This window comes from Natrix helvetica (genome assembly GCF_964273705.1).
Source record: "Natrix helvetica genome assembly, chromosome: 12".
NCBI lineage: Eukaryota > Metazoa > Chordata > Lepidosauria > Squamata > Natricidae > Natrix > Natrix helvetica.
In genome coordinates this window covers 9,064,948-9,199,656 of record NC_138556.1, presented here as the reverse complement: position 1 = coordinate 9,199,656, position 134,709 = coordinate 9,064,948, and the positions used below count along the sequence as shown (strand labels likewise).

The window sequence follows — 134,709 nt, the reverse complement described above, 5'->3', positions numbered from 1 at the left end:
TCTTCACTGTGAGTCGTATTGTGTTTGAGGGAGCTCAACCAGTCTCATTGTACACCCTCTTTGGCTCTTCTTTTGACCAAATCCCTTCTTCGGTCCGCCAGCTCCAGCAAACTGAAGATGGTCTGCTTTTAAGGCATGCACACCAAAAGAATAACTGAACAGTTTTATGTGGGAAGTGATGAAACTGGCTAGACCAGTGGTGGGCAACCTTTTTTTTCAACTGAGCCAAATCTCGCCAAAACCACGATTGAAATTTACTTTGAGAGCCACATTTTTAAAACCGAAAATACATAGGATGGTACACTGTTTTTAGTTTCAATAAGTTTTTATTGAGAATATTCTGCATGCAAGTATCCACATAGGTCGGGAGGATACAAATAACACAACTAATAAAACAAAAACTTTAGAACGATATTATTTATCGATAACGTTAAATTCCGTAAAATTTGCCTTACAATGTAGAGAAAATTACATCCTGACAATGACTGACAAAGTCACAACCACTAATGTGAACATTGGCCTTGCATTTCCTTGGATAGTTTGAGTAAGTCAGGTTTGTATGTTGTTGTTTTTAATTTCATCTCTCTCTCCCACTTTCTTTCTTTTTTTCTTTTTCTTTTTCTTTTTCTCTCTCTGGCTCTTTGTCTCTCTCTCTCCCTCCCTCCCTCTCTGTCTCCCTCTGTCATTTTCTCTGGGTGTCTATCTGTCTGTCTCTCTCTCTGTATCTCTGTATCTCTCTCCTCCTTCCCTCATCTCTGTCACTCTGTGTGTGTGTGTGTCTGTCTGTCTCTCACTCACTGTGTGTGTGTGTGTCTGTCTCTGTCTCTCCCTCTGTCTCTCTCCCCTCCCTTCCTCTCTCTCTGTCACTCTGTGTATGTGGGTGTGTCTGTCTCTCACTCATTCACTTACTCACTCACTCACTCTGTGTGTCTCTCTCTGTCTGTCTATCTTTCTCTCCCTCCCTCCCCCTCTCTGTCTCTCTCTGTCTGTGTCTGTGTGTGTGTCTGTCTGTCAGTCTCTCTCTGATTCCCTCCCTCACTCCCTCTCTCTGTTCCTCTCTCTGTCTGTCTTTCTCACTCACACACACACACACACTGTGGTCACCTTGTTGAGTGTTCCAATCACATTTGAAACACTCAACAACTGGCCTGCATTTATGGTATTTTGCAGCATTCTGCAGTCATAGGACCAAAATTGGTGGTCACTCGCCCGGGCTTTTGCAGAAGCTTCCTTCCGAAGCCCGAGAGGAGGGAGGGGAGTGGGCACCCGGCACACAGAAGAGCCGCATTAAAGGGTGTAAAGAGCCGCATGTGGCTCCCGAGCCGCGGGTTGCCCACCACTGGGCTAGACACATACAATATAACCTGGGAGGGAAAAAAGGGGGAGGGGGAGAGAAAAAAAATCATTCTGCTTTTAATGGTTCTTCTGGCCAAAACCGGTGTTAGTAATTAGTTCAGGGCCTTGCAATTCTTCTTTTAAGTTGCATTCTCTTTCTCTTGAGGGGGAAAAAGAAATAGTTCATTTTGTTTTGCAGGGAGAGGGGAAATCTATTTCCTGAGCATATTATATATCAGCCTTTGGCTGCGTGTTGCACTCTAGAGATCTACAGATGATTGGATTGGGGGAAGACGAAGAGTTCCAATCCATTTCCCAACCCCAAAGCTGCAGGAGACGGCAGTACCCTACCTACGACATCCCTCTCTCTCTCTCTCTCTCTCTCTCCTCTCCGTTTGGACGTTCTCCAAATGTGTAGCTTTCAGATCCCAGATTCTGCATCTGGAATGACTCTTGCTGGAGATTCTGGGAGGAGTCCTTCCCAGATCAAGATGGGGAAGACTGTCTTGCAGCGTTGTTCCATAAAATTGATTTTTTTTAAAAAAATAAAAAGTCATCTGCCCGTTTTAAAAGAGAAGACTTGGTGTTCCACCAGATCTATTCCACCTCCCTGAATTTCAAAGGTATTAGAATAGAACAGAGCTCGAAGGGACCTTCGAGGTCTTCTAGTCTAGCCTCCTATACCATTTCAGACAAGTGGCTGTCCAGTCTTTTCTTAAAAACCTCCAGTGATGAAGCACCTACAACTTCTGGAGTCCAGCTGTCCCACTGGTTAATTGTCCCCATTGTTAGGAAGTTTCTCCTTAATTCCAGGTTGCTTCTCCCTTTGATTGGTTTTCCTCCATTGTTTCTAGTCCTGCCTTCTGGTGCTTTGGAGAATAAATTGATCCCCTCTTCTTTGTGGCAGCTCCTCAAATATTGGAATACTGCTATCATGTCGCTCCTAATTCTTCTTTTCTCTAGACTAGCGAAACTTAAATCCTGCAACCGTTCTTCATCTGTTTTAGTCTCCAGGCCTTTGAAGGAGTATTTCAGGCTGGAGAAGACTACCAAAAAGAGGTCCTATAAATCATAGGTTGTCTCAATAGTGTCAGCAGTGATGGGCAGATATGTCCTTTGCACCAACCTATACTAGTTGGAGGAATGGTGATTTTTTTCCCCTGTGTGAAGACAAAGTAGAGGTCACACGGGAATTCTGTAAGTAGGAGACTTCTCTTGGTAACTCATCATTATTTCTACCCTGAAGGTTGTCTTAGATTTTCTAAGGTTGAGCCAAAGCTGGAGAATTAGCTGCTGCTTATGGTGCAAAAACAATGCTTTGGACTAGAACATGAGTTTTAGGAGCACGGAACCGATCTTCACTGCTCAATTAGCTCCAGAACAACCAAACAGTTATCTCTTTATTGTTCTTGTCCACTTATCAGCTAAATCAGGGGTGTCAAACTCGATTTCATTGAGAGCCGCATCAGGGTTGTGTTTCACCTGGGGGGGGGGACACCAGGGTGGGTGTGGCCAGCTGACCATCGCTCGTCTCGGGGGTGCCTATGGCGGCCCGAGCGTCTGCCAGTGACAACAGGCTCCTGAGCTCCGTTTTCAGCTGCAATGACCTCCTGCAACCCTCTGCCAGTGAAAATCAAGCTCGGGAGGACTGCACGCGCCCCGTGTGAGCTCCGTTTTCAGCTGCAATGGCCTCCTGCAACCCTTCCAGTGTAAACTGAGCTTGGGGGGGGGCTGCAAGCGGCCCGCGTGAGCTCTGTTTTCAGCTGTAACAGCCTTCTGAAACCCTCTGCCAGCAAAAACTGAGCTTGGGAGAGCTGCACCCGGCCCTTGCAAAAACTTCGTTTTCAGCCGCAACAGCCTTCTGCAATCCTCCGCCAGCAAAAATGGAGCTCGGGAGGGTCATGTGCAGCCCTCCCGAGCTTCATTTCTGCCGGCAGAGACACAGCAGGTCGCTCCTTCGCTGTTTCCAGTGCGGCCCCACGGGCCAGATAAACACCCCACAGGCCAGATCCGGCTCCCGGACCTTGGGTTTGATACCCCTGACCTAAATCATCCTTACGGAAAAGTGAACTTGAGATACTTGAGGACCACAGTTTAAGACAGCCTAGTTCCAACCTGGTGTTATTTCTCCCAAATCACTTTGGTGGCATCCCTGTTAGCGTCCTTGTTCCCCACCAAGTTCCGAGCAACTAATGTTCATGTACTGAATTGTAATTTATGGTGAGAACTCTGGCATGAGCAGAGTAATTGAAACCAGCCTATTTTCTTCCTCTCCCCCCCCCCACGCCCCCTTTTTAATGGAGTGGAAGCTTTTAACAGAAATTGGGAAATCACTGGTCTCTTTCTCTCCACCCTCACCCCCCCACCCACTCACCCACCCAGAAAAATAAAAGGGAGAGTTGATAGGGACCTCTGTTGCATTTTGATCAGGGACTTTTAAATGCTCCCTGAGCAAATGCATAAGCAGAGCATTGACGACGTATATGGCCTGGAAGACAAGGGAAACCTTGTTTCGTGTCAGCCTATCTATCGAGCGCTCCCTTGGGATGGTTGGAAATTGACGTTTGGCTGCAAACCAGGAGCCTACTCTCAGGTCCGCTCTAACAACAACCCCCCCAAAAAACCCCACCATCAGGAGGTTGTAGGGTCTCTTCATTTCTCTCATTTCAGCTGCTTAGGTTTCCCCTCCCCTGGCAAAGACAGCGGATTATTTGAATCGGAGGTGGTCTGCGTACAGAATAACTGTACCCCTAGGATGAAAACGTGGTTTGTTTAGTGGCTCAGCGGGTTGCATAAAAACCCACTGCTGTGGCTTGTAAAAAAAAAAAGCATGGTTGAGACTAGCGTGTTGGGTAAACTGGTTGTATTTTAGCTAGTAAACGATAGTGAGTCAGATCCTAGGGTAATGTGTAACTCATACCGCTAATTTGCTGCTCATCAGGAAGATTTTTGCCATCTGGCTGATAATCTGCCCTGCCCTGTCTGTCTGTCTGTCTATCATCTATCTATCTGTCTGTCTATCTATCTATCTATCTATCTATCTATCTATCTATCTATCTATCTATCCATCCATCTATCTATCATCTACCTACCTACCTACCTACCTACCTACCTACCTACATATCATCTATCTATCTATCTATCTATCTATCTATCTATCTATCTATCTATCTATCATCTATCTATCTATCTATCTATCTATCTATCTATCTATCATCTACCTACCTACCTACCTACCTACCTATCTACCTGTCATCTATATCCACCCATCCACCCACTCATCCATCCATCCATCATCTATCCTATCTATCTGTCTGTCTGTCTGTCTGTCTGTCTGTCTGTCCATGCATCCATCCATCCATCTATCATCTATCTTGTCTGTCTGTCCGTCCGTCCGTCCGTCCGTCCATCCATCCATCCATCCATCCATCTATCTACCTATCTATCTATCACCTATCATCTGTCTGTATCTATCGGTATATGTGTAGGCACACCCACAATCCCACACCCTCACATAAGCCATGTCCTCATTGGAAGATTTGCCTGCTCATTTCAGAGATCTCTAATTGGTGATTGAGTAGCACCATCGAGGTTATTTGAAGAAGGAGAGAGAGGGAGGGAGGGAGGGAGGAAGAGAGAGAGAGAAACAAACATCCAACAGCAAACATCCAACTGCTTCTACTCCCTTGTAACTTTCATAAAACAAAAAATTGTTTAAGGCAGAACATGGTGGCCATCCCTATGATGCTTAATCTGTATTGCAGTCCCTTTTGGGTGCTCCGCAATGTAAGAAGGATGCAACTTCCTGCAGGGAGTAAGCTGGAATTAAGAAATCCAGTGACAAATAACTCTAATTACTGGTATGCTTTTGGAAGGGTTATTATTACATGTGCCCCTTAACATGATACCTTCTGCAAGGGGTAAAAGACAAAGGTTCCCCTCGCATATATGTGGTGGTTGTTCCTGACTCTAGGGGGCGGTGCTCATCTCCGTTTCAAAGCCGAAGAGCCAGCGCTGTCTCCATGGTCATGTGGCCGGCATGACTCAACAGCGAAGGCGCACGGAGCACTGTTACCTTCCCACCAAAGGTGGTCTCTATTTTTCTACTTGCATTTTTACGTGCTTTCGAACTGCTCGGTTGGCAGAAGCTGGGACAAGTAACGGAGGTTCACTCCGTTACGCGGCGCTAGGGATTCGAACCGCCGACCTTTCTGATTGACAAACTCAGCATCTTAACCGCTGAGCTACCGCATCCCCATCTGCAACCTTTCACCAAATACTGCAGCATTTGTTGTTCAAGATAGATATCTCTTAATTTAAAGCCGTTTCGCCTCTCCTTGAGACTCTACGGGTAATAGAAATAGGCCTGCCCCCCCCCCCCCGCCCCACTCCAAGAGCTGGGCCACCCAAGACTTGGTGTCCTAGAGGCAATTTTGTATCACTTTAATACTTTCCTCTTAGCTTGTTTATATAATCAGAACTCTGTATCCTTTCTGAAACATATAGCATGATTCTCTTTTGGGTCACTAAAATACTAAGAAACCTGAGGGAGAGATAACACTGTTGATGAAGATTCAGTAAAGAGAAAGCAATGTTTTTAAAAATAAGAATTTCAGAATCCATGTAAACTGACGCCTACTGCTTCAGTGACTCCATCCAGCCACCTCATTTTATGTCGTCTCCTTCTTCTTTTGCCCTCAATCGTTCCCAGTATTCGGGTCTTCCCCAGTGAGTCCTTCCTTCTCGTTAGGTGGCCAAAGTATTTGAGTTTCCGCTTCAGGATCTGGCCTTCTAAAGAGCAGTCAGGGTTGATCTCCTCTAGGAGTGACCAGTCTAGTGTTTTTCTCCAGAGAGTAAGTCATCCGTGTACCAAGTTTGGTTGGAATTGCTCGAGGCATCCCAGAGTTATGCTGGAACATACACACACATTTATATATATATATATATATATATATATATATATATATATATATATATATATATATATGTGTGTGTGTGTGTGTGTGTGTGTGTGTGTGTGTGTGTGTGTGTGTGTGTGTGTGTGTGTGTGTGTGTGTGTGTGTGTATGTATATGTATATGTATATGTATATGTATATGTACATGCATATGTTTTTGTAGATTTTCACAGGTGTAGGTATGCTGGTCTTATTGTATTCGGGTCTTTTCCTGTGTAAGATTGAGATTGTCTTGGCAACGTTTCGGTGAGGTCTCACTCGTCATCCTCAGGCTGGAGTTTTTGGCTTAAAGTGTGGTCGGAGCTGCCGTCTTTCTATAAATCTTGGTGGGGATGTGTGGAGTGCTGGTGTTGTTTCAGTAAGTGGATTGATTGAAACAACACCAGCACTCCACCCACCCCAACCAAGATTTATAGAAAGATGGCAGCTCTGACCATGCTTTAAGCCAAAAACTCCAGCCTGAAGACGGCCAGTGAGACCTCGCCGAAATGTTCCCAAGACAATCTCAATCTTACACGGGAAAAGACCCGAATACAACAAGACCAGCATACCTACACCCGTGAAAATCTACGAATATGTGTGTGTGTGTGTGTGTGTGTGTGTGTGTGTGTATCTGCATCTGCAAATATCCCATTGGGGACAATAGGTTTGCTTGACAACCTTCACAAAAAGTTCACAAAACCAAGTCTTGCGATGACTGGCATAATTTACAACTGTAATTCTGAGTGTAATTATGGCTGAAATTTGAGGACTACCTGTATTGGGGGTTCTTTTGTTTTTGTTCCTCCTTACCTGGGGTCAGGCGCAAAGAATGAGTACCATTCATTAAGTTACGGTTAAAATTTATTGCTCCAGCAAGAATCTGGTCATCTGATATTTGACATTAAATTGGCAACAATGAATGGATGCTAGGTAAGAGTCAACAATTCAAGAGGACTTAGACCAATTTTGGGAACGTAACGTAAAGACGTGGTGGCTCAGTGGCTAAGATGCTGAGCTTGTCGGTCAAAAAGGTCAGCAGTTCGGCAGTTCGAATCCCTAGGGCCATGTAATGGAATGAGCTCCTGTTACTTGTCCCAGCTTCTGCCAACTTAGCAGTTCAAAAGCATTTAAAAATGCTAGTAGAAAAATAGGGACCACCTTTGATGGGAAGGAAACAGCGTTCCATGCGCCTTTGGCATTGAGTCATGCCAGCCACATGACCACGGAGACGTCTTCAGACAGCACTGGCTTTTCGGCTTTGAAGCGAAAATGAGCACCGCCCTCTAGAGCCGGGAACAACTAGCACATATATGCAAGGGGAACCTTTACCTTTAACGTAAAAACTCTAGGCTGATGACTCACTTAATTCCACCCTCCAGCTCTGCCTGCGCTTCTCCTAAACCTGGTGCTTGTAACTGAGGTCTCAGGACTGCTGGGTTCCTTGGTTCCCAAAACATACACATCACAATGTTATGGCATAGGTATGACTTCCAGTAAGAATGAGGAACTTGTGGTTTTCCAGGAGTTGCTACAGTTATTCCACCTCCTTGCAACTCCAGCGATTGTGGTGGGAGGTGATTCTTCTTTAACGGGCTCAAATTCTTTAAAGGCAGAAACTTTGACACTCAAAACGGCTGCCTTTGTTGAAGCAGATTTCTCACCGTTTTGTCAGTTGCAGTTAATCATTCATGGTGCGAAGAAGAGCAATTAACTTGTTCTCATGAAGGGAAGTCATTAAAGAGGAGTAGCCGGGGAGAACCTAATCTCACCACTTGGTCAGATGGATCCCTCAGTGGAGGGGAAAGTGGCAGATCTCTCTTGTAAAGTAGTTGCATTATTTACAGAGAAGCCAGCTTTAAAGAGCAGCTGATTAAAAAGAAGAGAGAGAGACACACAGAGAGAGAGAGAGACAGAGAGAGAGTGTGACAGAGACAAACTTAACACCGGATGTTGACTGTAATTCTTATACCCAGGAGTTGAAGTTTTGTTCAGCTTCTGGCAAGTTTCGTTTTGTGTTCGAAAGCTTATTATGATACCCTTGGAGGAATTTTCATCTGGTTAATGTCTCTAATAGGAAGTTTCTCTTTAATTAGGAGAGAGGGGAAGTTCATTTCCTAAATGGGAGTTTCAGCAAGAGAAGAAGCAATCTTGTTTTGTCCCGTCCCACCCCCCCCTCCTACTATTTACCAGTTTCTTGCCCAGAGTAGAAAAAGCAACAGAAGATCAATCGAAAAAGATCCTTTTTTCTTCTTCCCCGATGTGGATTTTTAGCAAGAGTTGCTTGCTTCAGCTTTTAAGAGAATTGTTCGCTTGGGTGTCGTTAAAAGAAGAAGAAAAATCAGGAGCGGAAGGATTAGACAATAAATGTTATGGTTTTACGGGGCAGATGCTTCAAGCCACTGAAGTAGTTTCTTAGCTTGCCCTTTGATTTCCAACCTAACTTTGTACTTTGGATGAAGTGCCCGAGAAAATTTCCCCATCTTCTGTAGGCAGTTGATACACATTTTCAGAGGAATTATTGAGTCTGTTGTTTGTACTTTTGTAACTGTATATGGCAACCAAACAGGGCAGCTACAGGCTCCCGACTGATAGTCAAGGCTGCAGAAAGAACAATTGCAACCAGCTTGCCTTCCATGGAAGGTCTGTATAATGTACGAGTCAGAAAGACTGAGAAATGTCGATGGAGGTTCTAAATCTTTCATGGTTTTCCCAAAGGTGTTTTTTTCAAGAGGCAATTGGACTTTTTGGTTTTTCTTTGAAGACATTTTGCTTCTCACCCAAGAAGCGTCTTCAGCTCTGACTGGATGGTGGGGAAAGTCAGAGTTGAAGATGCTTCTTGGATGAGAAGCAAAACGTGTTCAAAGAAAAAAAACAGAAAGTCCAATTGTCTCTTGAAATAAACACCCTTGGGAGGACTGAGAAAATACCTTCACATCCCTCACATCCTGGACATAAATTGTTTCCTCCCCTCTCTTGTGCCATCACTCTGCGGAATACCTAATTCTCACGGTGCTGTCTAATATCTATGTGTATTTACCCATCTAGTGCAGCTGTAGTATTATTGTTTATCCTTATTCATTCAGATTAACAGAGTTGGAAGGGACCCTGTAGGTCATCTAGTCCAACCCCCACACCCAAGCAGGAGACCCTGCCTACACCGTTTCTGACAGATGGCAGCCCAGTCTCTTCTTGAAAGCTTCCAGGGATGAAGCTCCCACAGCTTCTGAAGGCAATTTTTGTTCCATTGGGTGATTTTCCTTACTTATTCTCAGTGGAAGGATTTAAAGCAGGAGAGAGTTACCAAGACATCATGTCTAGGGCTGGCAATGTTTTCCCCACCCCCGCAACTGGGGCAGGGGGACCGGCAGAGTTGTGGGAGAGGAATGCCTGTGTGAGTCAAATAAATAACATACAATTTTCTCATCTCCTTAAAAGCGAGGTTAATGCAAAGGCACCCAGGTAGGTTAAATTAGTTCCTTTCCCAATAGGCCAGTTATCATTAAAACATACATGGAGTCCTTGCCTTACAGAGTTTGTTCAGTAACTGTCCAACTCCCTCCTTTTATTGGTATTATTTTACTGGTATTATTACTGTTATTCTGTTGCTTTTCTTTCTACACTAAGTGCTTCTGTACCGGAGGCAAATTCTTTGTGTGTTTAATCACGCTTGGCCGAATAAAGTATTTAATTCCGTTCAGTGTTGTCATCTTTTTTTCAGAATGCTTGGAATTTTCGCTTGTTCTTCCCTTTGCTCTTTCTCTTTGAGTTCTTTTCTGTCCCCAACTTGTAGCTGTTGCCACTTCTCATTATTGGCAGGTGTTTGGTGCTGTTAAGTTCCAGGCTCTAGACTGCTAACTAACTAACCTTCCTTCTAAAGTTCTAAAATGACTACAACCTAATTCAGGAAACTGAAATTGCTAATTGATCTGAAATAAAATTGCTGGGTGAGCTCTTTTAGCTTCAAATAAAAGAAAAGCTAAGGATAAAGAGCTCGCTAAAATGCCATTCCTCAGGAACCATGTTGCTCCCATGTTGTCATCTTGTTTATCGACTTAAACAAAATGTTTGGGGCCTGTCCTGTGAACTTGGCCTAGGGCAGGGGGTCAGCAAACTGCGGCTCTGGAGCCACATGTGGCTCTTTCCTCCCTCTGCTGCGGCTCCGTCGGCGCCACAATTTTGAGAGGAGCTTCCGGGGGTGGGGTGGGGTGGGAGAGAAGCACAGTGCACCAGGAAAAGACTCTATGGCAAGGGGAGGATTTTCCAGTTGTTTCCACAATTGATAGGGCTTTCGGTTATGACAGGTAGGAAGAGACTCTATGGTGGGAGAACTGAACTTCCGGTCAGCTCCAGAATTGAACAGGGGGCTTCCGGTTAGAACTTTTGTGGCTCCCGGTGTCTTCTTTTCTGTGGGAAACGGGTCCAAATGGCTCTTTGAGTGTTTACGTTTGCTGACTCAGCCTAGGACAGTGATGGCTAACTTTTTTGTCGTCGCGTGTCGAAAGCATGTGCGATTGCCCACACCCATAATGCAATGCATGTGCGACAGCCCCCATGTGCTCCACCCCCCTGTGCAGGCACACATAACCCCCCGCATTCTTCCTACCCCCTGCACTCCCCCCGCTCCCCCATGCATGTGCGCATGACCCCCCCCCCGCGCGTTTTGGGCCTAGTAGGCCTCCCTGCAGGCTCCTGGGAGCAAAAACGGGCCACAGGAGGGGCGATGCATCCCCCTTCCCACGCGTGTCTCCCGCATGTGCCCCACCTCCCGTGCATGCGCGGCAGAGACCCAGAAATCAACTGGCCATTGGGAGGTGCGCACCCATGTGTGGTAAAGCTGAACTGGGGCGGCGCGCATGCCCGCAGAGAGGATTCTACATGCCACCTGTGGCATGCTTGCCATAGGTCTGCCATCATGGGCCTAGGATTACAAATGATCCTATCCAAAACAGAAACTTAGAAAGTAGTAGGAAACCCCTGGATTTTTCATGCCTTTTTTTTTTCACTTGGCACTATATATGTATATATTTGCATGTTGATGTTGTGAGTCTCTTTGATTGTTTTTGGGACAGGATAACTAATACATATTTAATAAAGAATCAACTGTAGGGTAGGATCATCTCAGCCTGGATTGTTGGTATGTGTTGGGGCAGAAAGCGTGTCTCAAATTGAAATGACGAATCATCATATTAGTCTTGGTTTCTCTAAATATTTGGTATTGAATATTAATCAGCTTAATATCCCCAGCAATTTGAATGAAAGAAATCTAACAGATTGTTTTCTTGAATTAAGCTCATGAGATAATTTCCTTACTTTACAATGTAACACCTTCCCATTTAAATATATTATTTTATAATGTGTACATTGTTTACACATCTGTCAATGTTGCAAGCTGGAGCTTCACTTAATTTAACCAGTCTTTTTTCCTCTCCTGTTAACTTTTAATGCATGAACAGAGCCATTATTTTTCATCTAAAATACCTGTGAATTGCTGATATAAAATAGCAGTTAACATTTTTAAAGGAGCATTTTGTTTTCACACTTTGAGAACATTTCCCTGCCCAGAATTAAAGCACAGACTATGCTTGGAACAAGACTATTTAATATGAGCAGGAAGTTGATAAGTGTATTGTTACTGAGCTGAGTAGCACTTTTTCACACACCTTTTCCTGCAGAAAAATGCACATTTTATACATGGAAACTTATGCAGAGAAGATGGATGGGGGATGGAAACTCCTTTGAAATGAGCTTGACTTTGTGATAGTCACATTCAGATAGCTTTCTCGGCACAAATGAACAAATGGTTTGCTATATGAGACCCTAGTCCGCTACTAACATGGACCCATGATAAAAAACAAACAAACAAACAAAAAACAAATAAATAAATAGTTTGTTGTTTATATACATGAAGTATATGTTTTAAATGCAGCCCAAGACAATTCCTCTTCACGCATTGTGGGCAGGCAAGACAATGTGCACAAAGGTTGTTATTTCTCTCCCTCTCTCATCCTCCTCTCTCCTTCCTTCCTTCCTTCCTTCTTTCTTTTCTTCCTTCCTTCCTTCCTCTCTCTTTCTCATTACCTATCCATCCATTATCTATCTATCTATCTATCTATCTATCTATCTATCTATCTATCTATCTATCCATCCATCCATCCATCCATCCATCCATCCATCCATCCATCATCTATCTATATCATCTCTCTCTCTCTCTCTCTCTCTCTCTATCCATCCATCATCTATTTGTCTTATCCATCTATCCATCCATCCATCCATCCATCCATCCATCCATCCATCCATCCATCCATCTATCTACACTATATTGCCAAAAGTATTCGCTCACAACTGCTTCTGATTATGTGGATGGGTGAGCGAATACTTTTGGCAATATAGTGTATGTATGTATGTATGTATGTATCTATCTATCTATCTATCTATCTATCTATCTATCTATCTATCTTCTACCTATCCATCCATTATCTATCTATCTATCTATCTATCTATCTATCTATCTATCTATCTATCAATCTATCATCTATCTATCTACAGTATCTATCTATCTATCTATCTATCTATCTATCATCTATCTATCTATCTATCTATCTATCTATCTATCTATCTATCTTCTACTTATCCATCCATCCATCCATCCATCCATCATTTATCTTAAGCATTTGTAGCCTGAACGGTGAGCTAAAAATATACAGCATTAACTTAGTTTTGGTTTCTTCCTCTGTAGAACCTGGTCCAGCACAATCCCTGGGAAGGTGGAGTTTTTTTCCAGCGAGGGCTCTGATATGTCTCTTCCGATCCCCATCGTGTCGCTGCCTGGCGTAGACGACTCTTACCCACCGCAAAAGAAATCGTTCATGATGCTCAAGTACATGCATGACCACTACCTGGACAGATACGAATGGTTCATGCGAGCGGATGATGACGTCTACGTGAAAGGAGACAAGCTGGAGAACTTCCTGCGGAGTTTGAACAGCAGCGAGCCCCTCTTCCTAGGGCAGACCGGACTAGGCACAACTGAAGAAATGGGGAAGCTGGCCCTGGAGCCCGGAGAGAACTTCTGCATGGGGGGCCCGGGAGTCATCATGAGCCGAGAAGTGCTTCGGAGAACGGTCCCTCACATTGGGAAATGCCTTCGAGAGATGTACACCACCCATGAGGACGTGGAGATCGGCAGATGCGTACGGAGATTTGCAGGAGTGCAGTGTGTCTGGTCTTACGAGGTAGGCCTGGGGCCGGGGCAGAGAAGAACTTAAGTATTCAAGATGTTCTCCAGAGCTGTCATTCTAAGCATTTTCTCTCTCCTCCTCCTCCTCCTCTTCTCTCCTTCCAATCTCTCTTTCTCTTTTCCTTCCTTCCTTTTTTCTCTCTCTTCCCCTCTCTTCTCTCTCTTCCTTTCTCTCTCTCCCCCTCTCTTCCTCTCCCTCCCTCCTCTTCTTCTCTCCTTCCCCTCTCTCTTCCTTTTCCTCTTCCTCTTTCTGTTTCTCTCTTCCCCTCTCTATTTCACTCTCCGCCCCTCTTCTTCTCTCTTCCTCTCATTCTTTCTGTCTCTCTCTCTCTCGCACACTCACACACACACAATATTTTTATGAACAAGCAAAGGAAATTTTTCAAATTGGATGCTGGATCATTTCAAGGGTTCAATAACTTATGAATGGAAATCTTGGATTATTCACTTTATGCAGTCATGTATAAAGCACGGAGGGAGATCTGTAAGGGAAAAACTATTTTCCAGTTATGCCTCTCAATCTGTTTATTGAGCACTAAGAACATCAGCTCAGAAATGGGGGGTGCATAAAAAACTAAAGTTACCTAAGTTGCAATGTGCGTTTTCATACCTGATTTTTTTCCCATACGTTGCATTAAAACATGGTTTTTTAAACCCTGATTTACAGATTAATCCCATCAAGCTAAGCCACACAAATTCTGGTCAAAATGCCAGAGTAAATGGTTGACGCAGTACATGGAGCCAAGAAACGTAGTTGCCAAACTGAAGTGGCTGGTCCCAAGGACGGTGCTATCTGAACCATGCATTTGGCCCAGTCCTTTGGGTGACCCTAACTTCTATGTATAATAGAAATCTGAATTTCTCAGAAGTACAAGTTCTGTTCTCGTCAACCAACTTCTCCTTGATAAATGAGTTGTTGTTTTTTTTCCCTTTGGGCAGTTAACGATAGAAACACTATGATTTTCAGACAGTGTGTTCTGTATTAGTCAGCACTTTTAATTCCTGGTATCTTATGAATGACCTTCTTATGGGATCAACGCAGAGAGAAGAGGGTAAACGCTACATTTAGTACATCTGTGGGGCAGATGCCTGGAGAAACAAGACGTTGACTTCAGTTGGGATATTCAGCGTTGATCTGCTTCCAGGTCACCCGTTTTCTAGGGATCAGGATCTCTCCTGGTTGGATCCATGGATATCATGATTGGGAATTACAAACCAAGATGGGTTTTGATGAGTATAATGCACATCACATCATTGAATGAAAGGTTGATTGCAGCTGGGTGGTTGACTTTATTGTCCGTACCGACGATCGTCCTAATCCCAATCCAAAACACATGTCCCAAATCAACCCCAAATAAATTGCCAGGGGTGTTATGGTCCCAGCTGGGATTCATTGGGTGTGGATGACCTTCCCAGGGGGTTGCAGAACCTGATTGAGAGGCCATTTCCTCTGGCATTCAAAAGCCCAATTGGGCTAATTATCTGGGGAGGTCTTATTTTCAGGGAAACGGGGGGGGGGTGTGCACTGGTACTGATGAGCTGGCTTGGAATCATTTTCAGTTGACACTCTTGAGCAGGGATGTCAAAATGGGAGGCCATGGGCCGGCTGCGTCCCGCGCAGGCCACACCCACCCCAGTTCCTGCGAAGGGAAAATATGTCACCTGATGGCAACATGACGACGCAAATTTGACCCCCCCACACACACAGCCTCTTTGAGTTGATTCTTATTAACAACAACTCCCTTTATGAGAAATTATGAGTCATTTCTTTTTCTTCGCACTCTTCGGTTGTTTTTTTTAAAAAAATCAGCCAAACAGTGCTTGGTTTCTTCCTCTTTTTCCTACTCTGTATCTCGGCGGCGTATGCTTTGACAAGAATAGATTTTTTTTTTAAAAAAAATAAAGGTTCAGTAGGTATTTTTGGAACTGGAAACAATGGGCTGTTGCGCGACAGCCTCTTAAAATAAATCATGCGGTTGACGAAGGTTTTCTGCAGCGAAGGTTTTCATTTTTGTGCACACTTTAAAAAAAAAACACACACACACTATCCTCCTAGCTTTTCTCCCCCCCCCCCCCTGCACGAAAGTGGAACCTCATGGCTGAGTTGGAAACTCTCGCACATACTGTCTCCTGGCAGATGGTACAAGGACTGCCTGACACAGCTCCTCCGCCATCCATCAAATGATGTCCTTCAAACAAGCTTTCCCACCCAGGCTCTGGGAAGAGAGCAGTTTACATTGTCTTGCCATGGGTAGAGATAGTTCAGAAATGAAGTCTGGGAGCCTTTGATCTTTTGGACTGCTGGCCCTCGTACAGATAGATGGGCCTCTCGACTTACAACCATTTGTGGGTTGTTGGGTTTTTCTTTGGCCATTTTCTTTTTTAATTTTTTTAATTGGACATTTTCCAAACATTAAAATCACAATTTTACAGCTTCCCGTTATCCGTATTTCTTTTTTTCTGATTTCGGGTTTTCCATTTTCCATTCTATTATACATATTCCTCTTTGTTTCATACTTTCTCATTTTTACAGTATATACATTTTACAGTATATACATCTATATACAATATTTCCATCTCTATGTCTTTCTAAGTCTATGCCATCTCTTTTCATTACTACCTTTTTCTCTCAAAAAGAGGCTGAAAATCTGGATGCGTCTTATACACAGAATAGATTTTTGCTCAATCCCCCCCGCCCCCAGGAGCGCTCTATAAGCTTCCTAAAGGCTATCCACACCCTTTTTTTAAAAGAAAAAACGGGCCTGCTTTCACAAGAAACGGGCCGTTTTTTGCTCCCCCCCCCCAGAGCACTCTTAAAGCCTCCTAAAGGTTATTCATGCCCTTTTTTTGAAAGAAAAAAAAAGCAGGCCCATTTTTGGTGAAAAATAGGCCATTTTTGGGAGGTTTGCAGAGTGCAAAACCTTTTTTTTTTTAAATTTGCCTCTTCAAAACCTTGGTGCATCTTATACTCCGGTGCGTCTTATACTCCAAAAAATACGGTATGTGTTCCTTATGCATTGCTTTTACATCGCTTTTCATGCCAGTTGTACCCCCTGTTCCATATCTTGTAGCACTCTGTTTCCTCTCTATCTCTTAGTTCCATCGTTAGTTTGTCCATTTCTGAGCATTCTAGCACTTTTTTAAAAAATGATTTCTGCAGTTGAGGGAGGGAATGGTTTTTCGTTTCCAACTTTGACCAAACGAGATTAAACAATTTGTTTAGGGCAAGGGTGTCCAAACTTGGGAACTTTAAGACTTGTGGACTTCAACTCCCAGAATTCCCCAGCCGGCTGGCTGGGGAATTCTGGGAGTTGAAGTCCACAAGTCTTAAAGTTCCCAAGTTTGGACACCCCTGGTTTAGGGACTGTCGGGAAGTGGCAGTGGCACTGAAGAAAGTTACTTGGGACCGTTTTTTCACACTTACGACCGCTGCAGCCTCCCCACGGTCATCTGATCCAAATTCAGACATTCAGGAACTGGCTAATATTTATGACGGTTACAATGTCTTGGGATCCTGGGATAGCAATAGCACTTAGACTTATATACCGCTTCACAGTGCTTTTACAGCCCTCTCTAAGCGGTTTACAGAGTCAGCCTCTTGCCCCCAACAATCTGGGTCCTCATTTTACCCACCTCGGAAGGAGGGAAGGCTGAGTCAACCTTGAGCCTGGTGAGATTTGAATTGCCAAATTGCAGTCAGCCGGCAGTCAGCAGAAGTAGCCTGCAGTACTGCACTCTAACCACTGCGCCAACGAGGTAACAGGGATTCCCTGTTACGACCTTCTGACAAGCAAAGTCAATGAGGAAGCCAGATTTACTTAGCAACTGTATTACTAATTTAACAGCTGCAGGGATTCACCGAACAACCATGGCAAGAAAAGTTGCAAAATGGGGACAAACTCACTGAACAAATGTTTCACTTTGCAACATAAATTTTGGACACAATTATGGTCATAAGTCAACACCTCTCCTGCGCGGGCTGCACTGGCTACCTGTGGCTTTTCGGGTGCGTTTCAAGGTGTTGACTATCATCTTTAAAGCGCTCCATGGCACAGGACCTAGGTATTTGCGGGATCGCATCCTGCCCCATACATCCCTGCGGCCGATTCGCTCTCACAGGGAGGGACTCCTCCGGGTGCCGTCCACTAGGCAGTGCCAGCGGGCGACGCCCAGGAGTAGGGCCTTCTCTGTGATGGGCCCGACCCTCTGGAATGACCTCCCCACCGATATTAGAATAACCACTGATCTCTGCTCCTTCCGCAAGAAGCTTAAGACCCACCTGTTCAACTTAGCTGGCCTAACCGTAGTTTTAATCCCTCTAGCCTGTATTTTTAATTTTTAGGGGTAGGTTTTTAGGTTGTTTTTAAATTTTATCATACTGTACAGCCTAGTATTTAATTTGATTTTATGGGTATCTAAGAGTATTTAATTTTGTATACTGTTTTTTATTGTGTTGTCTGTACACCGCCCCGAGTCCCTTTGGGGAGAGGGGGCGGTCTATAAATTTAATAAATAATAAATAAATAAATAAATAAAATAAATAAAGGATGATGTAATAAGCTGCCCAAAGAACAAGGTAGGTCATCACATAGATGGGGGGCAAAATGTCCCTAAAACCCATCGTCCTTTGCTTCCTGCCCCGCCGTGGTTTGATGTATCTTGAAGTTGATGGAATTGACCCAAGGGTGCTTTTTTCAAGAGGCAACTGGACTTTCTTGTTTTTTCCTTGAAGACGTTTCGCTTCTCATCCAATAAGCTTCTTCAGCTCTGACTGGATAGTGGGGAAAGTCAGAGCTGAAGCATCTGTCATTGTCCAGCCTTGCTATCGTCCGAAACAAACTGCAAGCGACCCGCTTAGCAACTGTGGATGGTTAAAAAGGATTGCAAAATTGGATGTGGCTCATCTAACAACTGCCTTGCTTAACAACCAAGATTCTGGTCGCAACTGTGGTCTGTAAGCCGAGGGCTATCTCTAGCAGTTCCTGGTTATCACTAGGCTGTTGCCTACATTCTAGCAAGTGTGTGTTCTTCAGGTGACGTGCACCAACTTCTGCCCCTGAATTTTGAACAGACTGAGAGTTCGCTTGCCGTCCGGCCAGTAACACAATCTCTCTTTTTTCCCCCTTACATCCTGGATTTGTGTGAGCTCATTTCCTGCTGTGGTTTTGCAGATGGGGTTCTTGACAATTGCCATGCCATGCAACTTGGTGGCTGCCAGCCCCGCTTGAAGCGTCAGCTCGATGGCTTGCTTATTGAGTCCGGAGAGAGTCCTGCCAACGTTACTCGCTGTTTTGTGTGTGCTGCTCTTGTTTGAATGAGTTCAATTAATTGATTGATTAATTAATTGCATTGTTCCCGAGATGCTTATTATAGGCAGCCTGGGCTTGATAGTCTTTGCATGAATAAAATGAATCTGTAACAATCATCCTTAAAAGAATCTATTTTTAATGCTGGGGCAGCTTTCCAGTTTGGGGCTGACAGATCTAGGGCAGTGTTTCTCAACAGCTGAAGATATATGACTTTAACTTTCAGAATTTCCCAGCCTGCAGGATCTAGATCAAGAATTCACTGCTACTCAAAACCCAATGTGATTGGCTGAGCTGGCATGAAATGAGGAAATCAAACACATTTGCAATTTGTTGGATGAGAACAGGCTGTCTTAAGTTATATCTATGGAGATTCTCAGTCTGATCCAAGTCATGGTTGTCCCAAAGTTGCTTTTTCAAAAGCCAACTGGACTTTCTGGTTTTTCTTTGAAGGCGTTTTGCTTCTCATCAAAGCAGCTTCTTCAGCTCTGGAAGGAAGAGGATGGAAGGATTTATATTCCATGCAGTTGTCTCGTCGTTAACATTCTTCCTGTCTTAGCTTAGTTATTCCACCCACTGATTAATCATCAATATTTTTCTTCTTCTATGAGTTTGCCTTGTGCAACATAGGTTTCAGGTAGCAGCATACAAGATTTATTTATCTGTAGCGTTTATACGGCTGCCCATCTCACATAACTGACTCTTGGCTTACAAAATTAAAAACAGACCAAAGATAACCCTACCGTTGGCCAAGGATAAACGATTAACCATGAACCACCTGTTCTGACCTACGCTTTCCCCCAAAAGCACAAAGCAGATTCCTGGTCCCTGCAAAACCCCTTTTATTAAACGAATGTGAATTCTCCTCATTCACATTCAGCAAAGGCCTGGCAAACAGTCTTTCAAAGGAATATTTAGGAGCGCAGACCTTATCTAGCTTGGAAAGCTGCCATGTAAATATTTTCCAAACACGGTGCTGTGCAAGGAAAGTCTTGGCACAGATTCACGGACACTCCTGATACGAACGAATGAATGGTTTCCTGCAAAAGCCCACTCCCCTTTCACTCTTCTTTCCTATGGGAGGGGCTCTTCACCATCCACCTGTGCCTTTACTCCCAAGTCAACCCTGATTTCTTAGTTCTTTTTTTCTGGCAGCTTTGCACATGTGCACACTGGGAACAGGCTCCAGGCTGTTCCTCTGCCTTACTGCTGTCTAGCTCTGTAGGCACCTGATCACTGCCAGACGGCTCTGGCCCCCTCTCTGCCTCCAACACAGAGCCCTCATCAGAGCCTTCCTCAGACTCCAGGACTGGCCCATGTTCCTCCCCAAACTCCTCACTGTCCGAATCTGCTGTCAGCTCTGCTGGCCGCTGGTGGGCCGCAATACTACCTATAATAGCAGAGCTCATCTCTACCCTGACCCAGAAACAACCTGATTATTTATATTTATGCCTGTGGCTTAGTGGCTAAGACTCCTGCCTAATATGTAATACAGCCCAGGTTCAAATCCCAGAAGGGTATAGCTAGCTGATGAGAGCTAAATAGCTTGAAATAGATCTATACTAGTCTCCCTTTATTTATTTATCAGTGGCATCTGGGTATCATTCATTTCGATACAAATAATAATAATATTAATAATATTTGTTACATTAGTCAAACCTTTGTAATCTTAGTGTTAATACCCATATTTATATTAAAATATAATCCTTCATTATTTGGTTGTTCAGAATTTCAATGTGCCATTCTAACGCCAATCACAATATTATTTGAGCATACATAGTAGTAACATCTTTCAACCTCTAATCTTTCCAGCTGAATATTGCTTTTATTCTATTGTATAAAAACGGGTGTGCTAATATTCCCCCTATTTCTTACTTCTACCTCTATTCAAGCCTCTAGTAAGGCCACCATTACTAGACCTGGTGTTGATACACATGTTTGTATTGAAATATATTCTTTCATCGTTTAGTTGTTCAATGGGAAACAACCTGGTTTTCAATACCTTACAAAAGGCCAACAAGAGTGTGGCCATCTGAATCTCCATGTTTTGTGCATGAAACATTTTGTTTGTGACATATCTGGTTTTGGAGGGTACTGTTGTGGCCCGCCAGCAGCCAGTGGAGCTGGTAGTAGATTCGGACCATGAGGAGGTTGGGAAGGAACATGGGCCAGTCCTGGCTCTGAAGAGGGCTCTGTGTCGGAGGCAGAGAGGGGGCCAGAGCCATATGCCAGTTTATCAGCTGCCTGCAGAGTCAGACATCAGTGAGGCAGAAGAACAGTTGGAGCCTGTTCCCAGTGTGTGCATGCGCAGAGTTGCCAGATGACGGGAACAGCTAAGGGACAAGGGTCGACTTAGGAGTAAGGCCACAGGTGGATGATGAATGGCCCCTCCCAGAGGGAACAAATGAGGAGTGAGAGGGGAATGGAGTTTGCAGGAGACAATTAGTTCGCTTAATTGGTTCGTGACTCTCTGAGACTCCTTGCCAAGTTTTGCAGATATTGACTCTCCAAGCCAGATAAGGTCTGTGGCTGTAAATCCTTCCCCAAAAGACTTTGCTGGATGTGAATGAGCAGAATTCACAGTAAATTAATAAAAGGGTTTTTTTTGTCAGGACAAGGAGTTTGCTTCAGGCTCTTGGGAAGCCTCGGTCAGAACAGGTACCTGCGTGAATCAAAGAATGAGGTTTGCAGGGGGCGGGAGGAGTCCAGAATATCCATGGTTGGAGATACAGGGAAGGAAAAGAAGGGACTTGAGTTGGAAAATGGGAGTTAAGTGGACCAGGTAGATGGTTACATAGGAAGCTGCCGAAGAAAAGAGGAGAAGGAGGGGGAGATATCCCCCAACTTTGCCTTCCTCTCCCCATCCAGATTTTGTTATGTCCGAAACCTAGAAGCGTTCCAGATTTTAAGTTCTGCGGAACTCTGGCTGAGTCGAAATAATTTGGCAGAGCTTCTGCAATGCAGTGATTTGTTCCAACTATGAAACAAAACATTTTTTTTTTGCATTTCAAATCCTGGAGGACAAGAAGGGACCCCAGAGATGTTGCAAATGTGAGCAGGGTTACAGAAATTTGAATACTCAGGAATTTCTGCTGGCCGAAAATTAGCAAGGGACAAGGGAGCTCCAAGCTATCCCAGATTATTGACATTTGAGAAACATTTCTGAAAGTTTTCTATCCCCTGTGGGATTTTGTCCCGTTGTTTGGGATGGCCGCTCAGCAGCTTCCCTGTGGGGCAAGGAAGACATGTACCAGTGAAAACAGGATCTCCTCCTTCACTGATTTCTGATTTCCCTTCCTTGTCTTTCCCTCTCATTTCCCTTGACCCTTCTCATTTAATCATCTTGCTGTAGCATCTCTTGGAAGTTCAAAATCACAGCAAGGTTTTCCGCTTAGCCACTTCCTTGCTTTGACCGTGACCTCAATTCTGGATGCTTTTGTTGATCTATCATCTTTAGACAAGTTCCTGAGCTGAACTGGGCTGACCCTCCTGTCTCTAGGAGTTTGTGGAATTCTCGGACGTTCCCATTGGCAAAATAGGGTTATTGCATGTACTAAAAATCAAAAGCTAATGCAAGAGGAGAGCCTGTGCAGAGATTAGGGTGCTGGGTTAGGAGCAAGGAGGCTGAGATTCTGGTCTTGCTTATGGCACAGGAGCCAGCTGGGGGATTTGGGGCCAGTCACTGTCTCAGCCTTAGCATGGGTTGTTAAAAAAGCTCTGAGGATGTTATCTAGTTGGGCCATGAAACATTTGCTAGACAACAGCCAAGCTCAGAATGCCCTAAGGATTCCACAATAGTCCTCCTCTTTTTCCTCCTCCTCCTCCCCGCTCCCTTCTAGTGCTCATGGTGTTACTTGGGTCATGAAATGACTGCAACAAAACAACCAAAATCAGAGAGCCCCAAAGGACCCCATAGTAGTCCTCCTCTTCCTCCTCTTCCCCCTCACTCTCATCTAATGCTGATGATGTTACCTAGTTCGGTCATGAAATGTCTGCAAGAAAATTCTCTCTGTCTCTGTCTCTGTCTCTCTCTGTGTGTGTGTGTGTGTGTGTGTGTGTGTGTGTGTGTTGTATTTGTGCTGATAAATAAAGGGAGACTATCAGGACAAATACAACACAACTAGAACAAAGGCAACATTAAAAATATGGTTTTCTGCCTGGATGGTCTCCTGGAGTGAGCCGAAAGACAGACAAAGGGAAACAGTGGTTCCCTCCCATATTTGGGCATACCAGGGGTTGTGACACAACACACACACACACACACACACACAGATTCATCCATACAGAACCAGGAGTCCATAACTTTCAATGCTTTCATTCTGTTCTAAATGAGTTCAGGTAGATGCTGCTCCTAACAGTAAAGATAAAGGTCTCCCTCGCATCTATGTGCTAATCATTCCCAACTCTAGGGGGCAGTGCTCATCTCCATTTCAAAGCCAAAAGGCCAGCACTGTCCGAAGATGTCTCTGTGGTCACATGGCCGGCATGACTAAAAGCCAAAGGCGCACGGAATGCTGTGACCTTCCCACCAAAGTTGATTCTACTTGCATTTTTTACGTGCTTTCGAACTGCTAGGTTGGCAGAAGCTGGGACAAGTAATGGGAGCTCACTCCGTTACGTGGCGCTAGGGATTCGAACTGCCGACCTTTCTGATCGACAAGCTCAGCGTCTTAGCTCCTGAGCCACCGGCATCCCTCATAATAATAATAATAGCTAACAGTAACAAGAGCAATTAATGGTGGTAGATTCATTCTGTAGTCATTGTTGCGTCACAAATTGCAACAGCCCTTTCTCCCTTCAGCCTTGTTTCCAAAGAGCTTTTCTGGGTTCAGATTTATTCCTTCTCCTCCAAATGATTCTCTGAATAATAACTGCCAACAGTAAAAAAAAAACCAGCTTGGATTGACTTCTCCACTGAGTAGACCTTTGTTCTTCAGTTTGCTTTGAGGCTTCTGATTACGACGATGGGGCCAGAAAATCGAGTCCTGTCTCCAAAGTGGCTGGAAAAAAATCTGTTTTCGTTTCCTTTGAGGCTTTGTTCAGAATGGCTATAATTTTTGCGCTTCTGGCTTCTGCTGTTCCAAAATTGCACGTGGGGTTGTCTGAAAGAAGAATTAAGAAAAAAAAGAAGCTTGAAGGGCTCCCTGCTTTAAGAAGCACTTCGTCTCCTGTCCTCTTTGTCCTTTTCTAGAACCAAGGACGTCCCACCAACTTTAGGTTGTCAGGCATTTTTAGAATGGTGAGAATATACTGTGAGTTATTTCATGAAATAGCTGGTGGTGGGCCTTCCCCCCCCACCCCCATTCAGAAAATAATTGCAGTAGAGGAGAGGAAGCGAGAATGTGACTGTTTACAAAGCACTAATTTATTAGAATGTTACTTGCCCTTTACGGGATCCTCAGCATCTCTTCTGCTTATTCTTGATCTTTTTATGGACAGGTTGGGCACAATCCCAAATAAAGCTCTGGGCTGCAGCCATTCGTCACTTTTACAATTTATGTGAGCTTGTGGCACCCCTATGGGCTCCATCGGCGTTCTTGACAATCGAGAAGAGGCTTTTGGCATGCTTTTCAGCAAGCCAGCTCCCTATCTTCCTTTTAATTAAAAGAATGTGTTCGATTTATATTTGCCAACAAAGAAATAAAGGCAGGCTTAGTATAAATCTATTTCAAGCTCTCGTCAGCCAGCCATACCCTTCTGGGATTCAAACCCAGGCTACTTACATATTAGGTAGATGTATTAACCTCTAAGCCACAGGCTCTCCTCATTTTGTCAGCTGTACCAGGGGAAACATTTAAGTCTTTTTTTTTTAATCAGGACTACTTGGTCTACCCAAATATGGGAAGGCTCCTGGATTGGGGCTGAAAGGTGAAAGCGGAAGCAGTATGCTCCGTCCCATATTTGGGTAGTCCAGGTTGCCCTGATTTAAAAAAAAATATTTAATTAAAAGAATGTTTTATTAAAAAGTTAGGGAAGGAAGCCTGTTTACATCCAGAATAGAGGCCTCAAGAAACACTAGTGCCTCTGTTTATAGAAGTTGGTGATGTTTAAGACCAAAAGCCATCCGTGTTTGGGACTCTGGTCTGTAACTTTACCTAGTTGGCAATTCTGACATTGCAGAGGTTGGAATTGCCCTCCACTAGTTTTAGATGTTTTCTTGAGAGTGGGTGAATTTTGTCCACAGTGTTTATGCTTGTGAGATGCTGCTGCTGTTCCCCATTGTTCGTTCTTTTCCCTTTCAGAAAATCCCCTCGCTGCATAAGTACGGTTCTAAAATCTGGGATATTATGAAAGGGTATCTTGGCTTTCTTCCAGATATTGTGGACTACAACTCCCACAATCCTTTGTTCTCGACTCTGCTTATGGGACAGATGGGATTTCAAGCTGAAATGTGAACAAGGTTGCTGATAGCTATCTCCACCCTGTTGCAAATCTTGGTCAGATATGCTTATAAACCAGAAATGATCAGGAAGACAGTAGCAGTTTTGCACATGAAGCGGCGCAAAGCTGAATTTTCTGGCCACCTATTCCGGTAGAGAAGACCACACAAACTAGATGTGCTTTAAGAGACAGTTGAGCATGAAAAAAACTTGCTTCCTATGCCAACATCTAGCAAGCTTAGCCCATTAAAGCATGTTCTGAAGTATATACTTTGATCTCCTCCCATAAAAGCGAATGCAAATTCCCCTTTTGCATGGCAAAGAACCAAATTTTGAGACAAGCATGAGAAAGAAGAAAGAATATCTGGCTGCTACTTCCTCCAAAACATCTGTTTCTTTTTGATTAGTATATATTGTTGTTTGTTTGTTGGAGCTTCTCTGATCTCAGAGATGTAAAAAAAAAAAAAACCAATCCCGAATCCTGTTGCTTATAAGCTGCCGTGTTTATTAATTAAGCATTAAGGTGTCTCTTGTGTACCTGTAATTATTTCCTATGGGTAAAAACTTAGTTTGTCTCCTACTTTCCTTGCAACTGAGGAGTTCTTTGTAAATGGCTGCTGGCCTGATAAAACCATTGCTTCAAATTCCAGCTGGCTAAAAGAAGAAATTATCTTAATGTTCTGTCTGGGATAAAAGTGATTTTTCATTCCTACTTCAAAAGCCAGCATACTGCTAATGATCTATGAGCAGCTCATTCATATATTTTTTTTCTTTTAAAAATCATGAATTACTCCTTCAGTTTTAAATTCTTATTCTGGTATCTGGTGTCTCCTGGAATTGTATTCAGTATCAGAGACGCGGTGTGTGGCTCTCTAGCCGTGTATGAAAAGTTTATCCTTCATACTGTGGAACCTGTTGTGGGCCACCAGTGGCCAGCAAAGCTGGCGGCAGAGTCAGACAGTGAGGAGAAGGTTGAGGAGGAACATGGGCCAGTGGATGGGGAAGGTTTGGATGAGGGCTCTGTGTCGGAGGCAGAGACGGGGGCCAAGACCATCTGGCAGTTCCCAGCTGCCTTCGGAACTAGACAGCAGTGAGTCAGAGGAACAGCTGGAGCCTGTTCCCAGTGTGCACATGCGCAGAGCTGCCAGAAGAACAGCTGAGAAATCAAGGTTGACTTGGGAGTAAAACCACAGGTGGACGATGAATGGCCCCTCCCACAGGAAATAAAACAGGAGTGAAAGGGGAGTGGGCTTTTGCAGGAAACAATTCGTTCATTTATTCATTTGTTTCAGGAGCGTGAAGATCTGCAAATAGCTTTTCTAATAGATCAGGAGACTTTGCTACATTCGTAATGGACAGAGGATTCTTATGTCCAGCCATAGGGAGGGAAGTGATCAAAGAACCATTTTTTGTGCGTCTTTTCAGACGGCAGACAAAGGAGGGAAATCTCCAAATACCTCCCTGCCTAGACATATATCTTGCAGGTATAAACTGGAATGACAGGTGATACAATCGAGTTGTCTTTGTGATGCTCCGGTATTTCTCCAGGCAAGAGATGTTTTTGTGGAGGAGAAACGTGCAGGGATTTTCTCGTCTTCCAGCATCAAATAGACAGTGAGTTCAAGTCCCGCCTTAGCAAATGAAAGCCAGCTGGGTCTCTCTCTCTCTCTCTCTCTCTCTCTCTCTCTCTCTCTCTCTCTCTCCCTCCCTCCCTCCCTCCCTCCCTCCCTCTCTCTCTCTCTCTCTCTCTCCCTCTCTCTCTCCAACCCACCTCACAGGGTTGTTGTTGTGGGGAAGGTAGGAAGAGGAAAAAATATTAGGGATGTTCATTGCCTTGAGTTATTTGTAAAAAATAGAAATTGCAGCTCAAATACAGAGTGATGTTTAAATGGCTTATCCCTGAGGGGATGATAATAACCTGGCAGGAAAAAAAATTCCGTATTGACTTGCTGGAAAAGGCACAGGAATTTTATAATCATAGGAGAAGACGAACAGGATAGTAGAGAGGAAGCAGAAAATAAGAGTCAGGAAGAACAGACATCAGAGGAAAAACTTACGGAGCAGGATATAAGGGACCGAAGGGAAAGAGAACGACCGGAGAGAGAGAAGGAGCCAGGACAAAAACAGAAACCGAGGCAAGAAGAAGGAAAGGACCAAAACCAACATACAAATAAGATGGAAGACGAAATAAAGATGATATCCTTGAACATCAGTGGTATGATAATAATTATGTTACATACAGTAGAACAATTATATAGGTAAATAATAATGACACCCAGTGATACCCATTGTCATTGGGGCACTTGGTATCAGGTCCAAGAATTTTATAAAACATATCAAGAAATTGCAGCTTCCTGCAATAAACACCTGCGGAACTGCAAAAAACTGTGCTACTCGGGACATCATACATCTTAAGAAGGTACTTGGTTGATACCTAGGATGTTGGCAGCAAACTGTATCAACCATTAGCACCAGTCAACTCATCTTTAAATGTTCAGTTGACTGAGTATCATCATCATCATCAGTAGAAGTAGTAGTGGTAGTGGTAGTAGTAGAAGAAGAAGTAGGAGGAGGAGGAGGAGGGAGGGAGGGAAGGAAGGAAGGAAGGAAGGAAGGAAGGAAGGAAGGAAGGAAGGAAGGAAGGAAGGAAGGAAGGAAGGAACTTGGTTGATACCTAGGACGCTGGCAGCAACCCGTATCAACCATTAGCACCAGTCACTGGTATTTGTAATGCATTTTTGAATGTTCAGTTGACTGAATTTCATGTTTAATGAATAAAAGAGATGATAATAATAATAATAGGACTATATGCTCCTGAAGGAGAATAAAAGGCATCAGGCTAGAAACCAGGAGACCGTGAATTCTAGTTCTGCCTTAGGCATCAAAGCCAGCATGGTGACATTCAAACTGGTCACTCGTTCTCAGCTCAACTCACCGCACGAGGTTGTAGGTACACATATGTAGGTTGTATGTATGCATGCATGTACGTATATGTATAGGTGCAGGTGTCTCTCTCTCTCTCTCTTTCTCCTTCCCTCCCTCCCTCCCTCTGTGTGTGTGTGTGTGTATGTATGTATGTCCATAGCTCCTTATTTTACATGAAAGGAAACATTTCTAAAAACGCATGTCTCTCTCATCACTCGCTCTTCTGCCTTATCTCTGCCTTGTCCTTCTTTCCACAGTTATTGAAGTACTTTCCACTTCCAGCGGAAGCTTCAACTTCCATTTCCTTCCTTCCACTTGGGTGAGGTTCAAACGGTTATGGAGTTAACCGTACTCTTTGCCATGCTTTGCAGTGCCTAATCCCATCAAGCGTACGTTGCGCTGAGCTGAAATGCAGTGTGCTTAATTGGGAGGGTTTTTGTTTTTTTTAGTGTGTTTGAACCCAGCTCTTGGGTTTATAAGGCTCATGGATTATGATTTAGTGCAGTGTGTGAACCTGGCTAAGTGGCTTACGTGCCAAGCCACTTTTATGCTAACTGCTGCTTAACGTGTGAACCCTGCCACTGACCAGCAAGGCTTGGAAGAAGAAAACGCAATAGCTTCCCCCCTCCCCCTTCCTATCCTTGGATATATAAATTATGAATGTTTCTGTTTATCCTGAATTTGTACTTCCTTAAAGTATCTTAAAGTGTAGTGGCTAAGATGCTGAGCTTGCCGATTGAAAAGTTGGCTGTTTGGTGGTTCGAATCCCTAGTGCCATGTAACGGAGTGAGCTCCCGTTACTTATCCTAGCTTCTGCCAACCTAGCAGTTCAAAAGCACCTAAAAAATGCAAGTAGAAAAAATAGGAACCACCTTTGGTGGGAAGGTAACAGCGTTCCGTGCGCCTTTAGTATTTAGTCATGCCGGCCACATGACCATGGAGACGTCTTGGGACAGCGCTGGCTCTTCGGCTTTGAAACGGAGATGAGCACCGCCCCCTAGAGTCGGGAACGACTAGCACATATGTGCCAGGGGAACCTTTACCTTAGCCATACCCAAATCCTGCAACCATTCTTCCTATGTTTTAGTCTCCAGGCCTTTTAACACTAAGCCTTGAATGCAGCTAGAATTAGGTCAACCTTGCAGAAGACCTGACTCTCTCCTAGAAATGTCAAAAGATGGGGTAAGAGACAAATTCCTTCTGTGTCTAATCGCACTTGGCCAATAAAGAATTCTAACTCTAACTCTTAAGAGCTCTGTAGAGTTATTGGAAGTGCAGTAAGTGCTTAACATCTAATTAACAGATCTTAAGAGAAGCAGCCTGGGGCGTATGTCCTAATAAGGTTGCAATACTTTTTGACCCTTAGATAAGAGTAGACCGACTGGCGTTGGGAGTTTTATTTTTATTTTTAAAACTGTTATCGTGCCTGTTTGGAGAATCTCAGGGCAGCTTCTATTATAAACCCGCTGGAAACAGTTGGCAAACAGATCTGCCTGTTTATCTCCCCCCCCCCCCCCGAAAACAATTTCTCACTGAAATCTTGAAGGCTGCAGGTACATGGAAACATATGGCTATATAAAAAGTCTCTCGCTAGCTCTTTCTCTTGGCTCTTGGTTAGCTGAGCAGATATTGCTTCCCCCCCCCCCCCTCTTCCTTTTGGCAAGCATTAAACTGTGAATATGAATGCAGGAAATGGTTGCTTAAAAGGATTCTGGTTTTTTGTTATGCTTTTGACCATCCGTATTCTTCCATTTAGCCCTTCCATTTAGGAGGATCCCGTAAGAGCTTTTCCTTCTAGCTATGATAACTTATTCAAAATGAGTATATTGAATGGCCTGAATGGATTCCCTTTCTTTCTTCCTGACAATGCATCACCGGAAGTGGGCAACAAGAAGTGAGAATCAGCAAAGGGGGTCCTCACCTTATGGCCACAATTGAGCCCAACATTTCCATTGCTAAGAGAGAGATTTAGTAAAAGGTGCTAAAGAGCAACTCACTCTATCTATCATCTATCTATCTATCTATCTATCTATCTATCTATCTATCTATCTATCTATCTATCTATCTATCTATCTATCTATCTATCTATCTCTACCTACCTACCTACCTACCTACCTACCATGTCTGTCTGTCTATATATCATCTATCTTTATCTATCTGTCTGCCTGCCTGTCTATGTATATCTCCAGTATATATCTATAGCTATATCATCTATCTTGACCGACCTACCTACCTACCTACCTACCTACCTACCTACCTACCTTACCTACCTACCTACCTACCTATCTTACCTACCTACCTACCTACCTACCTATCTATGTATCTATGTATCTATCTATCTATATCATGTCTGTCTGTCTCTGTTTGTCTATATCTATATATATATCCATATCTATATCATCTATCTTTATTTACCTACCTACCTACCTATCGTGTCTGTTTGTCTATATCTATATCTATATCATCTATCTCTACCTATTTACCTACCTACGTACCTACCTATCAATCAATCAATCAATCAATCATGTCTGTCTGTCTCTATATATTTATATAGAACCGGTAGGGAAAGTAAGTGAATGCCACCCCTGGTTTCTAATCTATGTTGCTTTGCCTATGGCGCATTGTGCTGGATTTTATCCCAAGCTGAAGCTGGTTCTTCACCCAGTCCTTAATGAAAGAACTTAGAGGTACCGTATTTTTCGGAGTATAAGATGCACCTTTTTCCCTCAAAAAAGAGGCTTAAAATCTGGGTGCGTCTTATACACTGAATACAGCATTTTCTGTCTCTGAAACCCTGACGCCTTCACCGAAATGGCCGTGCATAGCTAGTAGGAAGCTTTCAGAGAGTTCCTGGGGGCTGGGGAGGGCCGAAATGAGCAAACAATGGGCCATTTTTTGCTCAATTCCCCCCCCCCCCCAGCTCCCAGGAGCACTCTATAAGCTTCTTAATGACCTTTTTTGACAAAAAATGGGCTCGTTTTTGTGAAAAGTGGGCTGTTTTTTGCCCCTCACCAAGGAACACTCCACAAGCCACACAGTTCAGCTCCATGGCGCATGTGCGCCTGCCTACCACCAGTCAGCTGGTCATCGGGTCTCTGCCATGCATACGCAGGGTGGGCACATGTGTGGGGGTGGGGCACACGCAGGGGGCCATTGCACACATGCACGGAGGTGGGACGCATGCACGGGGGGGGGGCCACACGCGCATTGCATTTTGGGGAGTTGGGCGAGTAGGTGCGCATTTGCACACCACACAAATGCTTTTGGCACCTGGTCCGGGAAAGGTTAGCCATCACTGGTGTTGGATATGTAGGAGAAAGAAGAATTTCAGAAGTTGCGTTAAAAATAAACCGAGGCTTCCCCAGGCAACTCCGTTTGGGCCTCCCTCCCTTGCAAAATTAGCCTTGTTCCTTTGGGGTCAACACAAAGGGGCTTCTGTGCCTCTCTCTGTATTGCACATCTGTTGTGCTACCACTGACTGATTGCTGGACACTCTGGTTTATGAAGGGAGGACTTTTATTTTTCCAAGGAAATGCACTTGAAAATGCTTTAGTTTTCCAGCTAACCTATGATCCAATCTTTCTTTCTTTCTTTTTTAAAGAAAGATAATATATCTCAGGATATATTCCAAAGGAAATATTCCCATTTCTCTCTAGGGAACTGATGTAACGAATGCAATTTACAGATCATTTCCCATTAAATTTATCTCACACGTAAAATTGCGGAGTGTAGATATTGTTTCACTGTAAGGTAAAGGTCAAGAAGGTTCCCCTCGCATATATGTGCTAGTAGTTCCCAACTCTAGGGGGCAGGGCTCATCTCCATTTCAAAGCCGAAGAGCCAGCACTGGCTGAAGACGTCTCCGTGGTCAGGTGGCCAGCATGACTAAACGTCGAAGGTGCATGGAACCATCCCACCAAAGGTGGTCCCTATGTTTCTACTTGCATTTATGGCGACAATAAACTATGCCTGGCCACAAGGGTTTATTATAGCCTATCAAATGCCATTAACAATGATCCAGCTACTTTAAAATGTAAAGGTTCCCCTTGCAAATATGTGCTAGTCACTCTAGCACATATCCAAAGAGCCAGCTCTGTCTCCATGGTCATGTGGCCAGCATGATTAAATGCCGAAGGCGCACAGAGCACTGTTCCCTTCCCACCAAAGGTGGTTCCTATTTTTCTACTTGCATTTTTACGTGCTTTCGAACTGCTAGGTTGGCAGAAGCTGGGACAAGTCACGGGAGCTCACTCCGTTACACAACACTAGGGATTCAAACCGCCAAACTGCCGACCTTTTTGATTGACAAGCTCAGCGTCTTAGCCACTAAGCCACCTCCTGTTTCACTGTATATGTCATCAATAATAATCTAAATTAGTGCTTGGTGCTCTCTGAGCTCAGGACCCCTTGTTTCAACACTAAGCTACAACTATTCTCCTTTATTAGTATTTAATTTGGTACAGGTAATCCTTGATTTACGACCACAGTTGAGCCAAAAAACTTCTGTTGTTAAGTGAATCCCTGCAGTTGTTAAATTAGTAACACAGTTATTCATTGCTTCCTCGTTGACGTAGCTTTGTTAGAATGTCACAAAAGATGATCGCATGATCCTGGGACATGGCAATGGTCATAAATGTAAGTCAATGGCCAAGCGTTGATCATGTGACCATGGGGATGCCCTTCCTGTTACCGGAGCGGAGTTTGTTCAGCAGATATATTCTCATTGTGCCCAGAGAGAGAAATATCTGCCTCTATCTAAGATTGAAGTCATAACCTCCTTATTGTGATGCGAGAGCTCTACGCACCACTCCTGTATCCCATTCTACAATCTTTTAAGAAAACCGATGCAGTTGTTAATTGAATCATGTGGCCATTAAGTGAATCTGGTTTCCCCCCTCCCCCATTGACTTTGCTTGTTGGAAGCCAGCTGGGAAGGCTTAATTCGGCGTGAGGTAGCTTTTCTCCCCTGATCCTGCCCAGCGATTTGGAGAAAGTAGGATTGCCAGGAGGAGATGAGCCTCCAATGGCAAAGTTGAACGAATGCGCGATGGACGGAGACTCGGGGAGGGGGTGGAGGTAACGTGCAGGGAGGCAGGGATGTCGCTGGTCCTTTGCCGAAAACCTGAGCCTGGAACTAAGAATGAATGAATGCAGCTCCCCATGGGATTTCGAATGAAACTGATTTCTAGGAAAGGGAATACAAGAGCATCTTTGTCTCCGGCGGCTGCAGAGTCATGCCAGACCGTTGCAACGGCGAAGGATGAATAAGAAGAACAGCTCTGTTACTATACAAATCCTTCTCCGGTGCTTTCTCAGAGCAAAAAGCACTGAATTCCAGCATCCATCAAGCCTTTCTTGATGAGCAAAGACTCAAGGCTTGGACGAACCTCTTTTGCATGCGACTGGAGTCCTTCCTTTGCTCATCTCTAACCGGTAAAATGAGTAAACGTTTGCAAAGATGCTCAAAGGTCCATTTTAAAATGAAAACATTCACAAACATTGCAGTTGAAGTGACTGACCCACGATAGCATTTATAAAAGTTGGGGTCAGCCAGTCGGGTGCTATCCAGAGGTGGATTCCTACCGGTTCGGCCGAGTCGTTAGTAACTCAGCCCGCCACGAACCTGTTCTATCGTCATCGACGCCATCTTGATTTTTGGTTATGCGCAGAGCAATCTTCATTGCAAAATTCCCCCCCTTTTTCTAACGTGCGCATGCACAAATCTTTTTATGTGCAAATGTGCACACGCACCGAACCAGCAGTAATGCCGGCAGGAACCCACCTCTGGTGCTATCCCAGGGATTTTAGTTTAATAATCCAAGTAGGAAAAAATAATAGTCAATTGTTCTGACCCCCCCCCCCCCTCTCCACGCCTGTGAATAAACCAGAACACAGGCTCGGCTGTTTGCCACTGTTTAATTGCTGAAATAACGAATCCTTTGGCTGAGGTCCCAGACAACTCACGTTCAATAGAGCAACCCAGATAATTCAAATGAAGCAACGCAGATAGTCCAAACGAGCAGACACGGCTAGAATACATAGATTTTCTTAACTACTAATTTGAATGGTTGTTTCCTGCAAATGTCCCCTCCCAATGCCTCACCTATAATCTCTCTTGGAAGGGGCCAATCCACAACCACCTGTGCTTAATCATCATCTGTGAGTCTTCCTATGGAGTTGCTGCTTCCATTTCTCAGCCCTTCTCAATCTAGCATCAGGGACAAACTGCCTTTGATCCTCCCCACTGCTCCATGCCTCAGGCGCCTCCTGGTGGCCAACCAGCCTCTCTGGTCCCTGCTCTGAGTCTTAACCCTGCACAGGGTCCTCCACATTGTCCAGGGCAGACTCATATGGTTCCTCGCTATCCGAGTCCATCAGCAGCTCAACCGGATCCTGCTGGGCCACAACAGTAAATACACATTGAACGCCTCCTTCCTTTTAAACCAATAGTCCTAAAGCACTTCCTTTAGACAAAGTACCACCGAATAGGTTGAAGTTCAACTCGGACAAAAATAGAATAGAATAACAGAGTTGGGAGGGACTTTGGAGGTCCCTTTGGAGCACCAAAAACCGGCAGAGCATGCACAGGAGTGCTGGAAACCACAAGAACAGTTTCCCGGCACGCACACATGCGTGCCAGGGAGCTGCTCTTCCAGTTTCCAGTGCTCCTGCATGCATGATGCACGCTGGGACCCGGAAGAGCAACGGGCAACAGCTGATGTGCCGGGAGAGATGGCTCTTCGTGCCACTTCTGGCACGCGTGCCATAGGTTCGCTATCACGGCCGTACACCATTTTAGACAAATGGTTGTTTAATCTCTTCTTAAAAACTTCCAGTATTGGAGCATTCACAACTTCTAGAGGCAAGTTGTTCCACTGATTAATTTGTTCTAACTATCAGGAAATTTATCCTTAGTTCTAAGTTGCTTCTCTCCTTGATTAGTTTCCACCCATTGCTTCTTCTCCTGCCCTCGGGTGCCTTGGAGAATAGTTTGACTCCCTCTTCTTTGTGGCAGCCCCTGAGATATTGGAAGACTGCTATCATGTCTCCCCTAGTCCTTCTTTTCATTAAATTCCTCTCATTCCCAGCCAGTATAATAGGAGTCTTACACATTTGTTCTATGGAATAGTTTTTTACGAAGAAAAGATTAGTAACATGAACTTAGGAGCCAGAATAAAATACTTTGTATTTTGGCCGTAGTTTGGTCTTTGAGGATTTGAATTTATTAAGTGATGTGACATTAGGAGAAAACATCACCCACGGGGGAAATTTTTCCAGCTACAACTTGTTTGTAGTGTTATTGCTGCATTGCAATATCTTTAGAAATTACTATGGCTATGGTTTTCCCAGTTGTAATGTATGGCTGTGAAAGTTGGACCATAAGGAAGGCTGAGTGCCAAAGAATGGAAGCCTTTGAACTCTGGTGCTGGAGAAGACTCCTGCGAGTCCCTTGGGCTGCAAGGCGATCCAACCGGTCAGTCCTAGAGGAGATCAACCCTGACTGCTCTTTAGAAGGCCAGATCCTGAAGAGGAAACTCAAAGACTTTGGCCACTTAAGGAGAAGGAAGGACTCACTGGAGAAGAGCCTCATGCTGAGAACGATGGAGGGCAGAAGAAGAAGGGGATGGCAGACAATGAGGTGGATGGATGGAGTCACCGAAGCAGCTGGTGTGAGCTTAAATGGAGTGGTAGAGGACAGGAAGGCCTGGAGGAATGCTGTCCATGGGGTCATGATGGGTCGGACACGACTTCGCAACTAACAACAATACCATAAATTTTATAACAGAAATACTATAATGGAATTCCTGCAAAGATTGTTCTCAGGAAATACAGCAATTTCCTCTGCTTCTATCTGGGAGAGATTCTGTTCTTTTGACAGTGATGTTAGTGAAACTTAAGACACAAAAATTTGAGAGCCACTGAATTAAGTTACATTCTCCCAGTCTTCTGAGTAATCTGAATTCCGCGGATCAAGGTATTTTACTTAATCATTAGATTTATATCTCAGCAGCATTCAATTTTTGATCGTTTGCAAAAAAAATATAATTGCTGCATTTTATCGGCTTATTCTAACGTCGTTGCCAGTCCTGAGCTATGATCCATGCGCCTGTATATTTAATTGAAACTTCCTTGAGGACAGCAAATAAAAATACCAACATTGTAGGATTACACGGAGCTTAATTAGGATAGTGCTTTTTTGTCTTATATTGAGCCCTATTGATTGATGGGCCTTGGATGTAATTAAATAAATAAACATGCTTTTGGGTCATTAAGTCATTAAAAAGTAGTCTGCCTTGTGGAATTGTAAGGGTCTGTGTCTCTTCATTTTGCATTTTGGTGAAGAGGTTAAATCATCGTTTTGCTAAATACCTTGTTTTGTGAAACGTTTGTCCACTGTTGAGTTTTGAATCACTTGGTCTCGGGAAAGAGGAAAATTCCCTTTTAAAAAGTTAAAAGGTAAAAGAAGCTAAGGGTTTCCCTTGCCAGTTGGAGTGCTCATCTCAGGTTTCCTAGCCACCATTGTCTGAAGATGCTTCTGTCATCATGTGGCCAGCATGACTATACACTGGGGTGCACGGAACACTGTTACCTTCCCACTGAAGTGGTACCTATTTATCTACTCGCGTTTGCATGCTTTCGAACTGCTAGATGGGCAGGAGCTGAGATGTGGACAGGAGCTCACCCCATCACCCGATAGCTGGGTCTCGAACTGCTGACCTGGTTTCTGATTGACTGGCCCAATGTCTCAACCAGTTGGCCACCATGCCCCTCTCACACTTTAAAAACTTCCCCCCATTTTAAAAAGCACACGGAAGTCATACAGCCCAGCTTTCTCAAGAGGGATTGAGTAAATCCCCCAAACTTGTGATTCCACATTGGACAGAACAATCTTCAAACAATTTCTAGAAGGAGGAGATGCATTTCGCCCCCTGCTTTATCTTCTGCTTCCTTCTTTTTGGGCTCATCCATAAATTGATTTCTTTTTTTCTTTTTCACACTCGGGAGTTTCCATCCCGCCAACAGTGAGCGTGGTTTAGCATTTAGACTTGTACGGCAGAGATCTGAAGACAGCCATGAGATTCCTTGCTGCCATGAGATCAGCCACCTGAGCTCATCATTTTGCACTGAACCTTGTTTGCATGTCTCGGGGTGAACTGAAGAAGTACTTTGATCTTCTTAATCTAATCTATGCTTATTGCTAAGCGACAGGATTCTAGACGGTAATGAGAGAATTAAACCGGGAGGGGGGAGTGGGAGGAAGCAGCCACCGGCATACAACTTCGGCAGTTTAATCAACAATTAGTAATTAACAATGGCAAGAGTTGAACTTTAATTGCCCAAGTGATCTGAACTGCAGGGATCAGGTTTGAAGCTACCAACCACCTTAGTTCTCATGGCAAACCTAAAGAGGAAGAACAGAGTATGGTCTGCCAGTTCAGACTAACTGGGAAGAATAGTTTTTGATGTTCTTTGTCCCACAATGCAAGGTAATGTGGGCTAATGCAATATATGCAGAGGTCAGCTCAACCTGCTGGATAGATGAGTTTAAAGAAAACAATTGGATGGTCTGATCAACTATCCATTCAAAACAAGCTGCATTTTATTCCCTCTCGTCTTTTTTGTTTTCTAGGAACTGGTGTCGTTTATTTTTTCTTCAGACCCCTTCCCAGCATTTTTCAGGAACCCATGATTATAGCTTTGGGGTGTTTAGAATTGTCTTCTTTTGCATCCGTTTTTAGCCATGTGGTGTTTTAACGCCTGGCCACAGAAGACAAGTTGTGAAAGGCTTCCTTTAAAAAAAAAAAAATCAAACCCACAAGAGCAAAAACAAAAAACGTTCTGTGGACATTCACACATCTCCACTTGCTGTCTCTCAAGCCGCTTAATTCTGTCTAGACTTCAGAACAAAAAACGTATGTTGGCACGTCAATGACAGATAACTCTTCTAAAATGTTGATTCTCCCTTGCGTTTCTTTAAAAAAAAATCTGTGAGAAATTCCAATGATACAATCAGTAAGCCATTCATGCCATCGGTAAAGGGGAATGATCTCTTAAGTCTTCTCCAGTCTGGTACCTTTTCTCCTTAGTTCTAGGTTGCTTCTCTCCTAGATTAGTCTCCATCCATTGTTTCTTATCTTGCCTTGGACTTTCCTTGTTCTTGTTTTTCCTTGAAGACATTTCGCTTCTCGTCCAGGAAGCTTCTTCAGTGCACAGGCACCTAGCAAAAAATGGCTTTAGGAGTTGTGTGAACCAATCCGTCATCTTAAGTCATAATGCATCTAATTTGTGCAGTATCAGATTTTGGATTTCTGTATTGTAGGAGCCCTGCCATTCACAGCTTACTGATTATTTAAAGCCCTATCACACTGTCTTTCTTCTCTTTCTGCTAATGCCTTCCAGAACTTATAAAGTCTTCGTTTATTTAAATGTTTTAAATTCGGGATCTGTTAAATGAAACTTTTATTTTTTACGGGCATCTGGAACGAGTTATTTGTCTACTGCTGTTTTTTCAGATATGTGTATCATCTCTTCTCTAAACAGTAAGCATTTTTTTTATAAACAGTAAGCATTGTTCAAGCTTTTCAGAAATATGGAAGAAAGTGATTTTGAGTCAATTGGAAAAAACGGGGCGGGGGAGAAGAGGCATTTACCGTATTTTTCAGAGTATAAGATGTTCCAAAGTATAAGATATACCTAGCTCTTGGGGAGGAAAACAAGGGGGATAAAATCTTCCTCTGCCTCCCAACAATTTGCCTCCTTACAGCAAACAGCAAACAGTACAGACGATATAGATTGTTTCTGGTGTTACATTTCAGACTAGACTTGTAGAGATGCTGTTAAAATTGATGTGGCTTTCTGGAAGTATAGTTATTCTCTGCTATTTAAAAGGAGATACAACAGCACTGGGCCTCTTCAGATCAAGCATTTATCTTAAAAAGCTTCTTCATTTTGTTAAGTTGTCTAGAATAATAATAAAGCAGTCTTTAAAAAGTAAGTCTAATAATTTGAACATTCTCAAGGCATTTATAGTTATTTACTTACCTCCTTGCAGCAAACAGCCTGTTTCAGTTTAGCCTGATTAGAAGAAGAAGAAAAAATCTGCCTCTGCCTCCCAGCAATTTGCCTTGTGGAACAAACAGCAAGTTTTTTCTTTCAATTTCAGCATGGGCCTCCCGATCATCAGCTGCTTCAGGCTGTGGGGATTGCCAAAGCCTATTGCCTCCTCCGCAAACCCCATTTCCCCCCGTTTGCTGCACGGAGGTAAATTGCTGGAAGGCAGAGGCCAAAGGGTGGGTGGGTCTACATTCAGTGTATAAGACACAACAAAAATTTCACCTTCTTTTAGGGGGGAAAAAGCTGTGTCTTATACTCGGAAAAATATGGTAGTTTTTACAGCGAAATGACGAAGGTTCTGAATTTTCCAGACTCTGGAACTTGATTGCCTTCCCGCTTGAAGGTTTGGCAGATGTCACAACCAGTAAGTAACTTAGGGAAGAAGCTGATACCCCTAACAAGCTTTACTGTACACCTGCTTGGCAGTCTTTCTCTAAATATTATGACTCATTTTCTGGCTCTCCCTTCACCCTTTCCCGAGGGTGACTTCTCTCTGCACTTACATTCGCAGTGGCGGTGCTCACACATCCCATATGTCTGTGAATTTCAAAGCTCGTGTAGTGTTACATTTCTGTTATTTTTAATTTTGGGTGCAAATCCGGTATGGAAAATGAGGATATGAATCTGCTTAGAGTGTGGAAGCATGGAAAATAGAAAACGTTTGCTGCAGAGCCCGAATCAAATGGTGAAAATCACAGATAAGCAGAAATAAACGCTCTTTTTTTTCATCTTGCCTGTGCAATATCTGCGCAGCATGGGTAATGTAGTCCTCTTTTATTGCCTCACAACAAGAGACAAAGCATCAGGTAGCTGGCTTCAAGTTCCAGTTGTTCTCTGCGGTTTAATATGGTTTTCATTCTGTCTAAACTGAGCAAATAAGATATTACAAACCAATTGTACTAGGCTACAAGCATTTGTTTTAAAATCTGTCTATCATCTATGTGTCTGTCTGTGTATTGTCTGTCTATCTATCTGCCTGCCTGCCTATCTATCTATCTATCTATCTATCTATCTATCTATCATCTATCTATCTATCTATCTATCTATCTATCTATCTATCATCTATCATCTATCATCTTCCATCTATCATCTATCCATCTTTGAAATATCATCTAATCGTTATCTATATTCATTCTCTCATCTACTTATCATTGTTTGTTTCTCTCCCTCCCTCCCTCCCTTCCTCCCTCTCTGTATCATCATAGTCTGTCTCGTCTATCTTCTATCTCCATCCCATGCATGCATCCATCGATCGATCCATCCATCGATCCATCCATCCATCCATCCATCCATCCATCCATCCATCCATCCATGCGTCCATCATATTTCTCTAGCCACCCATTTCACACCCTTGAATCAATGTACAAATCATGCTACTGTGGGTGTTTTCCATCTTGCTAGAAAAACATTTCAGGATTAGCTTCGTATTTGAGAGGGGTTGGAAAAATGGAATGATGGTATTCTAGCAACCGAATCTGAGCTTGCTAGTGTTGCCGGCTGATCAATTCATACTGCCTACACTTTAATTTCTCAACTTTCTTGTCTATAATGAATGCCTCTTGATATATATTTTGGTTTTTGTTCATAAAAAACGTTCACTGCTCTCTTTGTTTCTTTGTTACCCTGCCCTTTCACTTCTGTCTTGTTAGCTTCCTAAAGCTCAGAGACCTATTTCTGGAGTGTTTGGAAATATAGCTTGGCATTTATTATTTTAAGTACCCGGATCCTCCATTGCAAGGACAAATGCCATAAATAAATAGATATAAGTTTGAAGGGCAAAGTTTATTAGAAAGGGAGTCTTCTCCTCCCTTCCACCTCCAGTGCTGTCTGTCTGTCTCTCTCTCCTCCTGTTGTGGCCTGCCAGTGGCCAGTGGAGCTGGCAGCAGATTCGGATAGTGAGGAGGTCGGGGAGGAACATGGGCCAGTCCTGGAGTCTAGGGAAGGCTCTGATCAGGGCTCTGTGTCGGAGGCAGAGAGGGGCCCAGGGCTGTGTGCCAGTTATCAGCTGCCTTCAGAGTCAGACATCAGTGAGGCAGACGAACAGCTGGAGCCTGTTCCCAGTGTGCACATGCACAGAGTTGCCAGACGAAGGGAACAGCTAAAGAACAGGGGTTGACTTGGGAGTAAGGCCATAGGTGGACGATGAATGACCCCTCCCAGAGGACATAAAAGAGGAGCGAAAGGGGAGTGGAGTTTGCAGGAGACAATTAGTTCGCTTAATTGGTTCCTGACTCTCCGAGACTCCTTGCCAAGTTTTGCAGATATCAGCCTGGCAGCTTTCCAAGCCAGATAAGGTCTGTGACTGTAAATCCTCCCTTGAAAGACTTTGCTGGAGGTGAGTGAGCAGAATTCACAGTAAATTAATAAAAGGTTTTTTTTGTTGGGACAAGGAGTTTGCTTCATGCTCTTGGGAAACCTCGGTCAGAACACCTCCCCGCTTTCTTTATCTCTTGCCTTTTTACCTTCTGCCCTTCCCATTAATACTTTTGGAGTTCAGCACTGGACATGTTTTTGCTTGAATATGATTATACCATGGATGATTAATGATCTGAGCTGATTCAATCCACTGCGATGGAGGTTGACTTCCTGTGAGTTCTGGGCGTGCATCTACCCTACAGCTACTCAGATCTTTTGCAAGTCTTCTCTACAAGATCTATTCCAGTCCTTCAAATGAGGAATTGTTGGGGACAAGCCCTAACAGCTGATGGAAGACTGACTTGTCTGAGTTTGCAAAAGAGATAGCAATAGCCCCCCCACCTTTTAAAGGGAGACCTCATTGTCCAGCAAAGTGTGCTCAATTTACAAATCCAGAGACCTCAAGGTCTCTAAAAGGAGAGTCATTGTCGATCAGAAAGGTCGGCAGTTCGGCGGTTCGAATCCCTAGTGCCGCATAATGGAGTGAGCTCCTGCTATTTGTCCTGGCTTCTGCCAATCTAGCAGTTCGAAAGCATGTAAAAATGCAAGTAGAAAAATAGGAACCACCTTTGGTGGGAAGGTAACAGCGTTCCGTGCGCCTTCGGCTTTTAGTCATGCCGGCCACATGACCCTGGAGACATCTTCGGACAGCGCTGGCTCTTCGGCTTTGAAACGGAGATGAGCACTGCCTCCTAGAGCTGGGAACAACTAGCACATATGTGCAAGGGGAATCTTTACTTTAATAATCAATGGGAAGCATAAATTTTAATTTACATTCTTGTGAGAGTCAAATTGGACAGCATTTGCTTCTGTCCAGATCAGATCAAATTATTCTCTGAAAGGCCAGATCTATACCTGGAATATACTGTTGTGGCTGTTGTTTAATTCTAAACTAATGTTCATTTAGGAAACCTTTCTAGTTGCTTGACCCAGATTAAGGTCAAAGGAGGAGTACACCCTTTTTAAAAGAGTCTTAAACAACCAGCAGATGCTAACATAATTCTTCCCCATCCTAATGCCTTATGGAACTTTAATATCAGTAATATCAGCCAACATGAAATTTCCTGTCCAGACTGAGGGTTTTTTTTTTTTGCCAGCATAAACTTTCCTGTCCAGTCTGAGAGAGCTTTGTTTTTTGCATCAACTAATTTGCAAGCAGACTTTTGCACAGAGCATCCTAAGCCGTTCTGATCATGGGGACTGAGTGGCTCGTTCATTTCAGAGGCCATGCCAACTAAATTGCTTGGACCAGGGGTGGGATTCTACCAGTTCAGCCCAGTTTGGGTGAACCAGTAGCTCAGAAGATCAGCTGAGAGCAAACCGGTTCGCTCCAACCTTCAGGTGGGCCCAAATGCCCCCTGGGGTATACCTACATATATTTCCTTGATTTTTAGCCAGGGAGACCTTTACCTTTATCTATGCTTCATATATGAAGGTCCAGGTCTCCCTTAAGGTTGCTAGTAGTTTGTGCATGTGCCTTCCATCCATTTGTAACTTTTTAAGTGTTCTGTAGACCGTTTCCTCTGCAGAATGGGATTTTCTACCCTCATTTAATGTGCAATCTTTTTCACACCATTTCATTAAAATCCCAGGATTTTCTTTACAGCAGCTCAGAACACACCCTTTGGTCTCAGGCTACAGAAATGAGACTCTCATAAACTAGATTCGAATAGTGGTCCAGCGCATTTAACTATCCGTTTTTGGCACCCTATATGTGCTAAGACATGTTCCCTTCGTATCAGTTGCCCGCAGCAATGCTCACGCTAGGTTTTACAGGAGGCTTGGAAAAGATAATCTTTGTAGCTTCTCTCCTTGTTGCTGTGTCTTGCATGTCTTCTCCTATTAAGGTACCTTTTGAACATCTGAAGATTTCAAGGTGAACAGAAGAAGCTGCTGCTGCTTCTCCTGAAGGGAAAATCAGTTGTTGCAGTGACAAGGGCCAACTCATGCAGGCATCAGCCCTAACCTGGGTCTTCTCATGAAGCTCTCTGCTGAGGACCCAGAAGTGTTCCTGAAATATCTTCCCAAATTAGAAGCATATATGTCAAATCAATGCGTGAACAGTGTGGCACCTGGGTACCATACATTCCAATACAAGCAAAACTGGTCAGATTAAATATTATTATTATTACATTCAATCAACTTATAGGGTTCCCATAACGATATACATCTGTATTAGGCTACAATCTTTCATTATTCAGCTGTTCCACCTATTTCTGATTGTTAATTTCATTTTATCAAATAATAATATAGTACCGTGATGGCGAACCTATGGCACGCGTGCCACAGGTGGCACGCATAGCCATTTGTCAGGGCATGCGCGCGCTGGCCAGCTGAGCTCACCCTTTTTAAAAGCCATTTTCCCCCTCCCCAGGCTCCAGAGGCTTTATAGGAGCCTGGGGAGGGCGAAAAGAGCCTCCCCTGCTCCCCCCGAACGCCCTCCAGAGGCTTCATGAGCTTCCTGGAGCCTCCGGAGCGCAAAAAACTGACTCTATGGGCAAACCGGAAGTTCGGGAACAGACTTCCTGTTTGTGCGGAGGGTTGTTTTGACTGCCCTAGAGGCTTCGGGGAAACCTCTTGATGGTCCCTGAAGCCTCCGAAGCAGTCAAAAGGACCCTCCAAGCAAACTGGAAGTGACTTCCGGTTTGCTCAGAGGGTCATTTTGAGCGCTCTGAAGGCTTCAGGGAAACCTGAAGCCTTTGGAGCGCTTAAAACGACCCTCCGAGCAAACCGGAAGTCACTTCCGGTTTGCTAGGAGGGTCATTTTGACTGCTTCGGAGGCTTCAGGGAAGCCTCCTGAAGGTCCCTGAAGCTTCCAGAGGGCTTCCGGGGAGCGGGGGAGGTTGTTTTCGCCCTCCCCATGCTCCTATGAAGCCTCTGGAGCCTGGGGAGGGTGAAAAAAGCATGAAAAAATGGGGGGGGGTCACGCCTGTAGTGCGTGCATGCGCACGGGAGAGGTGTTGTGCATTGCATTATGGGTGCGGCACGCCCACACACGACCTCCCTTCACTCCCCCCACTTATGGCACGCGAGCCAAAAAAGGTTCACCGTCGCTAATATAGTACATTGATATTCTCTTTATTTCTATCACTTAGTCTAGCTTTTAATCATACCCTCCTATAAAAAGCTTTTCCCTTCTTACCTGACTAGCTTCTAATCTTGGCACCTGCCTACAAAAAAAAGAGAAAGGAAAAAAAGTATAGAGAGGGAGACAGAGGGAAAAGCAATTCAAAACAGCAACCGAGAAGAGGAATCCTCCTTCCATCATCACTTGCCTGCTTTATACTTTAATTGTTATGCTTTAAAAGAAAGAGGAAAAACAAGTCAAAACAACAATAAGGAAGGGGGAAAAAAGAGCTCAAGTACCCATCATCTCTTGGCAGCTTTGACACCTCCGTTGCTATGGTTTTTTTTTTTTGACTTAATCAAAATAGTAGCCCTTACTTTTGCTCACCTAAATGGAAAAAAGATTTTGCTCATTTCCTGAGATTATTTCAACCGGTCTTCCCTTTGCCACCAATTCTGCAAATAATTCTCTGACTGAGGAATCCCCTGGAGCAGGGCTGTCAAACTGGCGGGCCAGATGTATCACACGCTGGTTACGCTCACGCCTGGTTTAGCAAAGGGGGTGGAAAGTTGTGATACGTCACATGATGCCGCCGTGATGACACACGTTTGACAGCCCTTCCCTGGAGTATTGAGCGATTGTGTTACTTAACATGCATCTTCTTAAAGCCAACAAGTTAGTTGCAAAGTCATGTCCGACCCATCAGGGCAATGTTCCTCCATACCTTCCTGTCCTCTACTATCCTCTAGAGCAATGTTTCTCAAACTTGGCGACTTGAAGTCCTGTGGACTTCAAGTCGCCAAGTTTGAGAAACACTGCTCTAGAGTCTATTTAAGCTCACGCCTACCGCTTTGGGGACTCCATCCAGCCACCTCATTCTCTGCCGTCCCCTTCTTCTTTTGCCCTCCATCTTTCCCTGCATTAGGCTCTTCTACAGTGAGTCCTTCCTTCTCATCAGGTGGCCAAAGTATTTGAGTTTCCTCTTCAGGATCTGGGCTTCCAAAGAGCAGTCAAGGTTGATCTCCTCTAGGACTGACCGGTTGGATGGCCTTGCAGTCCAAGGGACTCGCAGGAGTCTTCTCCAGCACCAGAGTTCAAAGGCTTCCAATCTTTGGCGCTCAGCCTTCCTTATGGTCCAACTTTCACAGCCATCCATTGCAACTGGAAAAACCATAGCCTTGGCTATGCACACTTTTGTTGGCAGTGTGTAAGTCTTTACTGAGGTTATAAGACTGTGACAACTAGGATCAGATCCTTGCTTTCTCAGTAAGCACTTAAATTTTTTACCCCAAAATTTCTTCTGTCATAGTCAAGGTTGAATCAGGAGAACTCGTCCCAGTTACCACTGTTCTTGTGATCAAGGAATTGAAATGAGTAGGAAAACGGACTTCATGTCCTCCTTATTTTTCTCTAGATGCATAGGGTTGATTGCTGGTTGAAGTTGCGTGTTGATTAGTCTGAACTTTTAACTACCACAATCCATTCAACATTTCCAAACCAGAGCTACACATTTTGACTGGATTTCCTCATGCCCTCCCATTGAGGTGTGTGCGTGTGTGGCCTTTGTATCCCTGCCTGCAGCCCTTTTCTTATTTCACATTAAAAACATTTGCATAGATAGAGGATGTGGGAGTCCAGCCGTTAGCTATCTGGGACAAGTAAGCAACTTATTTACATGGATCTAAGATTTTTGTATATGCATGGATTTATCTCTAGTCTATTCTTGATGGATTGCTCGGGAAGTGATATATATCCATCTAATAAATCTGCCAGCAACTTTAATCCCCTTTCCAGAGAAGTAAGTGCAGGACATGGGCTATTTTGGGATGTCCTGCCAAACTTTAAAAACTGCTTTCAGCCAACAAGAAAATGTCATGTTTTTGTTAACTTTAAAGGCTGAGGAAACCATACATAACACTGCTGATTACTTGAACATAATTGAGCAAGCAGGAAAAGGCTTCAGAATGATGTATTCCTTCCCTAGACTCATGGTCCTTTTGGGACCCTCCCCCCAGGCTACAGAAGCACCAATGTCACAAGTTCAACAGCAATTTAGGGCTTAACCATAAACTTTTTTTTAATGCAGGACTAAATACCGCATTTTTCAGACTGTAAGACACACAGGCATTTAAGACACACCAAGATTTTGAAGAGGAAAACAAGAAAAAAATAGCTTTTGCCCTCTCCGGTCCCCCAGGAGCATTCTGCAGGCCTTCCAAGCCCTCTGCATGCCCCATTTTTTGCAAAAATGGGCCCGTTTTTTTTGAGAAAATGGGACGCGCGGGGTGGGGCTTCAGGAGGCCAAAAATGGCCATATTCGGTGTATCGGATGCACCAACATTTCCACCCTCTTTTAGGGGGCGAGGGAAGTGTGTCTTATACTCCAAAAAGTACGGTAAGTGTGGGCCATAGCTCAGTAGCAGAACTTCTGTTTTTGAGTTAAGGATGCCAGCTTCTATTTCTCTGATCTTCAGATAAAGTCGAGAGACACTCGTCTGAAAGTGATTATAAGCAACGCTCTGGAGAAGATAATCCTGGAAGAGTTCCAGGCCATACTGTGTTTTGTTCTGCTATGTCTGGAAATGGGAGACCAAGAGAAGGGACAATGATGCCCTGTAAGTGAGAGGACCTAAGTGGGGGGGTAAATGTCTGCATCTTTTGAATCTGTGGCTAATCAACTGAGGTGTTTGGCTTTGGGATTAAAGCACATGAATTAGGTTTTATACCCTTTGCTTCCATGCCCAAAGTTGGGAGGAAATGACGCTGCCAATATTCAAATCATCTTGGATATGATTTTATTGGCATCATCCAGGAGGCCGTAGATAGTCCAACATGAGGTCCGTCAGTTTCCCATCCTGAAGGAAGGCCAGAAATTCATGCCCAAGTTTAGAATCTATTGTATGCCATTTTGGAGATTCTGGCTTAAGGAGAAGAACAGAGTTGGAAGGAACCTTGGAGGTCTTCTAGTCCAGGGGTCTGCAACCCATGGTTCTGGAGCCACATGTGGCTCTTTCATCCCTCTGCTGCGGCTCCCTGTTGCCGGTTGGCACTACAATATCGAGAGGAGCTTCCGGTTGGGCAGAAGTAGGGCATGCCAGGAGGAGACTCTATGGCAAGGGGCGGGTTTTCCAGTCAGCCTCCACAATTCATAGGGCTTTCGGTTAGGATAGGTAGAGGAAAAAGGATGCCATACTAGGAGGAGACTCTATAGTGGGGAGACTTCCTATCAGCTCCAGAATTGAAGGGAGGCCTTCTGGTTAGGATCTTTGTAGCTCTTTGAGTGTTTAAGGTTGCTAACACCTGTTCTAATACGACCCCCTGTTCAAGCAGGAGACCCTCTACCATTTCAAACAAGTGGCCATCCAGTCTTTTCTTAAAAATCTCCAGTGCTGCAGCACCCATAACTTCTGAAGGCAAATCCATTCCATTGATTAATTGTTCTGTCAGGGTGGGAAAAAAGTGTGCTCAGCTCATATATGAAGGTGATTTTTATTTGGGAGGGAAATAGGAGAACAAAGGGCGAATTGTTCTCACATCTGCTTAACTTATCCAACTTGCAGAAGTTTTAAAGATCAGGTGGGACAGAAGAAGGAACCAAATGATTTTCTTTTTCTCTGCAGCCATTGGCCCTGTTTCCTTTCCTTTGAGGGGAATAAAGGAGAATATTTATAGCTTGTTTTCTTGCAGGTGTTTTATTTACCCAAACTAGGTAACACCAGGACTAGTCAGTAGCACGGTAGTCACAAATAGCAATAGCACTTAGACTTATAGACCGCTTTGCAGTGCTTTACAGCCCTCTCTAAGCAGTTTGCAGAGTCAGCCTCTTGCCCCCAACAATCTGGGTCCTCATTTTACCCACTTCGGAAGGACGGAAGGCTGAGTCAACCTTCAGCCTGATGAGATTCGATCTGCCAAATAAGCTGAAGTAGCCAGCAGTACTGCACTCTAACCACTGTGCCACTGCGGCTTTTGATAGCACTGATGATGTTACCTACCGTGTTTCCCCCAGGCAAACGGCTGTGTTGCACTGTCGCAGCAGTGCAACAAAGCCACCATGAGGTGACCACGCTCATGAGCAGCTGCCCGGCAACCCTCCTTTCTAGCTAGGCAGAGTGCCACTCACCGACCCAGTAATATCCCAAGCGCGCTAAGCCGCATGGCGCTCTGCCTGGCTGGAAAGAGAGGTTGCGTGAGCACTTGTTCCGCCTCTAGCTCGTGTGCCTCCCAGCCTCACCATGCCCAGCTCTCCCTGCCGCCGCCATGCTCTGAGCATAACCGGCTTCCAAACTCCGGAGATCCTCTGCCGAGTCTTCTAGCAGCCGGCAACCCCCCGCTCCAGCTGGGCACAGCGCCACCCACCAACCTAGCGGTATCCCAAAGGTGTCAATAAATGTGAGCTCCTTTGCCCCCCCTTCCCCTGGCTCCTGCGGCTTTGCGCCTTCGGGATATCGCTTTGTTGGTTAGTCGCGTTCTGCCTGGCTGGAGGTGGGGGTTGTCCAGGGGGCTTATTATTGGGGGCGGGCGTATATTTTTGCCCACAGGAAAAGTATGGCATGGCCTTATTATCAGGACATGTCATAATTTCGGGGAAATGCGGTATTTTGGGTCATGAAGCATCTGCAAGAAAACAAGCAAGCTCAGAGAGTACCAAGAGCCCCCTCGTGTCAACCCCCAGCTACAAATATTCTCCTTTATTAGTTCCTTTCCTTTCCACTACATTACGTCCCACTTACACAGCTGATTATATCCATCAATTGATATTGCTATACTGATTACGGTGGAATCATTAATTAATGGAGAAGGGCAAGTAAAAAGGCATCCCAGCGTGGAGTTGCCATGTGGGAGGAAAAAGCACACCGTTGAAGCCTTTCCCTGCTTGTTCCCAAGGGAGTGCAGTCAGTCTGGCAAAATTCTTGTAAAAGAGGTGATCGACAATAAAGAAATTGCTTTGGCCTATGATCAGAGTTGTTCGGGTTGCTTTGATACGGGGAAATGTCCTTTCAAAACTTGGAAATTGATTCAACTTTATTTTTTATTTGTTAAAAAGAATATTGCTGTAGTCTGGGAAACACTGAATCACCGTGTTACACTATTTTAACTTCTACAGAGATACGCATAGTGGGCTCTTAACACCTCTCATTAAACCATTTCCCAGATGACCAGATGGATTCTATATAAATCTTCTTCCAGATTAAAAACTCTAAAATAACCCAGGGCGTTTGCTAAGTTTGCATTTGCAGTCTGTAAAGCTCGGAGGTTTATTGAAGACAAATTCATTTTGGATTGATTTTGGTTGATTTTGTAAGTCCCTTGCATTGAATTCTGGCGCGTGATATTTTTCTCACCTTATTTTTCTCACCACAACTTAACTTTTGTCTTCCTGTTCACGTTCTTATCTTATTGTCTTTGTTTTTCTTTTTGTATGCCTGGTGCATCTGTGACCTGTAATAAAGTATTCTGATTCTGCCAGAAATAGAAAATCATGTTTCTGCTATAGTTTTTCACCAATGAGGTTAAAACCAATTTCGTTGTATTTAAGTACAATGACAATAAAGATTATACTTATGAAAGAGCAGTCAATGGAGATCCTCAATCATCCAGGTCATAGTTGTCCCAGAGGTGTTTTTTGAAAAGGCAACTGGATTTTATTTTTATTATTTTTTTTTTTGAGTTGTTCTTTTGAAAACGTTCTCATCAAAGAAGGTTCTTCAGAACTGGACAAGCTTCTGGGACAAGAAGTGAACTGTTTGTTTTTAAAAAACAACAACTAACAACCAAGAAAGTCCAGTTGCCTTTTGAAAAGCATCTTTGAGGAATCTCTTCACCAAAGATGCTTTTGCAGCTTCACCAATCAATAAAGAGATCCTCGCCAACCTTCAGGCGTGGACTGATTATGCCACCTACCACCTTCAGGAGAGCAATAGCCCAACGGATCTGCAGGTTGCAGCACAGCTGTATCCTTGAGGTTTAACAGACGTTTCCCGAAAGCCCCGTTTAGAAACACTGTGAAGCAATGAATGGTTTCATCAGGAGCTCCCTGGCAGTTGCTACATTTTGCAGCTTTGCTGGCTGGCTTTTCCTACAACGCCGTCCATTATTTAAGAATTGACATCAGCTAATTCAAATTACACCACAGCTTTAGAACCTTTTCTGGCAGGGTCCATTCGGTCCCCTTTTTCTCTTCTCTTTATTTGGGGATTGACCTGCCAGAGTGCTGTCAGGTCTGTGCCACTACATATTCATCCAGTCTGTCTCTGTGGGGAAAAAAATGGTAGCTCTCTGCATCCTGCCTTATTTTGCTATTGCTCTGAATGCTCTTGGGATGAGATGATGGGGATGCCTCAAAAGTGCTTTTCCAAAAGACAGCTGGCCTATTTTTCCTTTGAGGAGAAGGAGAAGAAATTTTGCTTCTCATCCAAGAAGCTTCCCCACTGATGTAGCTTCTTGGATAAGAAGCAAACATTCCCCCCATCCTCCTCCTCCTCCTCCTCCTCCTCCTCCTCCTCCTCCTCCTCCTCCTCCTCCTCCTCCTAACAGTCCAGTTGCCTTTTGAAAAAGCACCTTTGAGACAACGATGATCTGGATGACTGAGAATGTTCATAGACACGATGGGGATGAGTAACCAGACATGATATTTCACAGCTATTCAAATTCTGGATGAGCTTAGACTCCGAGAGATTAAAAGTGACTATTTCCCACCATGGTTTACACTGTAGTATAATTTACTGCAGCCATCCATTTTTGCTGACTAAGTCTTTTCTCTGATGTCAGCCTTAGAGATGGGGAAAGAGGAGAACTGAAGGGCTGCTACCGTTTGCAAGAAAACAGCCAAGGTCGGAGAGGACGAAGGACCCCACAGTTCAACCCTGAGCTACAAAGTATTCTCTTCTATTAGTATGGGTTTTTTTTTCTCCCGTGGAACCAGTCTATCAGGGCAACCTGGTCTACCCAATTATGGGACAGAGCATACTGCTTTAGCCCTTCAGCTCCAATCCAGGAGCCTTTGCAGGCAGTTGCTTTCACGACAAATTATTTTTGTGTTGAACTTATGTTTTACCGACAAAGAAATAAAAGGAGACTAGGGGTAAAGGTAAAGGTTCCCTTCGCACGTATGTGCTAGTCATTTCTGACTCTAGGGGGCGGTGCTCATCTCCGTTTCAAAGGCGAAGAGCCAGCATTGTCCGAAGACGTCTCCGTGATCATGTGGCTGACATGACTAAACGCCGAAGGCGCATGGAACGCTGTTCCCTTCCCACCAAAGGTGATTCCTATTTTTCTACTTGCATTTTTTTTTACATGCTTTCGAACTGCTAGGTTGGCAGAAGCTGGGACAAATAATGGGAGCTCACTCCAATACACGGCGCTAGGGATTCGAACTGCCAAATTGCTGACCTTTCTGATCGACAAGCTCACCGTCTTAGCCATTGCGCCATCACATCTCTAAAGGGAGACTAGTATAGATCTATTTCAAGCTATTTAGCTCACATCAGTTAGCCACATCCTTTCTGGGATTTGTTATTACTTCTATTAGTATCTTCACTATCACCTTGTGAAGTGATGACTGCTGTTGATCTAATCCAAGAGTCCCCAACCCCAAGGCCGTAGACCAATACTGGTCCATGGCCTTTTAAGAACCAGGCTGCACAACCTGAGCTGAGTGTCGGGCAACCTTACCCTGAAAGACTGCGGCAACTCGAGCAGACATCTGTCGGACTCTTTACAGACTGTGAATCATTATGGGCTGTGAGTGAGCATAATTCACAGTCGTTTAAATAAAAGAGGGTTTGGGGGACTAAGATTGTGATTTATGCTTTCTCAGGAAGCCTAGTTCGGAACACTCAGCTTAATAAACCAAGAATTATTTGGTTGAACATACTAACCATGCTGAGGCAAGTGGAGTACATGTAGTATGATGAGACATGGTGGCTTGTCATTAATTAGCTGACTTGACACAGTCCGCGGCATCGTTAATCTTTTAGAAAATGCATGAGGTCAAAGAGAAAGCAAACCTAAAACAGAGCCAACTTCTACAGCGGTATCTCTGATATATTCACTTTTATTTTTGCCCCGACAGGCACGCGAGGGATGAATCGGGGACACAAACCAGGGGAGACACAGCCACTGGTTGTGTTGTTGTTGTGTTTAAGAACAAAACAGGAAGGGATGGTCAGCAAGGCACTACAAAGGTTGATGGAATAAGATCTGGTAAGCATGGCTAATACTAAGTCATGCTTAGCAAGCTGTATAAACAAGATCAGTGCTTGGGTTTTGTTATTTTACTATTCGTGTAAACTGATGTTCCAGGGTTTTTTTTCTATTAGAGTAAAAAGTATACATCTTAGATACAACCACCGTAAAGGAAGCTAAGTCAGCCGTTGGGCGTTGTTAATCTCAGCTTTCACACACTTGGTATTTTCCAGATGTGGATGGAAGAAGCATCATCCTATAATTCTCAACCATTAGCTTTGTGTTGGTTCAGAATGCTGTCCCATGATTTGACGGGAGTCAGATGTGTGAAATCTGGTTTACTCAGTGTTGCAAATACATGTATGGAGATATGCTGGCATCACATAAGTTTACATAATGTGGAGTAAGGCACTCAGATGTGGCATCCGTCTTCCTTACATGAGCTTCTTCTTAATCTCTTTTCTCTTGTGTGTTGTGTTTTTATGCCACCGAGTTGCAGTCCTTCTCCCACATTTTAGCACGTGTCTGTTAAAGCATTTCCCAGTTTTTTGATTCTCAGCCTTCAAGCTTAAAACTCTGAATTTATTCCAACTACTGTTGAGCAAGTTTGTTCCAGCTTTGTGCGATGTGTTCTTTAGAGGTACAGACAGAATAGGAGCATCAGTGGAAACCTCCTATTAAAAACAGCACTGTTTCCATTCATCTTCACACAGTCATATATGTTTTCACACTGAAAAATTATGGGGGGAAATACAGTTCTGAGTCTAAGGGTGCTAAGGTTTCCCCACCCCCACCCGCTTTTGGGTCTGTAGGTTTGAAATTGGACAGAGATGTTTCCTCACTGGAATTGTCATCTGGACCACATCAAATGACAAGCAAAAACCACATCAAATGACAAGCAAAAACTTTTTTTTTGAAATGGCAGAAGAGTAGAAAATGGAAAACTCAAAAAGACTTTTTTTAATTTTATTTATCACATTTGATCTCATCTCCCCAAAGACTACAAGAATCGTAGGATGAGCCACATTTTTGCAAGGGGGTGAATCTTCTTTTTTAAATATATTTCTTTTGCAATGATTGAGGGCCAGACAGCTCGTGGTGGTGGTGCCATGGGAGGGGGGGGGGGAGAGAGAGTTAAAATTTATATTGAATATTGGGGAAACCATCTCTGTCATTTGGTGCAGAAATTCAGCGACACAGTCGTCTTCTTGTGCCATATCCATCATCGGATGTTGGCGACCATGTTGGCAATCCTATCAACTGGCCCCTGGAAGCTCACTGGGCTGAGATGGTCAGCCAGTTCCAGGCCATGATACAATCCCAGTGGAACAAGGCCCTCTGGCTCTTTGCCAACAGCGGTGCTTCCCTCCAGCCTTCGCCCAAAGGCCCAAACCAGGAGGCTGAAGCAGACCCCAAGTCGGAATTTCTGCCCCCCTCCAACCCGCACAAAAAGACCCCGAAGGGGAGACTCTCTGCAGCAACACAAATGTTCATTGCACGTATCCATCCCAGGCTCCCTAGTTTGAGGATCCCTGATTTAGTGCAATATAAAATTGCAAATAATTTTTCTGCGGACCACCAAAAGTTTTCTCACAGACCACCAGTTGGTGACCGCTGCTCTAGAGTTTACTTCAGGCTCAAAACTTAGTTGCATAATTATCTGTGGGGTTCTAAAGGTGCCTTTTGAAATTGATTGTCTTCTCTCTATTCCTCCTCCGCTAACGAAAACAGGTTTCGTCCCTTCCCCTCTTTCTCTTCTTTAGCTCTATCTTCAAATCTCTTCATGACGGCCTTTGACCAACCTTGCAATAAAAAAAAAAAAACGGACAGTAAAAAAAGAGGAAGCAGTTTTAACATCCATTTTACAATAGGTCGATAATGTAAAAGTTAACCAAGAGAGTTGTTGCATGATACGTGGCCAAACTGCTCTGCTTGATAGAGGAAAGCTTCTAAGCAATAAACAAACGGACTTTTGCAAAGTACAAGTTCTACATTTAAAGAAACTTTTTTTTTTATCATCCTCTATTTGGGGAGGAACCAAGACGTGTGCCAGTCCTTCAAAATTCCATCTGCAGTCATATCTTATTCTCCCGGTCCATCTGGCTTTTGAGATTTCAGCAGATGCTGCCCATCTGCGCTCCAACCTACCAAGACTGCAAAGAATCTTACTTTTATGATATGTTTTCGTAAGAAAAGGATGAAGCCACTGAATGCCACATCTTGTATTGCATTTGTGGTGGTGGGGATTGCTTTTTGCCCTATGTGAAATTGTCTCTGGAGACAGATTTGGAAAGATGGTAGAAGTCAAATAATGTTGAGGGCCGCCAGTGGAGCTGGTGGCAGTCTCAGACAGTGAGGAGGTTGGGGAGGAACATGGACCAGTCCTGGAGTCTGGGGAAGGCTCTGATGAGGGCTCGGTGTCGGAGCCAGAGAGGGGGCCAGGGCTGTCTGACAGTTATCAGCTGCCTTTGGAGTCGGAGATCAGTGGCTCAGAAGAACAGCTGGAGCCTGTTCCCAGTGTGCACATGCGCAGAGTTGCCAGGAGAAGGGAACAGCTAAGTAACAAGGGCCAACTCGGGAGTAAAGCCACAGGTAGATGGCAAATGGCCCCTCCCATAGGGAATAAAGAGGAGCGAAAGAGAAGTGGAGTTTGCAAGAGACAATTAGTTCAATTCATTAGGGTGAAGATCTCTTACTGACTTCTTGCCAAGTATTGTCTGCTACAGAGTGGCGTTTAGAAGATATCGGCCTGGCAGCTCTCCAAGCCTGATCAAGGTCTGTAGTTGTGAAATCTCTTGAAAGACTGTTGGGCAGGACTTTGCTGGAGAGGAATTCACTTTAAACTAAATAAAAGGGTTTTTATCGGGATGAAGAGTGGGCTTCATGATCTTGGGAAGCCTCGGGAACAAATAAGAAGTGTTTGGATCATTTGAAAACGTCAAGGTTGACCCACTGCTAAAATGCTTCAAAGTCAATGATTAAGACCACAGAAATGAGCCAAAATTTGGATCGTTAGTAAGTAACATCATCTCTCAAATCGTTCTAAGCCAGAAATTAATTTGTCTCATTTTTTTTCCTTTCTTTCGGTTTGTTATTTTTGGCTGTTTGAGCTTTGCTTCTCCTGGTTGCCTGGTCTAAAGTTGCAAACTTTGCCTCTTTCTTCAGTGATTATACCCTTCCAATGTACTCATCCTTGCTCCATAAACTAACTTAGAAGAACAGTGACCTTGCATCTTCTTATTTTTTTTAAAAAAATACTCTCAGGTCTCATAAAGGCATGCCGACAAGACTGTTAAGCCTTCAAAGAATTCCCATAAACCAATTTTTAACACTATTTAGCCTAAAGATGACCACTTATGAGCCATGGTGGCGCAGTGGTTAGAGTGCAGTACTGCAGGATACTTCTGCTGACTACCAGCTGCCTGCAATTTGGCAGTTCGAATTTCACCAGGCTCAAGGTTGACTCAGCCTTCCGTCCTTCCATGGTCTGTAAAATGAGGACCCAGATGAGGACTTGCCAAGTTTCATTGAGTGGCCGTTCAAAGTTACAACAGCACTGAAAAAAAGTTACTATGACCATTGTTCACAATTACAACCATTGCAACAGGTCACATGGTCAAAATCCCGAGGCTTGGCGATTGACTCATATTTATGACAGTTGCAGTGCTCTGGGGTCATGTGGTCCCCTTTTGCGACCTTCCAACAAACAAAGTCAATGGGGAAGTCAGATTGCTGAAAACAGCCCATGATCTGTGGCCCTTTCCCTGTTTATCCTTGGCGGGATAAAGATTTTAATCCCACTTTTATTATTTTTTAGAAATAATTCAAGGTAGTGAATATACTTTCTTTTCTATTTTCCCTACAATAATCCTTGGGGTGGGGTGGGCTGAGAGAGCGAAAGAGAGTGATTGGCCAGCTGGCTTTTATGCTTAAGGCGGGATTAGAACTCACAGTCTCCTAGTGATTGGCCTAAAAGTCACCCAGCTGGTTTTTATGCTTAAGGCGGGATTAGAACTCACAGTCTCCTAGTGATTGGCCCAAAAGTCACCCTGCTGGCTTTCATGCCTAAAAGCAGGACTAGAACTCGTGGTTTTCTGATGTCTACTCTGGCACTAGCCACTAGACCAGATTAACTCTCTTTTAATATTTATTTATTTTATTTTATTTTACTTTATTTGTCCATGGTCACTTTCTCAGGGTAATCTTCCTCCCTCCCTCCCCTCCTCCCTCCTTCCCTTCCCTTCCCTCCCTTCCCTCCCTTCCTTCCTCCCTCCTTCCGTCCTTTCTTCCTTCCTTCCTTCCTTCCTTCCATCCATCCATCCATCCTTCTTTCCCCACCCCAAGCTTTCCTGCACTCTGCTGTGAGAGATTATGAAGCCGTTTCTAATTTGGGATGGGCTTTGTAGTTCTTGACATTCTTTCTGAGATAGCTTTGCGCGGAGGATTCACCCGCCTCTCGCACACCACTGCATCCCTGCGTCCTTTCATTTTAAAGGAAGGCAGAGGAGCTTTTGGATTGCTTCATTCTGCTCCAATCCCAATCAAGAGCTGAAACCTGTGGCCCAGCGTTTTCCCCGTGGACTTGATGCCCACAAACAAATATGCCATGCATGCATCTTTTGTAAATAGAAAATGCCCAAAATGAACTCTGCATTTTAGTCCCGGAGAATTATAATAAGCAGCTTAAAGCAATCGCTCTGCCTCATTTCTCATTCATAATACTGGCCTTTTGTTAATTACATGGTTGACGTAGGTCTAAGGTAAGACTTATTGTAACTTCTCGCTCTGGCGTATCGCTGGTCTCCAATCTGGTTCCTCCAGATGTATTGCAATTTAATGGTCAATGTGGCTATGCTGGTTGGGAACTATGGGAATCGAAAGGGACACATCTGGAGGGCATCAGATGGAAGGAAGCTGAATTATCTATCTGGTAACTAGCCAGTCTTGTCATACCAGTAAGTACTGGTGCTGCTAATTTCTACTTGAATATGACTAGTTCTTTTAAAACATTCTATTGCTGTGTAACTATAATATAGGAGCTTGTTGTCAGACAAATAATAGCCTTGGGTGTGTTTTTCATTTGCTATTAAGTGATAACTCTGCTTGATTTAACATGCTACACTGGTTACTTAGAATAACAATGAGTGCATTGAATCGTTGAATGTGAGTATGGATTCCTATTGATGTTGTTAGTTACAAAGTCACGTCCGACCCATTGCGACTTCACGGACAATATTCCTCCAGGCCTTCCTGCCCTCTACCTTCCCCCGGAGTCCATTTAAGCTCCAACCGACTGCTTTGGTGACTCCATCCAGCCACCTCATTCTCTGCCATCCCCTTCTTCTTCTGCCCTCCATCGTTCCCAGCATGAAGCTCTCCTCCAGTGAGTCCTTCCTTCTCATTAGGTGTCCAAAGTATTTGAGTTTCCTCTTCAGGATCTGGCCTTCTAAAGAGCAATCAGGGATGATCTCCTCTAGGACTGACCGGTTGGATGGCCTTGCAGTCCAAGGGACTCGCAGGAGTCTTCTCCAGCACCAGAGTTCAAAGGCCTCCATTCTTTGGCGCTCAGCTTTTCTTATGGTCCAACTTTCAAAGCCATCCATTGCAACTGGGAAAACCATAGCCTTGACTATACGCCCTTTTGCTGGCAGGGTGATGTCTCTGCTTTTTAATATGCTGTCTAGATTTGCCATTGCTTTCCTCTCCAGCAGCAAGCGTCTTTTAATTTCTTGGCTGTTAGGGTATCTTAAATATGTGTTTGTGCTGTGGGATTGACGGGATCTAGGGATCGGGTGCAATACAGTTAACCCTTGACTTATGACCATAACTGAGCCCGAAATTTATGTTGCTCAGTGAAACCTTGGTTAAGTGAGTTTTGGCCCATTTTGCGACGTTCCTTGCCACAGTGGTTAAGTGAATCACTGCAGCGGGTTAAGTGAGTTATCCGGTTGTTAAGTAAATCTGGCTTCCCCATTGACTTTGCTTGAAAGAAGGTTGCAAAAGGGGGCCGCGTGATCTGGGGGCGCTGCAAACCGTCATTAATCTAAATGAGTTGCCAAGCATCCAAATCTTGGTCATGTGACTACGGGGATGCTGCAAGTGTCCCAAGTGTGGAAAAAGTGGTCACAAGTCACTTTTTTCCCCAACGACATAACTTCAAACAGTCACTAAATGAACTGTTATAAGTCGAGGACTACCTGTGGGGAACTGCAGCCAGTGCAATGTCCCATGACTTCAAAATGCAAGCGATGTGTAATTAAAGACATAACTGAACAATAGAGGCAGCCCACAACTTACAACTGTTCATTTCCTGACCTTTCCAAGTTACAACGGCACTCGAAAAAGTGACTTAACGACCGTTTTTCACACTTACGACCGTTGCAGCATCCCCCGTGATCAAAATATGAATGCTTGGCAACCGGTTCATATTTATGACGGTTTCGGGGTCACAGGATCCCCCTTGGTGACCTTCTGACAAGCAGAGTCAATGGGGAAGCGAGATTCACTTAGTAGCCGGGTTACTAACTTAGCAGCTGCAGGGATTCGCTGAACAACGCTGGCAAGAGAAGTCATAAAATGGAGCAAAACTCACTTAGCGAGGGTCTCATTGAGCAACATCGATTTTGGGCTCCATTGTGGTCGTAATTCGAGTACCTGTACCAGATAACATCATCAGAATTCAATTGCATTTTTTAAAATTCAAATGGCTTGTAGAATCGTATAAACGCATCCACTGTATGCATTATACTGATAGATTCTCTGCATGGAACTATTGCAAGAATTAGGTTTCATTCGTTTAAGCAAATTTAATCTGAGTTCTGTTGTGTCTAAAGCAGTAGCAGCATGCCCTGCCTTTTCAATAGCTTTTTATAAATTTTTTACTTTGCTCCATTTGTTTTGTCAAATGGGATGCCCTACAGGCAGAGAAAAGTTAGAATTATTTTAGATTTAGGTGTGGTTTGGCTTCCTGCTTAGAGAAAGTAATTCTTCACTTCTTTTAAGGCGCATAAATCAACCTGGGCAAAGCTGTTTTCCTGGCTTTAAGACCGCCAGCACCGTGTTGTGTCTAAATGTTGATATTAATTAAAGTGGTTTACCAAACGATCTCATTTTCTGTCAACCTGGTTTGCCTACAGAAACCGAATTGTATCCATTGGTTGAGCTATTTCAAAAAGGGGAAAAACTAAAGCGCTACTTTTCGGGTTCCCAACAGGAAATTTTGAAACATTGGACAACGCCTGTAATTAAAGGGAATAATTGCATTTGAGGTCTACTAATTAAAGCGTTATTAAATTGCCCTTAAGACAGACTTCTTCTTCTTCTTTTCTTTTTTTTTGTAATGTTGCTGTGAGCAGAAATCTGGAATCGAAAGCATGCTTCTGTTTAGGCTTACATAGGAAGAGAGCGGAGAGAAAGATTCATTTAAACATGGATGCAATGGGAAGTTGGAATGGTTAAACTGTTCTGGGTAACTTGACATGCCTCACACTAAACAAACCAGAATGTTATTTTATTTGAAGTGGGCTTGATGCTTTTAGGAGGCTCCCCATAGATAAACAAAGCATGGCTTAGCACAGCGGAGAAGTCCAAATTCTTGGGTATCCCTCGGTTTTTAAGTTACTTGCTCATTATGATCCATAATACTCCAAATTATTTGTTAGGGCTTGATGCTCATAAATTGGTGCATGGAAAATGTCTTAGATTTAAGAGTCAGCCCTTCTTCAAGGCAATAAGCAATAGAGGGAACCATGATCATGTAGTAGCTTATGCACTAGAGACAAATTCTGTGTGTGTACAATAAAGAATTACTGTTCTGTTTGTTCTGCTCTGCTCTGCTCTGCTCTATGTTCTGTTCTGTTCTGTTCTATTCTATTCTATCCCACTCCACACTCTACTCTACTCTACTCTACTCTACTCTACTCTACTCTACCCTACCCTACCCTACCCTACCCTACCCTACCCTAGATAAATGGCCAATTTCTGTTAGCTCAAGGGCTGCATCCAGCTTTGCATGGCATATCAAGGGTCTAATTATCCAAGGGATCAAAGCTAGGAGTAAATTTTCAAGGTTCTTAGGGGTGACACAGGGTTCCTTGGCAATGCTTAATGTATCCTTTCCCCCCAAGACAAATGTTTTGCTCCCATGCAGCCTGTGGGTGTCTTTTAAAAGCAGATATATGGAGGCTGGTTGGCCACATCACCCAAAGGGACATCCCAAACAGATTATACTGGGCTGGGTGCATTTGATGTTGATCCCCGTTTTGCTGTTCCCCAGCAGAGCTGGCTGGAGAATTCTGGGAGTTGAAGTCCACAAGTCTTAAAGTTGCCAAGTTTGGACACCCCTGATCTAGGGTGAAGTACAAAATGGGAACAGCCCAAAACAATTGTTTTCTTGTTTTCTTGATTACAGTTGTGGCTGAGGGCAATATGTGAACATGACACATGATTTGCTTATGACTTCCTGGCTGTTTGCATGTGTGTGCACGCGCGTGCGTGCGCTCCCAGTCCAAGGCATCAACCAATGCTGAGAGACCAATGCCCAGGGTGAGAATGTTGGAAGGAAACCAAACAAATTGGGATTTTGGCCTCCAGGGATGAAGCTCCCACAACTTCCGAAGGCAACTTCTGTTCCATGGGTCGATTGCTCTCACTGTCAGAAAGTTCCTCCTTGTTTCCAGGTTGAATCTCTCCTTGATCAGTTTCCATCCATTGTCCCTTGTCTGACCTTCGGGGCTTTGGAAGACAGGTTGACCCCCTTCCTCCTCTCTATGGCAGCCCCTCTATTAATATTAATATCATTAATATTGTAGAAAGTTGGCATCCCCCCCCCCCCCCGAGAAAAAGCTAAACGTAAGTCTCATGTTCACATGAGCGTAAGCTTAAAAAGAACCTTTCTAGAAATGAAATGTCTCACTTGCAGGTGATAAAAATATCCCAGTCTTGATGGGAATGGAGATGGCAGGATTAAAATAATCTGTGAGTTTCTTGGACTGGCCTGAAAGAGAGGCAACACCATTTAGCTTTAAAGTCGAGAAAGCATTAATTCACAAGATTTTAAGATAAAATCTTAATAGGAACAGAAGAAAGACTAATAAAGAAATCCTATAGTTACCTATCGGGTATAAAATTAGAAGAGGAAGAAGTAAAGGAGACAATGATAGCATCGGTAAAAAAATTTGGTTATACGATAGAATTAGATAAATGGCAGAAATTGTGGGACAGAAACTATAAATTAACGATGTCCACCGCATATAAAGAGAATAATAATCTGTAAATTTCTTGGTCTGGCCTGAAAGAGGCAAAGCTTTAAAGTTGAGAAATGGATAGAAATCCCTTCTGCATCAATTCGTCTTGTTCCACATTAAGAGCGAAATTTGCTATCCTCTTTGTTATCACATGCTCTCAGTCTAGTTGAAAGACAGTGAGGGTTTTCTTTTTCATCCCTTACATGGCTTTTTTTAATTTCCAGAATAACCCCAGGGCTTAGCTATGGAAACCAACTCTGCATGCATCTTTGCAGAAAGTAGTCTTATGAGTTACAAATGACTTACATAAGAATGGGTTATCTTTGGAAGTCTTTTACGTAGCAAAGGGGAGAATTGGAAAAGACCAGTTTTACATGGAGATCCTCCTTTCAAAGTCAAGTATCTTTATGTGAGGCTGGAAAACTTGCCAGGTACACTAGAGAACCATTGCTCACCATCACGGACAACAATTATAGGAGCCCTCGACTTAATGACCACAACTGAGCCCAAAACGTATGTTGCTAAGTGTGAAATTTGTAAAGTGATTTGTTTGCTTCGTTTCACGATTTTTCTTGCCACGTTGCTGATGTGAATCACTGCAGTTGTTAAATTAGGAACACGCTTGTTAAGTGAATCTGGCTTTCCCATTTTATGACTTGGAAGGTCACAAAAGAGGATCAGGTGACCCCTAGGACACTGCAATTGTCATAAATATGAACCAGCTGTCAAGCATCTAAATGTAAATCCCATGACCATGGGGCTGCTGCAGCGGTCATAAGTGTGAAAAAGGGTCATTAATCACTTCTTTCAGTGCCATTGTAACTTTGAACGGTCATTAAATGAGCTGTTGTAAGTCAAGGACTACCTGTGTTAGAATGTGTGCCACTTTTCAGTATCCTTCTGGTTATAGAAACTTGAATTTGATTTCAACACATCGTTCCTGATAGCTGCCATTGCTCTCCTGCCCATTTCTCATTTCATGTTGGTCTTTGGGGAGGTTTAAAATTAGCAAGACAGATTCTCAGTTTTTCTGAATGCCTTGAGGGACATCTATAAGGAGGGCTGTTTTTATCAATATTTCCATAATGTCAGAGACCTTGAGAACAGAATTAATTTTCCTTCCAGGTTCTTTGAAATTCAAAGTCGGCTTGGTGAAGGTTTTCAGTTTTATGCTTTCCATGGTAAAGACTAAGGAGCCTCAATTTAATAATGTGAATACACGATAGATAATGAATAATAGAGGCAGAATATAAATGAACACGTAAGTAAAACAAAACAATATTTGGGATTTAAGAATATGACAAGGGATCTCATTTGATCTCATCACTATGCAAATACTTCTTTTCTATAAAAGAAAAGGCATTTGACTGGCTAAAATGCTTTCGTATATACAGCCCACATATACCAATTCATTGTCTTACAGCGCGAGAAGTTCCAATTTGCTACTTCTGAATTTGAGAACATTTGGAATCTAATTTTTCTGAGAATTTCTATTGCCTTTGAAGGAAGGAAAAATTAATCTGCCAGCTGTTCCCTTCTGCAAGCTGATTATTCCTGGTCCTTGAGTTGTATGGTCTGTGAATCACCCACTAGGAAAGTGGTAATTTTGGAAAACCAACCAGACATAGCAAACTGCTAGTTTGAATTTTGGTGACTTGCCCGCCACCCTGCTGTAAGTGAAAAGAGCAAATTAAAGACAAAAATAGAAGTGAAGTGCTTCCCCCAAAATAGGAAAACCTATAATCTTCTCTAGTGCCAACTTTTGACTGCATTGGATAAATTGGAGGGAAAAAAGGGAGCATGAGGAGCCCTTGAATACATAATTTCTAATTTTTGAAAAAATACCTTCACGCTCTAATCATTTGTCCTGCAATGGAAAGATCTGATGAGCCTGAAAGCCACAAATTGCTTAGCACAGAAGGTATGCATAAATGTTTGACTGTGAGAGGAGACAGGAAAACCTTGCATCAAATTGTAAGTTCTTCTTCTGCATATATGGAGTTATGATGTCCATCCATTATTGTAGGCTGCAAGAGAGCCCATGGTCTCACAATGCATTCCAAGTTGGAAGAGGTTCTGCAAGGTTGTTGTTGTTAGTTGCGAAATCGTGTCCGACCCATCCCGACACTATGGACAACATTCCTCCAGGCCTTCCTGTCCTCTACCATCCTCTGGAGTCCATTTAAACTCATGCCGACTGCTTCAGTGACTCCACCAAGCCATCTCATTCTCTGTCGTCCCCTTCTTTTCTTGCCCTCAATCTTTCCCAGCATGAGGCTCTTCCCCAGTGAGTCCTTCTCATTAGGTAGCCAAAATATTTGAGTTTCATCTTCAGGATCTGGCCTTCTAAAGTGCAGTCAGGGTTGATCTCCTCTAGGACTGACCGGTTGGATCACCTTGCAGTCCAAGGGACTCGCAGGAGTCTTCTCCAGCACCAGAGTTCAAAGGCCTCCATTCTTTGGCGTTCAGCCTTCCTTATGGTCCAACTTTCACAGCCATCCATTGCAACTGGGAAAACCATAGCCTTGACTATACACCCTTTTGTTGGCAGGGCGCTGTCTCTGCTTTTTAGTATGCTGTCTAGATTTGCTATAGCTTTCCTCCCCAGGAGGAAGCGTCTTTTAATTTCTTGGCTGCAGTCCCCATCTGCAGTGATCTTGGAGCCCAGGAAAATAAAATCTGTCATTACCTCCATTTCTTCCCCATCTATCTGCCAGGAATTGAGAGGGCCGGATGCAGTGGTGGGATTCAATTTTTTTTAACTACCAGTTCTGTGGGCATGGCAGGGATACTGTAAAAAAACTCCATTCCCTCCCCCCTCCAGGTGAAGATTACTGCAAAATCCCCATTTCCTCTGATCAGCTGAGACTTGGGAGGCAAAGAATAGATAGGGCGGGCCCTCAAAATTTCCGCTACCGGTTCTCCAGAACTGGTCAGAACCTGCTGAATACCACCTCTGACCGGATGCCATGATGCCACTGTTCTGTACATATTATCAAATTATCCATTCACATTTAAAAAAAAAGTGAATTCAAGTCGAGCTCGATTCTTGTTGACCTTGTAGGCACACTGATGTAGTGTTTTTGGCAACGATACAGCCATGGTTTCTTGTTGTCCACATTGAGGGTGTTATTTTAACTTCTCCGTCTATCCCACATCCATAGAGTTTCCTGTAGATTTTTGATCTAAGGATTAACCCAGTCTGATTCGGCTTAGCTTTTTCAAGAACACCAAGGTCAGCTAGATGCTGCCATCTAGCTGGGCATCTGCTTTTATTCCCTCCTTCAAATAATTGCTTTAAACTTGGCTTCTTCTTTTCCTGGAGTGATTCTTCACTTAGCTTTTTTTTTTCCTGGAATGAATCATCCCGCCCTCCATCCCCTTCCCCCCCCCCCAAAACAATACCTACTGGAACCCAGGAAAGCAAATGAGTTGATGCTAAAATCACATGAGGTTATGGTAATCCTGCAGGAACATCCAAACATCCCAGGAACTGCTTGCCTCTTTTTTTTTTTGTCCAGGAGCTCATCCATTTAGGAAGGGGGCAAAGCAAAGCTGGCTCCCCTATTTTGAGGGAAGGGCTTTCTCTTGCTTGCCAGTCCAGAGAAAATATTCCTTTGGTTGAATTCAAGTATGCCCAAGGAAAAGTCATTTCTAAATATGGCACGCAACCTTCAAAAGGATTATTCTACTTCGGTATTCGCGAACCTTGAAATGGGAGCGGGTGCCCGGAAGGTGATCTTCCAGTTTATGGTATGAATATGTGCACTGGCCAGCTGGTGCATGCGTGCCAGAAACCGGAAGACCAGCTGGCCAGTGCACATGCATGTGCTGGAAACGGGAAGATCATCTTCCCGGTGTGCGCATGTGCACCGGGGGATGCTCTTCTGGTTTCTGGCACTCCTGCACATGCGAAGACAACCCGGACGTGGAAGAACAACGGGCAATGACTCATGTGCCCGGAGAGATAGCTCTGCATACCACTTCCTGCATGCGTGCCATAGGTTCGCCATCACGGCTCTAGTTGCTAATTTTGAGTGCCAGGTTGAAGATTAGTTCTTCACAGTCTTTCTCCTCTCCCCCCCGCCACTTTCATTTTTTTCCTTTCTGCATTTTTCCAGGCACATTGCCTCTTCTTTTCTTTTCCTTTTCCTTTCTTCTTTCTTTTTCCCTTTTCTTTTTCTTTCCCCTTTTTCTTCTTTCTTCTTGTCTCTTCTCTTCTTTCTTTTGCCCTTTTCGTTTCTTTTCTCTTCCCTCTCCAGCATCTTTCCTTCCTTTCCTCTCCTTGCTGAGTTGGAACCAGAAGACTTCCACTCAAGTATTTCATTTCCCCACAATGACCAATATATAAATCAGGTGGGATTGGGAGCCTGGTGAATATCACTGATACTACATGCTTTCCATTATGTATACGTGCAATCAAGATTGTTAAATGTTTAGATGCAAAATGCGTAGCTTTAGCCACCGGTCAAGACCTTTGCTGGTACTACAGGGCATAAATGCTCCTCCTTTGGGTGGGATTTAGGAGTGCTTTCTTTCAGCCCCTCTGTTCCAAATGAATCAACACCGTTTTTTAAAAATTTCGTTCAATAAAAAAAAACGGTCCATCTCTTTTGCATGTCTGAGAGCAAGCGGTGGGGGAGGAAGTTCTTAGATGATAAAAATAGTTTCCTAATCTTTCTACAGCTTTCTTTCCCGTGGTACATGCTGTCCTGTACGTTTTGCACCCTCCAGTAAGCCAATCCAAATGAGTTAAATACAAGCAGTCTTGCTGGTTGATTAATGGTAGCATTAGACCTGGCAAAGGTTCGTATCTAAACTTTTGTAGAACAATTGCTTGTCAGGGCTGATAATTCAGAGCCAACAAATAATGGGTAAAGCAGAAGCGTATATACATGCACAGTGTATATACTGTTTGTGTGTGTGTGTGTGTGTGTGTGTGTGTGTGTATGCACGTACATATGTATACACATTGTGTGTGTGTGTGTGTGTGTGTGTGTGTGTTACATTTTTTTGCTGATAAATAAATGAAGGGAGACTAACATAGATCTATTTCAAGCTATTTAGCTCTCATCAGCTAGCCATACCCTTCTGGGATTTGAACTTGGGCTATTTTACATGTTAGGCAGTTATAATAACCTCTAAGCCACAAGCTCTGCAGTGCCTTGACAATATATATTTATTTGCAGCCTGATCTTGGGAGCGCGATGGCTCAGCAGTTAAAAGATGCTGAGCTTGTCAGCTGGACAGCCCAGGTTTGAGATCCTGAGCGCTGCACAACGGGGCCAGCTCCCATTCCTGCCCACCTAGCAGTTCAAAAGCATGCAAATGCAAGTAGATAAATGGGTACCACTTCATTGGAAAAGTAACAATGTTCAACGCATCTTTGATGTATACCAAGCGGGTATGCTTGGTATGCAGCATTGTGCAGCATTGTGCAAAGTGGTCTGTACACAATGCTGCTTCCCTCAGCCAAGGCATGAGATAGCATACAGAATAATAAAGTTGGAAGGGACCTTCTAGGTCATCTAGTCCAACCCTTGCAGGAAACCTGGCCTATACCATTTGGAATGCAATGGAATGCAATGGAATAGTAGAGTGGAGTGGTAGAGTAGAGTAGAGTAGAGTAGAATAGAATAGAATAGAATAGAATACAGCTGGAAGGGACCTTGGAGGTCTTCTAGTCCAGCCCCCTGCTCAAGCTTGTTTTTGGGACTTGTGTAGCTGAAATCCAAACCATCCACTCTCTCTAGTAACAACAACAACAATAATAGTAACAAATAATAACTAAAACATGGCTAATATTAGGAAGCCTGTATTCTGACCTAGAGCATCAATTCTTATTCCAGGAAAAAAAGGAAAGTGAGTACAAGAATGGAGTGATGGCAAATGAGAGCAAACCCCACTCCTTTCTAGCACTGATGATTTTACCTAGCTTGGTAATGAAACGTCTGGAAAGAGAACAACCAAGCTCAGAGAGCCCCAAGGACCCTATGGTTAGTTCTCTTCGTGTATTCTTGCAACAATTACTTCCCAGTCCCTGATCATACTTATAGCTCTTGAATCTGCGCTGTTTTCTCTCTGTTACTTTTGAAGTATTCAGAACTGAACACAGTCATTGAGGTGAAATCTCTGTTGAGTAGAACTGTTGCTTTCCATAATATCTTATTGACTAGGAGGGCAGATTTCTGATAAAAGCTACTGCCAAGCTTAATGTTCAGCTTATTTTAAAACAACCTATCACTCCTACTAGAGTTGAAATCCCGTTCGTTCTTATTTGCCAATCAGCTCTAGTGAAGTCAGGCAGATTTAATTTTATGTAGCTGGCGTAGAACTGCGCGATGCAGGTCATTTATTGATTTTAATTTCCTTACAAAATATTTCCGTTTAGTTACGCTGCTGGAAACACTTTTGAGGAATTTATACAATCCCATAAAGTTAATACAGCATGCAGTGCGATTTTTTTTTTATTTAAAAAAAGTTTCACTTATAAACGAAACGACATTCTCTGTTGATGTAAGAATTGCATTTAAGTTCTGTGTCAGCCATCCATGGTAGACATTTTTGGAGGAACCTTTCTGAAGTCAATGGGACTTTGGTCACGAGCTTAAATCCCACCAATTTCAACAGGCAGAATTGCTTCTGAACGAGAAATCCACGATTAAAACAAGTTCAGTTCAGCTGAAATATCAGTTCAATGTGTTTGCTGACACTATTGTGCTTCAGATGGACTTTTGGATTCAGAAGGGATGATTTCAAATGGATTCTAAACAAGGAAGGGCCAATCCATATAAGTGCCATTGTTCTTCCTTTCCTCCCTGCTCCCCCCTCCCTTTCTTCCGTGGTGCACAGTGGTTAGAATGCGGTATTGCAGGCAAACTCTGCCACAGCCAGGAGTTCGATCCTTACCTGCTCAAGCTGGGCTCAGCCTTCCTTCCTTCTGAGGTGGGTAAAATGAGGACCCAGATTGTTTTGAGGGCAATATGCTGACTCTGTAAACTGCTTAGAGAGGGCTGTAAGAGCACCGTAAAGCCGTATATAAGTCTAAGCGCTATTGCTTGCTTTCATTGACATTTTCAGGTAGTCCTTGACTGATCACAATGGAGCCCAACATTTGTGTTTGCCTCGTGTTCTCTGGCCTTCTCTTTTTGTATAAGCTTTGTATGGTGTAGATGGATGGATAGAGAAAAGGAAGGAAAGAAGGAAAAAGAAAAGGAGGAACAAGGAAAGGAAGAGAAAAGCAAAGAAAAGGAAGGAAGAGAGAAGCAAGGAAAGGGAAAAGGAAAGGAAAGGAGGGGGAGAGACAGAGGTGGTATTTAGCTGGTTCTGACCAGTTCAACTGGTAGCAGAAATTTTGAGTAGTTCAGAGAACTGATAAATGCCACCTCTGACTGGCCCTGCCCCCATCTATTCTCTGCCTCCCGAGTCCAAGCTGATCCGGAGGAAATGGAGATTTTGCAGTATTCTTTCCCTGCCATGCCCACAGAGCCAGTAGTAAAAAAACCCACCACTGGGGGGAGGGAGGGAGGGAGGGAGAGAGAGAGACAGAGGAGAGAGAGAGAGAAAGAAAGCAAGACTGACTGACTTGCCTGAACTTTCTGTTTTGGGACCAGAAAATAATATCAATACAATACAATACAATACAATAGTAGAGTTGGAAGGGACCTTGGAGGTCTTCTAGTCCAACCCCCTGCCTAGGCAGGAAACCCTATACCGTTTCAGACAAATGGCTATCCAACATCTTCTTCAAGACTTCCAGTGTTGGAGAATTTACAACTTCTGGAGGCAAGCTGTTCCACTGAATTGTTCTCACTGTCAGGAAATTTCTCCTCAGTTCTAAGTTGCTTCTCTCCTTGATTAGTTTCCACCCATCAGAAAAAGTTCCCCTGGTAGATTCCTACGGGAGAAGTGACTGTGCAGTAGCTTGAAATGATACTGACAGCTCCATCTTTAAGTCCCCTTTCCTCTGGTCATGTGACCCAGAGGGGAGTGCATGCACCCACCCAGTGCTCACACCTAAACACAAACTTGCTCCATTGAGACACACAAGAAGAAACATCCACACATGGAGCCCATTACTCCATTACATAATGCATCTATAGATGCAGATAGGGTCATTTTTTTGGGAAGGGTCCTAGAAAGAATTCCTGAATCCAGCTCTGCATGCTTCCCCCTCCTCCCCACGGTCTTGCTTTAGATATAGATACCCCAAGCTTCATTTGAGTCATGCAAGGAGGAAGCTCAGGTTGTGGCCATCTGTGTTTGGTCTGGCTAGATTTCTTTCGTGTTGGCCTTCATCAGAGTTCCACTAGGAAGATTTATAGTGATTGCTGTAGCTTAAGTGTTCAACTATCGAATAGGGAGAAATTAGTACATGTTGCTTGACACAGAAGAGTTTTAGAATAGAATAGAATTCTTTATTGGCCGAGTGTGATTGGACACGCAAGGAATTTGTCTTTGGTGCAGTGTACATAAGGTAAAATAAAATAGAATGCATTCATCAAGAATCATAAGATACAATCCTTAGTGATAGTCATGGGTTACTAATAAGCAATCAAATTATATTAGGAAACAAATAAAACAACATACATTTTAGAGATGCAAGCAACATGGTACTCCTAAAGAGGAAACTAAAATCAAGAAGCTCTTTCCCAAGCAATCATAATTTTAAAAAATCACCATAGGATTAACACCAGAGGTACATTCAGCCAGTTCTGACCAGTTCTGGAGAATCGGTAGTGGAAAATTGGAGTAGTTCGGAGAACTGGTAAATACCACCTCTGATTGCCCCCTCCCCCATCTATTCTCTGACTCCCGAGTCTCAGCTGATTGGGAGGAAATGGGGATTTTGCAGTATCCTTCCCCTGCCCCGCCCATCAAGCCACGGCCACAGAACTGGTAGTAAAAAAAATTGAATCCCACCACTGATCAGCACTAATAAAGCCAAAGTTAAGGTAAAGGTAAAAGGTTTTCCCTGTCCAGTCGTGTCTCTCTGTTTCTTAGCCGAAGGAGCATTGTCCAAAGACATTTCCATGGACATGTGGCCAGCATGACTATATCCCAAGGCACAAGAAATGCTGTTACTTTCCCGCCAAAGTGGTACCTGTTTATCTACTCGCATTTGCATGCTTTCGAACTGCAGGAGCTGGAGCAAGTAGTGCTCGGATCTCAAAACTGCCAGCTTTCCAACTGAGAAGCTCAGCATCTTTAACAGCTGAGCCATCACAACCCTCAATAAAAATAATAAGTGCCCATCCAAAGCCAAAAAAGTGAGAAAGTAAAAGGGATTTATTAAAAAAAAAGGGGGGGGGATGATTGCATTCTCCAAGAGTGTTGCAATATAAAATAAGGATTCAACCTTAGATTTCCAAGTTGTCGATGTCCTTTTGGACTTAATTTAAAAAGAAGGAAAGCCGTTGTCAAGCATATTTTCTATTTTCCTTTTGTTTGGGATCCTCAATTCTAAGCAGAAAGTAAATATATACGTTATCGGGGAACAAATGTGTGGCTCCTACTTGAAGAAAGTGGAACTGGTGCTGTCTTCTCCTCTCAGGGGTGGTAGAGAGAGGCCAGCAGATAATTATACTGTATTTATACTGTGTTCAGCATTAAGAGATTAAGCAGTGTGGGTCTATCTGAATTCCCTTGGGAGAAGATTATTGTTACCTAGCAACCAAAAGCAGTTGCTATTAGAAGTAAGATATTTTGCTGGAGGGATCCTTTCTGTTTCTTTTTCTCCCTTCACTTCCTCCCTCAGTTAAAGCATTGTGGCGTGCTTGTCCTTATCTTAATTTCCCATTGCTAGCAAAAGTTAAATGAAAGTATTAATACACAAGGGCATACATATCCGACGCGGGTTTCCCAGCACCTTTTGCACTTTAAAAAATTGTTTTTTCAAGACGTCTGGAGGTTGAAGAATTTTCCAGCATCTTCCTAAAAAACTGTATCGGTCCGGGCTCTTTTTTTTTTTAAGTGCTAATTACGATTCTGCTTTTAACATCTGCTGTGATCTTGAAAGAACGATTGCACTATCGAGTGGATGGCAGTGTGTGTGTGGTTTGAGTGCAAGAGTCTTTCCCGACACAACGTTGGGAGATGGTGTGGGTTATTTTTTTCCTCTTTTCCTCTTCTTCTTCTTCTTCTTCTTCTTCTTCTTCTTCTTCTTCTTCTTCTTCTTCTTCTTCTTCTTCTTCTTCTTCTTCTTCTTCTTCTTCTTCTTCTTCTTCTTCTTCTTCTCCCTTGTAGCTTTCTCAGCAATAGTCAAGCAATCGTTTTGGCAAGGGTCCTTTTTAAAAGACACGCTCCAGTTGGTAGCCAAACTTCACAAATAGTTCATATGGTTTCTGTCTTGTGCGCTGCAGGGAGTCAGCTTTGGAGCATAGGACTAAATGTAGAAGAGCGTTTCTCTTTATCCAGTGGTGGGATTCAGCCAGTTCGCACCTATTTGGGAGAACCGTTTGTTAACTTTCTAAGCAGTTCAAAGAACCGGTTGTTGGAAGAAATCTCATTTTATCTTTTTTCCACTTTCAGGACTAATCCTGTAAGGAAGGCAGGAAGGAAACATTCTGGTGTTGTTTCTAGCCTAATCTTTATTGCTCTGCTTACAGAAACGGCCTCTCTAGTTAACCCTTATTGCATTGTAACAGCTAAGGCTAAGCACCATCGACCTGAGTGACATTGAGTTGGCCACGCCCACCCAATCACATGACCACTGAGCCCTGCAGAGAACTGGTTGTTAAATTATTTGAATCCCACCACTGTCCTGATCTCCCCACTCCCTTCCCATCTGCCCTCCCACCACTCTTGAGTTGCATTGTTATATCCGTTTGTAAATAATCCGGGTTTTTCAGATTGACACATTTTTGTAACTTTTTACAAAATGTCACAGATTTCTGCAGAACAGCTGAAAACAAAGGAAAAAAATCATGGAAGGTCTGATGAAGAATGTCTCTGGAGATTCTCCTTCATCCAGGCCATGGTTGTCCCAAAGGTGTTTTTTCAAGAGGCAACTGGACTTGCTTTATTTTTATTTGAAGATAGTTCACTTCTCATCAAAAAGCCTTTCCAGTTCTGGGAACTCCTTGGATGAGAAGCGAAATAAATATCTTTTAAGAAAAACAAAGAAAGTTCAGTTGTCTCTTGAAACAGCGCCTTTCGGTGAAGAAGCAATGCTCTGAGGATAGAAAAACAGATAGCACCTTAACAGGTTCTTGCAGCATTCTATGATTCTATGAAATTCACTTTAAAAACGCTGTTCTGATTGATTAGATATAGATATTCACCTTGGCGATTTAGAGGGTCCCCTGTTGTGTTGCTAGTGGTATGCCAGGGAGCCCCAAATAAGTGTAACAAAGGGAAAGAAAGAATAGAGGAATGTGGTGGCTCAGTGGCTAAGACGCTGAGCTTGTCGATCAGAAAGGTTGGCAGTTCGGCGGTTCGAATCCCTAGCGCCACGTAACAGAGTGAGCTCCCGTTACTTGTCCCAGCTTCTGCCAACCTAGCAGTTCGAAAGCCCGTAAAAATGCAAGTAGGAAAATAGGAGCCACCTTTGGTGGGAAGGTAACAGCGTTCCGTGCCCCTTTGGCATTTAGTCATGCTGACCTTTGCATGGCTCTTCGGCTTTGAAACGGAGATGAGCACCGCCCCCTAGAGTCGGGAACAACTAGCACGCATGTGCAGGGGTACCTTAACCTTTAGGGGAAAGAAATTAATAAGGCAAGAGTGAAAATTGAATTTGATTCAAATTAATTTGAAAATAAGTATGGCTAATAGAATTACTCCCCTGCATATTAATAATGTTCCTTTTAAGTCTTATTGAACATGGCAGCATGCTGGCAAATTCTTGGATACTCTCCATCCAGGATGCAAACTCGCATGTTAACAAAATCTCTTAAAGCTTAAATTAAAGCAACTTAAAAGTCAGACTTTGTTCAGGTCCTGTAATGAATTTCACTTGGTTATTGCTAAAATATAAGAATTGTAGATAAGGGCAGAATTATGTTGATGCATTTTTAATTGGCATAGATAACATGCTACCATTGCATTAATAGTTTCCAGTGAATTTCTCCTTTAAAAAAAAGGCTTTTATATATAAAGCTAATGAGATCTTTCTACTGCTTTTTAAATCTTCCTTTTTTTTTCAACCTCCTTAAGGATTAGTTCTTTCACATATGCTTCTCTCTACGAACCAGTCACATTCCCTGAAGCTGAGGACAAAGGCTTCCGAAATGGACACACAACTTGGTGTTGCTATTGTGGGTTCCCCTATTTTATTTTAAATCTGCAAGTATAGAAATGCAAATGCTGTTTTAGTTCAGCAGAGGCTAATTGGGTTTCAAATGAATGCAAATGCAGACACTCAGCTCCTTATTTATTGGAGGAGATGGATGCTTACTTAATGAGTTCATTGCATAATAATGTAAATGGAAGACTTAAAACTGCAGTCTTGTTCAGTTTCTCCATTTCACAGCTGGTTTGGAATTGCCTTGGGAATCAAAGTGACCTTCGGCTTGCCTCGCTGCAGAATCCGCCTCCAAAAGCTGGTTTTCTTCGCTGAGTTTTGAAACCCATATTTTCCAGCACAAGGCACTGTGTGGAAAATATTTGGGGACCTTTGCCCCTACCCCCAAAATCACTTGCTATATCCCTTACAGCATACCACTTAAAAGCAGCACATCTTGTAACTGTTTGCTTGTGAACAAGCTCATGGCCTACAACGCTTTTCTTACATCATGTACAATGATTTTTTTCCAAAACCTGCTAACAGCTGAAGCCTGAGATACTTTTAAAGCAGCATGTAAATGGTAGCTAGCATAGAATAGAATAGAAGAACAGAACAGAACAGAATATAACAATACAATAGAATACTTAATGGAATGGAATAGAATTCTTTATTGGCCCAGTGTGATTGGACACACAAGGAATTTGTCTTTGGTGCAGATGCTCTCAGTGTACATAAAAAGAAAAGATACATTCGTCAAGAATCATAAGGTACAACACTTAATGATAGTCATAGGGTACAAATAAGCAATCAGGAAACAATCAATACAATACAATAGCAGAGTTGGAAGGGACCTTGGAGGTCTTCTAGTCCAACCCCCTGCCTAGGCAGGAAACCCTATACCGTTTCAGACAAATGGCTATCCAACATCTTCTTAAAGACTTCCAGTGTTGGGGCATTCACAACTTCTGGAGGCAAGCTGTTCCACTGATTAATTGTTCTAACTGAGAGGAAATTTCCTCTCAGTTCTAAGTTGCTTCTCTCCTTGATTAGTTTCCACCCATTGCTTCTTGTTCTACCCTCAGGTGCCTTGGAGAATAGTTTGACTCCCTCTTCTTTGTGGCAACCCCTGAGATACTGGAACACTGCTATCATGTCTCCCCTAGTCCTTCTTTCTCTTAAGCTAAACATACCCAGTTCCTGCAACCGTTTTAGTCTCCAGTCCCCTAATCCTCTTTGTTGCTCTTCTCTGCACTCTTTCTAGAGTCTCCACATCTTTTTTACATCGTGGCGACCAGAACTGGATGCAGTATTCCAAGTGTGGCCTTACCAAGGCCTTATAAAGTGGTATTAACACTTCACATGATCTTGATTCTATCCCTCTGTTGATGCAGCCTAGGACTGTGTTGGCTTTTTTGGCAGCTGCTGCACACTGCTGGCTCATATTTAAATGGTTGTCCACTAGGACTCCAAGATCCCTTTCACAGTTACGACTACTGAGCAAGGTACCACCTATACTGTACCTGTGCATTCCATTTTTGTTGCCTAAATGTAGAACCTTACTCTTAGAGAAGTGCTTGGAGGCTGCTTAGAGAAACTTAGAAACTGCTTAGAGAAGGCTGTAAAACCACTATGAAGCGATATATAAGTCTAAGTGCTATTGCTATTGCTATTCTTCTCCTTGAAGCAGGAACCTCCATCATGGGTGGGAAGGATGGTAAACATATAAATGCAAAGAGAGTGTGATTCTAAATGTTGTAAGTTAAAACATCTGTGCTTATTGGAAGCCTTCTTGAATCTGGATCTAAATCTAACGCTATTGTTACTTCTTGTAAGACTGTGTAAGCAAAGTATCTTTTAAAAAACATAGCCCAGTAAAACTGAAAGTTTCTCTCTCCATGCTTTTTTATTTTCATCTCTCTCTGTGTAAAAAAGGAGGAGAGCCTTTAACTACTAACAAAAACCAGTTGTGTGATGGTGATTTAGATGCTCCTTTCAGCTTCAATTTGTTGCTCGCACAGTTTGGTCTTGGCAAAAGCCGGTTGCTTTGTCATGAGCGAAATCTGACAGGAATCTCTTTCAAATTCCCAAATATTAAATTAATCAAGCAGGCAAATAGAGCAAGGACATAAACTTGATATGCACTGTGTAATAATATCACTCATGATATTTGCTGTTACTTTCCCGCTGAAGTGGTACCTATTAATCTACTCGCATTTGCATTCTTTTGAACTTCTAGGTGGGCAGGAGCTGAGGCAAGTAATGGGAACTCTCCCATTGTGTAGTACTCGGGTGTCAAACTGTCAGCTTTCCAACTGAGAAGCTCAGCAACTTTAACAGCTGAGCCTGTTCCGACCTAAATTTCTGTCACAGAAATTTGTTCCCCAAAAAGCACGAAGCAGATTCCTGGTCCCGACAAAATTCCTTTTATTAAACAAATGTGAATTCCTCTCATTCACACTAAGCAAAAGCCTGGTAAACAGTTTTTCAAAGGTGAAGTTATGACCACAGACCTTATCTAGCTTGGAAAGCTGCCATGTAAATATTTTCCAAATGCAATGCTGTGCAAGGGAAGACTGGGCACAGAGTCTCCGAGATTCACGGACAGATCTTCACACTCCTGAAACGAACTAACAAATGAACGAACAAATTGTTTCCTGCAAAAGCCCACTCCCCTTTCATTCCTCTTTTATTTCCTATGGGAGGAGCCACTTGTGGCTTTATTCCCAAATCGACCCTGATTTCTTAGCTGTTCTTTTCTCCTGGCAGCTCTGCACATGCGCATATCGGGAACAGGCTCCAGCTGTTCCTCTGCCTCACTACTGTCTAGCTCCGAAGGCAGCTGAGAACTGCCAGATGGTCTTGGCTCCATCTCTGCCTCCGACGCAGAGCCCTCATCCGAGCTTTCCCAGCCTCCAGTACTGGCCCATGTTCCTCCCCAACCTCCTCACTGTCTGACTCTGCTGCCAGCTCCACTGCTCGCTGGCGGGCCACAACAGAGCCATCACACCCCCTTCCATCTTCTTAATTTGATAGTTTAACCTTTTCCACCATAGGAATGCACGAGCTAACATTCCTGGGCTTCTAAGGTAGAAAAAATAGTTAAGACAGGGTAAGGACATATCCCTTCCTTTATTTTCAGTCCCCCCGTCCCCCCAAGCCATGAATATATCAATGCAAACAAGGAAAGTCTACACTTGCAAATCTGGAGATGCAAATACAAAACTCTTATGACTGGTTTTGGATTGTGTCTTTTTTTTAAAAAAATTTCTGTTGCAGTAATATTGTTCTGGGTCATGAATTCAGATCAGGGGGGAACCGTGGAGCCTAACAAGGCTTCTCTCCAGTTCGTTGCAACCAATTGAGTCTGCACACCAGAAAGTTGCCAGCACTCTGTGCCTCATGCTGGGGTCTCTGGCAGATGAATCCATCTGGGAAAAGTTCCTAGAATGGAGCGTGTTTTTAAAACCATACCACTGGAGCACTGGAAATTAGTTATTCCTTCCCATTTTTCATGCTTCTTAAGGCCTCGGTGTTGAACAATCCGTTCAATTTCCTAATGATTGTGTAAGTTGTTAGAGGTACACTTTGGGGTGGGGTGGGGGGGGGAATTGTGATCTTGGATAGGTGGAAAACACATCAGGAGTGAAGGCATATAAATCAGATATGCGAAGCACCTAAGTGAAGAATGGTACATTCCATCTTGATTTTATTTCCTCACTCCAACCTCCCCCCCCTTTTTTTGGCTTGAATGAAGATGTCCAAAAAAGGTATGTGTGTATGTGAGAAAGAGAAGTTGGTACCTGAAACAAACAGCATCGTTTTTGTGTTGAGAAAAAAAAGGCTTACAGTATCATTTTATCAATATGCTGCTAAGACACTCCTGCTTGTCTCTTTGTAACCTTGGATTGAACAATGCAGTATGTCACAGGGCAACATTTTTTTACATCAAATGGGCTAACGTAAAAAGACTGTGTCCAAACTCCAGGACCCATTATTATTCCCATTGGATTGAAATTAGGCAATGTCGTGACCATTTCAGCACCACCATGCTGCTGCACTGCCATACTGCCACGTGGTCATGTGATTATCATTTACGGGACTGCCTGCCAGCTTTCCACAAGGAAAGTCAATGGGGAAGCCAGCAGGAAGTCGGAAGTTGCTCCTGTTCTCACTGCTTTTTTTTTTGTCCTGTTTTTCTATTTAAGTTCTAAGGAAATATCTCTGAATTGATGAGCCCAGAGGTCACAGATTGTCTCGTGAAGTTCTAAAGAGTCTGGCATGCTTGTTCTTTCAGGCTTTTTTAAAAAAAAGTTCCTTCGATTTCTCTTCAAATGTGTGTGTAATTCTCCTTGTGTAGTTTAGAGTTTCATTTGGACATTTACAAATCATGAGTCTCTAAGAGGAGCACACTGCTGCAATCACATCCTGCCTGTAGTTTTCAGTAGGCATCTGTTTGGCTAGAATGCAAACAGAATATTGACTAGAACAAAGATTAAAACAAGTTTTTCGACTTGGTGAGCACAGTTCTTCTGTTTTTAATCTCTGATTTATTTGAAAAAAATAAAATGAGTTCCTAATTCGTACAGTTTTAAATATACCAGATTACTATTTTAGAGTAATGGCTGAATAGGATATCTGTCTATATCTTCGTCTGTCCATCCATCGATTCATTAAATATAATTTATCATATATCATCTAATCATCTATTTATTATCTATCTCTATATCTAGGTATCATCTATCTAGCTATTCAGCTATCTATCATCCATCTATCATATATCCATCTATCAAATATAATCTATCATCTAAACATCTACTTATTATATCTATCTATCATCTATCTATCTATCTATCTATCAAATTTGTTTGTTATCCATCTCATAGTTCAAGGTGACTCTAGTGGCTGGGAAGTTGATTTCTACATATGCATAGTTCCCTTGCCCATCCCTTGAGTTATATTAATAACATGAACTCCTGTACACATTTATCTATCATATATCCATCTATCAAATATAATCTATCATCTAAACATCTACTTATTATATCTATCTGTCTGTCTGTCTGTCTGTCATCTATCTATCTATCTATCTATCTATCTATCTATCTATCTAATTTGTTTGTGATCCATCTCACAGTTCAAGGTAACTCTAGTGGCTGGGAAGTTGTTTTCTACATATGCATAGCTCCCTTGCCCATCCCTTGAGTTATATTAACAACATAAACTCCTGTACACATTTTAAAGTCAAAAGAAAAAAATAAATTTCACTCCATTTTAATCGTTTACCTTGTCTCAACATCCCAGCTGGTGTGCAGAATGTAACTCTAGAATCTTATTTCAAAGCACCCAAATGTTGTGAGATTTAAAGATTTGTAGCAGTGGGTTTCTATTTTTTTTTTTACACGCAGGAATACTTCCAGTATGTTAGTATTTCAAGAAGAGAGAACCATCTCACTGAATATAGCAAATGCAGCATTTATTACCCCCTTTTTTTTCTTAGTTTTCCTGGGTTGTGAAAATTGTTCTATGGATGGGTGGCATTCTTCAGTGTTAGCATACCAACACAATAGCAATAGCAGTTAGACATATATACCGCTTCATAGTGGTTTTACAGCCCTCCCTAAGCAGTTTACAGAATCAACTTCTTGCCCCCAACTATCTGGGTCCTCGTTTGACCCACCTTGGAAGGACAGACGGCTGAGTTAACCTTGAGCCTGTGAGAATTGAACTGCCGAAGTGCAGCTAGCAGCCAGCTGAAGTAGCCTGCAGTACTGCACTCTAACCACCGTGCCACCTTGGCTCTTACAAAGTAGCATGGAATTAGAACTTCAACTCCCATCAGCCTCAGCAAGAGTTAGAGCCCAAAACATCTGGATGGCACCTGTTTGTCTATTCGTCTTCTCAGACTTGACCTATCAAGCAACGAATGTCTTTGCCAGGATCTTTTCTTTTCTTTTTTTAACCCCCCCCCCCAAATCTTCCAAATTGCACATGTGCAAGGCCAGATGATAACCAGAAGGCAGCTTTTGAAAGGTCACCAGTGGACATCTCCCTGATGATCTCGTTCAGCAGTTGACAGCTGCCGTTCATTAAAAGAGAACTTCTTTCCAAGGGGACTGTAACCGTAATCCTGCATGTCTTAATATGGAGTCCTATCCATCAATGACTTCTTAGAATTCAGTTGTGTAATCAACAAGAGTGTCATCTTCTCTTCATTTCCTGATAGAATCTCTGGCCAATTCTGAAGTAGGCAACAACAACCAGGACTTCATTTTGGACTCGTGCTCTCATTCTCTCGGCTTTCTGAAGGATCATGCTTTCCATTTCAAAATCCAGCTTCTGCTGGGATAAAAAAACGATTCTAATTATGTCATTGCTCACCAATGAAAGCAATGGGAAACGTTAGCTAGCATATGCACCAGCACTGGAGGTCTTTAAGAAGAGATTGGACGGCCATTTGTCTGGGGTCTCTTGCTTGAGCAGAAGGTTGGATTAGAAGTCCCAAAGGTCTTTTTCAAGAGGCAAATGGACTTTCTTGTTTGTCTTTTAAGGGGTTTCGCTTCTCTTCCAAGAAGCTTCTTCAGTTCTGACTTGGTGGCCTGTACGACTCTAAAATAAAAGAATGCAAATGACCAGCTGTCTGCAAGGAATATAAATCCTTCCATTCCTCACTATCCATTCAGAGCTGAAGAAGCTTCTTGGATGAGAAGAAAAACCAGAAAGTCCAGTTGTTTCCTGAAAAAAAAGCACCATGACCTGAATGACTGAGAATCTTCATAAACTTTGGACTAGAAGACCTCCAAGGTCCTTTCTAACCCTGTTATTCTGTTATTCTTTATAACTAGCCTTATTTCTCAGCATATCAAGGTTTTCACCCTCTCCTCAACAGGTAGCTAGTTTTGTGGATTACACATTTGGTCACATTTCAATTTACTGTTTGTTGTTAGTTGCGAAGTAATGTCTGACCCATCGCAACCCCATAGACAATGTTCCTCCAGGTCTTCCTGTCCTCTACCATCCTCTGGAGTCCATTTAAGCTCATGCCTACTGCTTTGGTGACTCCATCCAGCTACCTCATTCTCTGTCATCCCCTTCTTCCTTTGCCCTCAATCTTTCCCAACATTATTAGGCTCTTCTCCAGGGAGTCCTTCCTTCTCATTAGGTGACCAAAGTATTTGAGTTTCATCTTCAGGATCTGGTCTTCTAAAGAGCAAGTCAGGGTTGATGTCCTCTAGGACTGGCCGGTTTGATCGCCTTGTACTCCAAGGGACTCTCAGGACTCAATTTACTGTAACCAAGTCTAAATAAATTGAGTGCAGAAGGTTTTATGGAATATATCAAAATACAATTGTTTCTTGCTTCGGGATATTCTGAATTCCAAAACCAAGACAAGGAAGGCAAGTAGAAGACATGAAGTTTTGCCCGAGCGTTTATAGGCGTAGATATTCTAAGCTTAATTATAGGTTGCATGACATTCAGAAACTGTTTTTATTCCTTCTCTCTCTCTCCCCATAAGATCTTCCAACCTTCCTGAAAAGTATAGGTTTATTTATTAAAGAAGGCAGGCATTGTACTGTTTTCCCTAACATAATTATAGCACTTGAGATTTCCAAGCAGACTGCATATATGTAGCAATTTCATTAGCATTTATACTTTGTGGTTAAATGTACATGTTGGAGAGTGACCAATGCCAACACTAAATCAGAGTTGGTATTCAGCAGGTTCTGATCGGTTCTGGAGAACCGGTAGCGGAAATGTTGAGTAGTTTGGACAACCGGTAAATACCACTTCTGGCTGGCCCCACCCCCAGCTATTCTTTGCCTCCCGAGTCCCAGCTGATTGGGAGGGAATGGGGATTTTGCAGTAACCTTCCCCTGCCATGCTCACCAAGCCACGCCCACAGAACTGGTAGTAAAAAATTTTGTGGCTATAGTTACCTCTTTATTTCCATTTAGCTATAAATCTTCTAAGTCAGTGGTTCTCAACTTGCGATCCCTGGGGGAAGGGGGTATGATGTCATCACAGGCGATCTGTGAAGGCTTGAAGAAATGTTATGATTTAAAACTTGAGATAAATCTTGGGGTTCCATAGCCACAATCTAAAGGGGACCGCGGCGAAGAAAATGTTGAGAACCATCGCTCTAAGACAGGGGTGTCAAACTCAATTTCATTGTGGGCTGCATGTTGTGTTTGACCTCGGGGGGGGGAGTGGGCATGGCCAGCTTGATGTCGCTCATGTCAGGGGTGCCTGTGGTGGCCCCAGCGCTCTAGCAGAGTAAGTGGGCCCCCGTGCTCCGTTTTTGGCTGCGACGGCCTCCTGCAACCCTCTGCCAGCAAAAATGAAGCTCCATTTTCATTGGCAGAGGCACTCCATTTTCATTGGCAGAGGCACCCGGGCCAGTCCTTCATTGTTTAGAGGGTGGCCCCGCAGGCCAGATCTAAGCACCCTGTGGGCCAGATCCCCCCCTCCAGGTCTTGAGTTTGACACCCCTGCTCTAAAATAATTCTTAATCCAAATACAGCAGCATAGGTAATCCTTGATTTACGACCACAATAGAGTACAAAAGCAAGACAGTTGTTAAGTGAGTTTTGCCCCCTTTTACGACCTTTCTTGCCACAGTTGTAAAATGAACCAGTGCAGTTATGAAGTTAGTAACCCGCTTGTGAAGTGAATCTGGGTTCCCTATTGGTTTTGCTTACCAGTGTTCTGAGCCAGGCTTCCCAAGAGCATGAAGCAAACTCCTTGCCCCGATTTAAAAAAAAAACACACTATTTTATTAATTGGCTGTGAATTCTGCTCATTCACACCCAGAAAGTCTTTTAAGGGTGTGATTTACAGTCACAGACCTCATCTGGCTTGGAGAGCTGCCAGGCCGATATCTGCAAAACTTGGCAAGGAGTCTCAGAGAGTCACAAACCAATTAAGCGAACTAATTATCTCCTGCAAACTCCACTCCCCTTTCGCTCCTCTTTTATTTCCTCTGGGAGGGGCCATTCATCATCCACCTGTGGCCTTACTCCCAAGTCGACCCTTGTTCTTTAGCTGCCTTCGTCTGGCAACTCTGTGCATGTGCACACTGGGAACAGGCTCCAGCTGTTCGTCTGCCTCACTAATGTCTGACTCTGAAGGCAGCTGATAACTGGCATACGGCTCTGGCCCCCTCTCTGTCTCCGACACAGAGCCCTCATCAGAGCCTTCTCCAGACTCCAGGACTGGCCCATGTTCCTCCCCAACCTCCTCACTGTCCGAATCTGCTGCGAGCTCCGCTGACCGCTGGTGGTCCACAACAGTCAGAAGGTTGCAAAAGGGGATCACGTGATCCTGGGATACTTCTTAAATACATGCCAGTTGCCAAACGTCTGAATTTTGGTCACGTGTCCAGGGGGAGGTTGTAAAAGTTGTATATGTTAAAAAGCAGTCTTAAGTCACTTTTTTCAGCTCTGTTGTAATGGTCACTAAATGAAGTCACAGGTTACTTGTAGTTAAAAATGAACGCAGAGTAAAACCAGCGAGCAGGTACAACAATTTAATTGAATTATTAAAATATACGGATTCCACTCAGACTCTCAGGGCAGTGTGGAATATAACGATCTTATACTCCGAAAAATATGGTATGTCATACAGAAATGAAAAGACACCGACACTGGATAACTGCCTGATAGTACAAAATACAATTCAAGATAAAACAGATTTGCAGCTTTAACGGTCTATCATCGAAATGATATAGGATTTGAGTGTCAGCCGGGTGGATTAAATCTAAAACATAATGAAACCAAGACTTAGTCCACTGGTTAAGAAAACTGCATACCGGTTCAATTTTGTTCTTTGATAACGGGATCGTATAATGTATTCTTCTCTCTTTTGCGAAAGATAAATATAATTTTTAGAAAGTACGCATCATAGAGAGCAGCAATTGGTCATTTTAAGAAAAAAATTAGCAAGCTTTTAAACAGGATTGATTAAACTTCTTCGGTTTATTTACTTATTATTTGGTGTTAAGGAAGAGGTCAATTCCTCTTCATGTCTCCCCTAGTCCTTCTTTCTCTTAAGCTAAACATACCCAGTTCCTGCAACCGTTCTTCATATGTTTTAGTCTCTAGGCTGGAGACTAAAACATATGAAGAACGGTTGCAGGAACTGGGTATGTTTAGCTTAAGAGAAAGAAGGACTAGGGGAGACATGATAGCATTGTTCCAATATCTCAGGGGTTGCCACAAAGAAGAGGGAGTCAAACTATTCTCCAAGGCACCTGAGGGTAGAACAAGAAGCAATGGGAGGAAACTAATCAAGGAGAGAAGCAACTTAGAACTGAGGATAAATTTCCTGACAGTTAGAACAATTAATCAGTGGAACAGAAGTTGCCTCCAGAAGTTGTGAATGCCCCAACACTGGAAGTCTTTAAGAAGATGTTGGATAGCTATTTGTCTGAAACGGTATAGGGTTTCCTGCCTAGGCAGGGGGTTGGACTAGAAGACCTCCAAGGTCCCTTCCAACTCTACTATTGTATTTTATTGTATTAATTACCAGATCCATTAACTTCTATTTCGTCTTCATATTAGCAAAGAAAATAAGTTCTAATTGCAAACCACATTTGTTTTTAATGAAACATTTTTAATCTTAACGTTTTCTTCCATTTCATGAAATTTTATCTCTGCTGGGTGATTGATCATGTAAAAGGTATTCAGGAAGTTTGGCTGAAATGTGCTTTTCCTTGCCAATCTTTTCTCTTTAAAAAATCTATGATCTTCCATTACTATTCTTCGATTCCATTTACCGAAGAGTGTCTATTCATGCAGGAGTCAGGCAGTCTAGAAGCCGAAGTCCATTCATAAGTTTGACGTTTACCAAGCTATTCCAAATCTAGTCTATTACTTTAACAGTCTAACCTGAATTAGAACAAAGCTTGTGACATCCATGGAATCGAGACAACTCAAAAAACACGCAAACTTTGGGCTTTTTTTGGGGAACAGATTACTAAATAGGAATACAGTGGTACCTCGGTACCAGATGTAGTATTCAGCTAGTTCTGACTGGTTCTGGCAAACCAGTAGCGGAAATTTTGAGTAGTGTGGAGAACCTGCAAATACCACCTCTGAATGTCTCTGCCCCCATCTATTTGCTTCTCCCAAGTCCCAGCTGATCAGAGTCCCAGCTATCCTTCCTCCAGGAGTGGGGTGGAAATGGAGATTTTACAGTATCCTTTCTCTGGAGTGTGGAGGGAATGGGGATTTTGCAGTATCCATGCCCTGGAATGGGGAGGGAATGGGGATTTTGCAGTATCCTTGCCCTGGAATGGGATGGAAATGGAGATTTTACTGTATCCTTTCTCTGGAGTGGGGAGGGAATGGGGATTTTGCAGTATCCATGCCCTGGAATGGGGAGGGAATGGGGATTTTGCAGTATCCTTGCCCTGGAATGGGATGGAAATGGAGATTTTACAGTATCCTTTCTCTGGAGTGAGGAGGGAATGGGGATTTTGCAGTATCCATGCCCTGGAATGGGGAGGGAATGGAGATTTTACAGTATCCTTGCCCTGGAATGGGATGGAAATGGAGATTTTACAGTATCCTTTCTCTGGAGTGAGGAGGGAATGGGGATTTTGCAGTATCCATGCCCTGGAATGGGGAGGGAATGGGGATTTTGCAGTATCCTTGCCCTGGAATGGGATGGAAATGGAGATTTTACAGTATCCTTTCTCTGGAGTGAGGAGGGAATGGGGATTTTGCAGTATCCATGCCCTGGAATGGGGAGGGAATGGAGATTTTACAGTATCCTTGCCCTGGAATGGGATGGAAATGGAGATTTTACAGTATCCTTTCTCTGGAGTGAGGAGGGAATGGAGATTTTACAGTATCCTTTCTCTGGAGTGAGGAGGGAATGGGGATTTTGCAGTATCCATACCCTGGAATGGGGAGGGAATGGGGATTTTGCAGTATCCTTGCCCTGGAATGGGGAGGGAATGGGGATTTTGCAGTATCCTTGCCCTGGAATGGGATGGAAATGGAGATTTTACAGTATCCTTTCTCTGGAGTGAGGAGGGAATGGGGATTTTGCCGTATCCTTATGCTGTCACGCCCACCAAGCCACTCCCACTGAGTAGTAAAAAGAGTAGTAAAAAAATTGAACCCCACTACTCAACGTTAATTGGTTCTGGGAGATGACAGGAATACCCAAAATACTGAGTACCAAACACATTTTTCCCATAAGGAATAATGTAACGATCCATAAGACAGCCGACACCGACAAGTTCTAGTTTGTAAGTCGAGTACCAAGCAAATGATGAGTACTGGAACAATTTTTTTTTAATGTAAGAATGCATTGAGTCCCAAATTACAGGTAGCCCTCGACTTACAACAGTTTGTTTAGTGACAGTTCAGAGTGACAACAGCACTGAAAAAAGTGTCTTATGACTTACAACCATTGCAGCATCCCAATGGTCGCGAGATCAAAATTCAGGCGCTCGGCAACTGACTCGTATTTATGACGGTTTCAGTGCCTTGAGGTCATGGGATCCCCTTTTGCGACCTTCTGACCAGCAGTCAGCGTGGGAAGCCAGAGTCATCACTTAACCACCGTGTTACGAATTTAACAACTGCAGTGATTCACTTAACAATGGTGACAAGGGAGGTTGTAAAGTGGGCCAAAATTCACCCAGCAACAAAAGAATTGGCCTCAGTTGTGGTTGTAAGTGCAGGATTACCTGTGGGTGAGTTTCGAAGCAGTTGACTACCAAGGCACCCTTGTTGCAAAGGAAAGAGGTAGATGATAAGGTATCTTGTTTTCAGCTATCCTCTTTCTTTTTTAACAAGTAAACCATGAGCTTCTTTTATCTGTCTGCCTCCTAGTTTGTCTCCCATCTCAGTTGACATCTCAGTTATTGGATTGATTCAATTAGTTGATAACTGATAGGCGTTTGGAGTCTTAGCAGCTTATTTAACTTAAAATCTGCCTCCGTGATGATTTTGCCAGAACAACAGATATTAAACCCTCCAGGAAAATGTTTTTAAATGGAGTTTTCTGGGAGAGAGAATTCTTCTACAGACCTTCTCTCACCTGCTGATAGAGACCAAAAGCTATTAATGTCAACTCTTTACATGCTGTGTCCCATTCAGGATGTGCCATGGATGTCACTTATTTCTGCAATCTCGGCTTTCGTCGCTTATTTCTGCAATCGTAGTCCAAATTCCTATTATATTTAGTGCATCAGCGTCCCCTGTTTGGTAGAATAGGCCTACTGAGGTTTAGCAGGGGGTTTGAATTTTTTAAACTTAAATATTGATGGCCGCTGTCTGAATTTGAGCCCCTTATTTTCTCTCCATCCATCAATCATTCATGGCTTTAAGATACCTGTGTTTCCCCTTGCTGTTTCCTGATACCAGCGGATACCTGAGATGTCATTCAATAGAACCCAAGAGTCCAGGAATTGAAGCTTGCTTTGGTATATATGAGACCTTCTCAAGCCCTTTCTCTTCCTCTCCACCCTGCTCAAATTCAAATCAGAACTACAGGATAACAGAGATGAAAGGGACCCTGGAGATCTTCTAGGCCCTCCTAGACCATTCCAGACAAATAGCTGTCCATCTATTCTTACAAACGTACAGCGATAGAGCACACACAATATCTGGAGGCAAGCTGTTCCATTGAAGAATTGTTCTCTCTGTCAGGAAATTTCAGAATAACAGAGTTGGGAAGGACTTTGTAGGTTTTCTAGTCTAACCCCTGCTCTGCATTGGCAAACAGGTTGACCACAATAGGTTGGAAGGGACCTTGGAGGTCTTGTGGTCCAACTCCACAAGAAGGAGACCCTATACCTTTCCAGACAAATGGCTGTCCAGTCTCTTCTTAAAAGCCTCCAGTGATGGAGCAACCACAACTTCTGGAGGCAACCACTGGTTAATTGTTCTCACTGTCAGGAAGTCTCTTCTTAGTTTTAGATTCCTTCTCTCCTTATTTCATTTCCATCCATTGTCCCTTGTCTTGCCCTCTAGTGCTTTGGAAAATAGGTTGACCACTTCTCCTTAGTTCTGGGATGGATTGGTCTTCGTTAAGCTTCCAACCGTTCCTTCTTGCCTTGCCTTCAGATACGCCCATCTTCCCTTGCAGAGAAGTTTTCTCCAACCTGCTCCCATCCATGTATTAAAAGTAAATGCATGCCAAGGTAGGCTTCACTTTCAGGTACTTTGTGATTTTTTCTTGCTGCTTATCTTCAATTCGTGCTTCACCAGGTATTGCAATGTCAATGAACCAAAATAATAATAATAATAATAATAATAATAATAATAATAATAATAATAATAATAATAATAATAATAATAATAATAATAATAATGTTATTATTGTTATTGTTATTATTTAATTAAACATAAAACTCATCCAACTGAACATTCAAAAATGCATTACAAATACCAGTGACTGGTGCTAATGGTTGATACGGGTTGCTGCCAGAGTCCTAGGTATCAACCAAGGACCTTCTTAAAATATACGATGTTCCAAGCAGCGTAGTTTTTTGCAGTTTTGCTGGTGTTATTGCAGGAAGATGCAATTTGTTGATATAAAATTCTTGGACATGGTACCAAGTGCCCCGATGACACTGTTACATGCTTCATCCATAGCCATGTAAGTTTCGATGGCCAGGTCGCGATATTTCATCCATCGAAACTACACGGCAATGGATGAAACATGTAAAGTGATACCAATGGACATCATCATTATTATTATGAGTATGCTCAAAATGCAAAGAACAGTGGTGCTTTCTTGTAAAGTAGAAAAATCTAAAATGAAAATTGAAAAAAGCAGGGCCAGGTTACATCATTGATTTCCACTTAGGGAATCATGACCATTATTATTCAATTTAGTTACTTCCTGCTTCCTTTTTTTTTGTCTGTATCTACAAGTTAGTATTGACTCCTGCTTGTATTCTGTTCTGTTTTCAGATAATTATCCTACTGATAAGTCATCTTATTTTGATAAAGAACTTTTGAGAGGCCTAATCGGTTCTATTAACATTACATGCCTAAAGCATTATCTTAATTTTTAGGACTACCTTTGAGTCAATGTTGACTCCTGGCAACTCCCTAGACAAGCTTATGTGATTGGCAAGATTTCAGAAATGGTTTGTCATTGCCTCCTTTCTAGGGTTGCAGAGATTGACTGGCCCAAGGTCATCCACCTGGCTTGGCACCTAAGCTTGGACTAGAACTCACGGTACCCAGGTTTTAGCCTGGTACCTTAACTACTACACCAGGCTGGCGCTCTTACTTTTTAACTCTTTTAATTTTATGTAATTTTAATGCTGTAGTGAAATAATTTATTATTCCTCAGTCTGCGGCTCACTCTTCTATTTCTCATTTGAATCAGTTCCATATTTTGATGTGTTGGCTTTGTTGGTATTTGAATTATTGTTCAGTTTTTATTGTGCAATTTTAATAGGCTGTAAGCCTCCTTGGGGAAATTTGGTTTCGAAGGGCAGCTTGTGCTGCCATTTTTTAAAAGAAAAAAATGAATAATTGGCCAAAAAAGGATCAATATTTTAGGAGGTTCCCTATATAGGGGCAGGAAATGGATCGCAGTGATGAGAAGGTGGCAGTGGGTAGGTAGGTGGGTGGGTGTTTGTGTTCAAGTTTTCTTGTCTCCATCTTCTTGAAATCTCTAAATGAGTAAAGATTTGCTTTGCTTGTTCTGCCCTTCCGTCCTTCCTCCCACCCTCCTTCCCTGTTATTACGCCTCTCTCTCTGTTCTTCCTCCCACCCTCTCCCTTCCTTCAAGGGATAAGGCAGGACTTCCCTCAGACCCTCCCTCAGTCTCCTTATAATCCCCTCTTTCCTTCCTTCCTTCCTTCCTTCCTTCCTCCCCCTCCCACCTCCCTCCCTCCCTTCAAGTGTTAAGGCAGGACTTCCCTCAGACCCTCCCTCACTCTCATTATAATCCCCTCCCTCCTTCCTTTCCTTCCTTCCTTCCTTCCTTCCTTCCTTCCTTCCTTCCTTCCTCCCCCTCCCACCTCCCTCCCTCCCTTCAAGTGTTAAGGCAGGACTTCCCTCAGACCCTCCCTCACTCTCATTATAATCCCCTCCCTCCTTCCATTCCTTCCTTCCTTCCTTCCTTCCTTCCTTCCTTCCTTCCTTCCTTCCTTCCTTCCTTTCATCAGAAATCATTTCACATCCCAATAAACCTTTTATGCCATTCAAGGGCAAATTGTTCGTATTGCTAGAACAGGCCAGCTTGATTTCTAGCCTTATGGTAGATTTTCGATTTTGTTTATTTTTCTTCTTCTCCTCCCAGTCTAAAACTTTTAACTCAGGGAAGCAGCTGGTTAAAATAACTTGGGTCTAAGAGAGCTGACAAGAAAGCCTTTCTGTTTGTCTAAGCCACATGCAAGGCAGATTGACCCTATAATGATACTCTCCCCCCCCCTTTCTCTTCTTCTCTAGATGCAGCAGCTCTTTTACGAAAACTACGAGCAGAACAAAAAAGGTTACATCAGAGACCTCCATAACAGCAAGATCCACCGGGCCATCACTTTGCATCCGAACAAAAGTCCACCTTACCAGTACCGGCTTCACAGCTACATGCTGAGTCGTAAAATAGCAGAGCTACGATACCGGACCATTCAACTGCACCGCGAGATTGTCCTCATGAGCAAATACAGCAATACCGAAGTACGTCGAGAGGACCTTCAGCTGGGAATCCCACCATCCTTCATGCGATTCCAACCGCAACAGCGCGAGGAGGTTTTGGAGTGGGAATTCCTGACGGGGAAGTACCTGTACTCCATGGTAGATGGGCAGCCGCCTCGCCGAGGCATGGACTCCTCCCAGCGTCAGGCCTTGGACGATGTCGTGATGCAAGTCATGGAGATGATCAACGCCAACGCCAAGACTAGGGGACGGATTATTGACTTTAAGGAGATACAGTACGGCTATCGAAGAGTGAGTCCCATGTACGGGGCCGAGTATGTCCTTGACTTGCTCCTTTTGTACAAAAAGCACAAGGGGAAGAAAATGACCGTCCCTGTCCGGCGACACGCCTACCTGCAGCAGACGTTCAGCAAAGTCCAGTTTATGGAGCATGATGAAATGGATGCCAAAGACCTGGCCAGCAAAATCAACCAGGATTCAGGATCCTTGTCTTTCCTCTCCAATTCTCTTAAGATGTTCGTCCCGTTCCAGCTGAGCAAGTCCAAATCCGAGAAGACGGAATCCAAAGACCAAAAGATCAACATCTTAATCCCTCTTTCGGGACGCTTCGATATGTTTGTGCACTTCATGGCCAACTTCGAAAAGACTTGCCTTATTCCTAATCAGAACGTCAAGTTGGTTGTCTTGCTATTCAACTCCAACTCCAACCCCGATAAGGCACGTCAGGTGGAACTGATGAGAGAGTATCGTATGAAGTACCCCAAGGCCGACATGCAGATTTTACCCATTTCTGGAGATTTTTCCCGCGCTCTGGCCCTTGAAGTCGGATCTTCTCAGTTTAACAATCGGTCCCTGCTCTTCTTTTGTGACGTTGACTTGGTTTTTACCACCGAGTTCCTGCAACGGTGTAGAGCCAACACGATGATAGGGCAACAGATTTATTTCCCGATCATCTTTAGCCAGTACGATCCAAAGATTGTCTATAGCGGAAAGGTTCCGAGCGAGAATCACTATGCTTACACGCAGAAAACTGGTTTCTGGAGGAACTACGGTTTCGGAATAGCTTGCATTTACAAGGAGGATTTAATTCGGGCAGGGGGGTTTGATGTTTCTATTCAGGGCTGGGGTCTTGAGGATGTGGATTTGTTCAACAAGGTGATTCTATCTGGGCTCAAGACGTTCAGGAGCCAAGAAGTTGGCGTAGTCCACGTACATCACCCGGTCTTTTGCGACCCAAACCTGGATCCAAAACAATATAAAATGTGTTTGGGCTCCAAAGCATCAACGTACGGTTCTACACAGCAACTCGCTGAGCTCTGGCTTCAGAAACACGAACCAAATTTGGGGAAGAACACAGTTGCTAATGGTTCCTTGAGGACAGCTTAATATCCCGGGAAAAGGGGAGATTTAGAAAAAAAAACAAAGACACTGTAATTGCATTTTTTTTAAAAAAAAAATTACCCTAATTTATTTTTTCCTTTGGGGAAAATGTTTTGATAGCTGATTTTTTTAAGATGACTACACAAGGGTATATTTTAGAAATCCATCGTTTTTCTTACGAGGACCTTTCCGGCTTTTTTTCTGAACAAAACTGTGATCAAACTTTTTGCCTTTCGGGGAAAATAAAATAATAATAATAATAATGACTGGGGCTAAATATGAGGACTTTGCCTGGTTCTGACAACTTGAAATAAGTATCTTTTTTTGTTGTTGTTGACTGAGAAACGGACCAAATACGTTAATAAAGGAGAAGGAAGCTCAGAATTTCTACGCACGGTACTTTTCACTGCTCAAACTTAGTAGCTTGGGCAGTCCCGGTGGCAATGAAATGCAAGTTGGTATAAATGGCTCACCTATTCCCCCCCCCCCCCCCCCATCTGCAGGAGTGTGTATGTGTATGTGTGAGTGTGCGCGCGCGAGAGAGAGAGTGTGTGTATCCCTAGTCCCCCTTGTTGATTAATTTGCCTTCCAGAATGCTTCATTTGGTTGCCTCTTTCAGCCTTAAAATGTCTTTTTGCTCAAAACGTTGTCAAGCAACCAAAACAGATGTGGAAAACGAGCACAATGTTGTTTATATACACTGTTGTCTAAAAAAGAAGGAGGAGGGAGAAATGTACTTTTTTTTTCTTGCCTGGGTCTAGACTTTTTCTTTATGAAAAAAAAAATCCATATCAGGTTCTCTGTTCTCTGATTTTTTTGTATAAAATCGTCTTGATGACAAAAGAACAAAGCTTTAGTTAATAGAGAAAAAGGGCAATTCTGTGCCAGAAGAATCAGCAGTTGTAAATCCAAAACACTCCGAATTAAATGTGTTGGGAAAACTATTTATTCCCCCTCCCCTCCCCATTGGTTAAACAGTATTTGGGTTGGGAACAATTTCCTACATTTCCTTTTGGACTTTTTTTTTTTTTTTGCTTTCTGTATTGTGTAGGGCTTTAATTTATTTAACATCCTTTGTTTTTAGGTCCCTGTCTTTTATTTTGAATAATAACTAGTCATTCATATTTATGTATCCTAGAAATGTATTGCCTCTTCTTAACTGTTTATGGTCGCTTACACCTCCTTGCTCTGGAGTAAATCCTTCCTCCAAAGATTCTTCTAACACTTCCTCTTTTATTGGCTAAATTGTCTGCCTGTCCTTTGAAATTGGGAAAAAAAAAACCTGGGTATGGTTTTTGATGCTCCAAAATCTATTCCATTTTTTTCAGGAGTGGGACCGAAACTGTGAGAGAAATACAAAAAAAGGAAAAAAAAAAAAACACCCTGTATCTAAGCACAGAGCAAAACATTTAAAACTTGGGCATGTTGTTGCAAAAAAATAAAATGCATTTGAATAAAATGAAGGCTACTTGCATTGTTGCAATTCCATTAAAACGTCTCTTTAAGTCAAATCGTTTGTAACACTTCGGTCTCATGATTCTGTATTTTTTTTTCAACAAGCTACGATTAAATGGTTTCCCCCAATACAGGTAGTCCTCGACTTAACAACAGTTCATTTAGGGACCGTTCAAAGTTAAAATAGCACTGAAAGAAAAGTGACTTATGACCATTTTTCACACTTATGGCCGTTGCACGTGATCAAAAGGCAGATGTTTGGCATTGACTCATATTTATGACAGTTGTAGTGTCCTGGGGTCATGTGATCCCCTGTTGTGACCTTCCAACGAGCAAAGTCAATGGGGAAGCCAGATTCACTGAACGACCGTGTTACTAACCCTGCCTTCCGAATTCACTTTAAAAGCATGGAATGCAAAGAGTGTTGAGTTTGGGCATTTAAAAGTCCTATAGTGATTTCTGGATGCATTCAATATATTAAATTAGGTGGACACATTAGGAATAGAATTAGAATAGAATAGAAATAGAGTAGAATAGAATAGAATTCAGAATAGAATAGAACAGAATTCAGAATAGAATAGAAGAATAAAACAAAACAGAATTCTGAACAGAATAAGAATGGAATGGAATAGAATTCTGAATAGAATAGAACAGAATTCAGAATAGAATAGAACAGAATTCTGAATAGAATAGAAGAATAGAATAGAACAGAATTCTGAATAGAATAAGAATGGAATGGAATAAAATAGAATAGAATTCTGAATAGAATAGAACAGAACAGAATTCTGAATAGAATAAGAATGGAATGGAATAGAATAGAATTCTGAATAGAATAGAAGAATAGAACAGAACAGAATTCTGAATAGAATAAGAATAGAATAGAATAGGTGGAGAATGGAGTAGAATAGAACAGAATTCTGAATAGAATAGAACAACAAAATAATAATTATAATATCAAAGTAGTCATAATCATAATGATACCAATAACAGAAGGTAGTGAAACAAATGGAAAGGATAAAAGTAATATAGCCATACTGCATGGATAAATATATTTAAGACATGAGACAGTACTGTGGGAATTAGATGTTGAGACCAATAGTTTCTGGTCATGTAAGAATCTTACTATTCAGCTCCAACATTCCAAGAGATCCAGTGATTTTCACGTCTTATTAAAATGAACTAAGATTGCAAAGATCTTGCAAGACCTACAATGACTTTAGCTACTAGAGAAAGTCTGCAGAAATCCCAATGATCGTAGATGGGAGCCAAGATTTTTTTTTTTACATCATTGTTGCTGTCTGTTGCTTGGATTTTTGCAGACCAAATCTGCTACCCCTAACCATGATACATGATTGGTGATTAAGGGCCATAGAAGACTTTCTGGAGCCATTCTTGGTTGGTATCAGTTTGCAGTAAATTAAAATTAAACCACCTTATTTCAAGCATAGCCACTTACCTCCCTCAAGTGCAACTCCTGATAGATTCCAAAGATGTAGATGCAACTTGCGGTCACAAAGGTTTGTGCAACCATGGACCTTGTGGTTTCAATCCTGTAAGTCATGCTCAACTGATGTTAGATGTTCCATCATAGCTCACAGTTCAACCTGGCATGCAGAAAACCAGCATACCAAATCAAAGATTTCGGCCACAACTTTGCTGCCACATTCAATCCCCCCCCCTTTTTTTTTTTAGAAAAGAAGCATTAAGACACGTTACCTGCATTTTATCCCAACTCAGGAAAACACGATTTACATGACGTGACATTATATTGCATTGTCACTAAATTTCCAATAACTTTAGGCAGCTTACAATTAAACCGCAACTTAATAAAATTAAAAATGTAACAAACCTGGAAATGCAAGTACAAAAGAACAAAGCAAAAAACAAAATGCAAGAAAGAAAAAGGAAGGAAGGGGAGAGAGAGAGGAAGAAGGAAGGAAGGAAAGGAAGGAGAAAAAGGAAGAAGGAATGAAGGAAAGAGAAAGAAAGATAGAAAAAAAGAGATTTCCACAATCAACCTATACTCCAAGCCCTAGTAAATAATTTTATTAGGTTGACTGATACTACAGGTAGTCTTGACTTACAACTACAATTGAGCCCAAAATTTCTCTGGTTAAGTAAGACCTTTGTTAAGTGAGTTTTGCCCCGTTTTGCAACCTTTCTTCCCACAGTCACTGCATTTGATAAATTAGTCACTCGGTTGCTAAGTGACTCTGGCTTCTCCAGAGCTTGTCACAAAAGGGGATCGCATGATCTTGGGACATAGCAACTGTCATCAATATGAACCAGTTGCCAAACATTTGAATGTTGACCATATGAGCATGGGGGATGCTACAAAAGTTGTAACTCTGAAAAAAATGGCCATAAGGCACTTTTTTCAGTGCCGTTGTAGCTTTGAAGGGTCAATAAATAAAATGTTGTATGTTGAGGACCAACTGTACACGATAGAAGCAAATGCTTCCGTCGCTGATCATGTTCTAAATGGAACATGATTGTGTCATGCAGTGTACATGAACATGGCAAGTAGATGTTTAGTGCTCGATGTGTTGTAAGAAAATTTTCTCAATGTTTCTTGGCTTTCTTTCAGCTGGCCATCTCTGGAAAGCTGGGACCTGACCTGTTGAGTCAGTGGAAAGCTATTGGGAAGGAGTTCCCTGAAGCCGATCTGGAGACTTTTGAAAGTGAAGAGTTTATTTTTGATGAAGAAGCATGTTTTGACTCAGGGAGAGGTGGAGAAACGGGGAATATGATCGTCTAAGCCAGTTGATAGCAATTTAGAATGGAGAACTGATGAGTCAGATCCCATGTAGAAGGAAGATCAAAGGCTTTGTTGTCAGCATTGATGGTAGAAGACAAGACAATAACAGAATAACAGAGTTGGAAGGATCTTCTATCTAGTACATCCCTATGCTCAAAACAGGAGAATCTATGTCATTTTTTAGATCAATCTCTTCTTAAAAGCCTCCAGTGATAGAGAGCTACAACTTCTGGAGGCAAACCGTTCCACTGATTAAATGTTTATCACTGTCGTGTGGTTTCTCCTTAGTTCGAAGTTGGATCTCTGTTTGATAGGTTTCCATCCATTACTTCTTGTTGTGTGCTCAAGTACTTTGGAGAAAAGGTTGACCACCACCCCCTCCTCTCTATGACAGCCCCTCAAATATTGGAAGACTATTATCATGTCAACCCCTAGTCCAGGGATCACCAACCTTTCGGACCTCAGGGACCACAAAATGCATAATTTTAAATCCCCTGGACCACTAATATGATCTGCCTAGTGACTGGGTGGGTGGGCGTGACTAGGTGATCATGTGACTGGGTGGGCATGCCAACTCGATGTCACATGGAGGGGCACCTTGCCAGCCTCTATCTGCCACTCCTCACCTGCCCACGCAGGCTCCTTAGGGCCCCAACAGGAAGCAATTGTTGGAGCTAAGCAGCCACCATTAGAAAGAGTTGGCAAAACAGCTCAGTTCAAATTGGATCTGACCGAGGAGGAGGCTCAGCAGAAGCAACTCATAGAGGACTACGAGCATAGGCTTTCCAAGCAGAGGGAAGACCCGTGGGAGTGCAAGGCCAGGTATCGGTGCCTAGAGGCTCAGTGGACTGAGACAGTCAGCCAGTTCCAGGCCATGATGCAGTCCCACTGGAACGAGGCCCTCCTGCTCTTCGCCACCAGCGGCGCTTCCCTCCAGCCTTTGCCCAAAACTCCCCACCAGGAGGCTGAAGCAGATCCCAAGTCGGAATTTCTGCCCCCCTCTGACCTGCACAAAAAGACCCAGAAGGGGGAGACACTCTGCAGCAACACAAGCGTTCATTGCACGTATCCATCCCAGGGGCTGTAGTTTGAGGACCCCTCATTTAGTGCAATATTAAAAATGCAAATAATTTTTCTACAGACCACCAATATTTTCTCTCACCGGTTGGTGACTGCTGCCCTAGTCCTTCTCTTCATTAAACCAGAGATACCTAGTTCCTGCAATCATTCATCAAATGTTTTAGTCTCCAGCTTCCTAATCATCGGCATTTTGCTCTTTTCTACCCTATTTCTAAAGTCTCAACATCTATTTTTGTAGCATGGCGACCAAAACCAAGTGGAGGGGAGGGTTAGGAAGGGAAGGGTTGAATTTAACACCTTACCTTTTCCCATTTTGCAGCCTTAAGAGGAAAAGGCTGAGCTTCACTTCCAGTTTGAGCGTCTTGACACAACCCCAAGACAAGCTCTCAACGATGCAAGAAATGTATATTTATTTAAACTGCCTGGACTTTTCAAGGAAGGGACTAAGTGAAGCCTTCTATAAGCAGCATCAGCAAGGATGAGATTGTTTGTTTTCTTGGGCTTAGTTTCTTTGAAAAGATTTGGAAGTGGGTGGAGGGGATTTTATTGATTTTCCATGGTCAAAAGAACCAAGTTAAAGTGCAGTGATAGGATTATCTCCCACCCCCTCCTCATTCTTATGATCCCGGATGATCAGACTCAAGAAATTAACCCCGTGGCGAAATTCATTTTTTTAAAACTACCAGTTCTGGGTGTGATTTGGTAGGCGTGGCAAGAGAATGGTACTGCAAAATCTCCATTCCCTCCCCACTCTGGGGCCAGCCTCAGGTGGTATTTGCCAGTTCTCCGAACTACTCAAAATTTCCGCTACTGGTTCTCCAGAACCTGCTGGATTTCTCCCCTGAATTAACTCCTTTTCATATGCCTCCATCTGTCCTATGATAGGAGACATTTGGTATGATATAGATGAGAAATGGAAGGATGCAAACAGAAGGCCCCAGCTAAGCCACGATTTAAACACTGCCAAAAGCCCAACTCCCTTCTGCTTCTGGAAACACGGAATACATTGTGTGCATGATCATTTCTGGCAGTGTGGGAAAGAAAGAGGGGTCTTAGGAAATGGGAGCGTATGGGACGATTTATCTCTATTGAAAAAAAGAGGACCATTGATTGGGATTGAATGCCTTGGGTAGCCCAATAAGCATTGATATGGATGCTTGAAACTCATTGAGACTAAAAATATGCGCAGGTAGTGCTAATAGTGGGTTACTCTTACCGTCGCTACCAGTACACTGATCGCAGTCTGTTCATGCACACACCTGATGTGCGCAGCGCACGCATGTGCAATCCCCCCATGACATCCAGCTGCTTGTTGGGGCTCACGCAGGCACCGCGCGCTGTGCGCGTGTCCGCAGTGTCCCTTTTGGCATAAATACAGCTATAGAGCATGGGCGGGAGAATGGACTAAACGAGCCACCATACCGGTACGCTCTCAGCTGCTCCGGGCCACTTCCTGTATGGCCGTACTGGTCCGACCCAGCACCAATCCACCACTAGTAGTGCTTGACTTACACCCAGTCCTTTTGTGAACATCAGAAGTTACAACAGCCGTGGAAAAAGTGACTTATGACACTTATGACTGTTGTAGCATCCCCATGGTCATTTGATCCAAATTCAGATTCTTGTCAATGGGTAAGTAATTATGATGGTTGCAATGTCCCAGGGTCATGTGATCGCCTTTTGCAGCTTTCTGACAAACAAAGTCAATGGGGAAGCCAGATTCACTTAACAACCGTCTTACTGACTTAACAACTTACAGCAAGAAAGGCCGTAAAATGGGGCAAAATTCACTCAACAGTTTCGCTTAGCAACAGAAAGTTTGGTGTCAATTGTGGTTATACGTTGAGGATTACTCGTATATAGTAATACTTTAAAATGTACTCTCTCACACACAAATCCTGTTGTTTGCACTGTATATTAAAAGGGGCGGGGCTTCAATCACACAACTCTCATCTTATTTTTTTTAATAAAACACTCCCCTTCACACAACACCCTGTTGGGGTTGAGACTGCCAGGAGCTCTGGTGTCCAGAATCTAGAAAAATCACAAACTCCAAGTGATAAGGTTGACATTTCTTCATGGTTACAACAGATGTCTTTGGTTGAACATTTTTTGAAAAAAAAAAACCCACCACCATTTATTTCTCACCTAGTGGAGTCAAAAGTGATCATATTATTAACGTTTGAGAAGTTATAATTAAGAGATGTTGGATCTGGTTGTTCATTCATCAGTAAAAATTCCAGTCTGACAGCTCTTGATTCGTTTTAAAGTGAGAACTCCACAACCAATGTGCTTTTCTTCCAAGTTCGCATTTATTTTTGAAGGTCAATTAAATTCCCATTGCACAAGAATAAAATAAAAATTACAAAAAATATCTCCTGAAGAACTAACCTCATGTGCGGCTGCAAAGAAACAGCTGGATTTTGTGTGTAACTTTCTTTTTATTCTTAAATGTTTTAGCAATTGCAAACTGCTTAGTCTCTGCAAGTCAGAGGGCATATAAACAATTATTATTATTATTATTATTATTATTATTATTATTATTATTATTATTATTATTATTATTATTATTATTCACTCTAATAGTCCCTATCCTTGCAAGAAGCAGGTGTATGAATGCTGTATGCTAGCAAGATATTGAAGATCTGCAGTTGATCAAGAACTCTGAAATGAAACTGAGCTTTCCCATATAATTCGGTCTTTGTCCAAAGGCAGAATTCCCTCTAGAGCAGAGGTGTCAAACTCAAGGCTTAGGGGCTGGATGTGGCCCACGGGGTGCTTAGATCTGGCCAATTTATGTTGAACTGCGCAAGTGCGCATGGGTTGCGTACGGGTTGCAAACTGGCAGTAACATCGGCAGCAACCCTCCCCTGTGGCAGTGGGTTGCAGGAGGCCATCACAGCTGGAAATAGATCTCACAAGGGCCACAAGTTGCCTCCCTGAGCTCTGTTTTCGCTGGCAGAGGGTTGCAGGAGGCCGATGCAGCAGAAAACGGAGCTCGGGAGCCCATTTTCGCATGCAGAGCTCTCAGGCCACCACAGGCGTCCCCTACATGAGTGATGTTGAACTGGCCACATCCACTCTAGCCATGCCCTACTCCCACCCTCCTGAGGTCAAACACAACCCTGATGCGTCCCTCAATCAAGTTTGACAACCCTGCTCATTTGGGCCTGTTGAGTGAGCTCATGTTTCCATAAAGCAGCATTTAAGCTGCTATAATGGAAGTTGCATCTTTCATGTTAAGCATTCGCGGGGTTTTTTTTTTGTTGTTTTTTTTTGGCTGCTCAGGGGAAGCAAATTAGGAATCCATTCAGTGCGAGGCAAGTAAAATTTGGTGCAGCTGATTGCTAGGTGAGGCTCTCTGGATGAGCCATGCCAGCGGGGCAGAAATTCCCCACAAGAATCAGATGAAAAATGACAGGGTCGTTGGCAGTAAATGGAAACTAATTGCTTTTATGTTGGAAGCCAAGGGGAGAATACATTTTTTTCCCTCGCCACAAAATGTAATTATACTTTGAAACATAGGATAGCTACAAATAATTATTGGAAAGGGAAAAAGTGCTGACAAATGAGGTACTCAAGTGAATCCTTGGCTGCTGAATTATTTGATCCAAACTACGTGCCAGGCTTTGCTTTGGTTGATGGCAGGATTTGTCTAATCGTAATCATCATTTTGCAAGCCTCGTTCCTGCCCATCTCTGTTTTAGTTTTAGTTTATTTATTTATTTAGTTTGTCAAACATGTATGAGATAACAGGTATAAGTATAAACATGGTCATAAACACAAGAAATGGGTACAAATAAATGGGGACAATAGGACAGGGACGGTAGGCACGCTGGTGCGCTTATGCACGCCCCCTTTACGGACCTCTTAAGAAATGTGTAAGGTCCATGGTAGACAGCTTAAGGTAAAAGGTACGAGGGTTAGAGGAACTAATAACAGGATCAGGTAGAGCATTCCAGGCATTGACCATTCTGTTGCTGAAGATGTTTTTTCTGCAGTTGAGTTTGGAGCGGTTAATCTTGAGTTTGTATCCTTTGCCCGTGTATTGCTGCATATTGATGATGTCAATCAGTTTCAATTGTTAACCTCCCTTCCCCACACAAAAAATAGCATCCCACTTAAGCCATCCTCGCAACTTTTTCTTGTTACTTCTGTTCTCTGCCTAATAAGGAAGTTGTGGGCGCCTCTGACATCTGGAGACGGATATGTTAACAGCTGGATTTCCTATCATCCCAGGGATTTTGAAGTGGTGTTACTTTTTCCTCCCAGTTTTAATGCCTAACCTAAATATTGTAGGCTGAAACGTAATCCTGTTCATTACTCACTCTTGTCCAACTTCTATCGTAGGACGGGTAGAATGGTTGCTCCGTAAATATTGATTCTTCAAATCCCAAACTGTCAGCCCTTTGTGGAAAACTAGACTAGGAAACCAATGCCATGTAGGTCAGGCACATTTTTCCTCTGAAGCTGTAGCAACAGAATCTTGCCAATCTGAATGTGCTTCCTCCCCCCTCCCTCCCTTTTTTCTTGGTGTTAACTAGGAAGAAGTCTGTCTGAGACGTTTTCTCAAATTACAACTTTGAACCATTCTTTCAGTAACCGCTGAGAAGCCATTTGTGTCCGTAATGGTATAGGGCAGTGGTCTGGCTCTGCGGACTGGCAGTAAGAGCAGCGGTGGCAACGGCGATAGGGGTGAAGGGATGGTTTTGTGCCTGGCGTCCTGACCGAGGCTTCCCAAGAGCATGAAGCAAACTCCTTGTCCTGACAAAAAACCCTTTTATTAATTGACTGTGAATTCTGCTCATTCACATCCAGCAAAGTCTTTCAATGGAGGATTTACAGTCACAGACCTTATCTGGCTTGGAGAGCTGCCAGGCCGATATCTGCAAAACTTGGCAAGGAGTCTCAGAGAGTCACGAACCAATTAAGGGAACTAATTGTCTCCTGCAAACTCCACTCCCCCTTCGCTCCTCTTTTATTTCCTCTGGGAGGGGCCATTCATTGTCCTCTGATGGCCTTACTCCCAAGTCGACCCCTGTTCTTTAGCTGCTCCCTTCGTCTGGCAACTCTGCGCATTTGCACACCGGGAACAGGCTCCAGCTGTTCGTCTGCCTCACTGATGTCTGACTCTGAAGGCAGCTGATAACTGACATACGGCTCTGGCCCCCTCTCTGCCTCCGACACAGAGCCCTCGTCAGAGCCTTCCCCAGACTCCAGGACTGGCCCATGTTTCTCCCCAACCTCCTCACTGTCCGAATCTGCTGCCAGCTCTGCTGGTCACTGGCAGGCCACAATACCTGGGCCCACTGCTTGTGCAAATGGAGCTTCGTGAGCTCACCTGAAGCTTGCATGTCCCAGTTCCCAGTGGGCCGTGACCTTGTAGCCATCTGCAGACTGGCAGTTGAGGACCCCTAATATAGGGGTCTCCTGCTTGAGCAGGGGGGTGGACTAGAAGACCTCCAAAGTCCCTGTGTTGTTCTGCCATTCTCTCTGTCTTCTACACAAATCCAGACCAGTGGGACTGTAGGATTTGTAGTCCAAAACATCTGTATGGCACAAAGATTGATGTCAGCCCTCCCAGGTGAACTAGACAGAGGAATCACAACTGGATGAGCTAATTCTACTTTACTGCAAGGCTACATTAACAGAATCTTGCAAGTCTGAAAATGCAAGCTTCCTGCCACCACTTTAACTGCTTGATCCATTAGGGCTGGCCCTTCCTCAGTTTCTCTCTCTGACCCTTAAGAGAGGCAGGAGCCTCTCTTGTCTGATTGTCTCCTCGGCAGCATCTCTTCCCCTTGTCCCCCCCCGAGGTCGCCCTCATATGCCATTCTACCTACTGTTTGATATTGAGCCTCAGACAGAGCAAACATTGAGGGTTAAATCAACAGATTTTCTTTCCTGCTCTCTCAGCTCCCCTCTGCTTGGTTTGGCAGCCCTCCTAATGAAAAACGCTGGACAATTTAAAAAAAACCTCCCACTGTTTTGTGACATTTCAGCCACAGGAAAGCTTCATCCCTTAACCATTATTCCAAACTGGCTCTCTGCTTTTTAAGGCTAAAGGTAAAGGTTCCCCTCGCACATATGTGCTAGTTGTTCCTGACTCTAGGGGGCGGTGCTCATCTCTGTTTCAAAGCCAAAGACCCAGCACTGTCTGAAGATGTCTCCATGGTCACGTGGCTGGCATGACTTAACGCCAAAGGCGCACAGAACACCGTTACCTTCCCACCAAAGGTGGTTCCTATTTTTCTACTTGCATTTTTACATGATTTTGAACTGCTCGGTTGGCAAAAGCTGGGACAAATAATGGGAGCTCTCTCCGTTACACGGTACTAGGGATTCAAACTGCCGAACTGCCGACCTTTCTGATTGACAAGCTCAGCGTCTTAGCCACTGAGCCACCACGTCCCCTCTGCTTTTACTCACTCATTTTCAGACTTACATAATACTCAGCCCCAGTTCGGATAGTATTAAGGGGGCTTAACAGATTCATGTCAGGGAGGGATGCCAATGGCTATGGATCATAGTTTCTACCACCTGATTTACTTTTGATTTACTTCTACTGCCTGATTTACAGCCTTAACTGTTGGGAAACAAAGGAAGATGAATAACATTCTGCTCTGTTTGTGAATTTCCTCAATGCTATGTTTACAGCAGGCAACGCAAAACTCTATCTTTTTTTTTTTTTACATTATTAAGGTACAGTTCTATCTTATTGAATTACTCTAAGTAAAAGCTTTTTGAATTTTACAAACAGGTCTATATCCAGAAAAAAAAAGTCTCTAAACTTTAGTCAGCACAGCAAATCATTTCAGAAGTATGATCTGCTTTCTGTGACAATGAACCTAAGGGATAGGAGACAAAGTATTATAGTTCTCATTTTTGCAAATTAGGAAATGTATTCAGAAGAAGACCTTCTGCTTATTCCCGTGCAGTTAATGTAAAGCGCAGAACTCAGATTGCTACAGATGTGGTATTCAGCAGGTTCTGACCAGTTCTGGAGAACTGGTAGCGGAAATTTTGAGTGGTTTGGAGAACCGGTAATAGCTACCTGTGACTGGCCCCACCCACATCTGTTCTCTGCCTCCTGAGTCCCAGCTGATCAGGAGGAAATGGGGATTTTGTAGTAACCTTCCCCTGGAGTGGGGTGGCAATGGAGATTTTGCAGTATTCTTCCCCTGCCATGCCCACCAAGCCATGGCCACCAAGCCATGCCACGCCCACCAAGCCATGCCACGCCCACCAAGCCATGCCACGCCCACCAAGCCATGCCACGCCCACCAAGCCAAACCCACAGAATTGGTAGTAAAAAATTTTGAATCCACCACTGGATTGCTAGTATGCATTCCAGTTTGTAACGCAGCCTTGCCTTAGATCACGAGTCTCCAAACTTAGCAAATTTGAGACCTGTGGACTTCAGACTCCCAGAATCTCCAGCTATGGTGTGGCTGGAGAATTCTGGGAGTTGAAGTCCACAAGTCTTAAAGTTGCCAAATTTGGAGACTCCTGATCTCCATTTTCAGTATCAGCTGTGACCACGGAGTGGCTTTCTAAAGGCAGTGATACAGAAAACCTTTTTGCCATCTTATTGTTTTGGTCTTTCAGGATGCTGAGATGACTTGGAATCGCAGAATCTTGCTGGGAGGTCTTGGACATAAGCAGAATTAAACTCTTGTCTTTAAGCAAGAACTCTGAGCACAAACTTATCAAAAAGAAATCGCTGCAATAGATTCCCCCTTGCCAAAGAAAAACAGTGAGGGGGAGTAGACAGGATCTTAACACTCAGATAAATCGTGACTAATGAATGACTTCAATGCATCTAAAAAAATAATCCATATGGATGCATTTGAAATAGTAACCCTTTGTTCGGCAGCTGCTTTCTGTCTCTCGTAGTTTGTCATGATGCATTTAAAAATATTTTTAATTTAAGAAATGAAAAATGTCATCCCTCTCTGAAGAAGTCCTTATGATCTTACTAGTTTATAAGGACTATAGCAGTGGGTTCTAGCCAGCATGGCTGCTGAAATTGTTCTGTGTATGCGCAGAACTCAAAACCAAGATGGCAGCAGCGATTGCAGTGACCGGGGAACAGGTTCAGAGGCATGGCTAGCCTGGGTCATTGCTGTTTTTGCAACCCAGGCCGGCATGCCACTACCGATTTGGCCAAACTGGGCCAAACTGGTAGGAACCCAACACTGGATTGTAGAAGGAAAGCTAAGAACATTCAGAAGATGGCAATAATGAACCAAATACAACTTGAAGCCAAATTATCTTCCTATGAAAGGACTTTGCTTAGCAAGATAGAGACAGAAATCTTTGCCAGAGGTTGTGGGAAGCCAGTGCTGATCTACAGATGATGATGATGATGATGATGATGATGATGATGATGATGATGATTGCATCAACAAAATTGTATCACAGCGGCCAGTTGTTTCGCCGGATTTGGCATTGATTACTAGTCGGGCCCCACCCAGGGGCCTAGGACGTCGTAACATATTTTTTTATTATTATTATTATTATTATTATTATTATTATTATTATTATTATTATTATTATTATTATTATAAAAATAGTTTTTATTAAACATTTTTACCTTTAAAAACAGAAAGAAAAACACAACCAAAAACAAGAAAGAAAAAAAAACCTGTACATAACAATATGAAGTAATTATACAGCCTTCTGTATCAGCATTCATGTTCATAAGGTGACCAACAGTCCTCCTTTAGGGAGGACAGTCCTTCTTTTGTAAGTTCTGTCCTCCCTCGAAAAGTGTCCTCCTACATGTCCTCCTTTTTGATATTTGAAGGCTAATCTGTTGCGCGTTATGTGACGTATTTTATTAAAGAGTTTTTAATGGTTTTTTTTTTACTTCATCGCAAGTATATTGAACAGATATTGAATCTTGTGTTGAATTTTTAACTAAAGAAATGCTAGACATTAAAATAGATGACAATTGTCTCTTTGGAGAAATTAGAAGACTGAATGTATATTTAAATTCTGAAAAATTAATACAATGGGAAAATCAACACGTTGAAATTGATAAAAGATGGGTGGATATTTTCAGCCATTTCAAAAATGAACATATTCCATGTGAACATTTATTTATACTTGTTCAATTTACGTTGTGCTGCCCTGGAACTAATGCAGTAGTTGAAAGAGTTTTTTCAATTGCCAATGATTTTTCAACAAGTGAGAAATCGAGATTGAATGTTGATACTCTAGCTGCAGCACTTGCCGTAAAATTCAATATGAAGGATATTTCTTGTTCAGGTATTTCCAATATATTGTTAGAAGATGATACATTGACAAAAAATATTAATTCAATGGAAAAGTACTCATTTAAATAATAATTAACAGGCATGTAAGCATAATTACAATATAAAATGTTGCAAATGTTTTTATTATGCATATATCATATTTTAGTATATTATTGTTGCAATGAATAAAATATTTCTTTTATTTACGATATATTTTTTCCAATTTATTTGTCCTCCTTTTCATTGTAAGTTGGTCACCTTAGCATTTTGGACAATAGAACGTGTTTTGTCCTCCTTTTCATTGTAAAAAAGTTGGTCACCTTAATGTTCAGCCTTTATAGTTCTACATTCTACGTTGCCTTCCTATTAATTTTACCTTCTCCAATAATAAATTAACAGTACTACTAACACTTGTAATAATATTAATCATTCATATCACCATTATATTTACATTATCGTCAATACTTTGATAGTAATTCATAACTTTGGTTAATTTTTATTCTATACTAGTTTAGACAAAAAAAACCATAAATACTTCTATTTCCTCTTTTGGCTTCCCTTGGAAGATCATTGAACACTGGGCCCTATCTAACAAAATGAAATTCAATGTAGCAAAAAGTAAAGTCTTACACTTAAGCAAGAAAAACCAAAAGTACACATATAGACTGGGTGAAACCAGGCTTAATAGCAGTGACTATGAGAGGGACCTTGGCATCTTAGTGGACAACCATCTAAATATGAGCCAACAGTGTGTGGTAGCAGCCAAAAAAGCCAGTGCAAGCCTACATTGCATTAACAGAGCGATACAATCAAGGATCAAGGATCAGAGCGATACAATCAAGGATCAATCGAGGTACTAATACCACTCTATAAAGCCCTAGTAAGACCACACCTAGAATACTGCATCCAGGTTTGGTCACTACACTATTAAAAAGATGTTGAGACTCTAGAAAGTGCAGAGAAGAGCAACCAAGATGATTAGGGGACTGGAGGCTAAGACATACGATGAACGGTTGCAGAAACTGGACCAGGGGAGACATGATAGCAGTCTTCCAATATTTGAGGGGCTGCCACATAGAGGAGGGGGTGAACCTATTTTCCAAAGCACTTGAAGGCCAGACAAGGAATAATGGGTGGAAACTGACCAAGGAGAGATTCAACCTGGAAGTAAATAAGGAGAAATTTTCTGACAGTGAGAACAATCAACCAATGGAACAGAAGTTGCCTTCGGAAGTTGTCGGAGCTTCAGCACTGGAAGCTTTCAAGAAAAGACTGGACTGACATTTGTCAGAAATGATATAGGGTCTCCTGCTTGGGTGGGGGGTTGGACTAGATGACCTATAAGGTCCCTTCCAACTCTGTTAATCTGTATGTACATGTCTTGTTCCAATCGTGGTTCATTCCTTCAAAACAAAAAAACCTCTTTGTGTAGTTTGAAAGACTGATATTGTCGTGGAACAAATCTGTGTTCATGCAATGTGCTTCTCTAATCCAGAAAACTGTTGGTTTAACAGAATCCCTCCACATTTTTCTTCTTTTTCTCTTCATTCAGTTGTGTCTGATTCTCTGAGAGTGCCTGGACGAATCTCTGCAGTTTTCTTGGCAAGATTTCTCTGAAGTGGTTTTCCATTGCCTCCTTCCTAGGGCTGAGAAAAAGTGACTGGCTCAAGGTCATCTAGCTGGCTCCATATCCAAGCGAGACCAGAACTCTCCCTGTTTCTAGCTTGATGCCTTCACACAGCCTAGGGAGGATTAAGCCTTGTTTGATTTTTGACAGATGAAACATCCAAAAAGGTGGTCCATGTGCACCCCAATTTTCCAATTCTAGCAATGTCTGTGTAGAAAGATCAAGTGTGAATGAGTGGATTTAAAAAGAAGATTCAGTTTTATAAAGTGTTGGTTTGTGATTCGGGTTTGTTTGTTTGTTTTTGTTCCAGAACACTTCCTTCATCACATATCTCCCTCTTAGGTAATATCAGGTTGAACCTCTTTGGTTTACGTAGCTCATTTTATTTTTATGAGCTTAAATTAAATGTCTTAACCGAGAGACACGATGACCGATCTCTCTTGGAATTCAGTTTTTTGGGGAATAAGGAGAGCCCTTATATAGACATTAATCTGAATTAACCAATTATAAATTGGTTAGTCATTTAACCAAACAACAAGGAAAATAACCCCCTTGTTGAAATGGTGTTGAGAGAAGCCAACCAGCTCTGATTTTGCCAATTGTTTTAAAGGCTCAAAGGCTCCATTCGCTGCTTCGTGGATACTAAGATTATAGTTCTGATACACAGTTTGTTTGGTTAACCAACAGCAAGATTAATGTGGTCACTTAACTTTGCTAAGAAAACAAAAGTATTTTCCTAGCTTCATAGGGGCATGTAATCTTTAGTGGCCCATGGATAAAGGTGGTGCGTGTCAGAGAAATTCCCCAACTAAGAAAATGAGATTTGTTCAGTGGATTGCTAGTGACAATAGAAGAGTAAGAAGTAAAGAGATAATTAACTTGATCCTAACTAGAGGACTTGGTAAGCAACTCCTCTGGATTCTGAAAAGTTTCTTAACCTTCCTTGGTGTGTGTGTGTGTGTGTGTGTGTGTGTGATTTTTCAAAAAGAAATGCATTTGGATAGGACTTGGTCCTTAATTTTTCAGGCCATCTGAGAACCATTTCATTGATGAGTTATTGTTAATATTGTTTGCTTTTTAAACCGAAGTAAAATCCATCCTGTCTCAAAAAATGGCACAAAAGGATGCTCAGTGACAGCATCCTTTAAGAAACTAAATGGAGAGTGATGTTTAGGAGAAACTGGAACACGCATACATGTGCATAGACATATATACATATCTAGGAATGGCTCAAATTAATAGTAATAGCAATAGCACTTAGACTTTACAATATTCTTTAAGTGGTTTACAGAGTCAGCATCTTGCTCCCAAAAATCTGGGTCCTCATTTTACTGACCTCAGGAGGAAGGAAGACTGAGTCAACCTTGAGCTGGTCAGAATCAAACTACTGGCAGTAGGCAGAGTTAGCCTGCAATACTGCATTCTAACCAGTGTACCACCATGGTTCTTTCCTTCTTAAAGGAAATCAATTAAGGAAATCAAATTAAGTTTAGTTGAGCAAGTAGTAAAAATAACTATTTTCTTTCTAATTACCAATAATATGGCTGATTGATTACTTATATAAAGAAATACATCCGGTGACAGGTTAATACTATGTATTTTAGAGGCTAGAAATCTGCTAATATGGCCTAATATTTTGGTTCGATTGTTCCTTAAAAGGAACATGGTGAGAACACGGTGTTTGATATCTTAATATCTTTTTTTGCAAACATTTTTTTATTTTTTATTCTCTTACATACCATTTTAGGTATACATTCACATAATTATTGTTCTTCTTTACATTTATCATTCTTATACATTTATTATTTCATTTAGTAAGTTATAATGTACAGTTTGGGTTGCTTTATTTACCATCCCTTCCTCCTTTTGTAACACCTCCTCGTATTTGATATCTTAATATCTGATGAAAAATGGTTCCGTTGAATTTTTGGAGCATCTTTCCCCAAGATGTGCCAAGGAATAAATTTGGAATCATAGAAGTGATGGACCAGCAAGATCAGATAGGCTTCAATAATTTCTTGTGCCAAGGATATCATAAGGAAAACATGGATCGACGAATTAAATCCACATCTCACCTGGCATCTTGCTACAAGAGTCAAATCATGGAACTTCCCTCTCTTTCAGCTGTACTCACCTAAGCCAGGGGTCAGCAACCTTAAACACTCAAAGAGCCACAAAGGTCCTACCCGGAAGCCCCAAGTTCAATTCTGAAGCCAACCAGAAGTCCGGTTCCCCCCACCATAGAGTCTCCTCCTAGCATGGCGTCCTTTTTCCTCTACCTGTCCTAACCGAAAGCCCTATCAATTATGGAGCCAACTGGTGACAGAGAGCTGCAGCAGAGGGATGAAAGAGCCACATGTGGCTCCAGAGCCGCAGGTTGCTGACCTCTGACCTAAGCTCTTTTATCTGGTTAGCACTTAATAGTTGCATTTGTAGAAAAAAGCACATTGGCTGATGTGAACTATAGGGTGTGCATACGTGCAATTTAACTTTGTTTAGTTGAACCTGAGCCATTTGTTTTGCGTTATGTGTTAACATTCACTTAACCTAAACCCCAACTGTCAGCTCAGGAATTAAGCAAAGTATATTACGTGAATGCAACCTTTGTAAATCTGGAGCAATAGTAAGATGAAGTATTGAAAATAAGGAAATCAAACAAAATGCTGGGATTAAGTGATACCCACTTTGATTGAATAAGGCAAGCTTGATCTGACCAAGTCTAAGGTCACTTCCTTCAAAAGAATGAAAAATACTTCCCCCTTTGCATTCTGTTGCCCAAAACACAAACGGAAATTAAGCTGATTAGAAATGAACTGGATGAGAACAGGAAATTTAGATGTCAGAAAGCCAGTGTGTTGTTAGTACACTTTGTCCCAGAGGCAGGTTATAATATGCATTTGTTTTTACCAGCAATTCAAAAACATTGCTTCAAAGAAATGCCAGAAGTTCTCCAGGACTTAACAGATGATTCCAGACATCTAAGAAGGCTTCTTCTCATGCAGGTTTTCAACCTGACCTTTCTGGGCTCAGTTTGGATAGTCATCTTTCAAATAAAGGCAGGCAAGGTTTTGAAAGTTGGGACCCCCATTTAATTTTTTTTCTTTTAAAGACCCTGCAACCCCTTGTGTTGGGGTGGAGTCGGGGAAACTGAATGGAGTTAGCATTTACTGACTGGATGCCCTTCCTGACACCTATGCAAAGTTCACAGCAGATATTTTCTCTTTGCACCCAGAGAGAGAAATATCTGCTGTGAAATGGGACAACTCGCCGCAGCCAACTCCCCATGGACAACTCGCTGTTGGACAACTTGCCACAGCCAACTTGCCATGGGACAACTCACTGCGGAACAATTTAACAATTCTATTTAATTATATAAAATAAATAAAAAAATATTTTATTTTTTGCCATTCACATTTCATTCTGTCCCTCCTTTTGCCCTCTTTCTCTGATGATTCTGTTCCATCGTTTCTTTGATATTAGTGTAACTCTTGCCCTGCAGTGAGTTGTCCTGTCCCTTGTCTTGCTTTAATGAAGTCTCTTGGCATCTCGGTCTTTTGACCAAAGGTTGTGCGTGCATTTTCCTGATGTAATAGAATTGCATAATGGCCTTCTGTGGATACATGTCTGACATTACTCTTCTGAGTGATCCCTCCTAAACTTCAAAGCTGCCAAGAAAACAATTCAAATTTCAGCATGGCGAAGGTGTTGACCTATTGTTGCTGGTTGAAGCTTTAAGACATGCACAGTATTTTTCCAGTGGCTATTTCCTGAGATGGATGATCCCCCAACCTTTCATCACTTGCTCAAAAGAGTTGTCACCTGTTGCAAGGAAAACAATCTACATATCTTAGGTGTAATGAATGGCAAAGGAGGAGATGTGTCAAAACACCAAGGCTACATGGAAATAGAGTTAGAAGTCAGGGGGCTGAGTCAGGGGGTCAATCTTTAACTAAAGATATTGCTCAATATAATGGATTAAGTCATCTTCATCTTCCTCTCCCTGTCCTTACCACTTTCCATAGAGAGATGATTGAGAGCATCCTGTCATATTGCATTACAGTCTGGTTTGGACGCATTATTGCTTTGGACAGGAAGGCGGTGTGGAGAGTGATGAGGACGGCAGAAAAGACTATTGGGAGTTGATTCCCTTCCATTCAGGACATAGCATATAAGCATTGCTTGAGCAGGGTCCAAGTAAGCCTCCGAGGCAACTAAGTTCCTCAAAGAATAGCTTTATTTATTTATGCGGTTTTGTAATTGTTTTCTGATTTCTTAATCTTTCTTCCCTTTATGCTTTCTTATTCTTTGCATCTTTCCTCTAGCCATTTGCACCATAAATTCCATACTAAGTAATAATCCAATTCTCCTTTATCTTTTATTTCTCTTGCAAGTCTCTCGCAGCGCACTCTAATATTTTTTTATCACATTTTCCTCTGTTGGTATATTTTTGTTCTTCCAATTTTGTATATAATTTTGTAAGTTTTTTATTAAATTTGTAAAAGAAATTTTACAATTATCACCCCCCCCTTACCCTTCCCTCTTCCCACCCTCCCTCCCCCCGACTTCCCAGAGCAAAATACAGGGTATAAACATTTAACAACCATACGCTAACATAAGCTAACTAATTTTAACATGTTAGTATTCTTGTGCTTTAACTCCCCCTTTATTAAACTAGCTTTGAATAAGTTGTAGCATTCCTTATGCCTTCATTCATAAGCTAACTGAAATTTTTTAGTCCGGTATTTGTTTTGAATATAGTCAATCCATCTTCTCCAGTCCAGCTTGTACTTCTCATCTGATTAATGAGAATTAAAGCTTAAAACCCACCTGTTCAATTTAGCCGGCCTGGCCTAATACCAATTTTAGTCCCTCAAGTCTGTATTTTTAAATTTTTAGGTGTATGTTTTTTAGTTGATTTTAACTTTTATTATTCTGTACAGTTGAATTTAGGTTTAATTCGCTTTTAAGGGAATATATTTAAGGGTATTTATCTTTTGTATCTGTTTTTAATGAGATGCCTGTACACCGCCCCGAGTCCCTTCGGGGAGAGGGGGCGGTCTATAAATTTTGAAAAATAAATAAAATAAATAAATTTTGAAAAATAAATAAAATAAATAAATTTTGAAAAATAAATAAAATAAATAAATAAATTGATCCTTCAGGTACGCTGAAATTTTGGCCATCCCTGCTAAGTTTACTACTTTTAACATCCAGAATGGACGTTAAAGAATGGAGAATAATTTTGTAATTTTTAATGTGTGTCAGTGTGTCCACAGTAAAAGAAAAATGACCATAAAGGTTATCTTAATCTTAATGATAAAGGGCTTAGTGCCTGAAATTCAGAACATTGGTTATTTATGCTGCAAGTGATGATAGAAAATCTCTCTTTAGTTCACGAAAACAAGACCTGGGGTTATGACTGAGATGTCGCCAATTAATCAAACAAAGAAGACAAAACCAACTTCATTAATATTCCACATGCTTCCATATGTCGGAGAAAAAGGACAAATATCAGGGATTAGGCCAGTGGTGAAATTCAAATTATTTTACTACCTGTTCTGTGAGCGTGGCAGGGGAACAATACTGCAACATCTCCATTCCCACCCCACTCTGGGGCCAGCCAGAGGTGGTATCTGCCAGTTCTCCGAACTACTCAAAATTTCCGCTACCGGTTCTCCAGAACCTGTCAGAACCTGCTGAATTTCACCCCTGGATTAGGCCAGGATAGAGGACATGGAGACTTTGTGCCTGAAATTCATGACGCTCTTAAAAGACGAAGCAAACAAACCAAACTCTCCCAAAATGTCAACAAGAGAAAAAGAAGACAATTTTGTAATTTGTTAACACAGTGCAAAAAGAAGCTGAAAGATAGAAAGCAAAAGACGGAGAAAGGAAAAATTGCCCAAGTAAATGTTGAGTCCCACAGGGAGAGACAAGGAATTGCACCAAAATAAGCAATGCGAAGATACTTAAGAAAACCATCAAACAGCAAGAACAAAAGGCCGATTTAAGAAAGATACAGAAATCCTGCAAACATTTTTAAGAAAATAAATGTGGGCTTTTTAGTGAAAGATGGACACGGTGGGAAAGCAAAGATCGACTATAGCTAGACAAAATGTAATGTGAATAGGGAGAAAGACTCTTTTTAAAAAAAAAAAGTCGTCAAATTGATTCTATGTAATCTTACATAGCTTAAAATGTTTTGAATGAGTCATATGAAGTCATTATTCACGGAGAAGACCCAGATGTTGGGAAACCCAAAGCTAATTGGTTAAAAGGTTAACAAAAGATAAAGTGCTTAGATATTATCCTTACGCACTAGCATAAGCTTACCAGAACCCAAGGAAGCCACTGCCAGAAGACAATCGTGAATGGAATTATTTTTTTTTTTAAAAAGAGCTGGAAGTAACAAAATCATCAACAATGAAAACAGAACAGGATGTGCATTATCTGAATTGATCTGCAAATAATTCTTGATGTGCTCAAAGCTTACAACTCAGTTGTGGTTTATACATCAGAGGATCTATTCTTCTTGGCATCTTCAGCCAAGCATTGTTTGAGAAGGAAGTTTCAGTAGCTTTGAGGATTATCTAAAATACCGGTTAATCTATTTCCTCCTATGGAGGAGAGGACAGTTTTTTTCCTTTGTAGTAGAACAAGGGAAACTAAAATCATTGTCTCAGCTTAGGTGAATTAAGTATTTAAAACCAGGAGGAAAAAAATGTTTCATGCAGATCATGTAAACTTTGATACACGTCAAGAGTTTTGTAATGACCCAGCTTTATTTCAATGTTCAGTTGTGAGCATTGTTCATGAACTGGAAGGTCAAGAACACTTCTGCAACTGGATGACTTTTTATTATTTTATATTTTATTTTATTATTTTTATTATTTGATTTATCTTATTTTATTTATTTTATTTATTTATTTTATTATTTTATTTATTTTATTTATTTATTTTATTTATTTTATTTATTTTATTTATTTTATTTATTTTATTTATTTTATTTATTTTATTTATTTTATTTATTTTATTTATTTTTTAATTTTGTTCTACCTCACATCTTTTTTTTTCCTGTCTGAGCACCTCAATCTCTTCCTTTTCAATCAGAATAGAGCTGGAAGGGACTTTGGAGATCTTCTAGTCCAGTGATGGTGAACCTATGGCACGCGTGCCACAGGTGGCACGCAGAGCCATTTGTCAGGGCACGCGAGGCGCGCTGGCCAGCTGAGTTCATCCTTTTTTAAAGCCATTTTTCGCCCTCCCCAGGCTCCAGAGGCTTTATAGGAGCCTGGGGAGGGCGAAAACAGCCTCCCCTGCCCTCACGGATGCCCTCCGGAAGCGTTTGCTTGGAGGGTCGTTTTGAGCGTTCCAAAGGCTTCAGGGAAGCCTCCGGACGGTCCCTGAAGCCTTCGGAGCACTCAAAACGACCCTCCGAGCAAACTGGAGGTGACTTCTGGTTTGCTCGGAGGATCGTTTTGAGCGCTCCGAAGGCTCCAGGGACTGTCCGGAGGCTTCCCTGACGCCTCCAGGGGGCATCCAGGGGGGGCTGGGAGGCTGTTTTCAGCCTCCCCAGGCTCCTATAAAGCCTCTGGAGCCTGGGCGGGCGAAAAAATCATGTAAAAATGGGGGGGTCGCGCCTGTAGTACGTGCATGCGCACTGGGGGTTGCGCATTGCATTATGGGTGCGGCACGCCCACACACGACCCCCCCTGCGCTCCCCCCACTTATGGCACGCAAGCCAAAAAAGGTTTGCCATCGCTGTTCTAGTCCACACACACACACACACCCCGCTCAAGCAGGAGACCCTGTGTCAGGGGTATCAAGCTTGATTTCATTGAGGGTCGCAACAGGATTGTGTTTGACCTTGGGGGGCCGGGGTGGGCATGGCACTTCAACATCACTCATGTCGGAGGTGCCTGTGCCAGCAAAAATGGGTTGCGGAGCTCCATTTTTGGCTGCAACAGCCTGCAATCCTCTACCTGTGAAAATGGAATTCGGGAGGGCTGTTCTCCCGAGCTCCATTTTCACTGACAGAGGCATAGAGGGCCAGTCCTTTGCTGTTTCTAAAGTGGCCCCTAAGCACCTTGCGGGCCGGATCTGGCCCCCGGGCCTTGAGTTTGACACCCCTGTCCTATACCGTTTCAGACAAGTGGCTGTTCTTGAAAGCCTCCAGTGATGTAACACCCACAACTTCAGGAGGCAAGCTGTTCCACTGGCTAATTGTTCTCACTGTTGGGAAGTTTCTCTTTTATTCCAGGTTGCTCCTCTCCTTGATTAGTTTCCATCCATTGTTTCTTGTCCTGCCCTCTGATGCTTTGGAAAATAAGTTAACTCCCTCTTCTTTGTGGCAGCCCCACAAACAGAGGAATATTGTAAACACATACTTAAGGGAAGCGTGTGTTTCAAATCCTGTTGACAGAGAGCGAGAGAGAGAGACCTACAATTTGATCTCCCCCTTCTGAAAATTGATTGTGGGACTTGGGACCATGATTGGGGCAGGGAAGAGAGAAATTAACTTATTGCCACATGACTACATGTTTTCTTCCTGTAACTGCTCTTAATGCAGCCAAACACAACTGTACGAACCAGACAAAGGACATTTTCAAATTACTTCACCCGTCTCATTATGTTGCAAGGATTCTTGTTTAGCATCTCAGTCCTTCCCTGTCCTCAGTCTGTGGGGACACCCTGCTACTTCCTAGGTCTATTGTTTCAAAGGTGTTTTCAAAAGGCATCTAAGTTTCCCTGTTCAAACATCCTTATCTTAGTCACGGTTGACCTACAAACCGATGTTTGTGAAGCTCAGCAGCTTAATCTCCTGGAAGCAAAACTTGACTTCTGGTGAATGGCTCTTGATCAGCCTGCTTTGCAAACAGATCAGCCTGGATTTGCTGAAGTTATTGAGATTTGTATGTTTTCAGAGATGGTTCTCCCTCTTGACTTAGTTTTTTTATTTTTTATTTTATCTAGTTTGTCAAACATGTATGAGATAACAGGTATAAGTATAAACATGGGCATGAACAAAGGAAATGGGGACAAATAAACAGGCACAGTAGGACAAGGACTGTAGGAACGCTGGTACGCTTATGCACGCCACCTTTACGCACCTCTTAGGAATGGGGTGAGGTCCACCGTAGACAGTTTGAAGTTGAAGCTATGGGGGTTAGAGTATGTAACAATGGAGTCCGGTAGAGCATTCCAGGCATTGACCACTCTGTTGCCGAAGTCGTGTTTTCTGCAATCGAGTATGGAGCGGTTGCCTTGAGTTTGTACCTATTGTTTGCCCGTGTATTATTGTGGTTGAAGCTGAAGAAGTCATTGACAGATTGGACGTTGTAGCAGACAATTTTGTGTCCTGTGCTTAGGTCCGACCGCAGGTGGTGCAGTTCCAGATTGTCCAAGCCCAAAGTATCGACTTTGGTGATGTAAGGGATTCTATTGTGAGCAGAGGAGTAGAGTACCCTTCTCGGGAAATACCTCTGGACCCGCTCAATTGTATTAATGTCTGATAAATAGTGTGGATTCCAGGCAGACAAGCTGTATTTGAGATTTTGATACACCTTTGAACATTCCCCAAAAGGATACCCTCACTTGATGGATTGAGATTCCAGCTTCCAAAATTGTCAGCCTCCTTAGACAAAGCTGGGAGAATTTTCCTAATATTTGGGGAGGTTTTATTCTCTTCTTCTGCCTCTTAAGTTCCACCAAACACCCAGGCAAAGAATCAGTGTCCAAGGTTGAGAGAAGTGAAGTGCATATTTCCCCCACAAAGGGCATATGCAAGCAGTTCTTGTTTAGCAGCTGTCTCATTTAGCAGCCATTCACAGTTACCACGGTAATAAAAAAAGTAACTTTACAACCAATCCCCACATTTATAGCCTTCACAGTTTTGTAAAACAAAAGAAAGCGGAAGTTAGATAGTAAGCACAGTTCGGGTTCCACTTAGCAGCCTTTCATTTAATCACTAGGTTGGCAGTCCAAACTGAGGTCGCTAAACAAGGACTGCCTGGTATATCTTTGCAATTCTTCTGCTGGGATGCTTATCATCCAAGGTAAATTTTACAAATCAAATTAAAAATCGAATTGAAAATTCACCTGGACTCAAGTAAAAAAAACCAACAGAATCCTATTTCAGAGAGGAAGGAAAATGTACGGATAGAAAATAGATTTTTGGCTCAATGATAATTTTGACTTCCTATGAATATCTTCATATTTGTCCTGCTCACAATCAAAAAACGTTGTCCTTCTTTCTGGGATTTTTACAATGAGAAATGAAGATGGAAGATGCCCCCATCAACAGAAGACCAACAAAGAAATGAAACTTGATGTCTGAATACGCCATAGTATTTCTGTGAAATTTGTAGGGTGTATTGTAAAAACTAGTCTGGAAGCATTCACAATTGGCATGCCCATTAAAACCATCCTTCGCCAAGATCCCTTGGTGTGGCTTCACACCTTCTAATGATATTCTGGGACTAGGCCTTAATAGGGATTTCCTTCTGGGCCCAGATCCAACCCTTTACATGTGGCCTTGCCGAAGGGAGAAGTCAGACAATTAGAACAGTTTGTGAAAGTGTGGAACAACGGGGGAAATACAATAGCTTTGTTTGAAGGCAGCCTCTTTAAAAGGCTCCTTGGCTGAGTGAATCTGGATTGGGTTGGAAAATTCTGAGTTATTTTAGTTATGGGTAGAGTAGAGTAGAATAAAATAAGAAATAGAAATAGAAATAATAGAAATAGAAGAGTTGGTAGGGACCTTGGAGGTCTTCTAGTCCAGCCCCTTGCTCCAGTAGGAGACCCTATACCATTTCAGACAAGTGGCTGTCCAGTCTCTTTTTAAAATACTCCACAACTCCACACCCACAACTTCTGGAGGCAAGCTTTCCACTGGTTAATTTTTCTCACTGTTAGGAAGTTTCTCCTTAATTCCAGGTTGCTTCTCTCGTTGATTCTAACCATTGTTTCTTGTCCTGCCCTCTGGTGCTTTGAAGAATAAGTTACATCCTCTTCTTTGTGGCATCCCCTCAAAATACTGTTATCATGTCACCCCTAATTCTTCTTTTCTGTAGATTATCCAAACCCAAATCCTGCAACCGTAGTCCATATGTTTTAGTATCCAGGCCTTGAAGGAGTAACAACATGACACAGCTAACCTTCTCCTCCCAAGACAGATTTTTGTTGTTATAAAGTAAAGAAGTCCTTGCAGTGTATGGCTGTGAAACTCAGACCATAAGAAAGGCTGAGGGCCAAAGAATTGAGGCCTTTGAACTCTGGTGCTGGAGAAGACTCCTGCGAGTCCCTTGGACTGCAAGGCGATCAAACCAGTCAGTCCTAGAGGAGATCAACCCTGACTGCTCTTTAGAAGGCCAGATCCTGAAGAGGAAACTCAAATATTTGGCTACCTAACAAGAAGGAATGACTCACTGGAGGAGAGCCTAATGCTGGGAAAGATGGAGGGCAAAAGAAGAAGGGGATGACAGAGAAGGAAGTGGCTGGGTGGAGTCACTGAAGCAGTTGGTGTGAGCATAAATGGACTCCAGAGGATGGTAGAGGACAGGAAGGCCTGGAGGAGTGTTGTCCATGGGGTTGCAATGTGTCAGACATGACTTTGCAACTAACAACAACAACAACAATAATAAAGAAGTCCATTGTCTGCCTCTGCTTTTCTTTTCTTTTTTAATAGTTTGCTAAGACGTTTTGAACACATAATGAACAGTGGTGAAACTTCTTTACACACAAAGAAAACCCCGCTTGAAAAATGTCAGGAAAAAAGAGACAGAGAATACATCACCCCACCCCCAAATAAATTCTAATCAGAAGTCCAAAATCTAGCACTTGTGGGGTGGGGGCAGGGAGGAAATGATATTTCATAAATGGATTCCAGCTTGGCTGCAATGATATCATTAATTTTCCTAGTTCAGCTTGACAATAAATTTTAATTTGAGCCCTTTCTTGTAGATGAAATGTTATGATTTCCAATTCTGAAGCTAGGAAAAAATGTTCTGCTTTCAATACAGCTGAACTGTGGTTTTTTGGGGGAATTGTTCGGCAGCATCTTCTCTAATGAATAAAAAATAAATCAATACTGCAGTGATAATTCATCTCCAGCTATTATATTTGTATAATAAATTAGACATATATACATATACATATACATATTCATATACATATAAATATATATGTATGCATATGCATATGCGCATGCATGCATGCATGCATGCATACATACATACATACATACATACATACATACATACATACACCATCAACTAATCAAGTTGTTACAACACAGCCAACCAATCCGCTTACAGCAACAAAGCCAGCACTCCACACACACACACCAATATTTATAGAAAGACGACAGCTCCGATCATGCTTTGCTCGCACAAGCACGAAGCTGAAGGCACCAGCCTGAAGATGGCGAGTGGGACCTCGTCAAAACGTCGCCAAGATACTCTCCATCTTACATGGGAAAAGACCCGAATACGCCAAGACTTGCATACCTGTGATCTTGGAAAAGCTAAGGGGAGGGCTTATTTTGGGGGGGAGGACTTATTTTAGCGCATGCGCTCAAAAGCCCGATTTGGCTTATTATCCGGGGTTGCTGGGATTGCAACTTGATTTGGGGGGCATTCTAAGTTTTTAATCTTGGGACAGTTAATGTTGGAGAAAGCTGTTCAAAATGGCTTCCATAATCTTCAGTGCTGCTGATTCATGAGGGTCACACATCTGGAAGCTGCCTAGGTTGGGAAATCTGGAATAAAGCATAAATTGTTGTTGAATGTGAGGTACGAAGGCAATTTAAGCTTGGAAAAAGAACAGGGTTTTATTTTTCAGCAGAAAGTTGAAAGAATCAAGATGCTTCCACGACTGGCGCCCTACCTTTTTTAAAATCTCCCCATACTACCCCAAAAGAGGATACATCTGAATATCAGGGTCAGGGACATCAGAAGGAGAGGGGGAAAAAAATCTTAATTTTTCCCACAAGGCATAAATAAAGAACCTTGCTGGAACGAACTTCTTGGCAGCCATTTGCAATGATGCTGAACTGAAGATGAAACTCTATCATGATTTTAAAAACAATATTCTGTTTTCTTTACTGTTTGAACACTGAAACCAAGCTTTTGTGGGTGAAGAGTGAATTGGAAAAAGGTTGGCCGGGGAGGATGTCAGAATGTGCTTCATAAATCTGTGTGAACTGGGGAACATCCTCATTCCAATTGTCAACTTAATCTGGCAAATTGACAACGGGGGCTCAAACTATTAACTGGGATGGATTTGATTGAAGGTTGGATGAAAAAGAAAACCTATTTTCAGGCAGAAACGAATCCAAGACATTCAAATCAAGTTGAAGGCAACCCTGTTGGAAGGTATCAATCAATGATGTGAACCGACTTTCCCATTCCAGTCAGAAAATGGACTCAGTCCACACATTTTGATTAAAATGCCATTGAATTAAATTCTGCATTGAAGAGTCTCGCTGTTTGGGTCTTAACTCACCATTTAGAGAGTGTTGCTACTCATAATTCCATGCTCATTTATTTATGCATTTGTGTATTTATTTATTCATTGTTTATTCTATACCACCCATCTCACCTTGTATATAAAAAAGATAAAAGCTTGTCTAACTAGTGAAAAGAAGGACTAGGGGAGACATGATAGCAGTGTTCCAATATCTCAGGGGCTGCCCCAAAGAAGAGGGAGTCAAGCTATTCTCCAAACCATCTGAGGGCAGGACAAGAAGCAATGGTGGAAACTAATCAAGGAGAGAAGCAACTTAGAACTTAGGAGAAATGTTCTGACAGTTAGAACAAATTAATCAGTGGAACAACTTGCCTCCAGAAGTTGTGACTGCTCCAACACTGGAAGTTTTTGGGAAGTGATTGGACAAATATTTGTCTGGAAAGGAATAAGCTCTCCTGCTTGAGCAAAGGGTTGGACCTGATGACCACCAAAGTGCCTTCCAACTCTGTTAATCTGCTTTTCTGATAAGATTTGTCCCTTTCCCCCAAAAAATAAAAAATAAAACTGTTTGGGGGAAAAAAAACACAATAAAGAACAACAGAGAACACAGAAAGAGAACGTTGCTTTATATTTTTTCTCTTCTTCCATTCTGATTCCAGGAACTGTTTTTTTCTTTTTTTCTTTTCTATGTCAAGGAATTACTTACATGCGATTCCATGAAATATGCAATTTGGAGTTTTGACCGTACTGTCTAATTGTTGGCCTTTGTTTCCAAAAAATAATGAGCAAGCCAATAGTTTAGAGAACATTACATAAAAATCACTGCCAAGCCAAAGCGAATGGCTGAATGTCTATTGATCTGGAAGTTTAAATGGTCGCAAATAAGACTCCTTGGCTCCATTTGCAGAACCCTCAAGTCAGGTCAGGATGGAGCCTGCTGCATTCACACAACCTGCTGGGAATGATTAAGGTTACAGTCATTGTGGTAATGAGATGTCCTTGGAGCTCTCTGAGCTTGGTTGTTTTCTTGGAGGTGTTTCATTACCTAAATTAGATATCATCATCAGTGCTAGAATACAGAGCAAATCCCACTCCCTTCTAGTACTGATGATATCACCCTGTTTCCCCGAAAGTAAGACCTCCCCCCCGGATAATAAGTCCAATTGGGCTTTTGAGCGCATGCGCTAAAATAAGCCCTCCCCTGAAAATAAGCCCTCCATGTGCAGCCTGTCCCTGTCATTTCCTGGGGGAAAGAGGGGGACATGCCCCATCACCCCACATCCACCTGCCATCCACATGGAATGGCCTCGCGGGGGCCACTCCCACAAACCCTAACTACTATACCCCTTCTCTTAGTGGCGGCCGCAAAAAGAGTGGCAGGCCCAGTGACTCTAGAGCTGGCAAGTGTGTGCCAGAAACAGAGACAAAACTTCTGGCCCTCTCTGGATCAGCTGATCCACGGACCACGGGCCGAGGTTAAGGGGCCTCCTGCACCTCAAAAATAATAAGACCTCCCCGAAAATAAGGCCAAGTGCTTATTTCGGGGGGGGGGGGGATAGGACCCTGTCAGGGAAACATGGTGCTTAGTTGGGTAATGAAACATCTGCAGGAAAGTAGCCAAACTCAGAGAGCACCAAGGAGCCCATATCCTCCTCCTTCTCCCTGCTTATCCCATTCTCTTCTAGCACTGATGATGTTACCTAGTTGGGTAATGAAACATCTGCAGGAAAATAGCCAAGCTCAGAGAGCACCAAGAAACCCATATCATCCTCCTCCTCCTCCTCCTCCTCCTCCTCCTCCTCCTCCTCCTCCTCCTCCTCCTCCCTCCACACCCCATTCCCTTCTAGCACTGATGATGTTACCTAGTTGGATAATGAAACATCTGTGAGAAAATAACTAAGTTCAGAGATCACAAAGAAGCCCCCACTTTAATCCTGAGCTACAAGTATTCTATCGCTAACCAAAATGATATTTTTTTTTGTGGTTTAGCTTCTTGTTTGAATACAAATCTCTCCAACATCTGGGTGGTTTTCATTTTTTTAATAATTGGGGTAAGATGGTGTCACTTTCTAGCCAAGGATTTCATCTGGCTAGTTTTTGGTTCCATCGATAGTGCGGATAAACTGAGTTCCTTCAATATTTCTGCAGGTGGCCAACCTTATCTGGGTCAACGACCTTATCTGGGCATGATAATAAATAGGACCAACTGTACATTACACCCTCCGTTTAATGAGTCATTTAGATGGAAAGGGTGTCTGCTAAAACAGAATGTCAGTTAAATCCAAAGTACTTTTTGTGCTCTGGCCCTGATGACTTTCAGGAACTTATTAAAGACCTGGCTATTCTCCCAGGTTTTGAGCTTCTGTTGGATGATTATTTTATTTTTTTCCTTATTCTTGGGCTGCTCGTGATTTTTGCTTGTTTGTTTTTAAACATTTTTTTTTAGTTTTTAAACTGTAAGCTCCCCAAGAGTTGCTGGAAAGTTGGTGGCCTCCAAAGTGTAAATAAATAATTTAAAATAAATAAAAACAAAATAAAATACCCATCCAACCTTTGGGGAATCTATGATACGGTTCTTACAGAGGAAATCATTGAGTCTGTCATCTGCACCTCCATAACTGTCTGGTTTGGCTCTGCAACCCAACAAGACAGACACGGACTTCAGATGATAATTAGAACTGCAGAAAAAAGAAACAATTTCCTACCAACCTGTCTTCCATTGAGGACCTGTAAACTGCATGAGTCAAAAAGAGGGCCATGAAAATAACTACAGGCCCCTCGCATCCTGGACATAAATTGTTTCAACTCCTACCCTCAAAGCAATGCTATAGAGCACTGCACATCAGAACAACTAGACACAAGGACAATTTTTCCCTAACACCATCACTCTGCTAAACAAATGATTCCCTCAAGACTGTCAAACTATTCACTAAGGCTGCATTGCTATCACTATTAGTCTTCTCTTCGTTCCTATCACCCATCTCCTCCCACTTATGGCTGCAGGACTGTAACTTGTTGCTTGTATCCTTACGATTTATATCGATGTTGTTTCCTGATTGCTTATTTGTACCCTGTGACTATCATTAAGTGTTGTATCTTATGATTCTTGACCAATGTATCTTTTCTTTTTATGTAGACTGAAAGCATATGCACCAAAGACAAATCCCTTGTGTCTCCAATTATACGTGGCCAATAAAGAATTCTATTCTATTACATTCTCTATTAAATTCTGCTGGCCTGCAGATTCTAATCCTCCCAGCATCTCTTTACATTGTGTATGAACCGCAATTCTCCCAGTGTTTTCCCACTAGTCTACGTACCTACCCACCATCTTCCCTAACTTTCCCTGAAACCACAGACGCTTGATTTAATGGACTTGCTGGTTATTTGGGGAGGATGAAATCTGAACCTGTATAGCTGAAGTCTGTTAAATCAAGACCCACTAAATCAGAGGTCATCAACCTTTTAGACCTCAGGGACCACTAAATTCATAATTTTAAATCCTGTGGACAATTAATATGAATTAGAGATGGGATGTGGTCCTTCAGGCATTTAGCTTGGCCGCCTGTTAGCAGAGAGAAGCGCCTGGGGTCAACTCTAGGTTTGGGGTCCATTGCAGCTAGGAATCTCAAATACAGCCAAGAATGAATGTTTGTCTTGTAGCCAGCAACGGGCGCTAGATTGGCCCCCTGCAAAAAACTGTCTTTTGAGGAGCCCAGCCAAAGATTCCCGTGCCACTCATTGAAGCGCCTGGACTCCCAGGGAGGGAGGGAGGGGCTGGAGTTATTAAATAGGCAGCCAAGCTAAGTGCCTGAAGGACCCCATCCTGTCAGTGAGTGCGAGCAATTGCTTCAGTGGGCCGTATCCAGTAGTTTGAGGATCCCTGATTTAGTGCAATATAAAAAATTCAGAAATGCAAATCTTTTGGGGTGAACCATCAAATTTTCTCATGGACCACCAGTGGTCTACGGACCTCTGGTTGATGACCGCTGCACTAAATCAAGAGCTTGAGGTGCTTGAATAGGACTTCATCAGTTCTGTAGACTGGACTAGAAAGATCTTTCTTCAAATCAAGATGTATTCCCCAAGTACTTTGCCTTTTCTTTGCAGTAATAAATATCTAATACAGGTAGTCCTTGATTTACACCAGTTCATTTAATGATTGTTCAAAATTGCAACATCACTGAAAAAAGTGACTTATGACCATTTTTCTCACTTACAACCATTACAGCATCCCTGTGTCAATCCTGAAGTGAACCTGGCTGGGGCCATCTTCGAGGTTTCGGGGATGCCACTAGATGGGAGAGGGAGGGAAATAGTTAAGTGGGGTTTTGCAGTCAAAACAAAACGTTTTTCTGTGGGAACCAAGGTCATTCCAACAGGTGGCTGGGAGAGGAGGAGCAAAGTAACCAAGCAACTGGCCAGCACTTCTATTGGACCATGTGACTGATGACTTGGGGAAAGGGGAAAACTTTCTCTTTTAACTGGGTGAAAACCACGGGAACTTTTAGAATCGGCTTTCACCAGTTGTGCCAACATGATGTATCCAATAAATTTGTTGGATCTTGAAGAAGATCCAACAAATTTGAAGAATCTGTCTGCCTTGGAGTTCTGCTTGATGCATTACTTGGAACGTTGACACCCCATAGTCATGAGATCAAAATTCAGACACTTGGCAACTGTCTCATAATGACAACGGTTGCAATGCTCCGGGATCAAGGGATCAGCTTTTGTGACCTTCCGACCAGCAAATTCACTTAACAACCCTGTTACCAATTTTAACAAATGCGGTGATTCACTTAGCAGGCGTTCAGCAAGAAAGGTTGCAAAAAGGGGGCAAAACTCAACCAATGTCTCACTTAACCACAGAATGTTTGGGCTCAATTGTGGCCGTAAATCAAGGACGGCCTCCATGTTTCCTTTCCTATTGCTCAAATCTCTTTGAGGTGACCGTCTTACTTTCCCGAAGAGTCAGGCCAGCCGTTGACCAGAAGGATGGACCATTCCAGCTTCTCCCTGTTCCGCTCAGTGAAAGGTTAGCGAATGGACAGTGTTCCCCTCTGGGCTACAGACGCGATTTGTCTGCCTTCCCTACTTTGCAAGCAGACAAGCTGCTTCTATCCTTTTTTAGCTGCCTAAGAATAAGGCAGTGTTAGGCCTTCTGGTGACATCAGCCTTGGTGAGCTAAGTCACGGGTGAGTGTGTATAAATACATAAACCCAAAGGAAGCCAGCTGGCTTTCGGAGACTTGAGCTGCGGTGAGAGTTACAAGAAGGCTGGGCTGCTTGCCTGGAGAAGCTCTCCTCTCCAATCTTACAACAGCAGGCAACGAAGTGACTAATACTGGCTTGTCGGTGGAAGCCAGGATTCTACCAAGGAAGTCTGTTTCTACCCGGAACACTCCACTGACTTTCTAATCCCCAGGGAGAGGCAGTGAAGCCACACTCTCTCCCCTACGTCATCCCAGGTCCTGATCCAAATCAGCAGGAGAGGACGCAGCAGCTGATTCCTTTATGGAAGCCATTTTTATCCAGACTGGATTTCAAAATCTTCACACCCTTTGAAATTTAGCAGATTGGAAGCCCTCATGCTCACAGTCTGTCCTACCAGACAGAGATGTCTCAGGGCAATTATTTATCAATCAGTCAATCAATCAGAATAGAGTGGGAAGAGATCTGGAGGTCTTGTTTTTATTATATTCTTTTTTCCCCCTGTCTGAGCATGTTAATCTCTTCCTTTTCAATCAGAATAGAGCTGGAAGGGACCTTGGAGGTCTTCTAGTCCAACCCTCTGCTCAAGCAGGAGAAGCTATACTATTTCAGACAAGTGGCTGTCCAGTCTCTTCTTAAAAGTCTCCAGTGATGGAGCACACACGTTTTCTGGAGGCAAGCTGTTCCACCGGTTAATTGTCCTCCCTGTTAGGAAGTTTCTCCTCGATTCCAGGTTGCTTCTCTCCTTGATTAGTTTCCATCCATTGTTTCTTGTCTTGCCTTCTGATGCTTTGGAAAATAAGTTGACCTCCCCCTCTTCTTTGTGGCAGCCCCTCTAATACTGGAATACCACTCTCGTGTCACCTCTAGTCCTTCTTTTCTCTAGGCTGGCCACACCCAGTTCCTGCAAGGGTTCTTTGCATGTTTTAGTCTCCAGGCCTTTGATCATCTTAGTTGCTCTTCTCTGCACTTTTTCCAAAGCTTCAACATCTTTTTTGTAACGTGGTGACCAAAACTGGATGCAGCATTCCAGGTGTGGTCTTACTAAGCATTTATAAAGGTATGCCTGTAATTACACACTGACACATGATTTATTACAAGCCCCAATGACTCCCAGTCCTTTGGAGATGATCAGACTGGTGATGGCTAGATTACATTACTCCCCCCTCAAAAAAAACTGGCTTTATTTCAGCTTTCATCTACATATTCCTGTAAAATGTTGCCATTCCTTGTCCCTGGTTGTTTAATCAGATTGGAGATTTGTGCATCTTAAGTTTATTAACCCTGGCTTTTCTATTTCATTGACAGCCCAGGAATGGAAATGTCATTAGGCTGAGTTCATTCATAGGAAATGTCATCCTAGCTATCTCCTTTAAAGGAGCCCGTTTGCAGATTATTTTAAAACCACAACCAGACTGATTGACCTCGACTCAATTTTAATACGAATGCACTGGAAATTAAGAAAGATGGGCTGTTTGTTGTTGTTAGTTGCGAAGTCATGTCCGACATATCGCAACCCCATGGATAACGTTCCTCCAGGCCTTCCTGTCGTCTACCAACCCTGGAGTCCATTTAAGCTAACGCCGATGCTTCTGTGACTTCATCCAGCCACCTCCTTCTCTGTCGTCCCTTTCTTCTTTTGCCCTCAATCGTCCCCAGCATGAGGCTCTTCTCCAGGGAGTCCTTCCTTCTCATTAGGTGGCCAAAGTATTTGAGTTTCCTATTCAGGATCTGGCCTTCTAAAGAGCAGTCAGGGTTGATCTTCTCTAGGACTGACCGGTTTGATAGTCTTGTAGTCCAAGGGATTCGCAGGAGTCTTCTCCAGCACCAGAGTTCAAAGGCCTCCATTCTTTGGTACTCAGCCTTTCTTATGATCCAACTTTCAAAGCCATCCATTGCAACTTGGAAAACCATAGCCTTGACTAGATGTACTTTTGTTGGCAGGGTGATGTTTCTGCTTTTTAATATGCTGCCTAGATTTGCCATCGCTTGCCATGGGCTGTTTACTCACTTAATTTAACACTTTCCTTTTGCCTCTGTACTGTTTTTAGTGCATAGATTGAAATTCTACTGTACATGAGTGTATGCCTACAATAACATCATACTGTAGAAATCATATGTTTTAGCCTGTACAAAGAACTTTTAATAATGGATTATTGGATGTTGCAGTTGTTATAGTTGCTTTAGTGAGGTTGTCATTTGTAATTATTGATTAATACTTTCTAGGACTGTATAATGCTTTGGCTTCCATTTGAAAAAAGTGGCTTTTAAACATGCAGGGATGCCAATATATCCTCCGTCTGTAGCTCCTGAAAGCAGCTGCATCTATTTCCTTCCACTAAGGAAGCATCTTTTCTTGTGCTGTCAAAAGGTTCTAAAGACTTTTGTGGAATAAAGAATTGAAAAACTGCACAGATAATACTTTGTATCCTCTCGCAGTCCAATCTGAACATGAAATTCATATATTTTACTAAGCAATTCTTTGTCTTTAGGTTAGTGGCTACATGACCCAATCATCATGGTTTGCAATCCATGATTTAATATGTATAACCTTAACCATTTTGGCTATTTAAGCAGACTTCGTGTAATGTAGGAACTCTGTGATATAATTGCTAACCAATAATGCAAGATCCTTGGTGGTTTTCTTGCAGATCTTTCATTACCAAACTAGGTAACAACATCACTGCTGCAAGAAAACCACCAAGTTCAGAGAGCACCGAGGACCCCACAATTCGACCCGGAGCTACAAATATTCCCTTCTATTACTAACCAAGATTGTAATATACAATTCTGGTTCTGTTTATGGTGTGAATCCATCTGTGAATTTCTACAACCTAAAATATGGTTGAAAACTTTTGTGGCTTAGTATGTTTTATAAACTCAGGAAATGAATCGTTCAGTGGCTTTGTGTAGGCAACATGCACAATCTAGTTAGTAAATTAATCAATTTTCTTGGTTTGCACAGTTAACTGAGCCATAAAAACACTAAACCACAACAAAGTCTAACCCAGGTTAAAATAAACAAAGCTAATCCAGTCTGCAAAAATCAATGTGATAGGTTTTAACTTTATCTGGCGAAGCATTTATAGTCAGGGTGATATAAGGTAATTGGATTTAGAATAGAATAACAGAGCTGGAAGGGGCCTTGGAGGTCTTCTAGTCCAACCCCCTGCTTAGGCAGGAAATCCTACACCACTTCAGACAAATGATTATCCAACATCTTCTTAAAGACTTCCAGTGTTGGGGCATTCACAACTTCTGGAGGCAAGCTGTTCCACTGATTAATTGTTCTCACTGTCAGGAAATTTCTCCTCAGTTCTAAGTTGCTTCTCTCCTTGATTAGTTTCCATCCATTGCTTCTTGTCCTACCCTCAGGTGCTTTGGAGAATAGCTTGACTCCCTCTTCTTTGTGGCATCCCCTGAGACATTGGAACATCGCTGTGATGTCACCCCTTGTCCTTCTTTTCATCAGACTAGGCATACCCAATTCCAGCAACCATTCTTTGTTAATTCAGAAAACCCTGACACTTGAAACATAATTTGATCTGAAATGGCATTATGCTTAACCAACCTTTTTCTGTATATTTGGAAATCTCTGCTCTTTTGTTTTCTATGACCAAGATCTTCTCTTTGTTGTTTCTTGGGTAATTAACCAGAATTTCCTGGTGGTTCCCCCAATAGAGAATGGGTCCATCATCTTCCCCTGTTCCACGAAATATTTATAGAAGAGGTAAAATAAATAAATTCAAGGCAGCAATTCGACCCTGTAATAAAGGCCCTGTTCCTTTTAAAAACGTGCCGCGCATGAAACACACATTAAAAAGGGATTCAGCATTGATTGCATAGTCAGAGTGGCAACTTGGGCGTTGTTGACCTTCCCCTATATATTATTTGCCTGTTCTAAAATGTTTTACATCTCAGGCCGTTCAATGCTTTTGCTTTATTTGTTCCACTTAAAAATATTCTGCTGGAATAGTGCAACTGCTTGAGCAGACTGAAGCAAGGCCTGGAGTTTTGCTAGCGAAGCTGTGAGATCCTCTTGGTCCATTGTTCTTGGCTTTCATTTATGCTGGAGATTAGGTGCCTTAAATTCTACTGAGCAAATATCAGTAGCTCTGTGTGTGGGAAGAACTGTTCATCTGGGTTCAGTTCCGAATGGGAAGAAAGACACTGGAAACATGAAGACTGCTTGGAAAGATGGTCTTAATGGTGGAATCTCCCAATTGCAAGAGGTTTGAGCTGCTCAGTAGAAATGGTTTGAATTGTTCTCTTCCATAGATGAGACAGCAGCAGCTACCCAACTTTGGTGAGATGTGGAGAACTTGAAATGAAGGAGGTTTTTTTCCAGCAGTGGATGAGTACTGGACTGTTTACACCTTTATAAGGAAGAGAAAGGGATAACTGCACAATGCCCAGGCATTTGGCCTTACTGCAAGTTCTTTCATCATTGCAGACCATGTTGTGGGTCCTGTCCCCTAAGGAGATACATCTGGAGAGACACAGAAGAAGGGCCTTCTCTGTGGTGGCTCCCTCTTTCTGGAACATCATCCCCCCCCCGGAAATTTGACTGGCCCCCACTCTGACTGTCAGGGTTCCAAATAGCATCCAAAATTTAATCAGAGTCCAAGGCAAAGGATTCCTCACAGTTCCAATTTATTAAGAGAGCCATGTTGGCACATTTGGGGAAACCCGAATCTGAAAGCTTCCCAGTCTTCCCCACCCAGTTGAAAGTTCAAGCTCTTGCCCCCACACCCACAAGTCCATCACATGGTCCAATCTCCCACTGCCATGCCGGCAGTTTCCACCCATCCATTTCCAGTCAGGTGCAGAGCTGCAGAGACAAAGGATGACCTTGGCTTTCTAGAAAGAATTTTGTTATGGCTACAAACATCTAACTTCGTACAATCCCCCCTTCTCTGTGGTGGCTCCCTCTTTCTGGAACATCATCCCCCCCCGGAAATTTGACTGGCCCCCACTCTGACTGTCAGGGTTCCAAATAGCATCCAAAATTTAATCAGAGTCCAAGGCAAAGGATTCCTCACAGTTCCAATTTATTAAGAGAGCCATGTTGGCTCTCTTAATAGAAAGTGTGGCAGGCCAAAGACACAAAAGAAAAGATGGTTGCAGGTTTGACACACACTTTTTCGGAAGGTCCTGAAGACATGCTTGTGGAAAAACCCAGAGAGGGATGGCATCCACTAAATGGCTTGTATGAATGTCACATGGGGGTTATTTTATTGTTTTTCTTTATTATTATTTTTATATCTTTTATATTGTGTTTTTATGTCCTTTTAAGCCACCTTGAGTCAACATGTGCGAGTAGAAAATAATAATAATAATAATAATAATAATAATAATAATAATAATAATAATAATAATAATAATAATAATAATAATAATAATAATAAGCCATGGGAAAATAAAGTGGAAAAGGTTGTTGAAAATGAGACGGTGAAGATCTTGTGGGACTTTCGAATACAGACAGATCATCATTTGGAGCATAACACGCCAGATATCACAGTTGTCAAAAACGGAAGCGTACAATTTATTGCTATCGCTGTACCAGGAGACGCCAGAATCGAAGAAAAAGAACTGGGGAAAAAAATCACAAAATATCACAACCTGGCCATCGAAACTACACGGCTATGGATGAAACATGTAACAGTGATGCACATTGTCATTGGGGCACTTGGTACCATGTCCAAGAATTTGCAGTTTCCTGCAATAACACCAACGGAACTGCAAAAAACTGTGCTGCTCAGAACGCCCCGAGTCCCTGGGGGGAGAGGGGGCGACTAAGTCAAATTAAATAAATTTTAAGAAGGTACTTGATTGATACCTAGGACCTTGGCAGCAACCCATATCAACCATTAGCACCAGTCAATGGTATTTGTGATGGATTTTTAAATGTTCGGTTGACTGGGTTTCATGTTTAATGAATAAAAGAGATAATAACAATAATTATAATAAATTCCCAGTTGAGTCTACTCCATAAATTGAAGAATTTATATACAGGAAGCACCAGAAGCAAAGCTGTGCCTTTCCCAACCTAGTGTCATCCAAATATTATTGCCGCTCCCATAATTCTCAGCCAGTAGGACCAAATTCTGGGAATTTATAGTCCCACCACATCTGGAGAACACCAGGTTGGGGAAGAAAGCTGACGCATACCACCCTACAGCCACAGATTGCCTGAAAATAGTCAGGAGATTATCATCAGATCTTCAAGCAGCATTCTCTCTCTGGAGGAAACCCTGATTGCCTTCATACATCTCTAACTAAATATATGAATTAACGCTCTTTCTTAGTTCTTTCTTGTGGACCACAAGCTAATTAAATAATGATGTTGACATTAGCCTGCTAAGCTGTAGAGAACTCAACTTATGTTTTGTAAATTTAATGAAGTTTAATAAACAGCTCAATTAATCCAACTTGGCTTATTGTGCGAACGTGACTGCTAGGTGGCAACTGATCACATTAAGAGTTGTCTTAGTAAGCAGAATATTAGAAAATGGAGTATTATATATGCCACCTTTAGCTTCTGGAAGAAAAGGCAGTATGTAGAATGAATGAATGAATGATTGATTGACAGAAAGAAGTGTTTTTAAATAGAGAAATGAGCAAAATATAAATGGGTAGTATCGTCTCCTTTTTTTATACATAGCAACTATCTAAACAAAATAATAGTAATCAAGTTAATCCTGTGTCAGAGTATATTCATAGACTGGAATAGGCAACAAGGCCAGCCAATGGGGACTGTTTGGAAACGGAAACAGTATTTTCTGGAGACAGCTAGGAGCCTGGGCGTGTCTTAGCTTAAAGTCTGTGCTAAAGCTGAAAACCACTCTGCTGCTGGAACTGAACTAAAAAAAACTCTCTTCTACCTGTGTTTGCTTGCATTTGCTACCACATTGGAAGAACCTGCATTTAGTATTGTACATTTATTTCATGTGTTATATTATATATAAAGAGAAGTTAATGAATCCTGTTGAATCAGTTACCTGTATGTGCTTTCAGGGTATGATTGCTGCAACAAACTCTGACATCCTGGAATATAGATCCACAATATACAAATACTTCTGAGACTAGTACCCAAAATTGCTATTTTAATGCAACCGAAGGAGGGACATTATTAAACACACTGTTTGTGGAGCTTAATAAAGCCTTTAATTCCTAATCATCAAGCATTGGGATAAGTTCTTTCTACAGAAGTATCAATTCTAACCAAAGAGGACTATGTTGATGAGAAGTCTTCAAGAAGAGAACCAACCACTCAACCCTAAGACACATATTTTATTCCCTACTGAAACTGATATGTTTTCACAAGTCCCCACACCATAATGAGAATGACTCTTTCCATAGTATTATTAAACATTATTACAGCTGAGTGGAGCCTCCATATGTAGAAGCCCAACACCATAATACTTCGTACTAAAATAATAAATATTTCAGGCATTTAGTTGGTTCA

General features: G+C 42.6%; 1 protein-coding gene across 1 annotated transcript; it reads left to right on the top strand.

Moving 5' to 3' along the window:
- The first annotated feature begins 13,013 nt into the window (after positions 1-13,013).
- On the top strand, positions 13,014-93,895 carry CHSY1 (chondroitin sulfate synthase 1). The gene is made up of 2 exons (XM_081964829.1): positions 13,014-13,505; positions 90,798-93,895. The coding sequence occupies exons 1-2, from the start codon at positions 13,068-13,070 to the stop codon at positions 92,388-92,390; spliced, it is 2,031 nt and encodes a 676-aa protein (XP_081820955.1). The 5' UTR covers positions 13,014-13,067; the 3' UTR covers positions 92,391-93,895.
- The last annotated feature ends 40,814 nt before the right edge of the window (positions 93,896-134,709 follow it).

Excerpts from the sequence above, each read along its gene's own strand:
- CHSY1 (XM_081964829.1), top strand. The coding sequence starts at position 13,068 with ATGTCTCTTCCGATCCCCATCGTGTCGCTGCCTGGCGTAGACGACTCT. Across the intron at positions 13,506-90,797 it reads AGTGTGTCTGGTCTTACGAG|ATGCAGCAGCTCTTTTACGA; the intron begins GTAGGCCTGGGG and ends CTTCTTCTCTAG.